Genomic DNA, 103744 nt, shown 5'->3' with positions numbered 1-103744 from the left:
TTTCCTTTTTTTTTAAAGCGTGCAAGAAGAGAAAGACTGAGCTTGCCAGAAAAAAGAGAGAAATGCTTCCAGCCTAAAAAATGCGAAATAATTTCTGAATGTTAAGCAATGGGGTTAAATGTTTAGTGCTTCCAAAAATTTTGGGCACTGGGATGGAATTCACCTCCCTCCCTTGATTGAATGCAGATGTTTGCATCTAGGCTCATCATTGTGGACCTCCTTTATAGTCAGCAAAAAGAAATGAACCATGCCCTTCAAGTGCCCGTTAGTTGTGGCTGATTATAAAAAGAGATATTGTAGATGTCAAGGTCTGACGTAGGCATTGCACAGCTGGGGGAGAAGAATCCTCCCCTGACATCTCCTTTGAGAATCTGTCAGGAAAAATATTTTGAGCTCCAGCCCTGGAGCTGCTGCAGTTCAGTTCTTTACAGGGGATGCAGGATGGTACCTGAGGGGAAGGGTGGCCGGGCACGTGGCGGGCACAGGTCCCGGCTAGCGCAAGAGCGGCACTTGTTCTGCAAAGGCATTGCGTAAGGAGGGCACCTGCCAGAGGGCAGGAAAGCTCTGCTCCTCCAGTGCCTCTGCGTGGGCTCTGCCTCTGAGCTGCACTGCTGCAAAGAATAAGTGCCTGGGAGCTGGGTTGTGAAGGAAACTGTTGCCCGGGAATACACGGGCAGGTCTGTCCCCACTGTTTGGTTTGTGTTTAAGTTGTGGCTATGCCGGGGCTCCTGCTCATTGCTGCAAGCACAGTGGGTCGTGGTCATTGGCTGCTGTGTACTCTGCCACGCTGGCTCTGTGCCTTGCATGGCCTCTGTGGGCTCAGAGGGACTGAGGCAGTAACAGGAAGCTTTAAGCTGAGGAGTCATTCCTGATAAATAGGAACAGTACCCAGAAACAGATTGCAGAAATCCTTGCTCTGTTGTGTCTGCAAAAGGGCATGGGAGCTGCTGATACACTGAGATATGTGACTTCTTTCAGCCATTTCTCCACAGCAAAGGAAGTGCTGTTTGTTTAAAAGTGCAGGAACGGGAGCATAGAGAGCAAGGTGCTGAGAAACAAGAGAACAGAAAGCTGATATTGTGCAGGGAATAGAGCATGCCCTTAAGGCTGAGAGAATTGTGGTGTAAAACACCAGGACCAGGATCCCCTCTCTGCCCAGCAGAAACCAGCACTCACCTGAGTATTCAGAATTTCACCTTCCCAGCTGACAGGTCAGCAGAAGTGTTTGAGGAGACATAGTGGGAGGAGAAAGGGGAAGGAAGAACTCCCATACACAGGGACAAAAATCCTATTTCTTCCTCCTGTTTTGAAGACCAAGACCAGAACAGTTCTTACCTTGGGGACAGCAGCATACATCCCCACCTGTATTTTATAAATTTCACTAAAGGCTTGCCCTATAATTTTGTTTTAACATAATGTACAGTCATAGCAAAATGCATCAAATGTTTAAGGGAACAATACCATACAAAGCAAGAGCAGCACTGGTTATCATTATCAAGATCACACTAACAAGATAAGAAGATTTAGTTGTTATGTGTTGGTAGACCAAAGACATGGCCATTATCTTTTCAGCTTTCTCCTGTACAGGCTTTTCTGTGTTCATCTGAGTTGCCACTCTCCAAAATATTCACGTGTTTTTAAAATATATTAATGGGAACTTGTTAAGAGTACTCATTTTGGTTTAACATAGATTTATACACTTTCTAAAGAATGCTTTAAAATGTTAGAGTTTTTCTGTGTTTGTACTCCAGTGCAGTAGTCCTCAATGGGGATGTCACTGGCTGTTCCCAGCCTTGGAGATGGACATGCTGATGGTGAAGATGGGATAAGTAGGAGAAGGCTACAAGGTCTTTTATGAAGTAATGGCCATATTTCTTCTGTTTTTCACTCCCTCCCTTCAAAAGAACTCTATATATTATCATGTTGATAGTAGTATCTTGATTATGAATAAACTTTCACTGTTCTTGTTTGATAGTCTTCCTTTAAACCTCCATCACATTACACATGCTTTTGACCATGAAATTTTCTTTCATGATCACCACCAATGAGAAAACACTAGAGATGCCACTGGCCAAGCTCCTGTTACTGCTAGATTTTCTCCTCTTTCTGTGGTTGTACCTGGTTTCTAGAAAAAACACTATCCTGTTTGTCTTGTGCCACAAATGTTTGTAGCACTCTCCTGGCAGACACAGATAATTCCTGCCCTGAGGAGCTCTTGACTGCAGTTAAGAGAAAAGAAAATGCTTCAGAACTCTTCTATATTTAGATATATTTAAATATATATAATGTATATATATAATATATTTTCTAATTAACATTTACTCTTTTTGTTTCAGCACCTATACACAGCAAATTAATCCCTGGTAAATTGTTACTAATCCCAAAATACACATTAATCTAATGTTTCCAGGCAGACAGGGACACTCCCTGGCCATGCTCTATCTGCACAGGTTGCTTTCAGTGGAAAGAAGCAGATCCTGCCAGCTCAAAGAAGCTGCTCACCTTTGCAGTCCAAGATGAGAAACTGGCCAAACTTTTGACAGCATGCAATTTCCCCCTGAGATTTTGAGTAAAGGTTGGGCTAAAATCATGTTTCTGAAGGGATTATGATACTTTCCCATTCTGATTGTAGGAAATATGGAGAATAAAGCACATTTCAATTTTTTGTAACCCTCCAGGATTATTACTTTGGGCTGCTGCTCAAAACACCTGAATAATTTTGCTCTTCCCTACGTTTTCTTTTAATAAAGATGCTTCTATCAGTGCATCATTATTCAGTTCCTAGCAGCAGAGCAGCTAAGAAGACTCTTCTGGTTGCAATCATTAATGCACCAATCAAACCTGAAGCTGAAATACCCCAAATTTATTTAAACTTAGCCTCCTGAGAGACTTCAGAATTAACTATTTGCACATTTTCTGTAGTTTTACTTGTGTTAAGACCTTTCTGTTGTTGCATAATGAACTAAGGGACGATAAGCAAAGAGATCAAAGCACAAATCTTAAAAGATGTTTCTTTTCTGCATGAAATGTGACCTGGGTCTACTCTTAGCTGGTTTTCTGCCTTAGTCAAAAGTGAGTGCAGGATAAGAAGACACAGAACACTGAGGTGTGGCTGTACATACAGCACACAAGCATACACCTCAGCTTTCCTGATGCAGGATTGTGACCCTTGCACTCCCTGTGTGCGCTCTGGGATCATACCACGCGTTACCACTAGATGTCAAACTGTGTCCCAAATCCCACAAATGCCTCCAGTGTCAAGTGATGGAGGGCCCTACGTGCTGCTCCTGCTGCAGACCGTGTCAGAGCAATTTTGATTTTATTTCAGAGGAAAACGGTAGACAAATGATTGAATTAAGGGGCTTTAGTTGCTGCAGACACAGGGATTTCTAAAGGGGTATTTTGCCCAGAGAGGCATGATCAGGTGTTACTAACAGCTACTAACTATGATTTTGTCCAAAAATTAAATCTACCTGTTTGCACTGTTAATGAAAGAAGAAATTAATATAGGTCGATAGGGGAAAAAGTTAACTTACCAGCAAGTAAGGTTATGTTATTCCTTTGTTCCCTCTTGGCAAGTTTTAGTTGCTTTAAAACTAAAATCAGTAAGAGAAACTGAGGAGTCCTTAGCTTAGGACTGCAGTTCTAGCAGCATTTGTACATGAAGTACAAAAATCGTGATCAGCACTTGGATCAAGGATTCCCCTGCATGCAACACAACCCACAAGAACATCTTATTCCTTCAAGTAGCTTAATCTGGAAGCGATGGAGGTGCTCCCTTGCAGATGGGCTGCACACTGAAGGCCCTGATGAAGGGTCTTAACTACAAGTCCTGAGTTTCCTCCTCAGGAGAGACCTACGGTGCTGTTAGTCCAGACAGATTTGAACTCCTGCCTACCATGAGTTTGCATTCTCAGATTTGTGCTTCTTTTTGTTACCTTCAGGTTTAAATGACAGCTCTTTTACCACCCAGATAGGGTTGTTTCTTAACAGGAGGTGAAGAAATTCCCATCTAACTGAATGCTTTCTCCGTGAAAGCATTACATAAAGGATGGGATCTTGCCTTTAGCATTTGTTGGAAAATACAGTTTGTTAGGTATAGGTTTCTGAAAGGACATGGCTTGAGCTCATTTTAGCTTCACCAGGATCCTTCCTGTTTCTACCAAAAATAAACATGAAGCTTTTCTTCTTTAGCACTTTTTCAACTTTCTTGGCTTTGTCACAAGTTGTGTCACAGGATGTCCCACATCACCACAACATACCACATCATCACAGCATGACATGGGCTGAGATCAGCCGTGTGTGAGGAAGTGTCTGGGCCTCTCCTGCCTCCAGTTCCTTGTCATCATCTCCTACTGGATCAAGAGTGATCAAGTACACTGGGTGTGGAGCCCCCCTCCATAGCTTAATTGGGGGGATTTAATCATCTAGCTTTGACCTTCCCATTTAGCAGTGGTGTTTTACACCTCTGAAAGGCGTGAGGCACCCGAGTTCCCCCTCTGAGCAGAGCCTCAGTTCTTTGCCTGTCCATTTTCCACATACACTCAGTGTGCAAAGTTTAGTCATGGCTCATGACCCTAATTGGTTCTTCCTCAATTCCTTCCTCCTGTGGTCCTCTTTTGTGGCTGGCAAGATGGTAAGAGGCCCCAAGGCACAGCTCTGTAAGGACAGAGGGTCTGGTCCAACATGGCATGGTGGCTGGCTGCCTCCCACACAGGGAATGGAGGCTCTGTGGGACAGCCAAAGAGCTGTGTGGGGAGGAAAGGCTGGCGGGGCCTCAAGTCCTCATCTGGAGACATTGTGTCAAGGCCCACAGCAGGTCCTCTTTGGCAGTCTTGCTTTACTACATGGAGCAGTAGGTCTGAGAGCAGAGTCTGCTGGACAAAACAGGCTGCAGAACAAGCATGGTTAAGAAAGCTGCTGGGTCTGGTTACTTGTCCCCAAAGCTGTCTCTCCAGCCAGAAAATTTCATCTTGACACATGGGGAGGGCCTCCACAGCAAGTGTGCTCTATCCAAACCACTAAAGAAAGGGCCTTGTGCCAACAAAACCAGGCCAAAACTATACAATCAGACCTCCAGCATGTTTAAAAATATCTTTGGGTCCCTGTACATCCCACTTCTCCTGGCTCCCTTTCCGTTTCTCAATGCGAGGAAGGAATCTCTAGCTAGCCGAGGTTTGGGATGTGGTTGAGATGTTTCTGTGGTAAAAGGGTGGAGCTTCCTTGTTTTCTTCTTTTTCCACAAAGTGCTCTGGCTCTTGGACAGTGACTGTTCAAAGAAACCATGTCGTTTTTCCTCTCCACCCCCTGCCTCTCCTTCCCTCACTCGGAAGATAAACGAAGGAGCTCAGGGATGACAGGGGCAAGCAGCAAGCCTGAGCTTTGCACCAAAGCTCTCATTAGAGCAAGGTGTGGCCAGCACACCACAGCAAAGGCCATCCAAGAAAAGCACTTCCCTTCAAAGGGCCCTCTTTCCTACTACACCAACATTGGGACACCCTTTCATGGGATTTCCTCTACTGTGGCAGCTCACACCCACACAGTATTTAAAAGAAGGATCATTTTGGGGTAATCCTTGTGTCACTACCTGCTTCACTTGCCTTAAGAGTTGCCTCCAGCAACCAAACAACAAATTATCAGGGGCAGGGATGGGGACATGGAGAATACGAGGGTGTCTCAGGATAGCAATGAAATGAAGTGGCTTTTGGCAGCTTGATAATATAATTTCTCAGTCATCATTGCTCTCGCTGAATTTTTATATCTGAGGCTCTATCCTGTTCTGAATATAATGAAAAAGTTTATCTCCTTCGATGGCACACAGTTTTACACCTAAATTTTTCTCCCTTCAGCATGCTCCTTAAGTGAAAGATACAGGTGTAGAAGTTAACAGCACCTGACAGTAATAATGATGATCTTTTTACAATGAAACATTGGCATGAGACTGTGCTCTTGATTTTTCTCAGGCCGTGCGGTCTCACTCGTCACAGCTGGCCTGAATGCCTGAAACCACAACTAGTCAAAGTTCACAGTCAATCCATGGAGGAGAGGAAGAAACTGCAGAGAACTTGCCAGACAGCCTAAGATAATAAAGAACCTGAGGAAATTTCAATCTGCTCTGGGATACTCCAAAAGTAGAAAAAGAAGTGAGATTTGCTGAATAAACAATTCATGGCAAAATTATTCACTGAGATTAGAAGCCAAATAAAAGGAGGGAGAAGGATTCAGAATGTTTTGTAGTAATAGAAGGTATGATGGTATTGGCACAGGAGGAATGTACTTCCTAGGAGAGATGACAAAGAGGATCTGTCTGCTTATTGGCATTTTTCAGAAACACAACAAGAGATAAGACTCTAGGAGAAAAATAGAAGCCATTTTCATCCACAACCTATAGATCCTGGGGCCCCAGAGCTGAGCTGTCACATCTTATTTTTATATCCTACTCCCAGAGTGTGAGTGTTTTACCAAGATGTTTTCTTTTCTCCCATTTCATATTTTCAGCGATTGCTATTGTTCTGCAGTCTCCAAACGGGCTCTGGGAACCCAAGGACAGCACGAAAAGCTGAAGTATGGGAAACACTGTACCCGGAAAGGGCAGAGCAGGACTGAGAGGGGTGACAGAGACTCCAAGGTCTTCTGAAAATGCCACGCCTGACTATCGCTGATGCAAGAGCTATACTCAGGTGCTGTGGCATTTCACAGTGAGTTCAAAACGTGTTTATAACCCTCAGGTTCTGAGTGGCTGTGGTTTCACATGCCTGTAATAAGCCGCAGCTAGTGTTAGCCTGGAGTGAACAGAAAAAGCGATGTTCTGTAATATTTTTTTCTTTTGTTTGGAGGTTGCTAAGCACATACTGAATGTTGGGGGTCTCCACTGCTATCTACTTCTTCTCTGGCCTTAAAGAATGAGCAAGGACAGCAAACACGTGAGAAATTGTGTTACTTATTGCAAAGGTTAACCTGAAAAGAGTTGATCTAGCTCAAACTCATTTGTGGGTAGCCTATATAGTTTAAAAGAGAGACAACCGTGAGTTGGCACAAATTGGGTTATCTTAAAGAAGCATTTGTAGTTTCCACATGACTGATATATGATTATGTCTGTTTGAGATGGTGTGCTTTAAAAATATCAGATAGCAAAAAAAGGATGATTGCTGTAATCTATTTTAATTATGCTTCATATTTGCAGTTATTTCTAAAACTCCATAAAACAAAACTAAACTGAACTAAAAAGGTTGCTTCCTGTTAGCTGATAATTAAAACATCCTGATTTGAAACTAAATATAGCCCTTCCTCTAAATTTGGTAATTTTTTGCTAGACTGGGCTCTCTGCACATGTAAATAGAACAATCTAATTGCTCACTTTTATTCAAATCCACAATTTGCATTTACTTATGTTAGAAAATAGTGAAAGACTTTGCTTATTTATGTGGTAATTATTTTTTTTTAACTTTGATTTGTGTCAAGCTATTTTTAGATAAGAATTGAAATTCAATTAAGATGCAGAAAGACAGTATTTAAATTCTACATTTTATTTGATAATGGAGTTACCCAGTAGCTGTGCAGGACATAGAAGCTGATCAAACTGATTTAGCAAGGAAAGGAAATAGCATCTGTAGGTGGGAATTTTATTGTTTCTTTTTGGCTCATATGTCTTACAAGGTTTTAGAGCATATAGATCTCAGCCTTTCCAGCCTCACAGATAGTGTGATGAAAGAAGAAAAACTGGTCTTCCTTGGTTTTCCAACTTGCTATGAACTTTGTAGTCCTGAGAAGAGCAGTAGTTGTTGAATCAAAATAATAATAAATAATTAATAAATTTAAGGAAACCTCCCAGAACTTCCAGGAAAAGGCTGCAAATTGTAGGGAAAGGAGCTCTAGGACTTCAGCAGATTTTTCTAGTGTTTTCACTGGTGACATAGCTCACATTGCTAGTATGAGATTAAGCCTTTAGTACACAGAATTTCCCACTGATTTCTCAAACAGCTTAGTTTTCTAAAAGGAAGGTCCATTTAGTTTAAAAGCTAAAAACACAATTTAAAAAACCCCGAACCTGCTATGATTGCACCCTTAGCAGTCCTCCCACAAATTTCACATCTAAACAGAAGTTTCTGCAAGAGGCTCCTCCCAGAGTAGGACCCGTTCTGCAATCACCAAAGGCGGGTTTTTGTTGCATGTTCTTCAAACAATTAGCACCACATCAGCAGCCATTTCATTGCCCTCCCCGAGCTTCTCAGGATGTCATTAATCCACCTTCTCCTCCCGATTCTCCCTGCTGGCAACATTTTTTGTTTCATGTTCAGCTGGAGCCCAGGACTTCCTCCACCTGACTGTGCTGCCACAATAGGTCACAAAAGGACCCCAAGCACAAAATCCCCCATGCCATTCAAGCAGTTGCCCAGTAGCTTTCTTTTAGGTAAGGGGCTGCAACACTATCTTGGAGAGAAAAGCATGTGGCTGCGGACCAATCCCTCTCACATCTCCTAAGCAACCACTGAAATAGATGAACAGCCTTTTCAAAATGGCATCATGATGAAGTGATTTGGCAAAATGCGAATATAATTTCCTGTTGACTGTTAAGGGTCCATAAATGATCTTTAGTCACTGAGCACAGTGGATCTGTGTTCTGCAATAAACAGCAAGTATGAAATAACCTTCTTCTCTATTGCAACACAAACCAAGATCACAGATTTCTCGTCCAGCCTGTGTGCACTAAATCAGGAGCTGCTACAGAGACATGCCTTTGTTTCTCAGCCTGGCATCCAAAATTTTCCAAGTTTTTAGGGTTTTTATGTTTAAAATTTCTCTATACACTAAAGATTGCTGTCACTTTTTTAGTAGTGATTTATCCTGAAATCTGAGAGCCTTACAAGAAACCCCCTGACACCAGGAGCTGGGACTTTAGGGCAGTTGCTGTGTGACAATAATATTACAACCCAGAAAACCCAACACATACTGGGTTTTCTAATAACTCCTTTATCTCCTATGACAAAGGCAATTCCTAATTGACTCAGTTTTATTGGGGGCCTTTGACTTACTCAAATTGTCTTCTGTGATATGTTGAAGTGCAACACTGTAGAGTCTTGCATGCTGTGTCCTACGGACCCTGTCTGCTAGAGGTCAGTCTGAAATACAGCCTCTCCTTGCTGCATTCATTTCTCCCTTTTACTGATTGACCTCTAAAACATGAATTGCAGCACTTGAGCAATTCCCTGTACCTTCCATTCATCTACAGTTTTTCCCTGGGACTGCTGTCCTACAAAGCCCGTGAATCAAGGTTGTGTGCCCATGGTGTCAAAATACTATTATCTACTTATTTTTGCCCCAGCTGCATTTTTCCTGACAGCATACATTCTCCTAAGCTGCTCTTAAAAGTTGGTTCCATTTTCAAGGCTGGAAATACTTGGTATTGTTACAAAAAAAATGCTATATAACTACAACTCAAACCATTGGATTTGTCCCAGCATCCCTTAAATTTGCCAGAGACCTGTGTGTATGGGGTGATCAGTGGAGTCAGAGTACGACACTGGCACTGGGGTCGCATGCTCGCCTGCCCTCCTCCTCACAAGAGATTTATCCCTCTCTTCTCAGGCAGGACTACCAGATGTCTGTGTGGTTTAGGCAGATACTTTTCTAGCTAGTCTTTCTCTTTCCCTAAATTTTGCTATCATTCTGGTACTCAGCACCTTTCTTACCTAGCTGGAAATGTTGGCTTTTTTTTTTTTTTTTTTTTTTTTAATCGAGAAAACCTCTAGTGCTTATGGGTCTAAAGGAAAACCCAAACCTGATCCAGCTGAAGGATGTTCCTGGAATCTCCCTCAGGGACACACATGTCCTTTTCTGGCTAGAGATATTTTGGCTCAGAGGGCCAAAAGAAGCAGCAAAATTGGAACTCAAGGTAATGGAACAAATCCATTTTACATGCAAACCTGTGATTTACAGGCTCTCATCATTTAGGCTGCTGTGGATCAGGCAGACCTCTCAGTCTTAAAAGAAACTTTCATTCTGTCTTCTCCCTGTATCGCTTGTTTGTTTTCTCCCCCCCTCCTTTTTTTTTTTTGACTTTTGCTCCATTTGTTTAAAACAAGCAGAAGTAATCTTGTTCTTGCTCTGCATACCAGTAGGGCTGGGGCTTTTTCTCTCCTCTTACAGTGCTGCTGTAGCAGAGAATGGTGGCCAAACACCACAAGAGCACAGAAAAGAACAATTTGAGGGGTGAGGGAGAAGGGCATTTGACCACACCTGTTGTTACCCTATATGTACATGAGCACCTTCTACTACAACGGGGGCAGAGATAGCAAAAGCTTTCCAGGAACAACCTGCTGCTGAAATGTTCTCTGGCAGGAATACAGGATTAGGGGTGAGGGAGAACACAGAGCAGGTCTTACATTGCTCCTTGCCATCCTGATTCGTTGTCTCTTGGCATCCCCCCCCCGTGTCTTCTGACACCTCCTCAAAGACAGTCCCTGGGGCAGGGCCATACCACAGAGCTCTTAGCAAGGGGAAAAAGCCCATGGTGGAGGTTGAAGTGAAGAGTCACAATTGCTTCCCATTTCCCAGTACAGTATGTTACAAGGGGCCCATTGCAAAGCTTGGCTGCCTGACAGTTTTGTTTGCAAGAGCATTGGCCCCTTTCCAAGCAATTCTTTCAGGTCTCATTGTTTGGTAGGAAACAAACAAGGGGAACAGCACTGGGTGGGCACACCAGAAGAGGGTCTAAATATAGCAGGGCAGCATTAGGGAGCCAGGCTTCTTAGCCAAAGCTTACTCTAAAGATGACAAACCCGCTCTGCTAGTCTACAGAAAAGACACCAGTTGTGCTGTAGGCACCCCAGTTGGAGAGGAGAGGGCTCTCTGGATGTCCCAGCCCTCTTGACCAGCCTCAACGGTGCTACACTAGCCATAAAAGTTGAAAGCAGCCTGTTAAACGGAGTAAGTAATTGCAAAGCACAAAGAGAATATCAGTGGTTCTAGCCTGAAGTCTTCTGAGTACTTTCTGCTATAATTTACACCCAGTATAATTTCAGCATGAGTCAGGAAATAATCTGAACTACAGATTTAGGCAATGAGGTGTCAGAATGAAGACAAGCCAAGCCCTTTCGACCTGTGATGGAAAGAAGATAACTTTGTGCCACCTTTGCCTGGAGGTGTTGAGACTCAGTAGGATTCAAACTAAATAATTTTGCTGACAGCACTGCAGAGCTGGTGACATTTCTGAAAGCAGAGGAAAAGAGAAAACAAGTGTGCTAAAGAAGTTTAAAAGCATCCTCCATAACTTGGCATATCCCCACAGAAAACACATCCTGCTAGAACAGCCAGGGCACAGGTAAGGAAATGTTTAAGGAGAAACGTGACTTTTCCTGAGGGAGAATATGGAGAGCTTTAATTTTACACATCCTGAGAGAGGGGACACTCACATTTCAGGCAGAGGGAATCTCCCCAAAGAGCTGATTTTGCTGCTCAGTACCTTCAGCATTTGAGAGCACAGTAGAAAGGCAAGTTGTTTTTCCACTTAACCTAGGGGGCACGCCTGACCAAGAAGAGAGATGTGGTGTGAGACAGGAAGAAAAAATATGAAGGAAGAGGGAATATGATCAGTCTTGCAAAGACAATAGGAGATCATTTGTGCAGACCCACCAGAGCATTTCCTACAGGGATTTAGCTCAACCAGCAGAAATAAGAAACAACAAATGTGCCACATGCAGGAACACCTGGCCTTGCCTGATGCAGCTGCCAGCACTCTGCCCCTCACAGCTGCCAGCCCTCGTTAGAGGTGTCTGCAAAGAGGACGTGTGGCTTTTGCAAACTTATATGTCCTCTCTTTCCCCTTCCTGCCACCAAATCACGCTTTGCCCTCTTAGAGACAGAGAGAAGGTGTGAAGCAGCAGACTGTCCTAGCTGAACACCACCACCATGGCTGGTGACTCTTCATAGGAACTCATCCTTGTGCTGGATGTTCAGTCTAACAATAAAAGGAATCTTAGCTGAAAGCTTGTGCTAAAACAAGATATAAGTCTCTCATACAAAAGATGATTCATGCAAGTGATCAAGAGAAGACCTCAGAATAAAAGAAGTCAGGTTTTAAGTGACTTTTAAAAATAGCATGTAACAGGCTAGCTTTTATCCCTAAAATAGTAAGCATCCCCTGAGCTATTTGTTGTTTTTTTTCCAACAACAACAACAAAAGATTATTATGAAACAGCCCTTATCTTCTAAAAAAAGTGACCAAAATGGATGATTGTGGAGTGAACTCCCAAACACAGTTCTTTGCTCCCTTCCAGCTTAGTCCTTATAATAGAGATTAATTCTCAGCCCTTCTCAGCCTTGAATCACCATTAAAATTATTCAAGGCTGCTGTTTTTATGCAGTCAGGTTAACCCACAACTTCCTTCTCCCATGGCAACATGGTTAGCAGAATGGGTGATAAGAGAGGTACATCTGAAAGTGGAAATACAAGCAGTGAAGTGGGTGCTGGTTTCAGTGTCCTCTGAGTGGTAATGAGCTGAACTAATCAGAAATTATTTTTTACAGAGTGCTACCAATGCTCTTGTTTGGCAGAACTGAGGACAGGAGAGACTAAATAGTTACTTTTATTTTTATTATTATAGGCCTCTGGCTCAACAGATTTTTCATTACTGTTTGAACAGTGTTTATAGGCTAAGGGCTGGGGAGACTGCAACAAAACCAGTGGGCTGCAAATGTGGAGAAAGAGATTAATACTTGAAACCCTTCTGTCTCTTAGGCTGTGGTAGTGAAGATCCCACATAGTGACAAAGCAAGGGGTGTCTGAAGGGATGGATAGATAGATAGATAGATAGATAGATAGATAGATAGATAGATAGATAGATGTCCTCAGGATTTTCTTCCCCAATTGAGTTTTCTCAGCTCTACAGACTCCATCTGTGCTTGAAAATTCTGATTACCCCTTGTATTCAAGGGTCCTATGGTTAAGACATGCCCCATGTTCACAGGTGTAGCTCACTGGGCTTTTTGTTGGGCTATAGAGTCACAATGTTATTTTAAGCAAGTATTTTAATTTCTGTAGGCCTCTTTGGTTAGCTGATCAGGTGGAAAAAAGCAGGCAAAAACATTTCCTGGTTTGGTGGGAATCCTGATGGTTGATATTTGCAGTGAGGCAATGTGTTGAAGGAATCACCTCTGTGACACACTGCCTTTCTTGTACTCAGCATAAAGGTGCCAGCTGTCTCTTCAAAGTTGTTCAAAAATTTACTGGCAGAATGTTCTCAAAAAGGCCTGTGTGACTTCGGAATGTCTCTACCATGGAAGGTTTGTGGTCTTCTTGCCTCACCAAAGGGGTCATCCTGCTGGTAAGATGTTAGGAGGAGGTTCAGACCATGCCCCTGAGATGAAGGAAGCTTTTGCCAGCTGTGTGGCTTGTCTGATAGATTTTTTTCTCTGAATGTTTGTTTTACAAAACTGTCACATTACTGAGCTATCAATAGAGTTTTACACAAGGAGATATAAAGCCTTTCTATAATGGTCTTTATGTTGTTTAAATAACAAACAGTTTGAGTCCCCAGCAAGAATTAGAGATCCATTGTACTGGATGCTGGACAAACAGAGAATTAGGCAAATGTCATGGTTGAAAAAGTTTGTGCTCTGAGTAAGGGAATGGAGATAAGTTCCTCATCCTGTTTTCTGAATCCAAGACATCTCTGAAAGAACTGTGAACAGTGAGAGCAGGGAATCTGGCTAAAAACATGGTTGCATGTTTTGTAGTTGTGCTCTGTATGGTCAGTACTGAATATCATATTATATTGGGGTACTTAGAATCATTTAAGTTGGAAAAGACCTTTAAGATCATTGAGTCCAACTGTTAACCCAGCACTGCCAAGTCCACCACTAAACCTTGGTTACACTGTCATGTCATGGGCAGGCAGTCAGCAGCAAGGAGACTCGGTAGCATGTGTGGGGTGCCTCTTTCCTTTGTGCCCGAGGTGCTGGGACCTGCAAAGCAGCTGACAAAACAGTCCCACAGGGCAGAGAGACACACAGGACAAGGTATGTCAGGGTGTAGGTCAGGAGGGTGGAAGGCAAAAAAGGAGGTGAGAGTTGAGGAGACAGGGCTTGTGTGGTTGGGAATGGGTGAAATTAGGAACCAAGTGTGGTAGGTGCCCTGTGACAAGGATCAACCCCATAGTCGGTGGGGTTTACATTTCTCCAAAATGTACTCGGAGAAACAAAAGACTCCACACCAGCCTTTGTCTTAACAATACACTCCAGCTTTGGCCACAGAGATGGGAGTAGACAGGAAACAGCTCTGGAGAGGGGCAGGAGAGGAAAGAGAGTCTGCTGAGGGGTGGGGAGGGAGGGTGAACTGGCGTGTCAGAGTCTAACAATGAACCGTCTGTGTCAGGAAAACAGACGTACTTGGCAGGGCTATTTTTAGGGGTTCAGAACTCCCCTTCTCTGAGTCTGCCTCCCCCCTCTTCTGTGCTGAGTGGCGTCTGGCAGATTGGTGGAGATTTAAAGGCCACAGATAGGAAAGAGCTCAAACACAATGAAGGAAACACAGCAGGGAGGGGAGAGATGGGCGTCCAGAAATAGCCTGTGCAACGCCTCAGCCACGGCCCACAGCTTTTAGTGGAAGGGGAAGAAATACTTAGACCTAATGGCCAAAGCTTGTTCTCCAGGCTTTTGGAGTGCTTCTGGTGTCACCGATACCGTGTCTGTGAGAACAGAGAGAACAGTAAAGAACTGTAAAGTCATTATCCATGCTGTGTTCATTCACACACAAGGCTGGCTTGCCACATCCGTTCTCAAGCTGAAGGGCGGGTGAGGCATCGCCGATCAGCAGTGAAGCGGGGTGGGAAGGTGCCCCACCTTCCTGTGTGAGCCTGTGGCCCTCGCTGGCAGGGAGGTCTTTGTAACTGACTTAAAATCCTGACCTATTTTTACAAGTTCAAAGGAAAGGAATTAAAATTATTGTCGGAGTTCATGGCTTCCAGACTTGGGCTGTGGCACTGCGGGGCCATTGGCCATCACACTGCATATGTTGGCAGAGATGAGGAAGGAATCTCTGTGGAGAGATGGCTGCTATATGAAAGCCCAGTTTGGCTTGGTGTTGCTCCTATTCTGCACTCACTTTTTTCTTTTTCTGGTTTGTTTTTAGAAGGGAGAGAATTTCTCCCTTCTTTTCCAGCTGTTTCAACCTTGAATCTGTTTTCCGTACTTCTTGCCTGAGAACTTTTCCTCCCCAGGTTTGCCTGATCTTGTCTGTGAAAGCTTTTCCAGGAGGGGCAGAGGCTTACTCCTTAGCCCTGCCTCATTCAAACTAGTTCAGAGACCTACCCTGCCTCCTGGGTTGCGCAAATCCAGACTTCGTATTTTTTCCTCTCTGGAGAACATCGCCCCTTTCCCTCAGAAAAATCCCTCGGCTCAGCACTGATTTCAGGCTCTGATATGAAGTGCTTTATTTGTAAAGCCTCCCTTGTTTGGCTCTCGCTCACCTTGCCTGACCTTCTCCTCCTCCTCCTCCTCCCTCTTCTCCTCCTCCTCCTTCTTCCTCTCCTCCTCTTGGCCACAGGCTCCCTGGGCAATCCTGTAGCGACCTCCCCTCTGTCCTCTTGCTGAACCTTATCCTGGCATGGGAAGAGCCACCCCTGTAGCCCAGCCTGCCTGGCAAGAGCTCTCCTGGAGCTCCTCATGTCTTCTTTCTCTCACTGCAGCACACGCCTCTTTCACCCTGCTTGCCATGCCGTTTCATTTCTCCAGCTCTCTTCCCTCCATGGGAACGAGGAGCTGGGCAGCAGCACAAGACAGTAGGGCAGCAAATCTACAGCATCTGAAAGAGCTTCTGTGAATAAAATGAGAATATTCCCTATTTTGTTTCTAGCTTCTCTTCCCTGTACTTTTGCTTCAAATACCATTTTTCTTGTCGTGGGGGTGGCAGTCTCTCTGCTTTCCCCACCACGGTACCATGGTGGTGATGGTGCTGGACACTCAGAGATCAGGGTCCTGGCTGGGATCAGGGCAGCAGACCACAGACCCCAAATAACCAAAATGAGATGGCAGCACTTAATTTCTGCAGTGTTCATCAGGCAGCAGGATCCACCACCATGGCTTCCAAAGATGGCACCAAGAAATGGTGCTTCCAGCTGAAAATGCCTGTTGGTCTGTAATAAACACTACAAGGTACGGCTGACATGCTGACCCAGCAGTGCTGCTGAGTGCCCATGCTCTGGGACTGTGAGCCTTGGAGCAGGGCTGTGTAAGGAAGGAGAGAGGATCTGTGCTGCACAGGGTTTTCCCCTGTCCCTGGGGCCAGAACTCCCTCGCTGGTGACATGAGGAAGCTTTACTCATGCAGGGGGTGATTTTATTTTTTGAATGTATTTATTTATTTATCTTAAAATGAAGGCATCCTCTTTTGAAGACATCCTGTTTGGATAAACGTGCAAGAGAGCAGGGGAGAAACCATATCTAAGATGAGGGAGGGCAATGGAGATGGGGCAGGAGTGTGATGTAGAGGGTCATCAGATGACAGGTGGACACAGACCCTGTTAGTGATGTGACCTCCATCTGATGCAGAGCGGTGGAGGAGACTGGCACAGTGAGATTAAACATCTTGTTTAGCTCAGGGAGGAAGGGGTCTGGAGAGGGGAGTTCAGGACTTCAAAGAAGATGGTGTGGTTACTCACCATGGTGAACCTGTTCTCTCACCGCGAGTCTGGTGTGGGGACTCAGCCGTGTGGGAAAGGGCTGGCAAGAGCAGCAGGACATGCCTCCTCCCTGAGGGGGCTAGGACAGGGCTTTATCCTCCTACAGAAGGCAGCCAGCCATCCAGACAGTGGGAGCATGGCCTGGCAAGACATCCAGGTCTGAGCGTCCTGTTGTCTGTGCTAGCTGTGTGAAGTGTGGCCCTTGGCAGGCAGGCAGGATGCGCTGTGGCACGCGAAGGCTTTGGCGGCACGCCGGGGCGGGGAGGCATCCCATGCTCTGACTCGACATCAAGGTGCTGTGAGAAGCCCAGGATAAATTCAAGGAAGTTCTGAGTGTTTCATGAGGACTGAGGGTTCCTGAGAACAACTGCTGGTCTGGTGAGAGCTCAGTTTTCTTCCTTAGCCTGCGAGTGGGAGCAGAAGGCAGGGAGGTGACAGGCCAGACATCTCTGTGACACATCCTGCAAATCATTTTCCCCTCAACCCATCAGGCATCAAGCTGTAAAATGGGGATAATTATGATAATTGCAGTGATAAACTGCACAACTGGAGTTGTAATTGTACAAGGTCCCTCACTAGGTCCCTGTATGTTTTTTCTTATGCGTGAAGTGGTAACATAAAACACTTTAAAGGGAAAAAAAGTGACCACACCAACAGAACCTGAATTGATTTTGGCAGTGCTCAGGTCTCAGACAGAGGCTTGATTTCTCAGGAAAATTACTCTCAAGTGAGTGAGGTGGTGAGTTTGCAGACAGGTTCCTCTGCCCACGAGAATGCAGAGCAGACGCTTGTGAAGGGAGGTGGGTTAAAGTTGTTTGTTGCCCCATTTCCTAGCCAGTTTCCTCCAAACCAAAACTGCTTTCCTTGTCTTTGGACAGATTTTTGGTGAAAAGCTGCAATATCCTGTTTTTCATTTGTTCGTTTTTTAACTCCGAGCAATACAGCTACATTTGGCACAGAGTAAGAGGAGTGTCAGTGAAGCCTTAGGAGAGTTAATTTTGTCTCCCTGGGGAGGCTAGTGGGGATAGCCAGTCCTGTAAAGCAATGTGAATTTCTGGGATAAAAGAATGTGAAGTGCAAGGAACTGCTCTTATGAGTTGACATATGTGTGTACTGAAAACTGGACCAGAAAAGTGTTTGTGGGGTGAAGGGGGCAATGACACAGACAAGGCTCCCGGCCTGAAGGCAGACCTGTCCCGTTTCCCTTCTTGCTGTACTGAGTCATTCCAGCTCCTTATCTAAACCCCTTTGTTGGTCAGGGGAACCTTTTTTGGGAGCTTACTCAAAGGTATGTGAACTTAGATGCCCGGACAGCATCTGTTTCTGCTTGCCGGGGAGGAGGGAGCTGAAGGTTTCCCTCCTTCCCCCTCCCTTTAATTTCCCAACTCTTGTCCCCTTCTTGCATTTCAGCAGCTCCAGCCTGCACCTCCGTAGAGGAAGGCAGGTCCTGCAGTGACAGAGTCATGCTGGAGGGCAGGAAGGCGCCTTGCGGCGAAGGACTGGGCGAGCAGGGGCAGAGGTTTATCGGGGAGGCTCCTGCTCTCTGCTCCCCGGCGGACCGTGCTGGGCTGGTAGCACAGGAAGCGCCTGCCCGGCCCGCGGTGCTTTCCCCGCAGGCGGGCAGGCAGGCAGCCCGTTATGTGCCACAGCCACGGCACACGCTCCCTCTTCCTTCCCCGAGCCCATCCCTGCTCCCCAGCTCCTCGCCTTCCCTCAGCCTCTCGCTCACACACACACACGCACTTTACTGCCAAAAACCGTCCTCCGCCCCCCTCCTCAGCTCCTCAGCTAACTTCCTTTCAGCTTTTTTTTTTTTTTTTTTTTTTTTTTTTGAGCTGGATAATCCTAGGATTTGTAAAACGGGGGAAAGGAGAGAGCGACTGAGCGGGAGTCAGGACAGGAAGCTGGTTTCTCATTCCTCCAACTGTCCAAAGCAGGAGGAGGGGAAGGGGGGGAGCCAAAGAGGAGCCTTGTGCAGACTCTTCCCCTGTCCCGTTTCATTAGTCCGTTTGAACTTCCAGTCTCCTCCGAAAGCCAAGAGGAGGACGACCAGAGCGGGACGCCTTCTGCTGGAAGTGGCGACAGCGCGACTGACGAAACGCAGAAAGTGGCTGTGGAGGGTCCCGGGATTGCGCTGAGGGAAAAGGCGTCCCCCCACCATCTCCTGCCCCCAACTTGCCAGCTCTGATGCGGACACCCATCCACCACCCACTTGCCTCCGATGAGAACCCTTCTGGGCTCAGGCTATGATCGCTGCTGCTGCGGGCTGCGGAGCCTCCTCTCGCCCTGACCTTCTCCTGCCACAGGAGCAACCCAACATCTGGTGGGGATTAATGTTCACTTCTCTGGCTGGACGCTGTACGGGACCCCCGATGTTGCTCCCTGGGAGCGGGACACGGGCGGTGGTCTGAGGAGAAGAGCAAGAATTTTGCCGCCCAGCGTGAGGCCGGGGGGAGGGGGGCAAGGCAGGAGGGGGGTGAACCTCTTTTGGGACTAACCTCATGAAGAACAAGGGAGCCAAACAGAAACTCAAGAGGAAGGGAGCCGCGAGCGCGTTCGGCTGCGACCTGACGGAGTATCTGGAGAGCTCTGGGCAGGATGGTAAATGCTTCTTTATTCTCACTCTGGCTGCAGAAAAGCCAAGCGCGTGTCCCCCTGTTCTTACTGGTAGGACTGCAAACCAGAGCTTTCCAAAAGCTCGGGGTTAGACAGCCTGGAGCTGATTTATCCCCGGGAAGTGGAGTCACTGCCCCGTTACTCACAATGAATGAACGATCGGAGGATTGCTTTGGTGATGCATCTGCATGACCCTTACATGAGTAGTGCTGTGCGTGTGGAAAGGACTTGGCTGGGGTTCTCGGGCTGCCTAAGTGTGTACAAAGCCCGACATTGGTTGTGATGCCCTCTCCCATCTGCCTGGCTGTGGAAGGGAGTAGCAGGCTTTCAGGGAGTCAGGTTTGGAAATCTGAACTGTACTTCAGTGTTACCTCCTCCAGGATTTCAAAATCCAACCGAGGTCCATGAGACTAGAATTTTGGAGGACTCTAGGGAGGAACTGGACTGCAGTACAGTTCCCATGTTATCCTTGGATTGCTGGGTGGAGACAGGACAGAGACTGGGTTATGAGGTGGAGTACGGTGTTTGGTGTGCGAGGCATCTGAGCTAACACGTTCACCACCCTGTCTGTTGGATTTCACTCCTTCTCCCCTTGGCCTTCATGCTCCCAGATATTGAATGAGAACACAGTAGCTCAGACAAGAGGTAACTCCAATAAATTAAGGGGGTCTTGGGTTTGAAATGGTCAGTCCTTGATGACGGAAGGAGCAGAACATTTTTTCTTAAAGTGCGTTGGATGACAAGAGAAGTGGTTGTGAGTTTGGCCAGCAGAAGGACCTGCAGTTTAGCAAGACGAAAAAATAAATACATGCCTGTTATCATCCCTGATGTTAGCATTATGATGCAGGTTTAGCATTGTGTTCCAGTTTGAATTAACCAATTTTACCAATCTCAGGTTATTTTGAGAAAAAAAGAAGAAAAAAAAAAAAGAAAAAAAAGACTTCTAGCAGCAATGTCAGCTTTGTCCAGGGAGAGCTGTACAATCAGGCCTTTCATTTGCTGATGAGCACGGCTGGTGAAGTGCAGTGTGGAACCGCACTGGCAGAGGGATGAACTGTATAACAGGAGTACTTTCCATTGCACAGTGAAGAGTGTAGTACTTTTCATTGCACTAAGATAAAATGTTATATATGTGCCTTCATTTAGGTATGGGGGAAACCCAGCCATTCAATGGCATTGTGGGTTGTCTGTGACAGGTACCTGATCTTTTAACTTTTATAGCTCTTAACAGCAACTGAATTGAAATGTCAAAAAAATAACAGACTAAATGAGCTGGTGTCCCTTTGCCAGTGTGAGGTGCAGACAGATAAATTCCATCCAGTGTTACCATGAACTTCTGTGGTGGAGGAACTATTTACAGCTGTTTACAGGAGCACTGGAAAACACAGGAAAGGCGGGCACAGGCAGTATATTCAGTTGAAGTAGCAAGGAGAATTTCAAAGGCAAAACCATAGTTGCTGCGGTTGAAATTAGGCCAAAGGAGCAAAATCTATTGCCTAAAATCTCATAGGTTTTTTTTGTTTGTTTGTTTGTTTGTTTGTTTGTTTTTCTTTTGTGCAGTACTGCTGTTTGTTCAGTAACACATCTCATTGCCCAGTGCTGTGGGATCCAGAAATGAAAGACTCGTTGGTTATAGGTTTATTGGTAACGGTGCAAGTTAGATTGGAAATTCCAATTCATCAGGACAAGGGGAAAGAAATTAAAGTTAGAGTTAATTAAAGTTAATTAGAGATAATAATTTTGTTGGTAGTAGGACTCTCAGGATGAATAGGAATGACCAAGAATGCTGAAGTGATGTCTTGGGGAAAAAAATGAAGGTTGAGATGTCACCAGGACATCACAAACTTGCAACCAGATTAGAAGGGCATTTAGGGTATGAGGCATGGTTGATTTGGGGAGAGTTGAATTGTCCTGCTAAGAATTATTTCCAGTGAGAAGTTAGTGCTCTTGTAATCAGCAAGTTTTATAGGGACATAAGGCTGTACCTTTCTCTCTGCTGTACATAGTGCTGTGTGTTTAACTGGTGGCATGCAGGATCAGGTTGTTCCCTACTAGGAAGCAACGAAGTTCTAAGACTGTGTCTGGTGTCTGAGAGCGATGAGGAGCAGGAGAACACTTTGGCTGCTGTCCAGCAAGCATTTTGTTGTGGACCTTCCTGAAAGCAAGTTTTAAAACGCACCCAGAAGGGTTAACTGGAAAAGAAGATGCTGTGGGCCCGGCAGGACGTGAGTCATATTGGTTGTGCTTTCCGTGCTCAGGTTTGCTTTACACCATCCTGCAGGGCCCTTATGTGTGACCGGGGCTGCGCAGGCAAGGAGAGGCCGGGACCTGCTTTGCTGGTGCTGGCCAAGGGAGCACAGGGGATGGCCAAGGCTAGGGAAGACGATTCAGTTTGGAGTATTCCCCCTGGGTTAGAAAATGAGCTTTGCAGTTAGGGGGTGCTGCACTGCTTGTGCGATGCTTTGTGGAGGAGAGGAACAACTTGAGTCCCTACATGCTTGTGGTTGTTGACGAGCAGCTTGTGCTTTCTGCAGGGACCTTAGTCCCTGTGTTGTTGCCAAATTCCAGTGGAGAGAATTATATTCTGCTAAAGGTATCAGCATTTCCTCTCTTCACATTTAACTCTTTGATAAGTTGCTATGGTTCACTTCAGAGGCAGCCAAAGTTCCTGCTCTCTCCCTTGCCAGATCCATGTACCTAAGCCTCTGTTAGAAAGAACTTTATGATAATACAGTAAAAGCTGCAGCAGAACTACAAAGTGTTTAAAAATTATCAAATAGGAAGACTTTAGCAGGTACAGTGAAGCAGCTCAGAAGCCAAAAATGTGATGCAAAGCCTTTAGCCCTGAGTTGATTCTTCAGATCTGACACAGGTCAGTGGTGATGGGCAGATGTGGATGTCTGGTGGCTGGTTAGAAACTCAGATGTGTTGAATTTACTGTGTTTCAAGTCAGTTCCTGTCAGTACCACATTTGACCCTGCTTGGCCTTTTCCTGCTGGCAGTCTCTACAGAGACACTGGTCACACTCCTTATGGGGGCAGAGTGCTATCAGTGCACACAAGCATTTGAAATCATGACTCAGGCCACAAAAACCACGACATAAAATCAATGCTGAGTTCTTTGTCCACTTTCTGTTTTCCAAAACTTCAGTGTGCATCTGGGTTATGTTTTCAAGTCTTTCTTTGGTAAGAGGGCTAGAAACTTGGGGAAAAAGAAACTTCTCTTCCTCCTCACCATAATTATCACACAGTGGCTTAAATAGCAGTGTGTATGAGGACAAGCTCACATCAGACATAAAAGAATGATGGCTAGCAATACCACTGAGGAAAAGTTGTCTAATTTTACATAGTCCCTCCTCTGTCACTTCCAGCACTGAATCCATGCTTGAAGGAAAGTGATCTTCTGGAATATAAAACCTTAACTAGAAAGCAGTGTCCATGCCCAGACTTGGGACATGTATAGGCATCCACGCAGAAGGAAGCGACTACTAATGCCCTCTACTAAAACATTTTACTGTGCCAAACTTTACTGAAATGTATGAGTGCAATGGTGCTAACAGACAATAGTCTCGAAGGATTAACATTAGAGTCGTGTTTTAGCCTCTTAATAACCAGCTTGGTTTCCAGAGGAGAAAAATGCATTCTGCCTCTGCTGAAGTCAGTGGGAGCTGCACATCAGGCTCTCAGTTCCTGTAATAGCAACAGTATAATTTTCTGGTGACAAATGGGCCAGTAGAGGAGACAAGACACAAGTTTGTGCACCATCTTTAGCTGAGGCAGGACACTCTGAACTGCTTAAGAAAACAGTCACAAAGAACAGTCTTGCTTCTGGTTATATCACAGAAGTGTTGTAAGAGGAGTCTGCTGTAAGAGTCAAAGCTGTTAAAGTGAGAGGAACTAAATCAAAAGGGAATTTAATATTCCCGGTGCTTCTAACTGTGGGAGATTCAAGCTGGGATTTCAGGTGTTCAGCCAGGTACGACTTCCGTGTTTTAGAATGGAAATGCACACAGCATCTACAAGAATTGGATTGTGATGGTAAAAGATAATCCAGTCCTTCGCATAGGAATCGCTACCGATCCAGACCTAGCCTTGTTTCATATGTTTAGAGCCAAGCAGGACTCGGAAAAAGGCTGAATTGTTTCCTTTGGTTTTTTTGGTATGCTGGTATCTGGATGTTGGGCTATGAGGTGCTATCAGGTCTGCATAAAGCCAAATCTCAGACTTGATGCCTGGTTCTTTTGGTGCAGGTCGGCTCTGTATGTCTGAGATTCCCCTATTTGCTGGAGAGTTAATTCTGCTGTTGCTGTACCCCTCTGTGGTTTCTTCCACATCTGTTTCCTGCCTGATGTTGTCTGGTTGGGTTTCAATGAGCTCAGCTTTTCCCCTCAACCCCCTCCCACACTCCCCACAGCTCCCTCAATGGCTCTCATCCTGAGCCTGCAGCACCCAAAACACTTTCTATCTCTTCATCTCATGCAGCTTATTGGCTTTGTTTGTTCCTTGCTTTGGAAAAAGGGCTACTGAGTTTGAGAAGGTTTGAAGCCACCAACTCCCTTATTCTCCCCACTTGAGGCTCCTTCTTGCCATGGCAGAGAGAGCAAGGCCTGCAAGCAGTAACTCCCTAAGGCTGGGGAGGGAAGAGGAGCTGTTGTCTTCAAATGTAGATAGGGACATGTGAGGAAACCCTTACAAGTCCCTTGATTTTAATATAGAAAAGGATACAACAACCTGGCCAGCCCATATGACACTCTTCTGTGTGTGTGGCTGTGCAGTGGCTGCTTCTGCCTTGTCTCAACTGCATTTGAATGAAAGAATAAGGAAAATTTTCATTTTGCATTAGTGCTCTCCAAAACGCGGTAGCTCTGGCCAGCCCTGGCTCCACAAGCAGGTTCTTAAATGTGCCTGAGAGCTGCAGTAGGCAAAGACTTTTCTGTAGCATAGGCAAGTAGTTCTGAGGGAAAGCAGTGACAATAATTCAGTAGTAGTGTGCTGGGTACAAAAGGAAGGAGGGCTTGGATACTGCTTGCTTGTTTTGGTACAGGCCCTTAAGCACACTGTCCTCTGTGATTTTGTCATCACGCATTTCACTGTGAAGCTGCCTTGTCCATATGTGACTGGGTAAGGAGAGCTGTCACTCAGGAAAAAAAATTTCTTGCTTCAAGGACAGACTCCCTTTGGAGCCAATCATTAAACCTGCTGCACAGATGTGAAGCAGCTTTTCTGGGCCCTGTGGCTTTCTTTCCTCACCCTTTCATGTCTTTTGGGCTAGGAGCATGCTGAGATGAGCGGGAGGGTGCATGCAAGTCTGTAGCACAAGTAACTGTGTGCCACACAAGACCACATTTGCGTTCACTTAGGACATTTTTTTAAGCTGCCTTTCCTATAGTTATGTTTCAGAGTGAAGGCATGCCCATACTTTTGGTTAGGTGCTTTTGGTTGGTAATACATGCAAGAAGTCCTGGGAAAACTGCTGAAGAGTCATTAAAGGCAAAGTGGAGGAAAAAGACAAAGCTTTTTTTTTTTAAGTCCCCTTGGAAAAATGAAAATGCCACACGCTCATTTAATCTGCTGCAGAAGAATGAAGAGCTGCTCAAAATCCCACTCTCAAAATTAGAAACTGTGGCACTGGGGATTTCTGTCTCAAGAACTGTTCAAGCTGAAAAGAAACCTTTTTGTGGAGCCAAATTGCCTTCAGTCTCGATCTCTTTCCTGACCTACCTTACTCTGTGGCTGTGCAAACACTTGTCTCCTTTCAAGGAAGGAAGCAGCAGGAGCTGGGAGGAGAACAGGACAAGAACAGTCTCTTGGGCTGGCTCAGAAATGCTTTAGTCCTCTTTTCTTGTGTGTAATGTGCTGCTGGGGTCAGATCTACATTTTCACACTGCTGATATGCTGGGAAGCCACATGGCCTGCACTCTGTGGGGTCTGTTCCTGGTCTATTCCAGTCATGCAGGCTGGGTGGATATTTAAGGCTACATCCCCTCATCCTTGTGACAGGAGCAAAAAGGACAGTTGAACCCTGAAATTTTGGGGGAAAAGAAGTGGGATTGTGTTATTGTGCAGTGAAGGAGAGCTGTGGCAGCAGAGCCTGAGAGCTGAGTACATGTATTGGCAGGTGGAGGAGCTAGGCTGGGCTTTGTGGGGAAGACAGCTCCTTGGCCTTTCAGTGTCTGCCAAAGCTTGTCTGGTGGACAAGAGATGAGAAGCTTTGCTGCCAAAATGGATATTGTAGAGGAAATTATTAATAATGCAAATTCTTGCATTTTCTCCACCCTCTCTCACAAGTGGAGCATCACATTTTGAGTCCCAGATACCAGCTTCTATGGCAACAAGTGACAGCAACAAGACACTGGGAACAACGGGAACAGAAGCCATCTGTTTGCTTCTGTTACTTTGCTGTTCCTTCTTGTTTTGGATGTTTGTGTTACTTCCTCAATCTGTTTCTGGTTCCTGGGACCTGGATTTTTGTGTCTTTGTGGCACAGTGTTACTGTTGTTTAACATTCATGTTGCAAGCTCAGCTCCTTGTTCTGTATTGACTTTCCACTGCTAGCACTGTGTGATTAGCAGAGAACTCTTGCATGTTGCCTCCTGCTTTACATTTCCCTTACTGAGCACTGCAGGAGGCAGATGTGTGGTTTGCATGCACGGAGCCCCACTTTGATCCTGCCTTCTCCCCCACCCCCTGCAAACAGCATGAATCACATCTTGCCTGCAGATTTTAGATTAGGACACGTATTTTGATTTAGCAAATGTTTTCTCTTTGTTGGTAGCAGCTGATTTCATCTGAACTTTGAAACCAAGGAGTAGGGACTTCACCACTTGTGGTATCACAGCTCTCAAAGTTTCAGGGAAACAGCTGTAGTGGATGAAACATGGGCAGTGCACGGGGTGGATGTACAACACAGGCTGACCTAGACTGATGAGCAAGTCAGGGAGACCCCCATTGTCTGAGGTGCTTGGGTCTCAAGCTTTGGTGTAGGCCTGGTTCTAGTTTGGAGAGCTCAGAAAGAGTGCATCTGTAACTCGGGTGTTGCATGTATGACACAGTTGTACAGCAGCAACATTTGCTGGCAGTCAGGTTTGTGCCAAAAATTTATGTTCCAGTGTTTCTCCTTTAACGGGAATAAGGGAAATGAAAACAGCCTGTCAGGAATGGTATAACCAGCCCAGCTCTGAAGGGCCAGGGTTGGGGTGGCTGTGAGATTGACTGCCCGCATCATGGCTTGGACTGGATCTCTATCTGGAGGGTGATTAAAGGATGGAGAGCTACCAGCATCTGCCTCCAGTCCAGCACCACCAACAGGGTGCCAGATACACTTAGAGCTCTGACATGGAAACCTACAGATACCTTATTGCAATGCAAAGGCTGCTAAATGGCTGCCTTGCTGGTTATTTCAAGGGCAACTAATGTTCCTAGCTGCCTACTAGTGGCTCCTTTCCATACATTCCCGGAGCCTCAAGCCTCAGCTCTCCTTTGCTCGCATGCCAGAGCCTTCAGCTTGTCTGTTGATAACTTCAGTTAATGTGTTTTGCATTGTCAACAAAAAAACCCTAAAACCAAACCAACTAAAAAAAAAACCAAAACAAGAATCTGCAGTATGTTTACAGTGGACACAGATAGAGAACACTGTAACATAAATTGAATTTAGTGTTAAATGAAATTATGTTGTGCAACTGTGCTGACTGTATTATTAACTTTCATATGTAATTCAATAATGTAGACTCTGTTTTCTACATTTATTTGAAACCACAAGCAGACTTTCTGATCCTGTGCACCAGTGTGATTGCAGGTATGAAAGTACTTAACCATGGACTTACAACCTACCTTTTTGTCAGATGTTGGGGCCTTTGCATGTAATGAAGTTATAGACACCAATACTCACCTTCACCCTCACTCAAGTGCCAGATCACTGCTACCCCTGTGTGTGACAGCGAGGAGTTCAGACCCTAAGGCTACAAGTCTTTGGCACACAAGTGCACAGGGAGGTGCCAGTCCTCTTCTGTTCCACCCCCCTGCCTTGAACATGACCCTGCCGCTGAATTAGAGTCCCCATTTTCACCTGAGTGGGGGCGCTTTTGATTTTAACAGTGCACCAAAAGGGGCAGAGTAAAACTCATGCTTTTTGCAGTTGCCTTTGGTTCCTCCACCTCAGTTGCTTTGTTCCCATTTGGGAGCAGCCACCTGGCCTAGGCTCAAACCAGCCTTCTTCCATCCTGTCACCAGCTGATGATGTGTGACACTCAGTTCCAGGCAGTGTCAGGTTGGCTGGATGGCTGCCTCGACTTAAACGAGTTAATGCCCATATAGGAAGAGTTACCTTAACTGCAGTAGAGAATGTTAGAGAATCACAGAATTACGGAGATGATCAGGGACTTATTGAGATTAACTAGACCATACCCTCTGCTCAAGCAGGGTCAGCTTGAGCTGGTTGCCTGGGACTGTGTATAGTTGAATTTTGAACATCTCCACAGATGAAGATTCCACCACCTCTGTGAGCAAACTGTTCCAGCCTGAGACTACCATCAAAGTGAAAAAGTATTTTGTTCAGATGGAGTCTAATGGTTTTTAATTTATGTTTCTTGTATTGTTAGTAGGCAAAACTGAGAATAGACTGGCTCCCTTTTCTTCATTCCCTTCCAGCAGATCTTCATTCACAAAGGGGGATCCTTCCTGATCCTTCTGTTACACAGGCTGAACAATCCTGACCTCTCCTCATATGAGAGATGCTCCAGTCTCTAAATCATCTCTGTGGCCCTGAGCTTGACCTTACTCCAGTAAGTCCTTCTTGTACTGTGGAGCCCAGAGCTGGACACAGGACTCCAGCTGTGAGCTCAGCAGTGCTGAGCAGAGGGGAAGGATCACCTCCCTCAACCTGCTGCCAACTCACCTCCTAACTCTTCTGATGTTTTTAGTAATCTATACAGTTACTAGCAGAGATTTTCCTTGGTATTCCAGTTTTTGCTGGCAATTCAATCACTATCTAATGTGCAATCAGGATGTGGTAAAGGATCCTTTGTGTCTTGCTTAATGTTCTTTGTGCCCTGGTTTATGCTCAAAAGGAATTGTCTTTTCATAAAGAGCCCCAGTTCTTTAATGGTTTCTGAAGTTTTGCTGCTAGTTAGCCCAAATAAATTAATTTATATAATACGCTGCTATGCTGCATCTTCTGAAAGCCATGCAGAGCCTTGGCTTAATAGAAAGTCTACAAAAAATGGTTTAAGCGGCACATCTTACTCAGGTGGGTTTGTAAGGCCTTCCCCTTCCTCCCCCAAAGCCACAGTGCACAGAACCAGGGCATTGTGGCCAAGCTCCTTTCTGCTAAAGCATGTCCAGCAGACTGGAGAGGGAGAAACTTTGCTGCCAGAATGGATGCCATGGGGGAAATTATTAATAATGGAAATCTTGCTTTTTCTCCACCCACTCTCACAAGTAGAGCATCACATTTCCAGTCCCAGGTACCAGCCTCTATGGCAACAAGGGAGAGCAGAAAGACTCTGGGAACAAGGGGAGCAGAAGCCCTGTTACATCTCCAGCACGGGGATCGAGCAAGGGGAGGGGAAACTCACATCCCTTTACAGGATTCTCAGCTGTGTCTGCTGCTCTTAGAAATATGCCCTGAGCAGCTGACTTGGGTTCATAGCAATTTATCTCCAGCTCCTCACTGCCCTCTTCTACACTCAGGGCTCAGCTAACTAAATGCCTTTGGAAATGCTATTATCTCCTCTGCTCTCTGGGGCCATGTGCAGCGTGGAGATTTATCATCTGGAACGGGAGGCTTTGTTTAGTTCTATAAAGCATAGAAGAGTTAAAGAAAGAACAAAAAATAAAGGCCAAACCAAATGCAAAACTCATTCTAAATCTCATGCCTTTGTTTTTGCTCTCTCCAGTCTGGGATTGTGCATGTATTTTGTTTTGTAAGGTCATTAGATACCATTACATGAGGAAATGGTTAGAGGAGATATACCTCTATCTCTAGAATAGGGATGAACATCCAAATGGCCAGGTGACATTCCTGATGTGACTAAGTTGTGTAGTTTATTTCCCAAAGAGCATCAGATCAGATCAGCTTCTCCAATACAAACTTCATTTAAAGAATGCCACTGCTGGTTTTCACTAAACACAGCAGCATCAATACTGCCTTTTTACATGAAAGATGCTGAAGCTGCTCACAAACTTTCTGTACACGTAGGATGCAAGGCTGAGAATCCAGGCTGGATCTGTGCCTGTCTGTATTCACTGGCTCATCCAAAAATGCTGATTTAGCAGGCAGAACACTGGGAGGAAGGGTGTGTGTGTGTGTTTGTTTGCAGCTGAATATTTCAGTCGGGATATTTTTGATACGTTGGCATTCTGCATTTACCATCGCAGCAGTGAATGTGACTGTCAGTCCTGTTGCAGACAGGCAGCTTGGCAGCACAACAGAGCCATCCAGCATGTGGAAAACCCTTTGCTCCACACGCAACTAGTGCTGGTTTTTCTGTTCCTCTCCCATTGTGGTGCTGCTGCTAGTGGGGGCAGTCACACCTTAGGAGGTTCAGAGGTGTGATCAGGCAGGGTGAGCTTCCTTCTTGAGCCCTTGCATCTGTGCTACAATTTGTGTGAAATAAATAAGCTGTCAGTGGGACTGAATTGTTTCTTTGTGCGAAAACAGAGAGGGAAACAGCTTCACCATTTTGCTCTTTCTGTTATTATCCTCTCTGTGTGCTCCACTTGGTAGTGCATTTTCCTTACCCTTGTTCTGGTCAGGTAATTTCAGATACATGAGAGGCTAAATGAGAACAAACTCTCTTGTGAGATTTATTGCATCTTCTGCTTCTAATCAAGCCAGAAAAATAGAGCAACAGACTTCCTTCTGTAATCCTGTTCTCTCCATTCCAGTCCTGACTGGAAACCAGAAGTACAGCAAGGAGGAATGCAGGAAAAAAAAAAAAAAAAAAAAAAAAAAAAAAAAAAAAAAAAAAAAGTTAAAACAAATGTCCTGGAATCCCTAAGAAGAGTGTGAGGTTTGGCCTGAGGTGATGGTTCAGGGGTGCAGAGGGGGTGTGGAGGATTCTCCCTTCTCTCAAATGTTTTCAGTTCCCTCTACTTAGTTGGTTTCTTTTACCTCCCCCTGTGCTCCCCTCCCTGTCTCCCTCCATTTTGATAACTTCATTGCCAGGATGGCAGGATGGACATGTTGCCAAAGTCAATACATCAAGCTCTGTGCCCAAGGCAGGCTTCGGAGCAGTAAATGAGAAGAGCTGGTCTTGATCCATTGGGTCCATCATTCTTCCCTCCTGGCTTGGTAGTGACTCACATACTGCTGCCTAAGGTTCACTGTGTAGAGCCACAAACAAGGGCCAAGCAAGGAAATTCAGTTCCATATCCCAGTAAGTTTGGGGTCACCCTCCAGACTTGCCAGAACGTAGATAAGGAGTGGAATCCCCTGCAGTCCTGTCTGTAGACCAGGTGGGTGTAGGTGACCCAGTGCCTGCTGTCCTCCTCGAGGTGGCAGGCAGAACAGGGTGGTAGAGGCAGCCCTCTGTCACTGCTCACAAACCTGCTTGAGGCGGGGAGGAACCGATGTGACAAACACAAAGGAGGGCTAGGAGTCCTAATTAGTCCTCATTTCTATCCTGCTAAAATACCCATCTGTCACTCTGCTGCAATAATGAGATTTGAGAAGATTAACTGGATACTACTGAGGCCCCTCAGCATGGCAGCTCCGTAAGTGTGCCACTGTTCAGCTTTAAGCCATGCTTGCAGCAATTACACCCCAAGCAGGTTTATGTCTGGTTAGTGCTTGCATGGGAGTGGCCCCAAAAAAATCTGCTACAGGAAAGGGGTGGGTGATTTAGAAGATGGCAAGCATAGTACCATTACTCAGTCAAGTTGCTGTCTTGGCATCATTTGGGGAAATGTTGCCATTTGGGCACATGGGTAAACAAGGAATCCAATATTTCAAAAGAATCCCCGTTGATCTTTTTCTTTCCTAGAGGATAGGGTCTCTTTTACACATGCTCATGCTGTGCTGTGTCTTTTCCTTTGCAGAAGCAATTACTGCTGGAGCTAGGATTTGTTTTTTTATCCAGTGTCCTAAACTGTCACGTAGTGTTGCTCTGCCTGGCTCAACAGCTGCCACCTCCCAGCCTAGAGGTGGGTGGAGTGAGTCTTGTTTTTGCAGTTTGTGAAATATTTCAGGATGTGAGGCACTCATTAAATTATTGATGTTAGCTCTTGGGCATTAAAGAGATGTGAACTGCAGCTCTGGATCCTAAGGGCTTCAGAGGCTTATCCCTGCCCTAATGATGGTTCCCTGCTTGGGATTTTTCATGCATCTCTTGCTACAGCTTTGAACTCACTGCAGGATGGTGGAAGAATTTAGCAGATGGACAAAGGATGACTGCAAGGCTTTTCTTTGCAACATTATATACCTGTGAAGAAATTCTAATTGAGCTTTGGTAGAAAAAGGGGAAGGACACATGCATGTTTTCTTTAGGAGAATGGGAAAAATTAAAAAATGTTTTTCTGCCTCTTGACAAAACATGTTTGCAGGGCATGAAAAGATTTTGAATAGTTGTGATTCAAGGAACAGTGCAGGTGCACCTGACATCAATTCTTGTGCTTAAGGAAAGATATTTTAGCTTGTAATGTGCCTGATTTTTCTCCCTTTCCCCAATCCTGCCTCCTTGAAAACTGGCTGACAGCAGCAGTGCTGCTGACTTTACCTCGTGGTTAAGGCAGGATGGAGGTTGGGACTTTCAATGCAGCTCTGTCTCTGCGGTACTTTCAGCTCTTTGGCTGGGCTGTGGCAGTCAAAACCAGCACCTTGGCTGATGTGGGACAGGGAAGGGAAGGTAGCAAGTGTGGCACCATGAGCTGTTGAGATCTCTGGGCAACTTTGAGGGCTGCTTGCTCGTTTTCAGGGAACTGACAGCTAACAAAACTCCATGTATGGCAGGAAAATCCGACCCCAAAACCATGGGGTCCTGTGGTTGTGTTTGAATGGGAAGTGTTCAAGAAGGTTCTCCCTTCACCTCCCCTTGCCCACCCATTCTCCCCTCTCTGCTTTGGAGCGCTGTGGGGGCACAAACCCCTCCTGTTTGTTATGGGGCAGAAGAAGGATGAGGACCATCCCTGACCCCCTCCTCCCCTGGGCAGTTTGCATGGTAATTAGCTTGTCCCTACGAGACAAGCCCACAGCCCAACAGAGCGACGATTCAGATGCTGAACAATGTCCAATTATCCCAGCCCTGGGAGCAGGAGGCCACTCCCTGACACGTGGGCTCCATGTCCATGGCCAGATGGCTCCTCAGACCCCCTTGGCTGGGCCAGTAGTGCTGCCTGGGGAATTTGACACGTGTCAGCATTTTTGGCTGAGTGCTTTCGTGAGCTACCAGCAGCGCAGTTGCCTGAAACATTGGGAAGAGCTCTGCGTGCGCCCGGGGCAGTGCCACGCACTGCATGGCCTGTGCTGAGACAGTGCTGGTGGCTACAAGGGAACGTGGGTGTTCGTGTATGGGGTGAGATTTTGCAGCCTCAGCTTGGCTACCTGTATCCCTCATCCGGTTTGGTGTCCTGCTGGAGATGTAAGCAGCTTGAAAGCACACTTTTTGCCTTTCTCTTTGTATTCTAGTGTTTGTGCACCAGTGAAGGCTGAATTGCTCAGATTGGAGTTTGAATTGCATGAAGGAGGTGGCAGGAGTCACATCCATGGCACGCCACAGGCTGTGGCAAGCTCTGCTCCTGCCAATGCCTGGCTCAATGAGACACCTTAGGCCACTCCTTTTTTTTCCATCTCCTACCTCCCTCAGTGATTAAATGATGCCGATATCATCTTCTTTTCGGTGCAAAGTTCCCATTGTTGTCGTTATTAAATGGGAAGAGCCCTAGCTGTTTTCATCACCCCGTACTGAAAAGTGGGCTCTTGCAGCTCTGGGGGGTGACACATTGGGTGAGAGTGAGGGCAGGAAAGGATTGGGCCCACTCAGCCTGCCTGTCTCAGCAGGTTCCATACCAAGAGCCTCCGAGGGAGGTGTGAGGAGCACCCCACCAGGGTGGCACTACGTACCCAGAGTGCTCCGTTCTGGCTTGGTGAGGCTTCTCCCCCGATACGTGACAATTCAACTTTGAAGAGAACATGACAGCCATTTACCATCTAACCTCTGGGGTTAGGAAATGGAAAAAACAAATCAGCATGGATCCGAAATAGCAGGAGAGATTACCCTAGACTGGAGCTTGGCCAGGATGCTTCTGCTAATCTTGCAAAAAAAAAAAAAAAAAAAAAGGGAAACCAAGCAGAAAAATAGAAAAATGCTACAAAGAATTTCTGCAAGACTGCAATCTTCATTTTATAGTCTCTGATTTAGAAGAGAGAATATGCAGTAGCACAGCTTTCCCTTTGCACACCATGGGATGGGTTCATTACTGACTCATGGATAGGACTGCTCCTTACAAGTTCTTTGGTTGATTCTGATTTTGGGACCAGGCCCAACCTAATTTATGGGTAGAAGTCAGTGACAATGCATCCAAAGAAACAGCTGGGAGGAAAGAGCTGTGGCAGAGAAATGGATAAGGACACTGGAAGAAATGGATGGGAAAAGGGAGTAAGGGCAAAAGTGGACCGGAGAGAAGCATGTGAGGAAATTTCAGTATGCTTGAAAGGGAGGAGGCCAAGGTTGGAAAAGCTAGTCTGAGGGCAAAAGTGACTGTATTGGAACAAATGGAGACTGCTAATGAATGGTGGAAGAGAGAGGGCTGTAAGTGGGAACAAAATTCAAAATCCTGGCAGCTTTGTTAGTAGGGGTGGAACAGAGGAAGAGATTCTGTTCTGGGTACAGCCAGCTGAAGGATAGACAAGAGTAAAGGAACATGCTCAAAGTGGCGACAACTCTTGTTATTCAAAACTCCTCTTCCAGATTTTTACCCAAAAATGAGACAGGGCCAGAGGTAAAACAATAATTTCTGTCTCCTTTCAGCCCTTGAAACAAGCTTGGTTTTATGAAGTGTAAGGAGATGCCATTAAGTTACTACATAGCAAGTGACGCATTTTTTTCATCAGCTAACTACATGTTTTCATTCCCCTTTTGGTGCCTAACTGATGCTAAAATGAACTTCAGTCTCTGATTAGTTCCAAAGTCTATGGATGTGAAAAAGAGCAGCTTTGCCTTGCTTGGATAAGGTTTCAATACTTAATGTTTAAATGTGCTCATCTTCATCACCTGCTGAAGAATGTGGTGCTTCAGCTTCCTTTGCTTTGGAAGCCTGTGCTATGAATCAAAACTTCTCTGATTTTACAGTCTCCAGCAAGGTCCTGTTTTTAGATCATTCAGTACATCCCCTTTGAGACACACTTGTGCAAGAATATGAACTTAGCCTGGAGTTTTCTTCCCTCTGAAACGTGTCAGCCATGTACTAAAATCAGGATACAGGTCATGGCCTGAAGTGTGTGGCTCAGCTGTGTTGGCTGCGGAGAACTGCAAAGGCAAAGAGATGATTGACTTGTACAGCAGTACTGTAGCTATCAAAATGTAAGGAAGTTTGATTAAGTATGATCTCAACACCCTTTTCCTGCAACACCCCTTGTTGTGTTTGGAAAGTGTTTGTTAGTGTCTCAAAGCCCTTAGTACAGCAAGATCCAGGAGTCAGAAGCACAAAAGAAACACAGTCCAGAAACCCAATTCCTGGACATATGCCTTTGAGAAATGTAGTGCATTAAAGGATTTTTTCTTTGGTTACTTCCTCTTTCCTTGATTCCTCCAGTCTTTGTTATTCCCAGCAACAACTTTATTTACTTATTTGCTTCTTCCCAAACCACTGGACAGACGGGGGCTTCATCAGGGAGCAGTTTAGCTGGAGTGGGCAAAACAATGGGGCTTTAATCAGGGTGCCTCCAGCAGCCACTGGTGGCCAGAGGTTTCTCTGAATTCCCAACATGGAACAGTTGCCTCTTTCATGAAGTGCCTGTGGGATGAGCACAGGATTGCTACACCCAAAGCATTTTCATGCAGCCACAGCTCTCTGAAAGGAAACACTGCTGAGGACACCGCCTGCAACGCCCCAAGCTACTGGGGTGACCAGCATGAGAGAGTCTTTCTTCCAGGCCTGGGCTGTGTTTGCCTTTCACATGCAATCTGTGAGTAGCTCAAGTCTGGAAAGTGTTTAGGAAAGCATCTAACTTTTCTCTTAAAGGAGAGGAAAAAAAAAAAAGGAGGGAAAAAGAAAAAGAGAACGTCAGGGATAAAGAAATAGTTTCCAGTGATTTGATGCAGTATGGCCAAACTATTTGTAATAAATTCCTTTAAATTCCTTTTATATAGAAAGAATTAAATATGAAATCATGAATCAGGAAGCAGTCATCCTGCCAGCCAGTGACATGTACAGAGAGATCAGAGCAAAGTGAGAAAGACACAGAACAGCGGGAGACTTGCAAAAACCTTTTTTAGCTCTCTCTTTTTCTTCCTCTTTTTGTTTAGTGTACACATTCATGTAGAAGTAACATTTCTGACCCAAAAGAAGCTGCAGGAGTCTCCTGCTGTTCCTTGTCTCTCTGATGGCAGCCCTAAACCTTCCTGCCTTGATGTGTCTCATCTGTCTGTGTTTCCTGATGGATGTTGCAGTCCCCAGATGTTTGGATACCTGATTCATCTCAAAGAAGACTGTGAAACATTAGGTATTTTTAAATATCCAGCTTTATAATTGCTTTGTTTAACTTTGCAACATTCTGAACTCATATAAGGCAATAATAAAAATCACTGCTGTTTTCTTTCAAAGTTTTTTGCCATTACTGCATCTAAATTTGTGTGCACACAATGGCCTTTGCCTTTGCACTAGGAAGGTTATAACATTCCTGTTTCCTGAATTTGTATTTTTCCAATGGTTTTTTTTCAAACCCTCTGTAAAGGTTCCTATCAGGAGTGCCCAGGCTTTTGTGTAAAGGAGGATGGACTTTACCCAAGTGCTACCAAACTGAAGTTAAGAAATTTCCCCAACAAAACCTGAAGTCAGAAGAAATGGACCTTGTGCCTGTTGTCTACAAAAGTCTACAGGCCCACAAAGCTGACTTGAGTTGCACTTGAGTTTTGCATATCTCAGAATCCTGCTGGATTACACTCTGGAGCTCTCACACTGGCCTTTGCTGTGTCTTGGCCAAGGCTGGGGATGAAGATGCCTCTCTGAATCCCTATTCATTTCTTGAGCTTATTCTCAGATTGCTCTGATCAGGGCTGAATTTGAAGTACAGATGCCTGACTTCAATTTCTCTGAAATACAGGGTGTTCAGCTGCAGGATTTTTATCTGAGACTGTCTCTAGCTTGGCTCCAAGGGAAAGGAGAATAAATACTACAGGCCAGGAGACTGCAGATGCAAAAAATTATAGGCTTTAAAATGTCACTAGCTGAGCACATAATAGATATTCTTCGCATTTTATGATTAGCTGTTGTGTTCTGTTGGCCAGTGCTGCCTTCCTGATGCAATTTATAAAGGAGTCTCAGGTCAGGGTGAGGCAAGCCAGACTCAAAACTGGATTTCCTGAGAACACCACTATCTTTTGCAACTTTTCCTTAGTTTTCTCTGAGCAGGCCAAGCTTGCCTGTGTACACCTGACTGTGACTTCCACACGCTTTGTCATCTCCCCTTCCATTCGTAGTCCAACAAGACATCATCCACCCAACATCTGCTGCAAAACCAACTGGTTTATGAACCAGGTTATGCAGCTGAACCATGCCATCATGCCCAGCGTTTCAGATCAAGGGAAGTGCATTATGTGTAGGATTCATACATGTCTCCCATCTCTGCCCAGAGCCGTCTTAGAGACTGGGAAGACCTGAATGCTGTGTGTGAAACCAGTGTCTACATGGGGCCTAGGGGATCAGGGCACTGTCTTTAAACCTTGGCAGCTGTATCTGCTCTTCATGGATTTGTATTGATGTGTTTCCATGCAACTTCTTTCATCCATTGCTCAGGTGGGCATGAGGCACAGCTGGCCTCACTGAATGTCCCCTGCCTGGCATCCACTCGTGTATGAAGCTGTGGAGTGGAAGGGGATGTGCAGAGCAGTGTGGCAAAGTTGGATGGAGCAGGGCTGTACAAGCCAAGAGATCCAGTTAGGAAAATACCCCTTGTCTGTACATTGTGCCACAAGCCTTCCCTAGCATGGGGCTCTTGTCACTCGGTGTGTCCTTTCAAGCACTCCATACACAGAGTCTCTCACAGTGGGACACGAGCAGCTCAAGGGATTTTCATGCTGTCAGAAAAGGACTGACTTCCTTTTGTTACTGTGGCTCTGAAAGGTTTTTCCAGCACCTTGCAGCCCTCTGACTCCTTGCTTCCATTTCAGCGTGAAATTTTACCACTGAGCTCCAGAAGCACAGCCTGCATGGCGTGGGGCCAGCCTCTGACCTCAGTGACACTAGTATAAATCTGGGATGCTGCAGCCAACTGGTATGGAAGTACTCAGCTCTGAATAGACAGAAAATATTCCCAGCCATAAAGGGGCTTATGATTTAGGTTAGTGAAACAGCAGATCAAAAGCAACTTCAGTTTGATAGGGATACTTGCAAATCTCTCTTGTGACAACGTGTTTCTGCAACATCCACACTTTCCCTGTTACTACCAGAGCGAGCCATGAATTAATTCCAAGGAAGTCCAAGGAATGCACCAGAACTCAACTGAGGCCAAGAATGACAAAAAGAACCAAATTTTAGGTGGATTTGTCAACAGTTGTAATTTTCTGCAGTTGACATTGAAGACAGTGGTGCCGTCAGCTCCAAGGTTGTGTTGGCCTAGAACATTTCTTAGATTGCTGAGAAACTCCTGGTGAGGCTGGATATGGATCAGAGGCGTGCTCAGGTTGAAAGCTTTGATGACAGTGTCTGAATAGGTGTTTTTGGAGACCTGGAGACAAGGCATTGTCTGTTTTGAGTGCACTTGACACAGAATTACCTTCCTTGAACAAAACCAAACTGCAGACAAATACGATCTTTTGTGAGACTTGCAGCAAAATTCCTCTTTGGCCAGGATTCCTTTTTGCTGTAACTGAACAAAATTAATTGATAATAAAGAGTGGGGAAAAGTATTGTGATAGGAAAAGATAACTGATCCTGAGAGCTGCAGAGCAGAGAGCAGGAAGAGCCTCAGCTCATTCCTCAGCTGGATCACATCCTTGCCGTAATGCTTCCCAGGAAAGTGCGGTAGAGCAGCATTGCTCAGGCTTCTCAGGCCGAAGCCAAACATGTTATTTCAGAACAACTGAGAGGTCATGACCAAAATTTTGCAGTATATTGGTAGGCAAAGCAGAGAGAGAGAGCAGGACAAAAGCCTTCAGGAAGCCCTGAAGATCCCCCCTGGTAGAAACACTTCAGGTGGGCCAAGGAGCAATGCTAGGGCAACCCTTTCTGGGCAATGCAGGCTAAAAGTGTTTCCTGTGATGGGGCAGAAAAATATGGCCTGTGGCTGGTAGTTGACTCAGCTGATTTCCCCCATTTCTTCCAAGAACTCTGCTCTGGGATGCTGTGACAGCAGGCAGACACATTTTATGGGCAGTTCCCAGAGATCAGGCAGAGCCTGCTGGGCTCAGCACAGACTCTCCTGCAACCTTACAGGGAGCACCATGGGTCAGGAAGGTCCCAGGTCATCTCAGAACAGTCCTGGGGGCATCTGGGGCAGGATATGCCTGGTCATCCCATCCCTACCCTGACACACATGCACTTGGATTTGAGAGAAGCCATTTCTGCATGGAAGTCAGCAGAGCCAGAACAGTCATGAGATCTGAGTTCTGACAGCCCTGCAGTCTGTTGGCTCAGGAGACAGCAGTAATGCATATATTTGGAGTCTTCCTCCAGACAAAGCAGGGAATTTATCTGATGGGGTGGATATGCATCCCAATATCCAAGCAGAGCCCTGAGCCCCCAGCATGGTTCTCCTGTCTGCCCGGTAGCATCAGCAGCTGCTGGTTTGGAACAGTCTGCATGTCCTTGTGCGAGCCAGGGCAGCTGGAGGTGGATTTGTTTTCTGTTGATTTCATGGCGATGTTGCTGCTTCAGGCCACTGCCTTGGTGTGAGGAACAACAACATCCTAGAGGAGACACCCAGTGAGCTGCTGCCTGTTCCAGGGCTACCCAATCCACATGCCCAGCGTGGGAAGCGGTCAGACCACCCTGACGGCATCAACAAAGCCATCATGTTTGCTGACATTTCAAGGGAACAGAGAAGGCAACAAAAGCTGGGAACAAAAGCTAGGAACAGAAGTCTTTGATGCAGTTGAGAGCTGCAGTTGGAAGATAGGGGCCTGAATTGTAAATGGCAGATCCAAGTGCCTTTTTTGCTGGGGAGGGATTTTAAACCTGCATCCAGGTCCCAAATGTGGGGCTTGAGTCTGACTTCCAAGGCAAGAAGATTATGCTGAAAACTGAGTTCGCTGTGAAATCAAAATGAAAGGTAAAAAAGGAAAACAATGGGTAGCTGAGGAGATGGAGGAAGTCAGTAGACAAGGAATGCAAGAAGTATGGTGTAACTGATATGTAAACAGACAGAGCATCTTTTCCAAGGAATTCAGGCCTCTTCTCACCCACCCCCCACCCCCAACCTCCCTTCCCTGAAATGATCAGGAATATTGCAGTTTCTCCCTAGATGACCCCGTGGTAGTGTCTAGCTATTATTGTGGTATTCTGTTATGAGACAACCATTCAAGAGGAAAAAAAAAAGGAAAGAATTATAGAAGTGACACCAAACCACAGAGCACAGGACCAGTTCCAAACATGCCCAGGCACAGGGCTACTGAAGTCTGGTCTTTTGGCACCAACTGACTTCTAGGACAAACAACCCAAAAGGTTTCTCTGACCATCTGATCAATGATCTCTGATTCAAATCTCCTGAGGTTTTAGCCTGTATGTTCAGGTTTAGGGTAGAAGTTTCGGTAGGAAGATTCTTTCTGGTTTGGTTGAAGCTTGGGGCAACTTGATCCTCTTCCAGAAAAACACATTTGTGTGAGATTTTCAGCTCAACTTTCTGCGTCAGTGATTCTAACAAACCAGTAGCAATCTCTGCATACTTTACCAACTTCTGAATTATTGAAGGTAAGTTTCTATTTGCCAGGAGTTGAGATACAAGAAAACTGGCTCTTAACCTTAGGTCTTCCACTATCTCAGTGCATGACTCAGGCTGCCAAATCATTTCTGTTTCTGCTGTTTGCACCTATGGGATGAGAATGATCCTTATCCTCTGTTAATTCATGACTCCTTGCCCAGGGCTTAGATTTTTGCTGACGGAAGCAAAGCACATTTTGTGAGACCGTGCTGGGGTTTTATCCTCACAATGGGGGACGTGACATACAAGCAAGATTTCAAATGAAGGGGTTTTTGTGTCCTGAGGGTTGAAAAGCAAACTGTAGGACACTCACCTCCTTTTTTCTCATTCACTGACAAGAAACACATGCAATATTCTGGGCTTCAGCTTGCAAGGAGCAGTGCTGCCATCCTCAGAAGTGTACAGAGAGGAGCAAACACTAGGCAGGCATTGATGATATCACTCAATGTCCATTAGAGCTGGTTCCTGTTTTGCACTGTACTGTATTCCATCTTCCCCTACCACAAGACTTCTTTTTGTCCAGAATTGGGATAAAAAAGGAGAAACTACCTCTAAATAAAAATTCTCCAGAAGGTTTAATTACATTAGAATAATTATAAAGGAGTGAACATATTTCACCCTCTAGAAACAGTGTATTTGATGGTTGAAAAATTGAACAGAATCCATGCATTCTGGTGAAACATTTTGATTTTGTAAAATGCACACTTTCCCACTGGAAAATCTTTCAGCTGGATGATTTTCAAGTGGCCTTTCTTCCCACATGCTTTAGTATCCAATTTAAACTCCAGCTGCTGGTTGTGGTTGTCCCTTGCTGTAGCGAGTGCTGGCACTCATACTTTCATTTAACATAGCAAACTCTTCCAGGGAATCTTTCTGTGGTTTGAAAGGTGTCACCTGACAATGACACGGGAAGGCCAGCGAGATGGTTTTGTCTTTGTCTCAGTGGCTGCTGCAGAGCCATTCCGTTCAGAGTCATCTCCTGACCTATTTTGAATATCCAGGAAGCCTGCCTCCCACCCTCTCCCTGAGAAGGCAATTCTACACCATACTATGTCTCAGTCTTAGGAGGTTTTCCCTACTCTTTAATACCCTCTCACAGTTTCATTCGCTCATACTACAAGCCCTTGATCACACAGAAGCAGCTGTTTCCCTCGATGTTGTGCCTCCCCGTGTGCAGACCACTACTGCCTTCGCTTCTCTCCTGGTCATTCGGGCCAGCTGTGCCTATTTAGCACCAGCCCTTTGTTCTTCCTTGTTAGTTAATCCCTGTAGGTCATTAGAGTTTCTGCTCCTTTTCTCTTCCTCCTCCCCATATGCCGCATTGGTATCCTGTTTTCCTTGTAACTGTAGCCACACTGCAGGGCTGAAAGACTCAAGGATTTTTCCATTAATAATCCCCACGCCCTTTTCCTGGTCAGTACACTGCTTAAGAGGGATTGAGGTAATTCATTCACGAATAGCAGGCAGTACTTAGAGAGGGGAGGGAGAGCTGCAGGAAGATGTGGCTCGGTGGGGTCTGTTTCTTTTCCCTTCATCCAGGGGCGGTTTTGCTCCCGGAGCAGCTCGTGGTCCTCCATCCCACTGTCCGTGTGTGAGTCCTGGCATGGCTCCAGCTGTGGGGGGCACACCTTCCGTGCTCGGGAACGTTTGCTGCAGTGTGAGCACTGCAAATTTCGGCAGCCCTGGCCAACTCCTGCTGGGAGAATGTAGTCAGGCCCTTATCCCTTGTGTCTTACACCCTCACCAGCCCTTAAGATGTTGCAATTGCACCTTGAGTAAGAATTTCTTCTGGTGAGGAAGCGCCAGTTCACTCTCTTGCAGCTCTACTGGCTCTGCCAGACTTGGGGCCACATCTGCTATTGACTACAGTTGCATACAGCTGGAGTAATTTTGTCAGCCTCTGTGGCAATTTATGGACAGAAATTGGGAGTATAGTCCTTTGCTTAGTTACTACAGTGTCACAGGAAGGTGACTAGGCCACAGATAAGAAAAAAAGGAGAAAATCACATTATAACAATCTGTTTTATTGGCATATACCTGTGACTCATCCCAGAGGACCATTAGGAGCAGTGGTTCTAGACAGTCTGCTAAGGGACAGGTCCTGTTCTGGTTATTGCTGTGTACCCCTTAGTAGACACTGTCCCCACCCCACCTGTTTGGCTGCAGTGGTATGGAAGTGGAATAGAAAATGCTGGGGGCTCTACTTCCCCAGTCAAGGGAAACCCTTTCTTGCTGGGGTGCATGTCCTAAGGGGACCCAACTCCTTGCTCTGTGGGGAGGCCATGGGACTCTGGTGGCTGAAATCCTGTGAAGGGCAGGCAGCACTGTTGCCCTGACTGGCCCTGCTGCTCGCCCTCTGCCCTGCTGTGTGTCCCTGTAGCCACAGGCTCCACGACTGTTTCTTACACTGTACAGCAAACTGCAGGCTTCCTGGTGGGAGATGGGACAAGCCCATCAGCTTCTCTAATGGGACAAATGGAAACCTTGAATACCATGGGCGGGGGGAGGCCTGAAATGATGTCTGGTTAGGTTTCCTCTTCTCTGCTGTGGCAGTGGCACACACAGTGGCAGTCTCTGGAGCTGAAGTGATTCAGCTTGGTGTCAGCTGTGTTCTGTACATTCGTCGCCCATTTTCTCCACTGTTGATGAAACAGTGCTGGCAGTGGCAGTGATCCCTCCATTTGGGAGAATAAAAGAGAAGGCAATAGTCTGGTGTAAAGGTCTTGGCATTTCCACAGCTTATGACAGCGCTGCTGGAACGCAGGGGCTGTGGCTGGAGTTATTCTATTGTGAGCTTACATTCCTTAGCAGTGGGAAATCGGCAGCTGTAATTAGTCTCTGATGTTCTCTGCTAATAAGTGATTTTCTGGTACTTGCAAATACCAGCATCCCTAAGACATAACTGTATTGTTTTGACCTCTTATCTCTTCTCTCTCCTCCTCATTGAGAGGGATCCCAGATGTTCTCCAAGACTACTTGGAAAAAAACCATCCACCCCTGCTCCTCCCTATTACATCCCTTTCTCCAGTACTATTTTTTTTCTTTCACAGCCACTGTGTAGGAAAATGGTTCCTGCTAGTCCTCATGGAAAAGGACACAGATGCCATCAGGAAGCCCATTTGCTTTAGGAGGAAGAGGGACCTGACATCAACAGGAAGAGCTGTGCAGCAGAGCTGCTCCTGCCTCTGAGAGAGGGGGCCTTGAAAACAATGTCAGCTCGCAGTTTAGGACTGGCCAGCAGGAAACGCATGCACCCTGGTGTTTGCTGTGCAGAGGAAATGATAAGCACTACCTGGCCTGACTTGGAGCAGAGATAGCATGGGGGGAAAAAAAGCAGGGGGAGGGGGAGCAGGAGAGTTGTTTTTCTTCGTCCTTGTTCAGAGCCTGTCCTTTGCAAAATGGAAAATAAAATAAAAAGTGAAATATGGAATATATCAGGAATCCGTTGGGGGGCTTGGAAACTGAGGAGCACAATTGCCAAGTGATTAGATTTACTGCTTTAGTAACTGCTTGAAATTGTTTTTTTTCCCGTTGTTAGCACTGAGAATGACCCTCAGTTTGATAACCCCTGGCATGCATATTTATTGAGAGGTGAAGGGAGTGAGAGGGTTGTATCCCCTGTGGAACTGGGAGGACTTTTTGTACAGGAAAGACATGGGGACAGTGCAACCACTGGGGGCAGAAGGGCCTTGGGAGTACAAGGAACAGTATTGGATGGATGGATATCTTCCCTGAGTGCCCTTACTAGGTGAGGGGACAGAAGCCTTGAGAAGTAAGGAGGTACCATCATGCTGAATATTTTATTCAGCTTTGTTTCTTTCCCTCTTTTACTAGTGTCTTTACAAGCAACATTGTGCCTCCTTTCATCACTGACCATCTGACAGAATTCGTTTCTATTTCTGATGTCCTTACACTTCTGGCAGGCAGTTGCAGAGGTACAGTCCCTGCAGCTTAGCCTTGGAGAACCATTCCTCGTGCTCTGGGTGCATCTCAGTAGTTGTGTGCTGACATCCTGAGGTGGAGAGACACAAACAGCATGGCAGGAAACATTCTAAACAATCCTAGCCCAGCATCAGCCTCTCGAAGGCTGGGAGGCATTGTGACACCATCTGCAAACGTCGTTCTGCCTCCTTTGCTGTCCTTGCTGATTCTCTCAGGCTCTGGAGAGCGAGCAAACTGCCCTCTTGCAACATATGTGAGCACTGATGTGCCACAAGGCTGGCAGATGGAGCAGTGCTGTGCTCCCTGCTGTTTCTGAAAGAAGCCCTGAAGGAGCAGCACCACATCCAGATGTTCGAGCCAGGCTGCTCAGCAGCTTCTTCTTGAGCTCTTTACCCTCCCTGGCGAATGGAAAGGAAAACAAGATCCTTGTGAACATGGCTGTAAGAGTACACTTTAGAGTACTGCAGCCTCTGAAGATGAAAAGGTGTAGCCAATATGACTCATCTCCCATGGGCTCCCCTTCTTAACTGAACTACTGAGTGAAACCAGTCCTCTGAGCCTTGTGCTGGACTTGCTGATGCAGAATCCGTGCATGCTTGAGGAACAGCCCCCAGACCAACAGCTTTCCTTGGCTGTGAGTGCCTCACCCAGCAAAGCCTTCAGCAGCAACAAGCAGGGCAATGCTGCAACAAGCAAGAGCACCAGCATCTCATGATGTATCCCCCAGACCCATGACACTGGCCTAGCATGACTTTCACATCTTTTGACTTTGTTAGGCTTTGATTGATACCTCATTAAATCGCAGCTATTTCTCTAAGAAGAGTATCTGGGTAATGCACACGAAACCTCGCACACGCACACATGTACATACGTAAACAAATACAGTTGTATGTATAAAAATACATTCATATGTGTATATGTATGCATACACATTTATATGCTGATATATACATTTATTTATGTGTAGAGTTATGTGTGTCTGATCGGGTGCTGCTTCTGGCAGAATTTTCTCCATTTTTTCGGACACAGAAACTGAGCCCAGAGACTGTTGTGATCATATACCCTGGGCACTACTTAGGATGGGTAGAACAGCACCTTATTTCACCAGAAAAACACCAGCAATCTGAGTCACCCACAGTTTGTTCCTCTTCAAATAAAGACTGACCTGTTTTCAGCCTCCTCTGAGCAGGGTTGGGAAGAGCATTTCTAGGTGACCTTCCACTGCCAGCAGAAGTCTTAATTCTCCACTCTGTTGAAACTTACATCGTAAATTTGTGCCCCTGTAAAGCTGGTGAAAATGCTTCTATTATTCATATACCTCCTTTGCTTTTGCAAGTCATAGTAAAAGGTAAGAGGGAGTAGAACAAATGGATTTTATTCTCTTTTGTGGAAGATCCTGTTGAGTCCAATGGGATTTTTTTCTGTGAGTGTGTTTCTTTGGGTCAGGCCCAAGCAACCTGGCAATGGAAATGCTCAGTCTAAATATATGCTCAGCAACTGAGCAAAGATGGAATGGATTTGGTGCTGCTTGGCTACAAATCATAATGACTGATTATTGCTAGTGCCTTTGCATGTTTGTTTTCAATCAGGTTGACATCATAAAGCCTTATTTACTTTTTCGCAAAAGTCTGTTTTCATTTGCCTTTCACTTCTCATTTGCAGCCGTTATGGGTTTGCATTTAGGCTCCTCATCTGTCTGCCTGTGATATGTAATGATCCTCAGCCATTTTTCCTGCTCTTTGCCCTAAGTTGTTGACTGTCTGTAAAACAGCCCATTTGGAATAACCTCTGGAAACTGCTGTACCGCTCTTGACTAGGAGAGCCCTAGAGGCAAGATCAGTGAGAGGCCCGAGTGAAAGAACATTGCTGCATAACCTAGTGTCAGTCTGCATCAGTCCATAAGTGTGACAGAGGGCAAAAGAAAAAGAAGGGAGAAGATATAAATAAGTGCTGTGAGATTCAACCATGCCATTTTTCTTCCACATGAGAGCTTGGTCCAGGAGCAGCTTCTCTGTTGCTTTGTACCTTGCTACCCAGTGATAACCTGGGCTCTCAGTGGTGTGATGGGCCCCTGTTCTCCCTTTCATACACCTGAGCCTGTTGCCACTGCCATCCTGAATTAGTTGCCACAGTTGGATGTGTGCTTTAAAGCTTGGGAGTGGCTGTCCTATCTGCTTGTGAGTGTGTGGCAAGCATGGAAGGAGAACCATGCTGGGGCCTCTCCACAGGAGAACAGTGCTGGTGGACCTCCATCCTCTCCTTGCACATTTGCAGGGACAACAGAAATTGCCTGGGGAAGAACAGCAGAGAGAACTGCAGAGCGGCCCACTTTGCTGCAGCATGGGTGTTTGTAACATAACAACCCAGTTCCTTGCTTCATCCTGTCTTTTCCCCAGCCTTCCAGTAGCATTTATTTGGGAATTAGTTGCTTTGTCACCACCATGCCATCACTACAAAAGTGAAGTAAGGATCTGTGGCACAGAGAGATCATTCAGAGCAGCACTGAAACTGCAGGCAGATTCCATGTCCTCTTGAGATTGCTACAGATTTCAGTGCATGGAGATGGTGTTTGTGAGGGGCACAGTACAAAGGACTTCAAAACTGTTTAGTCACTGGTATTTTTCAGGTGTACATCAAGATCTAAGCACTCAGAATTTCCTTGTAACAGCCCCAGAAGTCTTCCTTACAAAGAGAAACCTGGAATCTCTGTTTCCTGGCACACTAGAGTCCAAGTTGAAAAGGACTAAGGGACAAACTAGCACTGACAGGCAGGTAGGGAGCATTGATCCCTTTGAATTGCTGCTTTCCTGATTCTGGGATCATAAGAATCCAGTGTAAGAGTCTCAAAGTGCCAAAGGAGATTTTGGGTTCTACACCCTTATAACAGTCAAAAAGTGTGTGTTAAAGCTTACAAGTTACCTCCAGAATAATTTTGGGACTGTAAGGATATGAACAGGTCTTGATCAGGTGGCAGGCCCACGTAGAAGATGGAGACTGTACTTGTTTTTTAACTTTCTTCTGAAGCTGTTGTGAATGAAAACATGTAGATCAAAATCTGGTGAGAGGAGAAAGAAATTTATGGAGTTCATATAGTTTTGTTGCTTTGCTGCCAGCTATTAAGTGGGTTAGCATGGCTTACTTTGGATTCTATGCCTAAGAGGAGAGCAGAAGAAGAAAGGAAAGCATGATACAGAAAACGTGCCATAAGCTTGTTTATGGATCTGGATGAAAGACAGCAGGCTGCCAAGAGACTTCAGATGAAGCCCACACTACTGGCTTTCCATCCCCTCACCCAACACTTACCTGGGCTCTTCCCTGGCAGGCTGCTTCTCCCAGCTCCCTTGAGCTGCAGCATCGGCATTGCCCCGCTCCTGCACTCCACCATCTGGTGCAGCCTTTGTATTTTTTAGTGGTTTTAGTACGTGTCACCTGAATTGAGGCCAATGACAGAATTTCTGTCTTACAGCTTGCTTATCGTCCCAGTATCTAGGCGTTTGCCAAGACAGAGGTCAATTCATTACATGCAGCTTCAAAACTATTCTGATATTTTCTATACTTACACCCGAATCCATTTCCAGACACAGCATAAATTGTCCAGTTACTCCTATCTTCAGAATTATTTATCCAAATTTCTTGTGCTGTGGTGAAAAAAATGCTGTACAATACTCACCCTAATCTGCTGTGGATCAGGGCTGTTAGGATTTGGATGATTAGCTGAGGATGTGCACAGCTCATTGACCTGCCATGCAGAACCTGAGCCACTGTTTTCCGAGGTGGTTGTACCACAGTCATAGAAGTTAGGAGTGGAGATATCCTGTTCTGTTATCTGGTCTTTTTTTTTTTTTTTTTTTTTTTCAGGAAATTGTCAGCAGGATGTTTTCCTAACAAAACTATTCTAGTATTTAGTGCAACCTCTTTCAAAAATGCCTGCGTGACAGAATTTGCCAGCTATGTCAAGGTAAAGTCACATTTCAGAGGGGCACAGTGACCTCCAGGGCTGAGAGTCAGCACTCAGTGTCTGGTTTGGCAGTGCTTTCTCTTAGGCTTTCTTTGATGTGTGCTGTCTATGAGTTGGCCAGGTCTGCCACAGGCTTTTTCATTCCTGCTTCAAACATCACAGTTGTCAGATCTGCTTTGGAAAATCAGGTGTTCCTGCGTGTCTGATTTAGATATCTTAGATGTAAGCTGGGTATAATATCCATGGGGAAAAAATACCATCCTTGATGGTAGTGCCATTGACTTCACTCAAACTCACAGCTGAGCCTGCAGGTTGTGTTGAAATGCTGTGCTTGAAATCAGGCATTTTTTTGAAATCCCAAACAGCACTCAGAGTTTCCACTTCCCACGCAGGCCACGCAGGGCGATGGCTCGCAGCATCTGACAGATTTGAGATCTGTTTTTCCTACATTTTTGCTCACCAAATCACAACTGTGCACAGGACAGTGCTTTCATGGCAGGGAATGGCACTGTTGTGATAACCTTTGTGACATTGTAGGGTCATTTCCCACAGAAGCAGAGGGGAAAAAACACATGAAGTGTGTGACTTACACAGTGAATCATTTGTGCTGTCCATGTGGATGGGATCACCTTAGTGCCAACCATTCATGCTTTTAGACTGTGTTTGTGGCAGCTAAGGGAGAAAAGCCAAGGTGAATTGTAACAAGTTGGTTTGTTTTTAAGCCTGTTGGGTGCTGTTTACCTGTCTCATGCTGTTTAAATTCAGGGGGGTGTGTGTACGGAGGGGTTGTGGCAGCTTAGCCACAGCTAACGGCCAAATTCAACACCGAAATTTGAGACTGAGACAGGTTTTGGCTTTTTTTAAATTATTTTTTTATTCTGCAGAATGAAATTAGTGCTGGTGAAAAGTATGCACAGACATCCTGGAGACTGAAGCTCTTTGTCCTTGTAGCATTTATGTCCTGACAAGGCAAACCATCCCCTTTCCCAGCTCTGCCAACTTCATCTCTGAGCAGGAGAGACCCTCTGCAGGGATTGTGGATGCTGTGATCCCTTCCATCTCTGGCTGCCACTGACAAGAAGACAGTGGAAGGCAAAGGAAATGCTATGTGGTGGGAAGGCAGGATTTATGCTTAGCTGCCACTGGTTAGGGCTGTGCACTGGGAGAAAATCTGATGTCGTGACTGATGTGCTGCACCAGGGCACAAGTGAGCTGCAGGGAGGAGAGCACATTCTGAACCACAGATTTTGGGTTGTTTCTCAATCAACCTTATGCCTAGTGAAAATCAGGCAATGTCAGCAAAAGAAAAAAAAAATTCTGAATCAGCTTTAAAACTCGTGATTTGCAGTAGAAAGTCAGGAAATGCAGAAAAATATCAGAGATACTGATGATCGAGTGTGTTGCCGTTTGTACAATGTTGTTCCTTTCCTGAGATTAGGAGGCCAACTGAATATATTAGTTTGGTCTGTTTTGTTATTTTTTGGTAGAAAATAACAGCTCTTGCTTCGTACAGACTGAACCACTTTTTAAAAGGAAATATTTCCTATTTTAGTCATTTAAATTGAAACAGGAGACTTTTGACCTTTATTGTCGTGGTATTGACATAGCGTGATAGAAAGCATGCGCTGCTATTGAGGGTAATTGAAGACTATTTAAAAAATATTAATATATAACAAAACCAAAATGATGAAGTAAAAATGCCTACAACTTTTTTTTTTATGGAGCAGGATTCATTCTGGGTAGAAATTAAATTAAAAAAACCCAAACCACCATCAACCAAACTATTTCCTGCAAGCCAAAAATCAAAAAGTTAGTGTTCCAGGTGAAATGAAAGATGTGCATTTATGCTTCCAATAGCTGAACTAAAATTAAAATAAAATTAAAGAGGACACGAAACCTCTACCATGTGGCAAAAACTAACTTACAAGGAGGCCTTGAGCATCTCTGTCTCCAGTGCTTATCCTTACAAGGAGTAGTCTGAGAAAATAACAGAAGGATAAAGAAAAAAATGAAGCCTGCTGCTATTCAGTGCTGTTCAATGCAGTGTACCCCGAACACATGGCCCAGTCAAGGTTAGCTAACTTTCTGTCTAACTGGCCACTAGTCACACTGACTGGTTAGGGTGTCTGACTTAGCAACCTCCTCCCTGGGGTCCCTCTGTAGCCCATGGAGACTCAGAGTTTCTTCTGGAAGGTGGCACTGAAAGTCACAAGATATTGCCTGCATCTCCTGCTGGACCAGCGTCTTCCTTGCTCTTTGCTGTCTTTGGTTGGAGGCCTGGAAGCCATTCTCCCACTGAATGGGGTCACTCCCTCTTAGTCACCTCTCCAGCTTGGGCTGCTTGGGGATTTAAATAGGGACATGCTTAAAAGTCTCTGCAGATTAGATCCAAAATGCTCAGTCCACAGCCAGATGAAGCCTTTGTCAGGCAGGCAAAGAATGGGCACCTTTCTTGCTGGTGGGGAGGTTTGGTGGGTAGCAGCTGCATGGCTGAGAAGGGACAGGAGGAGGGAGAGCCAGCAGTGCTGGGAGGCAGGAATTTCAGTGCGCATTGCTGCCACTGGAAGCTGGGGGGATCAGAAGGAGGACAACGCGGTGCCTGACACAGTAAGAGCAGCAGACTCATGTAAAGGAGGTGGCATGAGCTGTTGTCTGGGAAAGGACCCTAGTGAAGGTGCATGACTGTGAACTTGGAGGTGATATCCAGTGAGAGTGGAACGTGTTACTGTGACTGCCCTTCTGGGTTATTTTTGTCTAGGGGAAGAAGAGAAGTATTGTCTTTTGTGTGCAGTATGTTTATAACTCAATTTCCCTTCAGACTGATGCCTTGCTCCATGCTCTCTTGTCCTTCTCCATCTGGTTTCTATTGTAGTTTTAAATGAGGACAGTTTGGCTGTCTGGCAGAACAAGCGGGGTCTGTGTGACACCAGCTGCCCCTTCCAGCTTCTAAGCCTTCTAAGCTTCCAGCACAGTTTTAATTATAGGAGTGTCAAGATTGGACTCCCTCCCCCCATCTCCTCTCTGTGCCTGCACATACAGCCCCTGCTGCAAATCCCCATCCACGTCTGATCTTCCTTTGGGAGAGACCCAGCCCTGTGATTTACACGCCCTGTAACTCTGATAGAGACCTGTTGTAAAGCACATGCCAGAGCCTGTACCTTCCTGCCTTCAGGATTGATCCCAGCCTCAGTTCATCAGGAGCCACATCTGAAATAATCCTACCAGCTCAGAAACTCCTGGAAGCGGGAGGGAGCTGCTCACTGCTGCTCTAACCTCACCACCCCCAAAAGCCCAAAAGGCTAAGCTTTCTAGGAGATCAGAGCTGCTCAGGAATGCCAGAGCTACAGGTCCTGCTCAAAGAAAATATTTATTGTGCTCCAGTTCCATACAAGTGCTGCATTTAGGGGCTTGATTTGCAGGAAGTCAATGTGGTCCCTTCTCCTCCAGGGATCTGAGGTCAAAGTCTGTAATTTTCAGTTGCAAGTGAAAAGTGTCCTATGTGGATTTTTTTTTTTGACATCACAAAACTGCCACAAATTTTGACATAACTGACTGTTTCTCTTCCTGTGAGCCAAAGACCTGGTATGGCAGGAAATCTTGTACATGATGAGTGAAGGGCACTGGCAGAGATATGTGAGAAGCCAGAGTTGGAAAAGCAAGGAAAAGTACAGGGCTGCAGTAAGAGATACTGGCAGAGCTCAATGCATATTGTCTATTTGCAATCTATAGGTTGCCTCTGCTATGGAGTTTTCACTCACTTTTAAAAATGAGTTGAATTTTATACATTTGCTACAGATTTTTCCCCTCGGGCCCTTGTTTTTTGCTTACCAGTCCTCAACAGACAGATCTAGCCTTCTCTTCTTCTTCTGTATAGGGGGTTTGCTTACCTGCCTGAGGCCTCTTGACCTAATTTACTCCAAGGAAACTTAGAACTCAGCCAAAAAAATTGTGTAATTTAATAGGTCTTACTTTCATGAGGTCAAATTAGTCACAACAAACATCAGTATCTGCATTTTTAGTTGGTTTTCTTATTCTTAACACTGAGGTCTTAAAAAGTGTCTAATAAAGGATGCTTTGTGCATGGACCCCATTTTTTGGCAGCCAGGCACCATCATATGAGGCTTGTCTCCATGAAAGACTGTTAACCTTTAAACAAACCTTGTCATGTGGCTATCGTGATCAAATATGTTTTCTGTTCAATTAATTCTTCTTTTTTTCAGGTTGCATGGAGTTCAGTGGTTTCTATTCTCCCACCCAGATAGATCTGAGGTGGACATGGATCTGCTTAACTTTCATTTTTGCTAGTCATTGTCATGTCATTTATTCCGAGATCCCTACCAAGAAGGAAATTTTAATATGCCATGTATGCATAGCTTCTGCCATTAAGATGTTAAAGCCTGATTTTCTGAAAATGGGCATGAGGCCTGAAGTAATTTATCTTTCCCTTTTTTTGATTTTTAGAATTCTCATCACCATATGATCTGAGTTCCCTACTGGAGTTCCAGATAATTGGGACTTACTCAGAGATAGGAAGGTCCTCTTTTTTTGATGAGTCACTTGGACTTTTCTTGGAAGGATATTAAGGAAATTTTGTACTACTTTTTTTTTGCTCTGTCTCCTTCCACACCATTTAGCCCACATAGGAAGTAGGTGCTGCATGCACTGAAAGGAATGCCTCCCAGGTTTCTTTCCTTTCTGGAAGGCTCTCATGCGCCTTCCCCTCCAAAGTCCTTGAGGAGAGAATACCATAACTGTGACTGTTGTGGACAAAGCTTTGACTCTGTAGACTTTGCTAATTCATGCTGCAAATCCCCATCCACATCTGATCTTCCTTTGGGAGAGACCCAGCCAGCAATCACTTTGCAATTTCATGGTTTCATGAATTAGGGCCTCTTCCATGAGCTCCACCCAGCAACTTGAGGGTCTTGAAAATCAGCACAAGGGCTTCGAGTGTGACACAAAATGACCAATGAGCCCATGAGTGCCTGCTTAAAAACCCATAAAGTCAAATTTTCCCTGTTGTTTTGGAGAAGCTCCTTTGAGAATAATTTGTCTGTTTGGACTGTTTAGGCTTCCAGGTAATCACTGAGACTTTGTGTACTCCTGCATTTCGGTTGGGCAAAAGACAAGAGAAGGGACACACAAAAGGACTTCTTTAATTCCCTCAGCAAGTCAGGAGGTGGAAGGGCAGCACTTGCCTGACTGACTGGCTCAGTAGTTAGTGGGTCACTGAGGTGAGTGCAAGCTTGGAGCCCTTCTCACCAGAGCCTGTGCCCTGCAGTGCTTGGTGGGGACAGGTCCACCCGTGAGCTGGCTCTGGCCTCAGTGGCTCCCGTGAGAAATAATGAACTAATGAAAATTAATAATGTACTAGCTGGTTTTGTTCAGGCTATCATTGGAGTGCTGTCTTTGGACGCCATCTGATGAAACACATGTTAATATGTCATTATAGTCCCGAACTTTGAGCAGAGCTCAGGGAAGGTCCAGCCAGAGGCATTGTCTCCGGGGTGTCACAAAGATGCAGTAATTGCTATGGCCTGGCTTTCCAGTCAAATCTAGGGCTTCGTTGGTTTTCCTCCATACAGCTTTTGAAATGTGCAGCGCAGCAGAGTCAGCATTACAGCAGGCAGCTTTTGACTTGTGCATTTGCTGACTTTTCTGCCTATGGCTGTGAGAAGCAATGCATTAAATACACAGTAGTTTCTAGCACCTAATAAGGAAGGGCTTTCTTACTGTTATTGTTATAGCTTGGGTTGTTATAGTACTGGGGACGGGGAGGCTTGATCTGACCAAGAGAATGGGGGGTTCTTATACCTATATAATGGGGAAAAATAAACATATACTTTGGGTCCAAGTCTGGATGTAAATGTTGTGCCTCAGGCTCCTCTCAGCTTTAAGACTGGTTAAGTCTTTGTCTAGTTATGCTGATTGGAGTTCTTTTGAAGCCGATGTCAGGTTTTGTCAGTGTGCAGATCTAGTCAATATTTGAACTTTATACCCCCTCAGTGGGATTTATGAGCACTAAACTGTGGGTATGTAGGCTTATATGGAAGTGTGAATGCTTCTCTGATTTTTATCCAAGCCAATGAGACCTCTTGGCACAATTCAGCGAGACTGGAGCTCTATACTGGGGAGCGTGGAGGTTCCCAGGACCTCATGCTTTACCACATGCTTTCAATTAGAATGAAAGAGCTTCTTTTATTTTATTTTGGAAGAAAAAGGAAGAGAGGGAAACCCTACCTTTCTTTCTGCTATGTTACTGTGACTTCAGGGTCAGTCATTGTCACATGTCAAAAAGCATTGCATGGCACAACCACAGCTTATCCTCACGGCCGCTTTGCAGAGGTTACTGTGGATTTACCCTGTATTTCTCTCACTGCTGTATCTTTCCCTGCATCCACAGAGAGCCTCTGCTGTTTTTTCATGAAACTGTCTCCTCTGTGGTGACTTGTGGGAGCTGTCAGTGTGTACTCATTGGACATCTTGCTTTGCTTTCCTCTCGTAGTCCCTTACGTGCTGAAGAGCTGTGCAGAGTTCATTGAGACTCACGGCATCGTGGATGGGATCTACCGGCTCTCAGGGGTGACATCCAACATACAGAAGTTGAGGTAAGGGCAGCCTTTGGGTGTGTCAGAGGGATTCAGGGACATTTCTTGGGACATTGCAGGGATATTGCACCCTTTTGGCATTTGTCACTCAGGTGCAGACTGTGGCCGGCAGAGCTCCACACTGATGCAAAAGACAAACTGTCTTTGAAACTGGTAACAGGGGAAGACAACATTTTAGGGATTAGCCCAAAAAACCCTATATCTCCCTCTGCATCTATTAGTGGGAAAGGTATGGAGGGTCTCAGCGCAAATGCTGAATTGCTCTCTCTCACTTTGGGACAAAGCAATCTTCCTTATGTCAGTTTGAGGTCCACTCCCTGTGTTAGGGATAATGGAGACCAACTGAAATCTCAGGGACCTGAACTTGGGACACAATCTGGGCCAGCAGAGACATCTCTGCTTTCCCATTTGTTTTTTCTCTAGCTGTAAATGAGTATTTAGGGTGGAGTACTGGCCTGCTACAGCTCTTATTCACCCATATTGTTGTTTCTGTATTGTTTCAGACAAGAGTTTGTTTCTGACCAATGCCCAGACCTGACAAGGGAAGTTTACCTTCAGGACATCCACTGTGTGGGGTCACTCTGCAAGCTGTACTTCAGGGAACTGCCCAACCCTCTCCTCACTTATGAGCTCTACAAGAAATTCACGGTGAGACCCTTGGCTGTTCTTGTTCCTCTCCAGCCGTGTGGATGTGCTGCAGATTCCTCCATGACAGCTGTTTGGGATTCACTCCAGTGTCCTGGCTTCTGGTGCATCTATCCATATAAACACTTCGCAGTGCTCTTCCCTTCTCATTTCGTGTTGGCTCTCTTTCCTTGTCCTTGTTTCTTTTCACCATTTTATGTTTATTTCTCTCAGTTTGTCTGCTGTTTCCTCCCCTTCATCTTGCTCATTTTTTCACTTCATTGCTTCCCTGCTGCCTCTTTTTCTCCCCACTGTGCACCCCCTCCCAGCACTACTGATTCTCTTTCCTCATTACTGTCCATCACTGGGAGTCTTCTGGATCACCTGGGCTTGTGATCATAATCACAGGGGTGCAGTTTCCTTGTCCCTGTCCCTCCAACTGTCCCTGCCACCTGCACAAACTGATTGCCTAGCCCATGTGTAAAGCATCAACTTTTCTGCATCTGTCACATTTTTCATACTGTTTCTAGGACTGAAAATGAGGATACTGGTTGTGCCAGATACGGCATATCAGGTCCATCATGATCACATTATAAATACAAATGGCAGAGGAAAGTGGCATCTGGCCAAGCAGAAATCTCTAACTTTGTTTAAAGAGATTACAATTCAAAGAGTAGTTACTTGATTCTGGAAAACAGCCATAGATTATACGTGGATACAGCTGGAGCTTAGGAGCAGACTGCGGGGGAGCAGAAATATAAGACCACAAAGCCTGAATTTTTAAGAGACTTGGCTAATTTTGATGACAGATAATATTTTATTAAAAGGTGGCACAGCAAGCTACGCTTGTTACTAAAGCTGCCTGTTTCTTAGCACTCTAAATCTGCTTTCAGTTTTTTATGACACCAACAAATTTACATCCCATCACTGAGGCTGAAATCTTGCGTGCTGAAAGTATACACTTCCAGCTAAAAGAATTCACCAACTTCTTAAGATAACTGGTGTGGGGGATGGGAAGGATTGTTTTCTCAGTGTTAGAAACATCCGTCCTTTGTTAAGAATTTCTGTCATCCTACTCTTTCCCATTTGCTGGGAGGAGGAGGAGGCGAGAGCCATTGCCAAAAATGCCAGAAATTGCAGAGAAGTTCTGCAAAATCAGGTGTTGCTGTCTGGGTTGCTTCTATCCCGAATCAAGCACTTCCAAGTGACACTGCTGTGGCACAGGAGGCACTGGGAGAGATCCACGGGGTCCTCATGAGGAGACGCTCTCCAAAGACTCCCTGTTGCCTGCTCTGGGAAGAGGTGTCAGTGCAAGGGGTGCTTGCTGTGGGGCAAAGCCAGATGAGACCAGCCAAGCAGGAACCTGAGAAGTCAGGAGGCTGTTAGGGACACAGCTCTGCTGGGGATTGTGGGGAGTGGCTCACTGGGCTGCCTGACAGACGTGCAGTAATGTGAGGTGTCTTGCTGTTCCAGTGCCAAATTTGAAGTAAGATTGGTCTTTGTTTCAAGGTGATGTATAGTCAAATCTTCAGGGAAAATCCTGAGTAGATTTGAAAAATTGACCTGTATCCTCAGGATATAAGGATTCTGAGGATATGGGGTAGGATTGCTGGAGACAGTTTGGATGAATAGGATCTTGAAAATATAGGGTATCATTCAACCATCCAGTGTAACTGATGAGTCTCATTCTTGTTGGAGCTATTTGGCTGGTGTCTTCCTGGCTATCTCTACTGATTTATGAAAGAAAAAATGCTCTAAAGGAAACATTAAGATTTAGATGGAAACTTTTTTTAGGAAAGAATGTTTGCGGAAAAGTGAAGTTTTGGGATGATGACTTGCAGATTTTCAGTAGATGCATTTGGTAAATAGCTTTATTCAAAAACAAAAGGGAAAACATTTCTGTAACTGTCTGACTGTTTCTTTTACTAGTAATTTCTAAAGGAAATGTTTCAACATTACATCAACACATCTAACTTACATAAAATGTCTTTCAGAAAAGGGTTAAATAGTTCCAAATTTAAATTATGATTTCTGTAACTAATGACTGAGAGTGATGCCTTTGGTCAACCTTGAACAGTTCCCAAAATGTTATCACTTTGGGTTGACCTAAAAGGTGGTGGTTTTTTGTTTTTTTTTTTAATCTCTGGCTTCTTAGTTTTTCCTCTTAGCCACAAAATCCATTATTCATGTAAGCCTGCTCAGTAGGGATTTCTAATTGGTAGCCCAGCTGACAGGAAACACAGTCAGATACTGGGAGGAAAGGAAGAAAAAAGACCAATTCCCCAAGGAGCAGAAAACCCACTAGGAGCGTGTGTGTGCGTGGGGTGCGTGTGTGAACAGGGAACAGTGGCAGCTGTACCTCAGCAGACGAGTGCTGGTAGGAATAAAGAACACATGCTAATCCCAGCCTGACTGAGCCAGAGCTGTCTCTGAGTTGGGATAGGCTGCACTTTGAGTCACCACAGTGATTCAGAGATTGCTGTCTAAGGAAAGTCAAATTCTTAATTGCTAGGGAGGGGTTGGCCTTTTGGTCATTGCTATGTCAAGTTCACAGGTGTAACATCCCGGTCATGACCTCACTGGCCATAAATTTTTGCCAGATGATTGCCATCTTGTATCCTAGCGATGGATGATTGTTTCTCAGGACAGATAAACTGACTCTGCTTGGCTTGTTCTAGCCTGGGCAAGTACTCCCTCAGAGCAAATCAGCTGTAGCAGGCCAAGCTTACCTTCTCTCTCTGCACTTTATTCCACTTGTTAACCAGGGCTCATGAATTGTGTGGTCCCAGAATCATTAGTGGAATTAAAAAAATCTTAAATGGCATAAATTCATATAATGATGAATAGATATACAATAAATGGAATTATTTGCTCTTCCTTGAATTCTGTATTCTGTTAGTGTAAATCTGCAGTTTTGGAGGGCTCTTTAGATTTCAAAAGCACAGCTCGTGTGGGTCAGAGATGTGGCTCAGAGGACTGAATGGGTCATGACCTCAGAGAAGCTGTTATTCACTTGCTGTCTAATTATTAGGTCTTTAAGACCTGGAAGGTTGAATATGGGAATGAAAATGTGCACCAGGGGAGAAAATATTGTGTACCATCTAGTTGAAATCTAATGCTTTAAGTGCACCAGTTAAAGTTTTTATTTCTCTCGGTCTCCATCTTTGGACAAGGCTATTCAACTGGAAACATTGTATTAAGATTACAAGAACTCTTATACTTTGGATTTCTAGGCTTTTTTGTTGTTGTTGTTGTTTTTAAGGAGCTGTAGCCATGTGTAAAATCACTAGAAGGAGTTAACGCGCCTTTAATTTAATTTGGGTAAACCAAATACATGTGCATCTCATATACCTAACTAGTGAGCTCACTTGTTTTGATCTACCATCACTTCTGTGGCCTGGAAGCTGGCAATGCTTGGTTGGCTGGTGGCTGTAGATGAGAAGTGATCTGCAGGGAAAAGGGCAGTGACAAAACCAGCGGTGGTGGCATCACCACGGTGGGTGCTGTAGTGACTGCTGCAAGAAGATGCTTCTCTAGTGGTTGCTGGTAATTTCAGGTTCACGATGTTTCAGCAGTGGGTGGCTTAGGGAGGGTTGTTTCCTTCCTTTCCCTCCCTGGCAGTGCTGACATCTGTCTGGAGGCAAAGCCTGTGCTGGCAGTGTGGGTCACAGCATCTCCCTCTGAACTTGCTCCAAGCTCCAGCGGCAGTCGGGTGGGCAGGAGGAGGTTCCCAGACAGTCATGCACTGTTTGAACTGGCTGGTGGCTTGTCCTCCCCCAGCACAAATACTGAAAGGGAATAGCTGAACAGATGAATACCAATGCAGTGAACTCCTAGGAATGCTGACAAAAGCTTCTCATGGCTCTCTGAGCTCTTGGTCTGTAGAGATTTGCCCAAGACTGAGAAGTATAACCTTGATTCTGTCTAACTCTGAGTATAAGAGTTTATTAATCTGCTGGGCAGGGATTCTTCCATCATGAAAGGTGCAAACCCACACAAACAATCCCCTCAGCTATGTTCTTATGACAGTCAAAATATTGCTTATTTTGAAGAATATGGAACATGTATATCCACAGTGTTCTGATAACACAGAGCTTGAAAAACATGTTTTATTTTTTACAGGTTATTTGGGGTGGTGGTGGGGGGGTGTCTTTGCTTTCTGCTTTTCCCATTATTTTCCCTTCTCACTTTCCCTTCTCTTTCTATTTTACCGATCACTACCCAAGTTAAAAAAAGGGAAAAGAACCAAAAAAATACTCCATGAAAAACAAAGCAAAACAAACCAACACAAGCCAAAATTCCCCCTGTAATTTGTAATTGAAGATCTAAGTCCTTGAATGCCCCTCTCCTGAAAATACTGACCACCATGTCTGAACATCTGGGCATGGTGTGCTGAGACATGGAATAGCAGTGCAGGAAATCTCTGCTGTGCTGGGGACACAAAGAAACTTCTTCCAGTAGCTCTGCAGGGTAACAAGAGAGCATTCCCTCTGAGACAGGGCGTCTTGTGTGACCCTTCTTATCCTTTTTCCTTTCCCCCTGAGTCCATAGCCAGGGTGTATTGTCTCCTTGTATCCCTGCAGGAAGCAGTGTCACGCTTCCCCGAGGACGAGCAGCTGGCACGAATTCAAAATGTCATCCAGGAGCTCCCACCATCACATTACAGGTAAGATTGTGTTCAAAGAGGTGCTGAGGATCAGCATGGTGACCTCACCTTTGTCAGGGAATGTTGCCTGAAATAGCTCTGGGATTCATTTCCAGAAATCAATTTCCAAAAGCTGACTCACCATTTCCAAATCTGGCAACAATTTACCTGGCATTAAAATACCATTGAACAAACCTTTGTTAGAGACAGAACAAAGTCTCTCTGCTGCAGTCTTACCATCCTCCTTCCCTGAGTATGACCACTGAGGCATCCTTGGGCAGTGTCCTGGGTGTGGTCAGGAGAAGATGATCTGCTGGAGGTGCTTGAGCAAGAGCTGAGAGCTCAGCCTTTGCAGCGTCCCATTCCCTCTTCCACCCATGTCCCGTCCTCTTTGCTCCCATCATGCTAAGGATAGTTTGGCTCATGCCCCACCCTTGTCCAGCCCAGAGCACAGCTGTTCAGGTATTCACTGCTATCCCTTGCAAATGCTGGTGCTGTGTCTCCTGTGCCCCACGGGCTCTGTTGTGCTATTGCAGATGCTTGGGGAGGGGACAGGGCTGGCTCTGAGCCTTGCTGTCCCAGCAGGCAGGCACTGGTAACATGACACATTTTTCTTTCTTTGTGTGAAACCACTGCAGAACGTTGGAATACCTGATCAAGCACCTGACTCACCTGGCCTCCTTCAGCAACATGACCAACATGCACACCAGAAACCTGGCCTTGGTGTGGGCTCCAAATCTCCTCAGGTACAGTAGAGATTTCCTCTAATCCAAAGCATCGTGCTGAGCTCCAAGAGAGTGGCACCACCTGAGCCTGATGACCTGAGGGAAATGACAAGACAGGGAAAAGCTGAACAACTAAAGGGAAGAGCATAGCAGAGCAAACAGCTTTTCTTCCAGGTTGAATAATCTAAAGTTTTACTGCCAGCGTCCAAGGAAGCTTGTGGGTTTGTGTGTTCCTTATTAAAAACAAGTTGTTATTTGCAAGTTGAGCATAGATTTAAAAATGAGGACTTAACTCATGGCTTGGGAATGTTAATGACATTTTTGATGGTGCCAGTGCTTCTGTAGCAGGGCAGTGAGAGACAGCAAGGATCAGAAGGGAGAGAAACAGGGCAATAACACTACAAACCTGTTCCCAGATCTGCTTGTGCAAAAGTGAGGTGATCTTGCTGGGCTTGAAATGGCAGACAGTGTCAGATCTCAAGACCACCAGCTAGTTTTTCATGTTTGTTATGCCTGGCACTCTGCTGTGAAGAAGCCTGGATTAGATGCAGGCAGGGGTTTGGCTGCTATGTTGTAGAACTAAGCAGAACAAGAAAAAATAGCATCTGGGAAAAAAATAAATATTTTGTATTTTGTCAAAATTCCCTTTCCATCCATCCATCCATCCAATACTCCTGCATTTACAGGAATGAACTATGCAGGGAGAGTCCAGGACTGCAGCTGGGCAGGAGAGGGGTGATGGCAGAGCCATCAGGGTAGTCCTGGGCTAGCAGAGGACATTGGCTAGAGAGGTACAGGCCTGAAAAGCTTGCTCTAAAGTCACCTCACCCTTCTGAATCCCAAAAATGGCAGAGCAGGTTCTGAAAATGAATCAAATGTTGACTCTATTGGATATCATAAATTGGGCCTTTGCTACTGAGACATTTTCATTCTAGCATCTGTCCTTGTCAAAAAAAAAAAAAGAAGTCTGTTTTTCTTTTGCAATCTTTCATAAGTACAAGTCCCAGGGAGAAAAAGAAAGGAGCAAGCAATGCAACAGCAGTCTCCTTACAGGGTTATCCTCTTGGCAGTGCCCCAAGCTGTTATCTAACACAGCAGTCATTAACTTTACAAAGGATCCATTGCCCAAAGATAATTTCTTCAGCAACACTTTGGCATGTCAAGATAAGGAATGTTCCTTTGCTGAGAGCAAGACTGAGAATGTGAGAGCACAGGGGTGGGCAGAGAAGAGGCCGTTGGGGCACATGGCAAAGTATTGAAGAAATTGGCATGGGGAGGACCTGAGCAGGGTCTGAGGGATTTCACTGAGAGGTGATTGAAGCATTGAGTAGGGATCTAGAAGCAGCATTTGAAGGCTCCTGTGTTGTCTTTCAGATCCAGCCTTGAAATAGCTAAAACAGGAAAAAGGGAGAAGAATGGAACTTGAGAGTCACAGTTTTACCTGCTGAAGAATGTAAAAGCCAAGTGGGGAAAATAACACATTCAGGAAAAGAAGTGACAGAGGTGGCAAAGAAAACAGAGATAATAATTTTTAAAAGAGTGAAAAGGCAAAGAGAGGATGAGGGTCTGTGAGGGAAGGAGAGGAAGAGGTACAGCAAGAATGGGGAAATCATCCCTGCTGCCTTGCTTGCAGGAAGAAATCTGGTCTGTCCTTGCCAGGGGCTGTGTGTGGCAATGCTCACTACTGGTGCTCCTCTTTCCTCATGCAGGTCAAAGGAGATTGAGGCAGTTGGCTGCAATGGGGATGCAGCTTTCCTGGAGGTGCGAGTGCAGCAACTGGTGATTGAGTTCATCCTGAACCACGTGGATCAGATCTTCAACAACAACAGGAAAGCCAGCTCTGCAGAGAACATTGGTAGCAACCTCCCTGAGCCACTTCTCATGTCACTTGCTATGTTGTTCAGCTCTCCCTTCAACTAATATTACAAGCACAGTAACCCTTGCTATCACCACAGACTTCCCCAAAGATACCTTGAACTCTATACCTCATCACTCTTGTCTTCTTCAACATTTTCTTTTTGAATACTAGCCTCCTTTAGTGTTTTCTCAGGTTGCCTTGTGTCTCATCTTTTGCATGATCTCGTGTGGCTTAACCCTTTCCACAAGAGGAAGACAACCTGATTGATTCTCAATCTTGGTCTAAGCTTTCTCTCTAAGTCCATCAGCCACAGACTCAGCTCTTCTCTCAGATTCCCCCACTTAAAATTCCTCATTCCAACAATACCTGCCCTGCAGCCATTAATTCCACCCAAGTCAGAGGTCATACTCCCAGCCACTCCTGGGAAAAAAAATTAGTCTTTTGCTCCAAAAGCTTCTATCTTGTTCCAGAGGACATTTTATAGAAAAGAGATCTTTTTTCCTGGCACATCAATAGTTTTCAGAGATGCTGATTTTGCTGTTTGGTGATGGTTTTGTTGGCAAAGACTGGGAAGTGACAATGCATGGATCCACAGTGACCTCACATGATTGCAGAAATATGCACCTGTTCTTTTGGAATTTTCTTAGCCTTCTGATTGTTTACTTTCTTGGAGTCAGAGTCTCATGCTTCTGACAGTCTCTTAATGTAAATATAGCTCTGTTTACCTAACGGTTGTTTTTTGTTTACATCCCTTTCTGGAGGAGGAGAACTGATTGACTGTCTGTTTGACCAGTGTGGTTGGAGGGGTTGTGATCCTATCCTCCAATCCACAACTGTTGCCAAAAATGTATAAATATGAAAGAAAGTAAAGTTCTGCCCCTTCTTTCCTGCTGGGACATTGCATAGTTCTTTCGTGTCCAACCGTGTCATTCACCTTCCCATTTTACACACTTGAAAGACATCTGATACCTTCAGTACTCAGGCAGTATCCACCTTTCTGCTTTGCAGCCCTGTGTCAGCTCATTCTGCCCATCTCTCCCTTAACATGGCTTTGCCTCTGCCCCCATAAAGACACTTTCAGTTCCCTGGGCTATCAGGGGATGGCTCTGAAACGGATTAGAAAGTTAAAGGAATGCTGGTTTTTAGAACAATCCCCCATCCTGGAACAAGATGAGGAGAAAGATGTGGAAGTGAGAGAAAGAACTAGGCACCAAATTTGGATCAGGGACTGAACTGCTTCAAAATCGGGGGAGGGTGAGGGCGAGATGGAGGAAGGGAGTGAGGGAGGAGTAAAGGGAATGTGTGAATTCTGGTGGTTTTCAGAGACACCTCCTTCACACAGAGGCGTCTACAGCAGGGGAAGCAAATCCACACAACACAGCCTTTGGCTGGCAAGCATGGCCCCTGCTGGGAATGTACTCAGATGGATAAGGTTGCTGGGGAGCTGAAAGGCTTATCTGACAAAAAGCCTTTCTCCCTGCACGTGCCACTTCTTTCCCCCCTCCACAGGAGATGTTCCAGTCAAATAAAGTCATGAAGCAGTTGCTCTCATCTCTCCTCACCCCAGGCCGGAATGTATTTTCTTGTTTTTCAGAGAGTGCATCAGTTGTGAAAAGTTTGACCCTGCCCTCGGCTTCCCTGCCAATGAAACTGGTGAGCCTTGAAGAAGCCCAGGCACGGAGTCTGTCTGCATCCCACCCTGCTCGGAAGGAGAGGAGAGAGAACAGCTTGCCTGAAATTGTGCCTGTAATTGGGTCTCTCTTCCACACAGTTGTTGACCTTCCTGACAGCAAGTAAGTGCCAAGAGGAGTGTAAAGCACAAACAAAAAAGTGCAGGTTCCTCAGTGTGATTGGGAATGGTTCTTTTGTTAATGTGATACTCCCACACCTGCACTCTTCTGAATCTACAGCCACTATCCAAAGAAAATTCTGTGTCTTTCTCAAAAGAGTCAGAGCTGCCCCTGAGAAGAATTGCAGGTGCTGGGTTCATAGCTTCACTAGTTCTCAACTCTCCATCAGGGCAGAACCTCACAGTCCTCCTGCAGGAGGAGTGAATTGTCTTTGTATCCCTGTGCCAGCTCAGAAGTTGGCTAAACACAGGATGGGTGTGGAGCAGGTTGGGGCACAGCTCATCTATGAGTTCCATCTGCTAGTGGCTGGCCTGGTGCCACTGACCTGCTCCAGCTTCTTCATTCTCCTGGTTCTCTGCAATTACAGCCAAGCAGGAAGGTTCATTTTCACTCCCAGCATGGAGAGATATTTACATAGTGGCACCTATGCCAGCTATGTCTGTGCTAGGGCAAGAGTCCGATTTCAGCTGAGGTTGCTGCAGTTGTTGGCACAGCTGCCCAGAATAAGTATTTGTCTATTGGTCTATCTAACTGGTAATATATAGCCACTCTAGTGCCTGGTTCTAATAGATTGTAGTCTCTACAGCAGGAGGCTCATTAATCTACTGACCCAGAAAGCACCAGAACAAAGATATTTATTGGCACTTGATATATTAAAGCAAAAAGGAGTCATCTAACAGAATCCTGGCAAGAGGATAACCAGCTTAAGACAAAAGGATGTATTGTCCCTCTAAAGTGCCTTCTCCTTCCTCATTTGAAGAGAAAAGTCCTATCCCCAAGATATTAATCCCCTTTGTAGGACGGATTTGTACTTTTCTGTGTTCTGATCAGAAAGAAAAGCAGAAATATGGGGATAGAAAGCCCAATGTGGAGAGCAAGACAGGGAGATAAGAGACTTCTTGCTCTGAAAGAGGGGAGATTGGAGGAGGAGTCAGAATGAGTATGAAGGAAGTGAAACACAGCTTCAAGAAGAAATACATACACAAGAAAAAGAATGCACAGGGAACTGCTGTCCCACTTCCTCTGACAGTTACGAGAAATTGATTTAATTCCCTTAAACCTCCTCCTGTTTGGTTAGTACATTATACTTGCATATGATGAATATGTAACACCTGTGATTAAATTAATGTTGGCCTGAGAAGCATTAATAGCTTTTTTTCATTAAGGAATCCTATTATTTTTGCCATAAGACATGGTCTTTAAGGCACAACTTTGTGCACTGAGAAATGGTACCAGTTCCATGAGTTCCCTGGAATTTATCATACATTGTGTTATTAAAACCTGTTAAAAAGGTAATTTTTCTTTGTTTTATTGCAGTGTAATCTGAGCCTTGGAAACCTCTCCTTTCTGGAGACAAGTATGGTTGATTGCTCAATCACTGTTGCTGTAGCATGGTGCCAGAGACAACTATCTGAAGGCTTAGGTGTCTTTCCATCCATGAAATATTTAAATCAGCAGCACAGATAAATCACTTACAGCATGATTGCTACCTGTGTAGCCAACAAGGGTTGGCTTAATAGCTATGCCTTTCCTGCTTTAGAATTAAAAGAGGTGTGAGAAGAAAAAAAATGGCAAGTGTTGAGGGGAGGCAGCTCAGAGGCCTTTGGAGGATATTAAAAAGGTAAAAGTCTCTAAGGTTTGGTGACCACCTGAGCCTTTTTTCCTTCCAGGAGGAAATTATCCACCAAGTCCAAGAAATGGAAGTCAATATTTAATTTGGGCCGTTCTGGCTCAGAATCCAAGTCTAAACTGAGTCGAAATGGGAGTGTCTTTGTAAGGGCACAGAAGCTCTCTGGTAAGAACACACTTTTCAACTGAATGTTTTGCTCCGAGACTTTCTCTTGTGCTGTTGGTGTCCACTTGCCACTAATGCCATGGACTTGAGACAGTCTAATGGGGTCGTGGTTGTTGCCTGGTTTCATGCACATCTCATTTTCCTGTGATGGCAGGAAACAACTTTCCAGGAGGATTTGACAGACAGCTGCAGTAAAAATTGCATTTTGGGACCTGATAAACTGGCTCTCTTTGTCCAGCTGTCAAGGCTGGTGACTTGGAAATGTTATGTTTGTTTGGATTGGTCTGCTATTCCTGCCCAGCCAGTCTCTGTCTCCTAAGGCTCATTACATGGTACTGGGTCAATGGTTGTCCTTCCAGGCTGTTCTTCCACTAAAGGATATTAAAGAACCAACTGCATTCTTTGTGTAAAACAAGGCACCAGGAGTGCCTTCAGCTCTGGCCCTAAGCACTTTGAGAGGAGCCATTGCTTTTGCAGAATTTACAAGAGAGAAATTGTCTTTTCTCCTGGCTGTAATCCCAAGTTCTAGCCTCTCCTGGGCTGCAATCTCTTAAACACTCTGCTTCCTAGAAAATCACATGGCAGTGCCAGTTCCCAGTGTTAAGAAATGATGACTCAAGCTCTAAAAATCATGAACCTGACTTAAAAGGAAGCATGCCCTTTTAATTTGAATTCATAAAGAAATGTTTTGGGTTTATATGTTCTAGATGTTTTTAGTATCTCCAAATCAAGGAATTTACTTTCTATAGGGAGATGAAGGTGGATTTTTTCTTTATATAATCTCATGATTTCAGGAACTGGTGTTTGAAGAACCACTGCCTAACATTGCAAGACTTCAAATAAAATAGTTAATATTGGCAACATGAACTACCACCACATATAAGAGAGGCTGTATTTGGATCGGAAATGAGTGTGAAGCCAAATGCTGGATCCAGTTCTTTTTGGACCCCTGCCTTCCCCATGTTTTACATGTACAGGTGGCCCATGACAGACTTCAAAATAGCTCTCTATCCTGTTTTGATCACGGGATCACCTTCTCACCTTGATCAGGAATACTCTGTCTCAAAATAGCACTAACCCAAGGAGGCCCAGGAATGGTGGCAGCCCCAGTGAGGGTGGAGGCTGAGCCTTGTTCCAAGGACAGTACTGAGTGACAGGGACCTGGGCATTTTCACCAGCAGGACACAAAAATGCACAGCCGTGCACAGAGTTTCCAGCACTGGAGCAGTGCCTTTCAGGAGCAGCACTTTTGTGCTGCTGTGTTACATTTTTCAGTGCTCTCTGCTTACAGCCTAATGTGAGGGAACAGACAAAGTTGCTGCTGAAACTCAGCACATGCTTTAGCACAGCTTGAGTCTGTCCACACAAATCTGTAAGTCACATAAAATGTGACTTGCACAGCTCCCCAGTTTGAATTCTGTTCCTCCTGGAAAGTGGAAACAGTGCTCAAGAAATCATGTCTTATGAACGTAAAAAGTAGCCAGGGCTCCATATAAATGTAAAAAGTAGCTGGAGTTTCTCCTATGGTCGTGTGAGAGTCAGAGCCAGAAGTCTCAATTATATAAACAAATGAAGTCCAACAGGCCTGCTGACTTTCTGCTTTACCTACTTTGTGCAACTCTGTAAACAGCAAACTTTACTCCCAGACATTTTCCAGATCTCCATGGACCCTTTTTGGGTTGCCAGAGACTAACTTGTCTTCCTTGCCAGCTACATTTCCCTGCCTCCCTTCCTTTTTCAGAGCAGTAACAGCTGCAAGCTTCCAAAACCTCTCAGGAACAGCCCTGTAGGGTGTATAGTAACAAACGACAGCTTGTTTCTGGACAAGCAAGTCCAGTGAGGATGGCCAGCAAAATAGGTCACTTACTGCCCTCAGAAATTTCCCAGAGTTCTTGCTGGAGGCAGGGTATGCTCACATCAGCAAAAGAGCTGGGAGTGCAACGTAAAAATAACCCAACATTTGCTATCAGGAATGAGAGGTGAGAAGGCATTTATGTCCTTTTAGTTAAAAAGTCCCCCACAACCAATAGCCTGGCTAAGTCGGGGAGGGGAGTGGCACATGACAGCTTTGGGGATGCTTAACTGCTTCAGAGTGGAGGTGGTGTTGACTGGCTGGGTTAAGTATAGCTCTCCACATGTCCAGCAGGTGCAAAGCTGTTGTTAGCACTAGCAGATCCCCAGCTGTGTGGACAAGTGTTGTGGGTAATGAGCCATGTGGTGTAGATACATGGGGGAACGCTTGGAAATGGAAAATGTCTGCCTGGCATGCCTGTCTATATGTATGCAGCTTTTGATCTTTACGGGCTGAGGCCTGCAAAGCAACAGGATCTGATACCTGCTTCTAAAACTCTTTCTCCACAGAAAAAGCAACTATTCGGCCTGCAAAGAGCATGGACTCGTTGTGTTCCCTGCCAGTGGAAGGTGAGACATCCATAGCCTGCCCATACTGTAAGGGGAAAGGATTGCAGCTCTGCATTTTCAGCAGCATGGATCGCAGAATAGTTTGGGTTGGAAGGGACTTTAGAAATCTCCTAGTTCCTACACCCTTGCCACAGGCAGGGATACTTTCCGCTACACCAGGCGGTACCAGCACTTGACCAAGCCTTGAACACTTCCAGGGATGGGGGATCTGCAGCTTCTCTGGACAGCCTATTCCAGTGTCTCATCACCCTCAATGGAAGAGCAATCTGTATCTGTCTCACCCTGTTGTGTATCTTTGTATACTTATGCCATGGTTGCTGATATGTGTCCCCACCTCTGTGTGCGTGCATTTTTGACTCTTTTCTGTGTTGTTTATCTCAGTGCATCCACCTGAGAGTTATCACTGTGCTTGGCTGCACCTTTATTTGCAGTTGGACTGCTTTGATTTCTTTCTTGGTTATTCTGGACACAAAAATCCCATTCATAGATGAAGAAGGCTTAATAAAGCCAGCAAAGCTATCAAAGTATGTGATAGCCCTAGATTTGGCTGCATCTGATGGAGAAGGGTGTCTAATAAAAGTCTGAGTTGATTTCCACTGGAGGGCATTCAGTCCTGTGCTGCCTGCCCATTTTGAAGGAAGCCCTAGACTAGAGCACAGAACGTCTTCAGTGCCTATAGTCTCCATGTATCTGGGGAAATGTGAGTGTTCACCAGGGCAGGACTCATCCCTGGAGGGATTGAGGAGGGCTCCTCACAGAGGAAGTTTGTTTGCTAGTGCTTTGCTTCCCACTGACTTGTTCCTATGTTTCCATCTCTAGGGGAGGATGACAAAAGCAGGTTCAAACGGTCAGTGACTACTGGAGGATTCTTTGTTCCCACCAAGATACGGACAGGAGGCCCAGGCAGCTCATATGACCTCAGCAAGGAGAATGAGTGGGAGCGGGAAGGATCTGCCATGGGGGCCAAAGGAAGTTCAGAGCTGGGTGGGGAAAGAGGCCTTCCCCGGACACCGCAGGTGAAGTCACCCCCTGAGCAGCTGAAGGTTTTCCGGGTAACAGAGGATGCTGAAAACGAGCAGACTTCAGCCAAAGGAGTGCTCATGTTCTACACCTCTGAAACAGCCACCAAGTCAGGCTTCCCAAGCAGCCTCTTTCCCTTGGAGGCCTCTCCGCATCATCAGAGGAAAGCCCTGAACATCTCGGAGCCGTTTGCTGTCTCTGTCCCTCTGAGGGTATCTGCAGTGATCAGTGCCAACAGCACACCCTGCCGTGTGCCCAGCAAGGAGAAGCATTCCCTTTCCAGTCTAGAGGAGCTGTCTTCTCTGGTGGAGAGCACAAGCCCCTCTGCTCTGGAGGCAGGGACACACACAAGGACAGAGCAGACAGCAGAGCACAAGGAGAAACAGCCGGGGCCAACCCTGCCAGTGGCAGCATCCAGAGGTAAATTGTGTTAAGGAAGGGGGTGTGGATCCTCAGCTGGGCTGCTGGAAGTGCTCTGCAGCTTGGTGGTGTGGAGGTTTCTCCAGCCTGAGCTTGTGGCAGGAAAGAAACCAACCTATAGGAGGGTGGGTGTTGACTTGATATCAGGTCAGGGTGATGTTTGTTGCAGAAAGGAGCCTGGGGAGGTGGGTGACCTCCCAGAAATATCTGGTTGTGCCTGGAGGGAGCTCTCTAGCTTTGTTAGTTGGTGTTGGCTCTTGGCAACACTGCTTTGTCCCAGGACACAAGTTTTCAGTCTCAAGTAGTTACATTTGTTTGTGTTTCTGATCCAGGCTCTCGTCCTGAGGAGCTGGTGGCAGTCGGGAAACCTGAGTCCTTACAAACGCCACAGCCAGCAGCAGAAAATCAGGAGACGTGTGGGCAAAGCAGCTGCACCAGCAGCACCAGCAGCCCCCAGCAGGCCTCAGAGCAGAGTCCCACCTTGGCACAAACACCAGCTTCAGAGTTCCGTAAGGAACCACTCCCAGCAGGCAAAGCAGAGCAGGGACAGCTCAAGATGAGGGATGTCTCCTCAGAAGGCAGCTGTGACCAACAGGAGATTGAGATGGCTAAGACAGAAGAAGGATCGCACCTAAGAGATGTGGTAAGGAAGAAGGGACGAGAAAGGTGGGGAACCATGTCATGGGGATGTCTGGGAGATTGTTTAAAGTTTCATGTGTCTGTAGTTGTGAAAACTCAGCCTATAACTTAGGCAAAGCAGCACCAATAATTGACCATGAACTGATTTATTTAACTTCTGTGAAATCACCATGTGGTGATTTACCTTTATGTAACTACCTACTGTCCCCTTTTGGTCATCTTTTTTTGTAACTGTACAATTTCAGTCTGTACCATCTGTCTGCTCTGAGACTCTCCAGATGTGAGACTGTCCGGATGTTGGAGCATTTTGACCTGTGGTCTCTGAATTCCCCTTCTATTTTTGCTGTCCCATTTGTCCTAGACAGCCTGAACAGTCCCTTTTACTTCCATTCTCTACACACAATTTTATTTTTATAATTTTTACTATTTTTTGTCACCTCTGTATCTCTAGCGAGGCCTTTTCACCAAGTTTCTTCCAGTGATACTCATCTCTGGACGGCTATTTAAAGATCTGTTGGCATATCTCCTTGAATAGATTATTCATTCGAGTTTGTGTGCAGTTTGGGAATGCATATTCTCTGGCAAGGCCAAGTGAGCCTGAATGGGAACTGCTGAGAAATGGGCTGGAACATTCCAGCTACTCATTCAGCTCACTATTTCAGTATGTTTGTCCAGGCCTTCTTTTGGCTGCATCTCGGACCTTCTCCTCCTTAAACTCACTTGTTTATAGATGTATTTTCTTCCTTGAACTGGTGGCAGTCTGTGTGTCTGTACCCATGCCTGTGCTCATCCAGTAGCCTGGCTATTCTAGGAGGGCTGTTTGGGGAAAATGGAGAGGTATTTATGGGTAAGTTGTGAGCTCCCAGGTGATGGCATTTCTTGTGTTTTCCAGACGGAGGAGGACCCGGCAAATGCCCTTCTAGAACCGCTGTGGCCAGAGATACAGCAGGAACTGAAAATCATTGAACCTGAAGAGGAGCTCTTGCTCTTGCCAGCAGCTGTGTCCAAGACAAGTCCAATTTCAGAATTCTCTTCTTCAGTACAAACAGAAAGTCTTTCCTCTGGCCCAGGACAGAGTCCAGCACTCGCTGAGCAGAAATCTGAAAGCAGAGCATCACAGATAACTCAGGTGCCTTTATTTGGTGCCAGTGGCATGGAGCAACAAGACAGCCTCCCCAGCTGCCAGTCGGATGCAGTTGCACAGCAGAGTGGTGCTTCAGCCCTACCCAAACTGGGCACTCTTCCAACAGGCTCAGCCACTCAAAAGAACCACCAGCCAATGGTGGAGAGCAGGAATGAATGTCTCACTCCTACCCTAGACTGGAAGCTTCATAGTCAATCAGAATTTAGTGAGATTGCCACTAGTGAAGGATTGTCTTGTTCCAAAGGAGTGTGTCCAGAATCAGGGAAAGAAAAAGATGACACTTACCAGGTTCAGAGGGAAAAGGATGGTCTTACCAGAGCCCAGACTCAGAGAGAGAAGCATGAGATAATGACTACTGATGAAAGGGACACATTCTCCTCCAAGGCACTGAGTGGAGATGGAATCCAGGAGGTGAAGGAAGGCAGTGCTGTTAGCAGAACCCAGGATGCTGCTGACCAGGATGATGAGGACACCTGGACAGATAACGTGCAGAGCTTAGAACTTGTGGAGCCTTGGGAGGATCACCAGTGGGTTACAAGCCCTCTCCATTCCCCCACCTTTAAGGACATTCAGGAGAAGATGACCCAGGAGTTTCACCCACAGAGGCAGAGAGCAGAGGCAGGCCTTTCTCTTAGACCGCGGTTCAGTCGCAGCCTCTCCCTGGACAGCAAAGACACGGTGCTCAGTCTGTGGACTACCCCATTCTCTTTCATAGAGGCCACTGACCAGCAGCAGCCATGTGGTGACATTCTGCATTCAGTGACTTGTGAGCTGTCAAAAACACAACCCATGTCCCCTTCTAGTTTGGAGAAGGCTATGCAAGATGAGAATGGCCCAAGTCCTCCAGAAGAACCTTCAAAACCTGAGTACCCCCTTATCGGTGAGAAAGTACCAGACGAGAAAGCAGGACCCTCCAGAGCCCCTCTTGTGGAGACAGAGGGAAAGAAAGTGCATGCAAGCAAAGAAAACCCTTGGAGCCCAAAGCTTGAGTTGTCTTTGCCATACCAAACTAGCTCAGGCAGTTCTTCCCAGACTAAGAACACAAAGGAGGAGTTATCCATCTCTCAGGACGCTGCCCTGGGAGGAGAGACTGTCACCAAAGCATTGTGCTCTGCCGCTGAAGCACAGCTGAGTAATAAAGGTGAAGAGACACCTCGCAAAGTAAAGACCAGGCCTTCATCCCTCAACTTGGATTCACTTCTCCCAGCCCCAGATTTCTTCACGTTTGAGAGCCTTTCCATGCCTTCTGCCCATGGGAACCTCCTGTATGGGCAGAAGGAAGTAAAGAGCAGTGATTCTGTCCCATCCCTGCCAACACACTGCCCTGCTGCCATTAGGGGTGTTCCCTGGGGGTCTCGTTTCAATGCCCCTGTGGATCTAGACTTGGATTTCCTGGCAGTGGCCCATGCCACCACCGGCCGTCGTAACTCTGCCCCCGTCAGTGTGTCAGCAGTCAGGACCTCCTTCATGATTAAGATGTGCCAGGCTAGAGCGGTGCCTGTGATACCACCCAAGATCCAGTACACCCAGATCCCCCAGCCCCTGCAGGCTCAGAACGCTGCTCCAGCCACTGAGAAGAAGGAAGCAGAAGCCAAGCAGGCCACCAGGCAAGCTCCACGGGTGGCATGGAGCCACCTGGAGGCCCCCAAGAGCCCGCTGATGGAGAAGAAGGCCAAAGCAGAGAAAGAAAACAGTGACCCTACTCAAAAGGACTCAGCCTGTCCTTGGCATGGCAGCCTGGAGCCGTCTCAGTCCAGTCATCACCCTGCTCTGGATGCCCCTGTTCTGCGCCGGAAGCGCACCTCTGGCGGGGAGACAGCTGGAGATAACCCACAGTCTTCAAAGATAGAGAGGCCATCAGGGTTCTCCAAGCCCTCCTACAGATCCAGGCCTGGGAGGCCCCAGAGTCTGATTCTCTTCAGTCCCCCTTTCCCCATCATGGACCACCCCACCTCCTCAGCAGACTCCAGGGTGATGTTGTCGCCCATCAGGAGCCCCACCCAGACCACCTCTCTGAGCCCCATTTGTGGCGATCTGTCCGACCCTGCGCGGACAACGCCCGAGGGGGTGACGCTGCGGAACAAAATGACCATCCCCAAGAACGGCCAGAGACTGGAGACCTCTACCAGCTGCTTCTACCAGCCCCAGAGGCGCTCTGTGATTCTGGATGGACGAAGTGGGAGGCAGATTGAGTAGCAGCTGCTCCTCCTATTCCTTTTCTGCAATGCTTGGAATGGGAGCATCCAAGACCAACTGTGTTGCCATTTTGCTGTTGTTAAAACTAATCTGTCCAAGATGGACCTGAATCCTTCATGGTTTCCTGCAAAGCTTTTGCTATGGAAGGTCACAGTATCTTTGTCTTGCTTTTCATGACCCTTATCGCTCCTGCTTAGTCCCTCACTATCTGTTTTTTTTATGGTAAGCTGGTCCCAGGGAACTTACATTTCTCACACCTGTTTTCTAACAAGCCCTGTGAAAGTCTCATCCTCCCTATGGAAAAAAAGGAAAAGTAAATCTCTGTATAATTAGAAAATAGGACTGAGAGGAAACGTTACAAAACACTGCAGCTCAGGGTGCAAGTGCACAACATCTGCTGAGGAGGTAAGTTCAGATGTTTGGGAACTCCTACCATTGTTTCCCAGACACCGGTGAAGGACTTTCTGATTTACACAGTGTAAATAAACAGTGCAGGAGGTTGGGGATAGCTGAAGAGGAAGGTGAAGCTGGCATGAGCAAATCACACAGGGTGTGAGACACCCAAGGATGTTCCAATGATAAACATAGAGCCTAAAGACGCTGCCTCCAGCTCTCTCCTTGCATCAGAGATGTGCAAGGGCTGGAATGAAAGCAGCTAGGAAAATGCCTTGTTGTTCTTTCAGTCTTCCAGGTCTTGCTCACAACTTTTGTGTGCTCAGTCACTCCTTCCTTGGGCATACAAGATCTGTGTGGTTGAGGAATGAGTGTGCAGCTGGCTGCACAGTGGTAGAGACCCCTCAGGCTGAAAGCAGTGAAGGCCAAGGCAAGGTCATAAGGAAGGCCAGTATCAGCTATTTTCATCATTGCTTAAAGCCGGATGACACCTCTGCAGCTGTCTCCAGCTGAGCTCCACACTGCCAACAGCAGACAAAGGCAAGAGGATCTTCTTATCTCCATGTCCCTGGGCTATTGCCCTCTTGCACCCTGACTATCTTTGACCCTTGGTCTTTCATTGCCACTGTGTGGCATGTCCCCAGGTGCTTCCTCTCCATTTAAATTTCATCTCCTATGATTTTACACTGTTTCTTTGGGAGTGTGGCTGGTTGCCATCTCCCTGGACCTCAGTGCTTTCAGACTGAGTAAGAGTGTGGTAAAGAGGATGATTTGTGGGACTGCAGAACAGATCATGAACAAATCCTGAGAGGGGGATTTGAAGTGAATTAAACCCTCTCCTGAAGGGAATGTTAATGTTACAGGCAAATAGGTGTTCAGATATGCAACAGCTGCCATGGGAATGGAGTTAAAGCTTGCTTTATAAAGCCTCTAACTCTGCATTCACCCCAGGCTCATCTACTGCCTGATCTATGACTGTGGGTGATGGTAAAGTCAGGTACAGCCTGTGCTGTCTCTGCAATTTAAGTGTCATTGGTGACTACAGAGGAGACAGGAACACAGGTGTTGCTGCCAGCACCGAGATTGTCCCTGTAATGTGCTGGCAGGGGCCATCATTCCTGGAGATGTCTGAGCCTGCAGGCCCTCAGATGGGTGTGATGGGCTATAGTTCGAGCAGTAAACCGTTAGGAAGTGCTATAGCCACCAAAATGAGTGTCAGCCAGAATTCCACAAAAGATGTGCGTTTAGGGCTTTGCTTTGTGAAGTGCTGGCAATTTCCAATGGTTAGTAAACTCAACCCATGAGCTCCTAGTCTGTACTGACTGTGTCACTTTATTAGTGCCATTGTGGCTGGAGGGCCCCGAGCCCCCCCATACAGTGAGCTCTTTGATTGCTAGAGGAGAGAGATGCCAGAGTATTTCTGAGAAGTTATGGGCCCACAAATGCAAGGAATATATCTTCAGCAGAATTTTCTCCTTCCATTTCCAAAGGGAATGTGCAAAAACAAGAGGGCTTTTCCTTGTCACCAGCTGCAGTCTTTGAATCTCCCCACTGCACTCTATTTGTGTATAGTGCCACATGGGAACAGAGCAGAGAACTAAGTCTGTGCTGTCAGTTTTGTTGAGGGAGGTTATTAAACCAGATGAGAGCCTGGAGTTCTTGTTTGGGTCCATGTTTTTTCTCAGGCAGCAGCCTGTGCTTTACCTGGGCAAGCTGTGGACAGCAGACCCAGAATATGCAGCTTCATGACAATTGTATTATTCTACTCCCAAAACATAATATGCCTGTGCAGCCTCTTATTAAAACCAGGAAATTTCCAGTCCTTCATGCTCCTCATAGTTAGCCCAGCTCCACACTGCATTTACATGGCACTGCCTCATGAGAAATCTTTTAATCACCGTGGCTGGATTAATGATAAAGGGAAGGTGAGATACGAGGTGTTGTGGTAATGCTTCAGAGGAAGTAGAAGTTGTGGAAATGATGCCCAGGGTTTTTTGGCATCAACAATGCAGTTTACTTTGGACAAGGACTTATAGCCTCTCAGTTCCTAGGAGTTCTGACTGCCAAGGCACCTGGAAGGGAGCTAGAGAAGCTCACAAAGTAATGCATCAGAAGGAAAAGAAAATGTGATGAAACCTTGGCATGTTAAAGCTATTTTTCCCCCCTCCTTATTCTCATGTAAGCTGATGTATGAACAAGAAATGAGGTCTGGCAATTTGTATATAATACACTGTCTCAACTCTTAACAGCATTCCAGGAAGCGCTTTTGGCATAAGTGGTGAAACTTCTGCAAGAGAAAATTATTAGAAATCTTTACTTGATATTAAAGATCAGCCTCAACTAAAATCTGTATCCTCCGAACTATACTTTTTAAGGATGTTTCAGAATTTGAACTCAGATCTGGGTCCTGGATTTTAATTAAGCAGAGATGCTGCACTGATGTCTCTATTTTGTAGCTTGATCCCATTTCTTATCTACAGTTTCTCCTCCAGCCTTCAGCTGATGTATCCAGAGCACTTAAAATAAAGCCTCAGGTCCTGCAGAGATGAAAGCATGTTCTTAGTTGCAAGGTGCCCTGTGGCACAGGTGTAATTGTTCTCAGCTCCAGACTCAGCCTTCTGCAGTCTATAGAGCTTGATGATGGATGTGTGCTGATACTGGTACCTGCAGCCAGCTTGAAGGACCAGAGCTGGGGAGTTGGACAGGGCCAGAAGCCAGATGCCACCTCCCATTGAATGGTGCTGACTGGGTGGCAGGAGCTTCCTGAGATCCAGCTTTACTAAGCCATCTCTGATGGCAGTTTCAGGGTCAGACCTGATCTCTTTAAGAAAGGATTTTCTTATTTCTTGTGTTTTTTCTCCTTGGTTTTTTATTATTTTTGTTTGTTTGTGGGTTTTGTTTCTGGTTTTCCTCTGTTTATCTGTGGAGCATTATGAAGAGGAATAGATTGGATTTATGGGAGATAAGTCTGGCCCTGAAGAGCTAAGCTGGTTTTTCTTGGTATTATTGAAAAGACCTTCCTAAATAGACTGGCTCATCATCTGAAGCTCCGCAAGGATCACTTCAGAGACCCTGCAGTACATTTCAATTCTCCTGAGACTGTGAAAAGTAAAGGCTGTTCCCCAGTTTGCAGATGGCCCCAGTATCAGACACAACAAAATATCACCAACATGTGTTGCTTGTGGGCTTTTACAAGTGGAAGACAAGTGAGTAAATTTCACTTATTCTTCCCCTGTAGTCAGAGGATTGGTGCAGCTTCTCTTAAATGTAGCTCAGAGTGAAATGGCTGAGCTGGCAAAGGTGAGAATCCCTGATGGAAAGGAGGGACATGGATAATGTTAGCTGGTGTGGGAGCTGCCTCACTGGCAGGAGAGTAGACAGAAATGAAGGTTATATTTTACCTTATAAACCCCAGTCCTCTGGGCTGTCCATCTCATGCTATCACTGTAGAAAGACTGAAGTACTTATTTTTTCACCTTTAGAGCTTCAGAGGAACTTAAGTCTGTATTAGAGAGCATCCATGAAGCCATTTTCCCTCATCCAGCGTTCAAATGGTGCAATCAAAATATTTTTCCTTTCTTTATGGATTCTGAAACGCCTGTAATGGTGAATATTTTAAAATTATATATATATATATATATAAGATCATTCTATGTAAATGTATTAAAAAAAGGAAATGTAATTAACATGAAGGAATTGCCTCAATAGTATTTTACACATCTGTGAAACTTGGGCTGATGCATGGAACTGTTTTTTGCTGCTACGTTTGCAGCACTGAGAGTGTGAGATCAAATGGCTTTTTGCCCACAGAGTAGCTAATTAGTTCTGGTTAATCTGTGGTGGGCAGAAGGCCTGAATGTGCCTTCCTGAGAAGAATCTTGTCCTGGGAAAGAAGGGACAAGACCAGGGGAGACCAGAGTTCAAGGGCTGATTTAGCTTTCTACCACAAGCTTCTCCCCAGACCTTGAAAATGCAAACAATCTACTGAAGCATATACTACCTTTCAGGCATGCCCAGGTTTTGCAGTTGTCCTTTTTGCTTCTCTTCATCTCTAGAAAAAAATGAATAAAAATCTCTAGGGGTGGGGGAGAGGCTGCAGCTGATCCCTATTTTGTTTAACCCTTGCTTGCTCCTAACTGATGTAAAGGCTTGGTGATAACTAATTCTGCTCCAAGCAAGGAATGGAAAACTTCCCATTGAGTTCGACTGGAGATGGAGTAGGACTTTAACAGCCCCAGAAAGGAAGGATGGCAGAAGGCAAGAACTTTCTGAGGGCTCCATCCAGGCAGTCCAGACCTTGTGCTTGCAGGCTCTAGTCCCCTTTGAAATACTATTTGCTACCAGGCTGAGAGAAGGGCTGGAAGTGGGACACTATGAAGAGGACTGTCTCCATCCCACTGGCCTTGGTTTTGTGATTATTTTTCCTGCTAGCTCTGATGAAGTTTTGCTAAGCCTTTTTTCCTGTGTGTGGACTTGCCTGCCTCTGTGCATGATTGTTTAAAAAAAAAAAAAAAAGAAAGAAAAACAACAGCCACAAAAGAAAGATGTTTTGCCAGGTCTCAGCCATGAGATTAAACTGGAGTTTTTATAAAAACAGATCTGTGCCCTAGTGATGTTTTGGAACATTTTATTTTTTTCTGGATTTGGTTTATGAATACAGAGCAAATGCTTTTGTCATCCTCTGACATGGAGTTTGAGCCCCTCTTTTGTTTTGTGAATGGCCAGGGCACTGATCTGTGTTTGTGTGGGCTTTGATGGTGGGGACTGAGGGTTAGGGCCTGACCACACTCTTTTCTGATTGGAGGTTATGGGAACTGCAGTTGCTCTGCAGCTCTGAAAAGGAAGTGAGGGCTTGGAGATTTCTGTAGAATTACTGTTATCTGAAATGCTTTAAAATTTTCAAGGGTAAAATAATCTTTTTTTCTTACCATTGCTAGTTCTACCAGGCTGAAGTTTCAGTGATGTGCAACCATATTCCTCCCATTTAGTGCATCTCCTGCAGAATTCTGCCTTGCCTGTGATGATGCAGAGCAGCTCAGAGTAGAGTATGAAAAAACTTTGTGATCCCTTGTACAGCAGAAGCCAAGCTGGAGAAGGAGAACTTACCATGAAGGCCTCTGGTGCATCATGTATGCACTTCTGTTGATTTGTAAAGGACAAGCAAGAACCTTAACAAATTACGAATTCAGTTCCTTGGCTCTCATTGACCCAATCTCAGAGCTGGAGCATGGAAGTGAATATTGTTATTATGTGTCCCTTATTCCATCCTGGGATCAAAGAGAGAGAGAGAAAAAAAATAGAGGTGTTCTTGTGCTTGCAGCCTCAGTGGACATATCTGCAGTACAGCTTGCTCACTGTTCTCCCTAAAAGGCAGATGAATCATCAGGTTAAATGAAATATTTTTTTTCCTACTCAGCAGCTGAACTCAGGGCTTGACTCCCTTTCCTACCTCCTTCATGACTTCAGTTTCCCTTTAGGAAAATGCCTGGGTTGTGCTTCCTGCTTACCATGGCAACTGGCATACAAATTGAGAGAGAAAACCGTGTTTGTTGAACTCTGGAATTGTTGTTAGCCAGAGCCAATTATTAGTGCTGTATGAGAAACAGTATTTTCCTATTCTTTGTGCCACAGAGTCTTGCAATGACTTGGCCTTAAGGCAAGGAGAGAATGTCAGACTGCCCCACAGCATTCCCATGGTTATGAAAATTGGACCAAAGGGACACTGCAGACCTGCTCATGCTCCAGTCAGCTCTGTGCCCTAAATCAGGGTGCTTAAACACATGAAAGTGCTTGAACACTGTTTCAGCCAGTTTCTTTTGCCTGCTCTGAGTAGGTTGTATTGGAAGCCACAGCTACAACACTTTGGATACTTTCAGCTAAGCCAAAACCAGGATTAAGCAAGTTCCCAACCTGGCTGTGAACCAGGAATCAACCTTACCCAGCACCAAGGAGCTTTTGACACTGGTGTCTCATGCATCCTCACTGCAACACAGGAGTCCAGCAGCTCTGGGCAGCAGGACATCCCACTGGTATCCCACTGGATGGGGCTAAAGGTCAGCCGGCAGCAAAGGGGAGGGAGACTGGCACAAGGCACCACCAGCAACAAAAAGAACAGAATCATAACAAGCCAAGACAGAGAAAGGCAGTGAGATTTCTGAGTTCGTTTTCTATCCAGACAGAATAAACTTCTCAAAGAACGTGCCTCACCACAATGGTAAAGGATGGACAGTTTCAGAGTTAAAGGTTAGAAATGAATGGGATCTGCAAAGCTCAGACCTGCCCAAGTCGTGATGCCCTCAGAAGTTAGACACAGTGTGAGTGTTAAACTTGAATGTTTGCCTCACTCCATAATTAAACAGGGTAGGTATTTTTCTATGTCCTACTAGCAAACTGCAGTGTGAGATGAACTACATTTTGCAAACCTAGACAACTCCTTGCAATTATGTTTGCAATTTGGGTCCAGATCCATCTTAAAATAGGACCTGTTTTCTTCCATAGCACATCTGCTGCAGAAGGTACAATTCTCTGTCATTTAAATCCCTTATCTGAAAAGACCAGGAATTATTTGAATTCAGTGAGAGGAAATGACTTAAAAAAAAAAACAAAACAACTTTGTAGCTGCTTCAGAAAGAACCACAAGGCACACAAACATGGGAACAACCAGTACTGGAGAAAGGAGAATAACACACATGATGATTATTCAACAGAGGAAGTTTCTAGATAAGTAAAACCCAAAAAGAAAAAAAAAAAAAAAAACAAACGCAACACCCAACAGCCACAAGATTGAGTTGAACCAGTCTGGAGAATATCAGGTAACATTTTCTTTCCCTCTTCCTTCATAGGAATCAGGAAGAATAAATCAGAAAAAATAATGGTCACAAACTGCTTTACGTTTTTTTGCACTGTGAAATAACTTACTTTAAACACCAAGGGTGAGACAGTGTAAAAGGACTACACTGGTTATTTACAGGTATTTTTTGAAGTGACTTGGCTTTAAAGTCTCCAGCCTCTGTGGCAGCCACAGTACCCTGCTGAAGGTGAGCATTGCTTTGGGAAAAATAGAGAAGTCCCAGATTGGCCCACAGTTAGCAACAGCCCTGGGTAGCCAGAGCAGCTCACTGCTCATCACTTGTCTCTCTTGCAGGGTTTATCTCAACCAGTGGTCGTGCAAGAACTGCACATGACCTTGCCTGTGATGTAATTGCACCTCGTGAGCAAGTCAGAAACACCCTCACCTTTCTTCCTGTCGAGGATAAACCCTCAGCAGTCATATTCCACTCCTCCCAAAGCAGGATCTCCTAAAGACAGATGCCTGAGATTACAGGGAGAGCTCTTTCAGGAGGTTCCCAGCATACCACACGTTGCAGGGGATTTCCCCAGTTGCCAAGGAGGGCAGGGCTGCCAAGGGTTGGGAGTAGGAGGATTCATTTATGAGCTAGTTTTAGGTCATTGGTCCCGATAAACATTTGCTTGGAATGAATCCCTGTTGTACGGAATGTGAAAAACTAAGATGCCAGGGCAGTGAGGAGGAAAGGGAATAAATCACCCAAGTCAGAAGATACTGAACACCACTGTCAGCCTGGTTCCCAGTTTTCCCAATGAGGTGAGTAGCTGGATGCAAGCATGGCACGTAATGGCCATTGTACGTCGTACATGAACTGGCAAGGTGAAGAAGAACAGGGCCTGAAAGGGTCTGTGCAAAGAGGTCTTGTGCAGAAGTGAGGGGAAAGGAGGAAGGGGTAGGAAAACTTATTGGAAAAATGGGGTTGAGGCACAAAATACACAAAGGCAGCCCTACATTGCCCTGTTTTCTGAAGGAACAGACATCTTCAGTACTGCCAGCAGCAAAGCTTCAGCAGTGTGAAAGCACCAGGTTACATTTCTGTGTGTGTGGGAGGGCAGCAGCTGAGGATGTGGGATTATCTGTGGACTGGAGGACACACCACTCCATCAGCTATGAACACAGGATGCTTCTCAGCGAGACTCTCGATTTCTCAGAGCTGGGGGTATTGCAATAAATTAATAACCTAAAATACGTTTGGTAACTCCATGGAGAATTGAAGTATGCTTTTACTGCCAAGAGAGAACTGTGAATATTCACACCTACAGAGAATAAATACACAGAGCAAATCTGCAAACAAACCAAATGACTTTCCCCTGCAGCATTTTTTTTCTTCATCCTGCCTTAGCAGGATGTCTTAGTCCAGCAGTTCTCATGCACACATGCATATTGCCTGCTCTGAGGACCACATACATCCATGCCTTCAAGAAGCAAACAGCTGAGAATGACCAGCATTTTTTTACAAGTCCCAGCTGACACATAAGACTGTTCACCACCATTCCTGTCACAGACTCCATCCCTTCCTCACCCTTTCCCTGGCACCCCAGGTAATTTCAGAGGCTGGAACCAACCTTCAGAAGCACAGCTTTTTCTGGTTATTCAGCAGGACTTTTCATGACCCTGATCAACATCATTCTTTCATCAGTCCAATCCTCTCCTTCCCCCTTAGCTCAGCCAGATAAAGCTGGGTTTTTCTGGATGCACTGGGGCATGTTTGGCACTTCTGCATAGATCCACCATTGCCTGGATCACTTGATCACAGCTTTTATTTTTTAGTACAAAAGTCATAAAGTACTATGGGAGGGAAAGGCTTAAGAAGCAGAAAGCAAATTTGAAGAACCCAAACTGAATTGACGTGAACTGCCATTAATTTCATTTGCTACTGGTTGAAGCAGTTAATACTGCAGTAGTCTATTTAAAGTATTCTCAGTTTCTCTTCTCCTACAAAATCCTGCAGCATTTTCCTCTATATTAAATGCAGTGCTGTAATCATACCACATTTAGATGGAGCAGAAAGGATCTAAGCAGAAAGGTCTGAAGCAAAAGACCTGAGGAGGAAAAGAAATTTGTTCTTACCTGCTTCTGTGGTCCTACAGTTTTCTCCAGGCAGAATGTCCAGTGACATCCATTTTCAGAAAGCCTTACTAGCTTCTAGAAAGTCCACAGCCAGTTGTTTCACCCATTTGCAGAGCTGCTTGAGTTTCAGAAAAAACCCAAGCAAGAGGCCCTTGTGCAGGAGGGCAGCTATCCAGGACGGCTGCCACGACCAAGAGTTATTGGAGGCATTTGGCTGAGCAAGGGCAGAGTCTCTGTGCCTGCTGTGTCCTTCCTGCCCCATTCCTCTCCTCTCTGCTGTTGCAGTTGGCAGAAATTTGCAGTTTCTGGCAAGTAGCAGAGAACCCAGTCCTTGCCATTGCTACTTAACTTTGGCAGATGCTGATTCTCTTTAAATTTCTTTACGTTTAGGTATTACTTAGCTTTCAGCAGCATAAACATAAAAACACCCAACTCTACCACCAAACCTCCCTCTCACTCCCTCTAAAACCAAACTCTAACCACTGACATACACGGTCTGCATGGTCAATCCATGACTTAAGTCTCACAACAAAAGTGCTGCAGACTAATTTCCTTATGGAATTTCTCAGAGTTCAGAGTCTCCAAGACAGTCACCACACCACTGAACCAGGGTAGTGGATGATCCATCAGGATAGTCAGTTCTGAAGGCACAGTCATACAGAAAACTCTTTCTGTGTTGCAGGGACCCATTTCTTCCTCAAACTCTTCACCCTTGTATCTGCCTCCTCCTCTCTCCCAGCACTCTGGCAAGGAACTGTTTGGCTGCTGAGTTTCTGTAGCACATTGCCTCTTGGTGCTTCATCATCTCTGTTATGGGATGTTAAAGCCTGTCATTGTCCTGCCCTACATGTCCCAGACACAGACCTTTATTATAACAAAGACACAATCTTGAACAACAGGAAAAATTCACTTCTACTCTACTTGTTTTAATTAGTATTTTGGTGAATATACAAAAACAAAGAATCAAGGCAGATGGCAAGCATCAAGATCTGAACCAGTACATCTTTGGAAGAGGCTTCACCTCAAAACACTCTACAGAGGAGCACATTTGTCACAATACATTTAATTACAGAAATGGTCACAAGGAAAGACACCAGCTCAGTCTGGGCCAAAATAAACAGCCTTTATTGAACTGAGTGAAAACTGCAAGCACTGGTGCAAGGACTGCATTTGGTTCAGTTAGCTCCTTGCTTGCAATTTTTTCACAAGAGTTACTGCCATTATTTGCCTTCTGTCCTACCTATCCAGGGATGTGGAAGGGGAATGACACAGGGGGTGTAACCATTTACACACAGGTAGCTGAAGCAAGAAGCACAGTAAACCAGGAGCATGAGCCACCTTTGCAAAGGCAGCTACAGCACAGAACCCCTTGTATTCTGCACAAATTCCAGCCTGTAGCTGTATGAAACCTTGTGCAAAGTACATAACAGATTTATTGAAGGAGTTACTTCTAAGCAAGTGGAGCTTTTCCTGGACTGGCACTTCTGAAGGTAGGAGCACATGCAGTAGTTTCATCAGTGGCAGGAGGTAGGCTTGCATATAGGCAGCATGTTGCTGAGGAGTGAGCTAGCCTTTTATTGGGCTTGACTAGCAACAAACTTTTTATCTGTGACATATTTTTATTGCTGACACACTTAAATGCTCAGAGAATCTGCCTTATTCTGAGGCAAGGGTGACAGAGACCAGCAAGAGAAGCTGAACAGTAAAATATGACAGAGAGGTCTGCAGTCTTCTCCCTTGCAGCATCCGTCCTTGTTGGTCACAGGAGGTTACAGTTTTGCTCACTTAGCCATTGCTGGAGCATTATAATTTAAATTCAAACTAATTTTAGACAGACATTTTCCTGCAGCAAGTGTATATGGACATTTTCTTTTCTGATGTCATCAGAGAACAAATCAGATCACTTTTTTTCTCATCTTATGCTCCAGGATTTCTTGCATAGTAAAAGAAGGATTGTACCTCAGCCAGGAGGCATTAAGGCTGCAGAACAAGGGGCAAAGCAGGGACAAGAAGTTTCTTTCCTGCAGTCATCAGTTCTTTGAATCAAGTTTTTGGAGGGGCAAAAGTATATATGGGAGAGGTAGTGGGAAAACTTCAAATCCTCCGTGGCCTGAGGAGAATGGAGCGGGAGACAAACAAATGCAGTTTCACAGGGCTCTTCATGACAGCACTGAGGACACCACGCCTTCAGTACTCAATTCCACTCCAGTAGAACATGGTGCCAAGGAGGACGCAGAACTGAAATGACAACACTATTAAGTTTCTCTGCCCCCCATTTCCTGCTCTCCACCTCTCCACCAGCCCCATTTAGTCCTACTGGTAGGAGAGAGCAACAGAAATCCTTGAAAAGCAAAGCCTGTTCAGGCAGAGAAGGCTTAAAGTTTTTTATCTGAAAAACTACAGAAACTACACAGTAAAGCAAGAGGATATGTGCAGCTATAATAACTATTTGACTGTATCACTCATCTCACTGGGGATTGTCTGTCATGAAGCTGCTGAACCCTGAATTTTGAATACACTCATACAAAATCTTCGAACTACAAACTGAATTATCTATCATGATGATCCAATACCCTTCACAAAGAAGCACCTGCAAGTTGTGTTTGCTGTGTTGTGTTGCTGAGATGGCAGCAGGTCGCAGCAGACCATGGAATGCTGGAAGGCCATCTAGTTCCTCACTTTGGGAAACCAGAATGGAGGGGAACGTGTAAATGTAGCTCTTAGTGGAGCGGGCTGCAGGCGGATTTGTGATGAATGAATGATGATAATCCATGGACATTTTGAATGCGTCAGTCCTGTCATCCACCTCCACCCAACTGGGTGTGGAATAGCAAGAGAAGAGAAGAGGAAATAAAGGCAAATATTAAGTACTTACAATCCAGCAGAGGATGGCAAAGCCAAACCAGGCAACACCCCAGGCATGTGTGTTCACTGGCCCAGAAATAGCATCGTAACAACCCTGAAAGACAACCAGGAATGACTCAACACCAGCACTGAGCCTGTGCTGCAAGGTGGCAAGCTTGTTCACCCCTGCGAGACACTGAGGTGGCACGCTCCTCTCCTACTGCAATTTGGGTAGCTCAGAGGGTCTCAAGAAACCGAGCCAGAGCTACACTCCTGATTGACAACTTGCAGATAACCTAGCTGTTGTTTCTGACTCCAAATACAAAGCAGACCCATCTCAAACACTTCAAGGGCAACTTGCTGTGCCATCCACTTGCCAAGTACTCTTAAATAACAAAACACAGTTGACAGAGAATTGACCTCCAGAATCAAGAAGCTGCAGGCAAATTTGGAAGCTTGAATGCCTTCTAGAAATGCAAGCTAGTGCAGAAGCTGATGCTCATGACCCAGCAACCTAGTGTATAGGACATGATGGACTTAATGCAAAGTTCTTCCTTGAGGAGGAGAGCTGCTGATTTGCTCACTCATGTTGTATCCACTCATCTTTGGGCTAAGTTTGATTTAGCTACTGTCCATCTACATGTTAGAGATGTCACTTCTTACAAGCGGCTTGGGAGATTTTGCTCTACATCAGGAAAGCCTTTATCCTAAAAACATTTCCTATCCTGTGTTCAGCAACATGGCCAGCACTCTACAGGCATCCCCTCTCCTCCAGAAAGCTTTTGAACACCTGTAGCTTACAGTGAAGGAGAAAGGCTATTCATGATCTCTCCCCCTTCCAGCAAGGCACTTTTGACTGACATATGCTAACTAGAAAAAGCAGAGATGATCTTACATTGCTGTTATAGTAGCCAGGCACTCCGAGTTTGCAGCCGTCGAGGTTGAGGGGAAGCCCCTGCGCGTCCAGGACGCAGCACGTCCGTGGCCAGGGGTAGTCGGCGTCGCTGTGAGTCAGGCGGAAGGCAGACGTGTACTCCTGCCAGTCGGAGGGGCCCCACACCCCACAGCAGTGGTTCTGCAGGGACAGGGAAGGGAAGGGACTCTGTGGGCCCAGGTCACGGCCCTGCACATGTCAGGACTCCGCTTGGGCACTAAGCACAGATTTATGGCAGAGATTTTTGAAGTGCCTGCCTTTGACAGTCTGCTGTCTGATACATGAGCTAAAGGGGGAGTGTGTCAGAACTTTCTTTAAGGTTCAAGGCAGATGCCATCCTCTTTATTATCCAGCAGCCCCAAGGAGGCCTTGAAATTCCAGGCTTGCAGAGCATTTAGTAATTAGTGACTTTTCAGTGTTATTACCTGAAGCATGAGTTCATCCCATGTCTTTGTGACCTCATTGTCACTGTTATTGGCTGGATCTGACTTCTGATATCTCTCCAGCATTTGCTTCAGGAAGACCCCTGGAGTGAGCTAAAAACAACAAAACCCCAACAGAGAAAAATGCAAAAACTATGTAAATAAGTGGCCATGTAAAGCAAATACAGGGTTATTCGGGGAGGATTTGTTTTCTTGTCTCAGTGTCCTGCTGGAGAACAGGAATGTTGCTTCTGCTGTGGTTTTACACACAAGAATAAAGAGCAGGATTTGAGGAGCAGGAGCAACAAAGGTAAAGATCTCAAGCAGGCACTACTAGATGTAGAGCACAAGAGCTGTGCAGAAGCTATGGATTGCATTTGTTATGTTGGAACTAAAGCACCACGAATAATTTCCCTCCCCACAGTATCTCCAATAATCCATGTAATCTTTCCCTCACCAGTAACACTGCCTGGGGCAACGCTGAAGATTTGTCTTCTCTGTGTATGATAGATTAATCAGTCTGTAGCTGAGAGACTAAACACTGCATTGATGATTCAACTAACCCACGCTATTATTTCCTTAACTACAAGGTTGTAAACATTTAAAAATGTTAAAAACAACAAAACTATGTTAGAAAGAACAAAGTTATTTCTTTGATTAGAATAATGATGTTGGAGCGTTCCCTTGTGGGGTTGTCTTCTGCTCAGCAGTAGTCCTGTGAGTTTACACCGTTTTATCACATTGACTACGCTGAACAGGATGACTGTGTGCCCTAGAACTTGTGTTTCCCAGCGCAGTTAAAAGAATACGAGAGGAAAGAAATACTCACGGAGTCTCGGTGAGTCGCTGCTGTGATGCAAGAAGCCATTTCAAACGCAAAAGTGATCAGCATCAGAATGATGTACTGTGGGAGAAAGAGAGCAGAATTAGTTCTTGGAGAAACAGTTCAGCAGTTTTTTCAAGATTAAGCCAGAAACCCTGCTTGCTGCAAAGGTGGCCAGGCTATCATATTCCCTCTCACCCAGTCTGAATGTTCTTGTAGCCTTTCCTTGTGCTTGTTTCACTTTGCAATCTGCTTTCTTGAAGGTGAATGACTGGAATTGTTCTCCATCTCACAGACAAGATTTCATCAGAATTTCATGGCACTAAGACTTCCCTGCCTCCATGGAAAATACTTTGTCCTCTTCTTTGTTGCATCTCATTGGCAACCTATGTTTGCGTCGTGTCCTTTCACTTCCACTTACCAGCTATAAGCTTTTCAGCAGGAAGCTGTTCACTCCTAGCAAGACAGATTGTACACTGGGGAAAGGGAAGGTGCAGCTTAGGGCATCATTCAGATCCTCCTGAGTTTTCATCATCAGATTTCCTGAACACTCTTACACTGTAAGCAAAGACCTTTCATGAAAACGGAAGGGTCACCTCTCATAGTCTCTTTCACTCTTTCTTTTCCCTTTCCAGAATCCCTTTGACATTTCCCGTCTTTTCTTTGGCATTCTCATGTATCTGTTCCTCTTCCCACATTTTATATTGTTCTTCTCTGATTTAAGGCATTTTTTCCTACTTTCCCCAGCTTCTGTCCCTTGTACCCTCTCATATATCCTAAACCAGTGCCTTGGGTTTCAGCCAAGACACCAAAATTCAGAGGTAAGGGAATTCTATTTCCTCAGCTGTTTGCTGACATATTCCCTGGCCCAAAACTTCAGATCTCTGGGTGCCTCTTGTCTAAGACAACCTGCAAGGCCACAGTAATCCATGAGAGAGCTCATTTCAGAGTTTTCATCTCTACCTGTCGTTAATGCAAGCACCGATCAAGTTTTACCACTGCCAAACTAAATGACTAAGACATTGTACAGAGATTTGTCCACATCTTAACATTGTCCTTGGCTTATCCAAAGCTCTGTCCCCACCCCTGTAATTTCTGCCTGCCTGCTTGATGTCTTATGTTCTCGATTGCACCAATATTTGGTACCCTGACACTTACGAATGCCTTGTACAGAAGTCACTGCTTATCAGCTCTGATATCACTGAATGGTGTATGACAGCTGAAAAGCAGTAAGGGGTGGGGAGAAACAAGGATCTAAACCACATCCCAGCTATATGTGATTGCACAAGGGCTCCTGCATTGCATCAGGGCAAGGTCAGGGTCAAGCCACTCAAACCTTCACTGTGGCTACCTCCATTAATTCCCTCAGCCTGGTTTGGGAGCTTCTTGTGCATGACTCTTCACAGGAATCACCCTCTGGGACACTGCAGCCATGATCAAGAAGAACCTTTGGCTCCTTATCACAGCATGAAAGCTGTCTTTGCTCACTGGTTGATTCCCAAGGTGACCAGGGACACTAAGGCAGCATTTGTTCAGTTTAGCAGCAGTAGGAAGGCAAATCTTGCTACACTTACCACCAGCAGCAAGGTCCTGCTGGCCTTAATGACTCCAATGATACCAAGGATGGACAGCGCAAAGAGTGCAAGGCCAACAAAGATGCCAATCCAGGCAGCAGCGTAGATGTCACTGTTTTCTGCGTCTTTCAGCAGAGGGTAGAGACCATTGGGGTTAGACACAAAGTAGATACACTCTGCAGTCAGGGCAATGCCGCACATCTGGGAAGTACAAGAAACCCATTAGATCAAGGATCCCCGAAGAAATAGCAAAGACAGAAACAGGTGTAGACTGCTTTCTTTTCATTCAACTTCTTGCCAAGTGGAAGCTACTCAACCCCTCCTCTGCCCAGCTTTGCAATCTTTTGTATTGGGACTTCTCAGAAGATTTGCTTTCACATCTCACCTAGCCTTGGTCTGAGAGGCCAAGCCTAGGAACTGAGGATGTTAAGAAAGAATTCCATCACTATGGAGGGAGGTGGCTGGAAAAATGTTGGTTTGCTCTTTCTGACAATTCTAAGGCCTTTCCCCTAGCACCCATCTTGGTATTGTGGATCTGCACCTGCTGTCCCTTTCCCACCCAAATGATCATCTAGGAGAACTCGCCTTATCCTCTTCTTTCACGCTATTTATGTGTGGACTTCACATGTGAAGAGGGAGAACTGCTGTTTTAAGAAGTGTCATACTGGAAGGAAGCCTCCACCCATACTTGTTCCACTTCACTTACCCCAATGACCACATTCCCAAAGACTAACAGACCCTGCAAGATGTGTACACAATCATCACTTTTTGCCATCTTTAATTCTTCATGCAACCTAGGAAAAAACAAATACAGCCTTCAATTAAATCACCAGTACAATATGCCTCACTCAGAAACACAAACTATCCATGAGGAGCAGGATAGACAGAATTTGCCAGCCTATCTGTACACCTCTCATCCCTTGCTTTATAGTTCTTTGGAGGACACTTCCCCAGGTATTAATCTGGTAACTCAAACTCTCCCTGATACCTGAGCTAAGAAGACTGGGACCACTCTGGGGGCAGCTGGTGTCTTCTGCTCTCTTTTGGGTAGGATTTTCATCGTCACAACAGCACTCACAACAACCTCAGCTCATGGTGTGTCATTTCTGCCTGGCCAGAAACACCGGCTACATCCGGATGGAGACAAGTTCAGCACCCTCACCTCATCCCTATTCCAAAGGAGCCAGCTCCCCTGGGCCATTTTGACCAGCACCACCATAGGACTGAACTGGTAACCACAGTGCTCCGGCTGTATCCCGCACACACCTACAGCACAGGACTTTGCTAAGAGTAGCCCCATCTCCCACCCGTGCTGGGAATGGGAGCCGAGTCCCCCAAGTCAGGTGTGAGGAAGGAAGGGAAGGAGGGAGTGGGCAGCTCAGGCTGCAGTTGGCTCATGGGAGCCAGGCCAAGTAGCATTCCTACTGAATTCCTGAGAGTGCTATATCCTGCTGTCTAGAGTCAGGTGCCCTGCATCAAATTCATCCCCTTCCAGAGAGAACAGCATAAAGGCATCAGTCAGAGATGTGAGACCTCTTAGAGGAGGAAGCTTGGACACCAGAGCCCACCAAGATTTTCTTTCAAAGGGATGGAGCACATGTGCATGGAGGGGCTAAGGTGAAAAACCCCAATCCTAGGACAACTGCATTTACCAGGTGGTTAAGAAAATATAAATCAGGAAAAAAAAAGGCTGCAGTGAGCCCAGCTTGAGCAGACAACAGGAAAAACTGCTTGAACATCCCTCTTCTGCCAGAATACCTGCACTTGTGCCTCTCTTTTGCTGGGGCCACTGACTTCACAATTCTTCAAAGAAGCAGTTGGGACACATGAGCAGACAAAGCTGTGAATGAAGGGGAGCTTTCTGAGGAACAAAGCATTGTGATACCTCTCTAACAATGCCACCTCCTGCCTCCTCAGCAGCTGCCCTTTTTGGGGTACGCAGGACTTCCAACAGTGACAGATGAAAACCAGGCACTTCCTGCCACTCTTTCTGCAGTGGTTTGAGGGTTAGGCATGCAGACATCTCCAGTACTCTCAGCATTATATCTGCAGAGTGCCTAGGTAATTTTGTATGATAGTATGTGTAGGAATTTTTAAATAATATGCGACCATTATTTTAAGTTGAGAAGATATTTTTAGTCCCAGATGGGTGTTTGAAGGCCAGACCCAGGATACATGAAACTGCTCTGTATTTGAAAATGGCAGGCTCATGAGGTCAACCTGGATCTCTGTCCCAAACTTCCTGACTCGCCAGGGTGTCTAGGGGCTGTCTTGCAGGTCAAATCTGAATCTGAGCAATGTTCAGCCATGTGTTCAATAATACAACACTGCAGAGTCTGCCAAAGCTAAGATGAATCCTGGTCCTCCACTCATCTGAAAGCTGAAGACACCACTGCCTGGCTCATGGACCTATGTGCTGCAGACTCCAGAGATGTTAAAACAACCCTTTAGTTAGTGCCATCTAAGGGACATCACAAGCCAGGCAGCAGTCCAAAAAGCGAGGAACTCTTTTCTGCTTGAGCACAGGTACTTGAACTCTGACTGCTACATGGAAAGGCGGGTCTGCTCCAGTTGCAGTGTATAAAGCAAGGCTGAGTGTTACCCTGTTCAGTGTAAGGACAGCTCTCACACCTTGCACGTGGGCTGTCCATCCAGCCCAAGCTCTTGCTGCTCCACAAGCTGGCTCTCTTCTCCTCCTTGGTGGGCAGAACCTGGCTCACTCCTGTCTCCCCTTGGGCAGGTATTATTGCAGTCACATTAGGTGGAGAAAGCAAGCCCCTTCTCTTGGGGGGCTCCTATGTCCAGTGGGCTACTATGGTTGTGAGGAAAGCAGGACACAGTCACCACCACAGTTATGAGCTGGAAAATGGCAGGTTTCCAGACAACCTAAGGTTCTCCAGTACCTTAACTAAGTTCAATGGGACTGCAGTGCAGGGGGAAGCAGAGAGACCAGGGAGAGGAGAAGGGAAGGAAAAAAAGGATTTACTCTAGACCTAAAAATCACCAGTGTGGTTTGCCATATTTCTATGAGTTGTTCCTCTGCCTCCAAGCAATTGGTGCCAAAAGAATTCATTTCTTGTTGTCCACTTTATTAACGTGTGCTACACTGGTCAACCCCTTGTCTGACCTCTTCTCCCTTGCAGGTGGTCCACTATCACCATCGGAGATGAGAAACCAGGCAGGTGCTCCAAGGCCATGCCAACAGCAGGGCAGCTGGAGAGCCAATCCCCCAGCATGTCCCAGAGGAGAAGCTGTGGGAGACTGGGAGCTTTCCTCCTGCTCCTCATGCCTCGGAGGCGAGCTGCGTTCAGCAAGAGCGGATTGCGCAGCGCTTGGCACAGGTACACGGCTACAGAGGCAAGAGGCAAACTTGGCTGGCGTGCCCGAGGCAGGCTGTGCACAGATGTGTCTCACAGGCACCCCCGGCTGGGACAGTGGTGGGCAGCCCTCCTCCCAGCCCCCAGACACACAGCTGCCAGCAACCTCTGCCCACGGACACAAATGCATTTGGAGGTAGAGGAGCCTTCTTCCTGGGCTTGTTAAAATTTGTTTTATGACCCAAATGCAGTTTCCTGGGGCTTCAGGGAAACCTCTGAGGAAATTGGAGCTCCAGCTGCAACCATTAGCCAAAAGTTCCACATAAAAAGGCAGCTAGGTCCTGGAATTTCAACCTTGACCTGGTGTTCCTTAGTACATCCTAGAAACCTTGCAATTTACATGTGACCTATCTAGGTCTGAGGTATTCAATTATCACTACCACAGATTTTGCTCCGTGCTCTAAGCAGCTTTGGAAAGCAGCTTTTGTTGCTGTCATTGTACCAAAACCCCCCGTGTCCCTCCTGAGGCACATACTTCTTACTCTTCCTTGTGACATTCTGGTCACAACCAGTACAACTGGTTGTAACTTCTCCTCTCTCCTCTCCCCTGACACCCCTAAAACACCCCTTACACTCATGGGGGTCCAGCTGAGCCTGCCAGACCCCAGGAGAAGCGATAGCCTTGCCTCCCCCTGGTATCCCACAAACTGCAGACAATCTATTATTTCCATGCCCTTGAAGCTTTCTTGACTTCCCCTTGCTTCCTTTACTCTCAGTATCTCTGAGACCCTCAGCACAACTGTGGGAGATGAAAAGGAAGCTCTTTTCTGCAGAGGCTGACTTCTGTCCTTGTATTTTAGGTGATAACCTTATGCAGGCTTTGAAGGGATGCTCTTCTGGTAACAATTCCTGGATTCAAATGGGATTTGGGGTTTCTTGTGCACCCCTCACACACACTGCGCTGGTCAATCTTTTGAAGCCTCCACACCTTGTTTCTATAGGCTGGGACAGGATTTCAGTGGCCTTACAGATGAATTGCCCCTTCCTAGCCTTCCTCTACTCCATCTCTAGCCAAAAAGCCAATGGATAAGAATTCATTTGGCAATACCCAACACAGACTCAGGTGGCCTTTTGATTGCCTTGCATTTTGTGCTAGTTGTCAAGCACTGTGATAAAGGGATGTCCTGAAACATCCCTGTGAGCATCATTTGCTTCTACACCCCTCTCCTGCAGGTTCCTCAGCACGGTGGTGAGGCTTGCAGGGGCTTCACATCACCCCTTGCTACCTCAGTTTCCCTCAGTCCCTGCTCAGGGCGTTGCGTGCTCATGCCCTGGTGCAAGGAGGCAGAGACAAAGGATGCATTTGTTTTATGACTCACGGGCTCTGCACCACTCGAGCGCAGCTGAGCAAACTCGGCCTTTCGGCAGCAGGATCCTGGTCCCTGCCCGTGCAGCCCTGCGGGGAGGAAGCCTGGGCACCACCCCTCCTGTCCAAGCCCAGCTGGAGAGCATGTTCCTACAGGCAGGAGCAAGACGCCCGGGCTAGCCCTGGGGTGCTGATGGAGGGAAGTCATCCAGGCGGAACCGCTGCCAGCGGTGCTGTGCCAAGGCCGGTGCCGGTGCCGTGGGAAGCCTCTGTGAGCCACAGACCTGCCCACACCCAGACCTCCTGTGGACCCCGATGCATCAAGAAATAAACTTACTTTAGGGGTTTTGTTAATTGGTTATAATGGAAAATTTAACCCCTAAGGGGCTTAAAAAGGAAGTATTTTCCAAGTGCTTGGGACACCTTGAGAATTACACGGTTTTTAAGAGGATGTAATTTAATACATTAATAGTGAATTGCTTGAACTCCGCTGTAAGAAGCTGAATGTTTTACAAATGTCAGTTCATCATTTGTTTACTTATTTTAAAGCAAACATCTCCAGTGGACACAAACCCATGCACTCCTCCTGCCCTGCTGGACTTTCCCCAGAGCTTCACCTGCCCTGACATGCAGCCACCTCTGACAGAAAACTGCTTGTGCGCTGTGAGTCAACCACACTCAGAAGTGGAAGAGACAGACAGTTATTTTGTACTACCAGGGGAGAAAAATAAAGCAAAAACATAGCTCAGCATCAAGCAAGGGTCACAGACTAATTAAGTTTCCTTTCGAAGAGATTGCTATGAAATGAAGCCTGTGTGAGCAGTGGTGTGGCTGGTAAATCATCATCAAGCATAATTACCTCAGAAGTAGAGCTGAGAGGTAGGTTTTCCTCTCTCCTTTATTAGTTTAGTGCAGCCAAAACAAGAGGATTTTTTATACTTTCCTATTTTTCCAAGTGAGGGGGAACTACAAGATTGTTCTTCCTCTACAACGATTTTTCCTTTTTTTTTTAACACTCAGATTTACAACAGATTTAATTTTTCCATTCTCTCCTCCCCAGTCTTTAGGAGAAAAAATATGAAACAAATTAAGAGAACCATAGAAAAGACACAGCCTGAGGTAAGAAAAATTAAATACTTAATAATTTCCTGCGGTTAACCTTATCCAGGTACCAGACTCCCACACACCAAACACAGTCCAGGGACTAAAATAAAAACCATTAAACATAAGAGCTGTCTTTTCTCCTAATAGATACTTATGGCTCACATGCCTCTTTAAGAGGAGGACCATGACCAAAGCAAGGCACTCACCGCTCTCTTCTCGTGATGCTTCCCAGCAGAAATCCCAACCCACCTGCACAGCTGAAAAGGCCCCTTTCTCCCACCTCCGCTGCTCTTTAAAGAGCCCAGGTTGCTTGAGGAACGTGCTGTGTGATTGGTGGGGTGCCCATCACATGAGGAAAACGTTTTTTTCTAGCCAAACCTGTTCCCCAGTCCTCCTGGGACCGGAGGGTGTCTCTGATTCTTAGATCATATCGGAATGTCGTTGTGCTGAAAACACAAAGCTTTAAAGAATTTCTATTATTATACTCTCAAAAGGGTGGATGAGTGAGTCACTCATAGAGGTACTTGAACTTTAAGGAGGATGGGCAAGTTGGAAGGACGTAAATATACAAGGATTGCTGGATCACTGTTTGAACATAAGCATAAGAAGAATGTGTGGAATAGAAAAAGAAAGTAAATTAATTTTAATGTCTTAATTTAATTATGCAGCATGGGGAAAATCCAGTGGTTTGGGTTGGATCCATTTTTGTTTTATTCAGCTTGGGATTTTTTTTGGAAACAGAAATGTAAGTGTTGGCTACTCTGCAAGACACTGTGGAGGACATGAAAAGTGGGGAGAATATTCCATTTCCTTGGGCACTCTGGATCTTTCACACTGTCAGTCCTATTAAAATGGAACAAAGTCAAGCATATATATATATATATATATATATATATATATAGCCCTGTGATGAACTGAGAACAGCTAAGGCTGAGGAACACAACAGAAAAGGAATGTCTCTCACCTTCCCCTCCCTCATTCCAGCACAAGTTTGCCAAAAGTCATGATTCACATTACTGGTGCCTTGAACATGTCTCTGGCAAAAGAACAGGTGGTTGTACTTGTTCTTCATCTGCTGATGCAAAAACCAGCCAAATAAATAATGGGCTTGGGAAGATTAATGGGAGTTCCATTATGTTAGAGCCCTTCACAAGTAAAAATAAACACAAAAATAACATGTATATGTCCTATCAGTGGCCATCCTGGCAAATATTTTGTGTCAAATTAGTGAGCAATAGTTCTAAAGTCTTATGGATCCCTTGGTACTTGTAGACAACTGAAGAGGGATCTGCTCTCCCATGAGATGTGTGTGAGATTTAACCCTGAAGAAAGGATAGTACTTCTGGCATTTCCCGTTCCATGAGGTATCACAGCCATATGCAAAAGGAGACCTAGCCATTGCAGCCAGCCTGATCTACTAGAAAGGGACAAGAAAATAGTCCCTTGGTCCTCAAGAATACAGATGCAGATTTGTCTAGACTTATATGTCTCAGACCTCCTTGCCCACTAATTTTACTCTCTACAACCCACGCAGTCAATTTTGGTGCGGTTGCCACCCTGTATTTTGGCAATGCTGGTAGGACAAGGTGTTTCACACCAGCTGGTGTCCTGGGCTCTTGGAAGGCAGGGTCCCATCATCGTTGTTGGACACTGAGAGCAGCTGGCAGGGGAAAAAGCAGTGCATCCATCTGCTGAGCATCACAGCTGGGCTGATCTTGGGGCAGTGATTAGACAAAAGTCTGCTGGGGTAAAACACCCCATCACATCTCAGCTGGGAGGAGAAAAGAGGCTGCAAGTGTGGAAATACTGTCTTGGGAAAACAAGACAAGGAAAGAGATGAGAGGGAAGGGGAAGCTGGCAGTGAAGTTCACAGTCTTGCCAATCACCAGAACTGAAAATGGCTGCTGGAAGAGAATGCTGGTGCAGCTGAACTCTTGCAGCTCTGTAGCCCTGATCAGGACACTACAAAAAGCTGTTAGAGTGAATCCTTGTTTGGGCTGGAAGAGTGGGTTATGCTGGACTGGGTAGGGGTCACCCTTCAGCTGCCATCACCATTTGGCTCTCACAGTTTGTTAATCTGGTTTAGAATCTGGGTAAGAACATTTTTTAATGATCTCTGGAGAGAAATTTGATATAGGAAAGGAGAGGGTTGGGATAGGGGTTTAGTTTGTTTCTTCGCACTTCTTCTGATGTGTGCCAACAAGGTCAGACTATGAGTTTACATGAATGCCTGTGCAGAGCAGAGGGTCAGACAGAGATCTTGTCTGGGGAGGGAGCACAGTGGGGCTGACAAGCCAGTGCTGGGAAGCCCACATTCCCAAAGGGGTACTTCCAGTGGGGTGCCTGTAGCTCTTTTAGCCTCCCCTGTAGAACTGTGTCTGTGCTGGCCTACTTCAGATGGACCAACACTTCTATACAGCCAGACCCAGACATATGTGCAAGCTCTTGCACTTGTGAGAGCTCCAGACTCCTGAGTGTGCACACCGTGCACAGAACCATATGTGTGTACATGCAGAGGTACAAACCCCTGCACGTGTGTGCTTTGTGTAGCCAGCCACAGGTCCACATACTTGCACACATGTGCTGCAAGTAAGTTAAAGGCAAAGTGGGACTTGGGAGTGAAGACATGCTGCCATTTGGGGTTTCATCTGCAGGGACAGTCAGATGCTGAGGCCACGGCCTGGCCTATTTTCAGATGAAAGTGGAAAATTAAGGTTCTAAGGAGATCTATCACTTGGTTATTGCAACGTGCTCAGTGGGTGACAGGGCAAAGTTAGAACATGCCTGTCAGAATGTATGCTGTGTTTATTCAAAATTGGCATGGAAGGCATGCTGGAGGATGCCCAAAGTTGCTGAAAAGAGCTGATTAGATATTGTGGTTAGTTCCAGTGTGTTGGTTCCACTCTTCACCTCTAAGAATACTTTCCCGCCCTCCTGAATCCCTTGAATTTCTTCTCTCCATAGCATGGAAATAATGATTTAAGGCTGAGATAATATGAGAGGGAGGAATTAGGGAGGAAGCAAGCATGCAGAAAGGAAAAGGAGCTTGTGGTCAAAGCAGCAGACTCCCAGGAGTCAACTCTGTGCCCCTCTCGTGTCAGTGTCATGGTGGAGCCACTGCCATCCACGAGTAGGAGGCTCCTGACTGCATTTGTGTTGATGCACAGTAAGATCAAAGCTCACAGCTGAGGGACCTGGCTTAGGAAATCCCTTGTCTCTACCGATGTGTCTTCAGTGTTGGCCAAGCCCATGCTCCCATGCACAGGTTCAGCTTGACACACACTGTTTGTCCCAGGGAGGGGACGTTTTTAATGATTGTCCCTCCAATGTAAGGTGGCAAGTTCACAGCAGCCCTGCTAGGAGTGAAGCCAAGCATCCCTGTTGCAGCATGCTGCAGAGGGGCTGCCCATCAGTGGAGGGACTGTCACCTTTCCTGGTGGAGTCCTGACCTCATCAGCTGGGTCAGCAACCTCCTCCTTGAGGGCACTGCTCCCAGTGGCCCCAGCCCGAATTCTTGCCGCCCAGCTTTGCTCCTGCATTCCCGGGAGGGCTGTGAGCAGCTGCTTCCCAGTTTGCAGTTTGACCTTCCTTCCCTGGGCCAGATTTGGGTTTGAGGCTCATGTCTGCCACCCAAGCCCTCCACGTGCCATGGCCGGGAGCCAGCTCCTCCCCGGAGTAGAAGGGAATTCCTAACGGCTGCCTCCTCTCCCATCTCAGCGCATCCGCACAAGGGGTGAGGATGCAGGCGGTGGGGACAGATGTCCACTGTGCCTCTTCGGTTTGCAGCTGGCCTGGCCTCCTGCCAGCCTTCCCTCCCGCCTCCCCAGTCGAGTCGTGTCTTTTGCTACAGCTGCCTCCCCCTTTTGGCAACATTTTTGCCCTTTTTTGCCACTTCTATACCTCACAACCTCAAGAGAGAGAGGAATAACCGTGGGGTGCAGAGAATAAATAAGTGAACACCACCTAGTGAGATCAGGGGAGAGCAACTCTGTCTCTGAAATTGTTTACTAAACAGTGCTGAGTGTGAGGAGACAAATGGCATACCATGAGCAACAACTATGGGCTAATTATAGTGGGTTAGGATAAACCACCAGGCCACTGGGCTGGCCACCCCAGCTAAACCTGCCAACATATAGGCTGAAAAGCAGAGCTGTATGTATATATTTAGTATGATGTGGAATGCAGTCAGTAACTTCCATCTGAAACTTCAGCTATCTTGGCAAAGAGCATTACAGAGAACACAGATAGAATCACCTTTGTGATGTTGGCAATCCTGAGGTTTTGCATTTAGCAATGAATATGGTATTGCGCTCTTCATTCCTAAGAAGAGTGCTTATAGGGCACACTCTCAAGGACCGGGTTTTTAAAATATTTTGGGTTAGGAGAAGGATGCACCTTATCTTTCCAGTTTTATAGGGTACTTCATTCATGAGCTTATCACCATGTCTGTATTTTGGTGTTATTAAAACTTGCAGTTTTGGGTGGTTGCATAAAGCCCAGGCTACTGGAATCATGAGATTGCAGGAAAATCTGTACTTTCAGTCTTTCAGAAGAGAATGCTTCTCCTGACATTGTGAGCAAGCAGAAAGGACAAACAACTTGGAGAAAGCTGCTCTATCTGGTAAAGAACAGAGGTCAGGCAGGGAACTGCTTCCCCAGGGAGTTTTGGACTAGAGCTCATAGTGATATTTGCATGTCTGGGTAAAGGCAGTAAGAAATGAAATCTCGGTACTCTGCTGCTAACAATTAGACCAGCTGCTTTTGCTCCCTTCCTCAGTGGTCTCAACCCAAAAGCCTAGAGCAGTAGTGGATTCTCGTAAAGATTGATTTCTATTGGCTGGTACTACTGCTAATAAAGGAGACACTCAGGGTGCCTTCTTGTACTCACTGAGAGAGATTTGGGCTCTAATTCTGACCCTAAGGATGTCTCTTACTCTGCTGACTATGAAGGAAATTTGTAAGAGAGCCCCAACACACTGCCAAGGCAAATTTCTGCAAAAGAAAATCCAGACTGAGGTATCTGCATCTTTGAGCTGCTGATCTCACCCAGGCCTTTCAGCAACCCACAGGTCACATTTTTGTACACACAAGAACCAGAAGAGAAAATAAGCACGGAGGAGCATGGGAGAGTGCAGAAGTCAAGCTCTGCCCTGACTCCCCTCCCACCAGCAGGAGTTTCTCCTGGCAGGGAAGGGGAGCCAAGCCCAGGAGTGACGCTCCACAGCCAACACCCTTGATGGCATAAAGAGGCCAGTAAACGGGACATGGTGTTCTCTTGCATCTCATCTTCAGATGAGGGCAGGCCAGCTCACTCTGAAGGGCAGCCTGGCCAGAGGCAACCACAGAACCACAGAATCATAGATTGGTTTGGGTTGGAAGGGACGTTAAAGATCATCTAGTTCTGACCCTCCTGCCCTGGATGCCACTCACTAGACTAAGTTGCTCAGAGCCCCATCCAACCTGGCCTTGAACCTTTCTGGAAATGGGGCATCCACAATTTCTCTGGGCAGTCTGTTCCAGTGCTTCACAACCCTCTGAGTAAAGAATATTTTTTCCTAATGTGTAATCTAAACCTGTCCTATTTCAGTTTAAAGCTATTGCCTCTTGTCCTATCACTACCTGTTTGTATAAAAAGTCCATTCCCCTCCTTTTTATAAGCACCTTTTAGGTACTGGAAGGCTACAGTGAGGTTTCCCCTAAGCCTTCCCTTCTCCAAGCTGAACAACCTCACCTCTCGCAGCCTGTCTTCCTAGGAGAGGAGCTCACAGGAAAGGATCACAGGATGACAGAAATCTCATTGCGCCTTCGCAAACAATTGCTTGAGATTTGCAAAGATCTTTGGCAGGTGAAAAGACTTCTAAGAAGGCAGAAATTTTCTGCTTGTCTTTTAGATAGCTTCTTTAAAAGGCTGTCCAGGGAAGATCTGCTAGACAGACCCTCCTGTATACGGTGTCTCTGTATTGCTCTTGGTTAGGAAACCTGGCCTCTGAACGGCTGTGTATGTCAGTGTCAATACAGCCATTAGGATGCGGTCCCAGCTCCCGAACGGCCTTGGCACTATGATGATCCTTTACTGCTGTGGGTTCAGTTGAGTTTCCCCCAACAGACTGGGAACAAGCTGTTCTGTCTGGATCTAGTGACTGCATTGTTCTTGCTACACGGTAAAAAAACCTCTCCTCCAAAATCTGCTCTGTCAGTCATGAGCCAGAACATGCTTCAAAGAAGAGGCCTTGTTTGGGAACATTTACTGCTTGTTTGAAAGGGGCCAAAGAAACTTTTTCACATTGATTCCAGCTTACTACTGAATGGTGTTTGGGGATACCTCATTCCTCCCAACCCACTGCTTGCCTCCTTTGCATTAGCTGCATCTGATACAGGAGGCCACAAAGGGCTGGCAGTGGAGCACTGCCATCTACATATGGTTGCCTGTCAGTACCCAGCTCCCAACACACTTGCTGCAAGCATATGTCTCATTTATCTCAGCATTTCCACCATCCACCTTGCCAGAGGGCTGGAACACCCAGCAGAAACAGGGAGGAGAGTCAATTAAGGCTGCATCACAAGAGTTTTGGCAGCGGGAGGAATGGAGAATAGCAGAGGGGTGTTGGCTGGTGCAACACCGCAATGGAAACAAATAACACCCACCTTGGGCGAGTTTATAGTGCTCCCGGGGTGACAGCCTCTGCCTTGGCAAGGGCGTGGTTGATGTCTCACACCAACTCATTGCTTTAACAGAACTGTAGGCACCGTCCAAAATTCTTCCACTGAAACTCTTTCAAGGTTCCAGTACCTAACTGGAAATTTCACTGAGAAATCTGAGAGACTCGGACCCTGCCGTGTGCCTGGGGTCTGACTCAGTCAAGACTGTACCTGGGTTTCAGTTTCAGGTGGATGACGCATGAGCTTGTGCTTTAGGCCATCGAGCCCTTCTACAGAGACCTTTTTGCCTTTGCTTGTAGCTACTCCGTGGCTGGATGCTAACTCATGCCTCTGAATAGCCTTTAGCAAAGGCTCAGCTGGTCTGTGCTGCCCTCTCATGGGCACACATAGGCGAGGTTACATTTTATTCTGTTTTCTTTTAGTTAAAGATGCTTTTTAACCTGCTACTCCAACGCTGTCTTTTCACATGTGATTTCTGAAAAGCCAGGAAGGCTTAGAACAACTACTAAGAGGTCTGTGGAAGCTAACTAGAAAAGGTATTCGGTCTGTAGTTGTGCTGGACCCTGCTCAGCTTCTACCATTCTAAAGGGCTTTGCTCTTCCTTTACAAAGATTTAAACATCTAATGGGAAAAATTAAAGGGAGCTGTTGTTAAACTTCTCTCATATGTGCTCCTATCTGCCAAGGCAAACATATATTGGCATCATGGCATCAAACCACAGTCAAGGAGTCTCTCAAGATAGCTCTGTTGTGCTACCAAGGATTCAGACAGCAGGGCCAAAAGCTGAGTTGTTCAATGGGCAGTGCTTGCTTTCAATACTGTGGGGTTTCAGCAAACTGGCAACGCTGTCCTTCACTGAATCTCCTTGCAAGGAGGCAGGATACTACGCTAGACCCAAGGGTATGCTTAAACAATAGTGGGATAGAGCTGGCATTGATCTACTTTTCAGAGGGACTGTGGTGTTCATGATATTTATGTAAATTTGAGTCACTGTCAAAAAGCTTTGAGTCTCTAACCATTCGCCTGCACGCAATACAGGCTCTCCCCTAATCTCTACTCACCTGTCCAAACTCCAGAGCTCCTCAAGGTGGGAATTGTTTTTCTTCAGAGGCTGGTATGACATGCGTTTTTTCCATTAACAAACAACTGCAGTATTACACATCCCTTTATTCACCCGCTTCCTGT

At 45.8% G+C, this 103744-nt stretch overlaps 2 protein-coding genes across 3 annotated transcripts; one reads left to right on the top strand and one right to left on the bottom strand.

Annotated features, from left to right (window-relative positions):
* The first annotated feature begins 17728 nt into the window (after positions 1-17728).
* Positions 17729-79194, top strand: ARHGAP31 (Rho GTPase activating protein 31). The gene is made up of 12 exons (XM_063419973.1): positions 17729-19276; positions 54766-54868; positions 55372-55516; positions 60076-60158; positions 60776-60883; positions 62572-62717; positions 64315-64513; positions 66241-66365; positions 68727-68786; positions 69606-70226; positions 70559-70869; positions 71758-79194. Exons 1-12 carry the CDS (start codon positions 19177-19179, stop codon positions 74203-74205), a joined length of 4449 nt encoding a protein of 1482 aa, XP_063276043.1. The 5' UTR covers positions 17729-19176; the 3' UTR covers positions 74206-79194.
* Positions 79195-84420: 5226 nt separating this feature from the next.
* On the bottom strand, positions 84421-96258 carry UPK1B (uroplakin 1B). 2 transcript variants are annotated; one of them, XM_063419974.1, is made up of 8 exons: positions 96106-96258; positions 90819-90906; positions 90113-90313; positions 88545-88619; positions 87719-87829; positions 87255-87434; positions 86391-86474; positions 84421-85753 (listed from the first exon to the last, which is right to left on the bottom strand). In XM_063419974.1, the coding sequence occupies exons 2-8, from the start codon at positions 90885-90887 to the stop codon at positions 85703-85705; spliced, it is 771 nt and encodes a 256-aa protein (XP_063276044.1). In that variant the 5' UTR covers positions 90888-90906; positions 96106-96258; the 3' UTR covers positions 84421-85702. The 2 variants fall into 2 exon arrangements, with proteins under 2 accessions (XP_063276044.1, XP_063276045.1); XM_063419975.1 differs by having other exon boundaries at positions 96149-96213.
* Positions 96259-103744: the final 7486 nt, after the last annotated feature.

The sequence above is a fragment of the Prinia subflava genome, chromosome 28 (genome assembly GCF_021018805.1).
Source record: "Prinia subflava isolate CZ2003 ecotype Zambia chromosome 28, Cam_Psub_1.2, whole genome shotgun sequence".
Taxonomy (NCBI): domain Eukaryota; kingdom Metazoa; phylum Chordata; class Aves; order Passeriformes; family Cisticolidae; genus Prinia; species Prinia subflava.
Note: the sequence above shows the minus strand (reverse complement) of the source record. Positions and strands in the feature narration are given on the sequence as shown.

What these genes read in the sequence shown, in the direction of transcription:
- UPK1B (XM_063419974.1), bottom strand. Translation starts at nt 90,887, where the DNA reads ATGGCAAAAAGTGATGATTGTGTACACATCTTGCAGGGTCTGTTAGTC. An exon ending in TTGGGAATGTGGTCATTGGG is followed by an intron (nt 90,314 to 90,818) that starts GTAAGTGAAGTG and finishes TGTACTTCCCAG; the next exon opens with ATGTGCGGCATTGCCCTGAC. An exon ending in GCAGGACCTTGCTGCTGGTG is followed by an intron (nt 88,620 to 90,112) that starts GTAAGTGTAGCA and finishes TTTCTCCCACAG; the next exon opens with TACATCATTCTGATGCTGAT.
- ARHGAP31 (XM_063419973.1), top strand. Translation starts at nt 19,177, where the DNA reads ATGAAGAACAAGGGAGCCAAACAGAAACTCAAGAGGAAGGGAGCCGCG. An exon ending in GGAGAGCTCTGGGCAGGATG is followed by an intron (nt 19,277 to 54,765) that starts GTAAATGCTTCT and finishes TTCCTCTCGTAG; the next exon opens with TCCCTTACGTGCTGAAGAGC. An exon ending in GTTGACCTTCCTGACAGCAA is followed by an intron (nt 64,514 to 66,240) that starts GTAAGTGCCAAG and finishes TTTTCCTTCCAG; the next exon opens with GAGGAAATTATCCACCAAGT.